The 116,170-nt window shown below is 41.4% G+C and overlaps 4 protein-coding genes and 1 long non-coding RNA gene across 18 annotated transcripts; 2 read left to right on the forward strand and 3 right to left on the reverse strand.

Moving 5' to 3' along the window:
• Positions 1 to 6,606: 6,606 nt before the first annotated feature.
• On the reverse strand, positions 6,607 to 9,887 carry LOC115340944 (storkhead-box protein 1-like). Its single transcript, XM_041123610.1, has 2 exons — positions 9,447 to 9,887; positions 6,607 to 6,763 (listed from the first exon to the last, which is right to left on the reverse strand). Exons 1-2 carry the CDS (start codon positions 9,799 to 9,801, stop codon positions 6,750 to 6,752), a joined length of 369 nt encoding a protein of 122 aa, XP_040979544.1. The 5' UTR covers positions 9,802 to 9,887; the 3' UTR covers positions 6,607 to 6,749.
• Positions 9,888 to 28,428: 18,541 nt separating this feature from the next.
• Positions 28,429 to 58,463, reverse strand: TRAPPC11 (trafficking protein particle complex subunit 11). 2 transcript variants are annotated; one of them, XM_030018219.2, is made up of 29 exons: positions 57,922 to 58,416; positions 56,760 to 56,929; positions 56,253 to 56,323; positions 55,287 to 55,401; positions 50,008 to 50,107; positions 49,157 to 49,230; positions 48,241 to 48,337; positions 47,238 to 47,371; positions 46,750 to 46,897; positions 45,804 to 45,897; positions 44,360 to 44,439; positions 44,189 to 44,267; positions 44,049 to 44,103; positions 42,465 to 42,610; positions 41,300 to 41,361; positions 41,065 to 41,197; positions 40,301 to 40,431; positions 39,628 to 39,783; positions 38,898 to 39,085; positions 38,070 to 38,218; positions 36,417 to 36,538; positions 35,635 to 35,754; positions 35,209 to 35,274; positions 34,951 to 35,107; positions 33,240 to 33,348; positions 32,421 to 32,512; positions 31,366 to 31,499; positions 30,814 to 30,981; positions 28,429 to 29,403 (listed from the first exon to the last, which is right to left on the reverse strand). In XM_030018219.2, the coding sequence occupies exons 1-29, from the start codon at positions 58,123 to 58,125 to the stop codon at positions 29,359 to 29,361; spliced, it is 3,399 nt and encodes a 1,132-aa protein (XP_029874079.1). In that variant the 5' UTR covers positions 58,126 to 58,416; the 3' UTR covers positions 28,429 to 29,358. The 2 variants fall into 2 exon arrangements, 1 of the variants encoding a protein (XP_029874079.1); XR_005933146.1 differs by lacking the exons at positions 28,429 to 29,403; positions 30,814 to 30,981 and having other exon boundaries at positions 31,451 to 31,499; positions 33,240 to 33,337; positions 57,922 to 58,463.
• Positions 58,464 to 58,602: 139 nt separating this feature from the next.
• Positions 58,603 to 108,896, forward strand: RWDD4 (RWD domain containing 4). Of its 11 annotated transcripts, XR_003923967.2 has the most exons (20): positions 58,613 to 58,825; positions 59,182 to 59,262; positions 61,716 to 61,825; positions 61,936 to 62,080; positions 62,858 to 62,972; positions 63,953 to 64,002; positions 64,169 to 64,171; positions 73,060 to 73,135; positions 73,874 to 74,025; positions 75,320 to 75,473; positions 76,812 to 77,014; positions 79,265 to 81,140; positions 82,710 to 82,837; positions 89,213 to 89,397; positions 91,997 to 92,143; positions 92,322 to 92,359; positions 92,979 to 93,185; positions 94,928 to 95,021; positions 98,389 to 98,513; positions 100,853 to 103,645. XR_003923967.2 is itself a non-coding variant. In XM_030018315.2 (8 exons), the coding sequence occupies exons 1-8, from the start codon at positions 58,802 to 58,804 to the stop codon at positions 84,514 to 84,516; spliced, it is 813 nt and encodes a 270-aa protein (XP_029874175.1). In that variant the 5' UTR covers positions 58,603 to 58,801; the 3' UTR covers positions 84,517 to 84,531. The 11 variants fall into 11 exon arrangements, 4 of the variants coding, with proteins under 4 accessions (XP_029874175.1, XP_029874206.1, XP_040981764.1 ...); XR_005933154.1 differs by lacking the exons at positions 73,060 to 73,135; positions 73,874 to 74,025; positions 75,320 to 75,473; positions 100,853 to 103,645 and adding an exon at positions 108,772 to 108,896 and having other exon boundaries at positions 58,612 to 58,825; XR_005933150.1 differs by lacking the exons at positions 73,060 to 73,135; positions 73,874 to 74,025; positions 75,320 to 75,473 and having other exon boundaries at positions 58,612 to 58,825.
• ING2 (inhibitor of growth family member 2) lies at positions 105,654 to 110,698 on the reverse strand. Of its 3 annotated transcripts, none has more exons than XM_030018282.2 (2): positions 110,509 to 110,698; positions 105,654 to 106,925 (listed from the first exon to the last, which is right to left on the reverse strand). In XM_030018282.2, the coding sequence occupies exons 1-2, from the start codon at positions 110,696 to 110,698 to the stop codon at positions 106,255 to 106,257; spliced, it is 861 nt and encodes a 286-aa protein (XP_029874142.1). In that variant the 3' UTR covers positions 105,654 to 106,254. The 3 variants fall into 3 exon arrangements, with proteins under 3 accessions (XP_029874142.1, XP_029874162.1, XP_029874152.1); XM_030018302.2 differs by lacking the exon at positions 110,509 to 110,698 and adding an exon at positions 109,972 to 110,339; XM_030018292.1 differs by lacking the exon at positions 110,509 to 110,698 and adding an exon at positions 109,460 to 109,639.
• An 814-nt stretch (positions 110,699 to 111,512) lies between these two features.
• On the forward strand, positions 111,513 to 112,216 carry LOC115342993. Its single transcript, XR_003923970.1, has 2 exons — positions 111,513 to 111,626; positions 111,857 to 112,216. It is a non-coding gene; the product is annotated as an uncharacterized LOC115342993 (long non-coding RNA).
• The last annotated feature ends 3,954 nt before the right edge of the window (positions 112,217 to 116,170 follow it).

Here is a 116,170-nt window from a genome sequence, read left to right on the forward strand (position 1 = left end):
CTCTATAAGCTCAGGGACCCAAGGATACCGGTAAGACAGGGTAAGTAGACATGATGTATTTATTAGGCTATTAAGTCTTCCTCACAATGACCTGGAAAAAGCCTGATGCATCCCGAAACCTATCTATTTCTTCCATATTCTTTGCATATAGAAAGATATCCATGGATATTGTGACCAAAGTGGAAAATACAACTACAGTCTGAAAGAGTGAATATTAATTTGTCTTTCTTCTCAAGCTAAAAGTTTCACTAGACTTGGTATAGGCTTTTTTTTAAAGGACAAAAAAAAGTTCCCATTTTTAAAAAAGAAATACTCATTTTATAGCCCCACAATAATATCTAAGGCTCTGCCGCCAAATCTCAAACACACTGGCAGCACCCAGCTTTTTCTAATGCTCATAATACATTGCAAGTTTTACAGTTCCAGTGTTAAGCACGGTCCTTGCAGTCTCACTCCGAACTTTAGAGTCTCCGAACACCCAGAGAGAGCATACGTTACTGCACCAGCAGATAAGCAGGAGTTACTGGAGCTGCAGTTACTGGTGAGGATGGACACAGTGATGCGGTGCCTCGCTACCAATGCGGGGACCAAGCCACTGCTCAGCCACAGTCCAGCCCCAGGTCTTCCCCTCCCAAAACACACCTTTCTTCCCCTTCTGCCTGCACCAGAAGGAGGAATCAGCCTCCCCCACAGCCAGCCTAGTCCTGCTGGCCATGTTATCGGGAAAGCCAATGGGACTTGTCACCTTCCAAGAGCCCGTCTCCGCTCTTTCGGCGGGATACCCCATACCGGGGCCAGCAATGGCCCTTTCGGCATCCTCACTCTCCTCCAAAGGTGAGCATGAGCTAGTGTATGTAGCTTCTGAAGCACTAACAGCTAGCAAAAACTGCTTTAAGACTAAAACTTCATTAAGCTACCCAAACCACGCTCTTCAGATAGAAACTTTTTTCACTGTCACAGTGTATAGATTTTGTAAAGAACCAAGTTTGGAGTAATTTCCTAGAGTTTAAGTGAATTGGTTTGCCTTTGGTTTGCCTTTCTAAAAGAGCAATCTTTGATACACCGCATATCCCTTCGTTAATCATCTGATAAAGGCTGCTGTATTTTACTCAGACTTCTGAAGTTTTGGTGTCTCATCCCATCCCCCCATGGAAGAAGAACAACGAAGTCTCATACTGCATGGGTTAGAAGTATATCCAGCTCCAGAAAACACACTACAGAAGTCATTATACTGTGCATATTTAAGTGCACAGTATAGTAACTTTCTTTCATAAGAAAACCAAAAATAGGCTTAGTAAGTGCCAACGGCAATATTACACCATTGCTTTTCTGCTACAGAAAAAAAAAAAAAAAAACCAAACAACTAGAAGAACCACTATTCAGACTCCCTGGGTAGTTATCGACCTTTGAATGCATGCTCTACTACTACTGTGGCTCAAAACAGGAGCTCGATTAAAAAAGGAGCTATAAAGACCTGCTCAAATATCAACAGGAAAGCACTTTTGTTTCACCAAAATATACATGTTTGTACATTCTTAACATTCAGATACTTCTCATCACAGGTCTCAGGTGAAAGCCCTGGTCATAAACTGAGGGATCAAGTACACTGGACACAAGAAAGAATGTTTATGTATTAGGTGAAGGGATTTTATTCCAAGAAGAACATAATATCCTTAAAAACCTGTCCAGATCTGGCCCACCCAGGGAGCAGTTTCAATATTGGAAACTAGAGACTACAATAATGTTCCCAGCAGTCAACAACATTAGAAAATAATCAAAACATGTATGCTTTTGTATTTAAAACAAAGAAACAAAGTTTGGAGAGAGCTTGAATTTTCAGAACCCCATTAAATTTCTGCTACTGTAGAAAACGGCTGTTAAGAAGTTCCTCCCATCCTCATGTTTCACAGCCACAGTTTCTGCAGGGGAAATCACCATCTGGTTGCAGCTTTTATTTTCTCCAAACACTTCAGCCTTTCCGTGATGTCCTGGTTTCAGCTGGGATAGAGTTAATTTTCTTTCTAGTAGCTGGTACAGTGCTATGTCCTGGATTCAGTATGAGAAGAATGCTGATAACACACTGATCTTTTCAGTTGCTGCTAAGTAAGGTTTAGACTAAGTTAAGGATTTTTCAGCTTCTCATGCCCAGCCAGCAAGAAGGCTGGAGGGGCACAAGAAGCTGGGAAGGGACACAGCCAGGACAGCTGACCCAAACTGGCCGAAGGGGTATTCCATACCATGTGATGTCACATCTAGTGTATAAACTGGGGGGAGTGGGCCAGGGGGAGTAGATCGCTGCTCGGGAACTAACTGGGCATCAGTCAGCAAGTGGTGAGCAATTGCACTGTGTATCACTTGTTTTGTATATTCCAATTCTTTTATTATTACTATTGTCATTTTATTATTATTATTATCATCATTATTATTATTTTCTTCCTTTCTGTCCTATTCAACTGTTCTTATCTCAACCCATGAGTTTCACTTTTTTTTTTTTCCCCAATTCTGTCGCCCATCCCACTGGGTGGGGGGGAAGCGAGTGAGCAGCTGCGTGGTGCTTAGCAGCTGGCTGGGGTTAAACCACAAAACTTGACTACCAAGAAAAGAGGAGCCTGGCCATCACATGTTTGCCGAAGCCAAGGGAAGGTGTGATGTTGCTCAGAAGGCAGTTTTGGATGCCAAGGGTCTTGGAGGACACCCGATCCGTCTGGGTTGCATCTTTTCTGCTACTCACTCTAAATGAATGTCTCAAATGCAGATGAGAACGTGGTAAAGCTTTGGCATGCCCTACCTGGGGGACAAGCTGTAATTCTCCTGGCCAGAAGAAAGGAGGACAGGTTCACCATCCAGATGAACGGCCCGAGGCAACAGCACCAGAAGAGCTGGGAGAGCGTACCAACTTTGTTACCATTCCCTTCACAAAGGAGCTGAATCAAAAACCTGCTACTCAAGCCCAAGGATAGCAGTGTTCTCATACAAGACTGACCCTTCCTATAGCATCTCTGCGCTGAACACACATTTCTCCAGGAATCAAAACAAACCCATTTCAAGCTAAGTTTTAAGCTGTGGCAACATGCATAGAACATCTGAACTTAGTCCACTAAAATCATTACAATTCCATAAATAAAATATTAAGCAACTTGCCTTTAACTAGCAAATTACGAAGACAAAACAAAGTTGGGAACACATTACTGAGTTTTCATGCCGCAAAACCGTGAAGAGGAGAGGGCAGGATGGGGGTGCCTGTGGCTGGTGGCCCCATGGCCATCCCTTGCCATGGCCCTGGGACACCCCATCCACCTCAGCCTTTTTAAAACCAAAAATTACTATGTACAAAAGAAGAGCAGGACAGATGGAAAAGTGATTTAGCGAGCGGCCTGGCGGCATGTGATGCTGGTAGCCCAGGAGCCCGTTTAAGCGCTGGGAATAACACCTGACAAGGGCTTCATTCAGTGCACAGCCGCTGCGCCGCTCCCCGGCAAAGACAAGGGCCCTTTGAGGAGGAAAACGAGGAGCATTTAATTAAAGACCGGACCCTCATGCACAGACAACGAGATGGAAAGAGCGAGGGCCCTGGTGCCACTTCCGCTTCGGCAGAGCCCCGCGACCAAGGGCTGCTCTCGGCCACCGCGGTTCCCTTACAGCATCGCTGCTTCTTTATACCAAGTGTACGCTTAACTTGCAAGGCTGGATGACTTATTTGCCACCGGGAAGGACTCTACTATACAATGGCACTCTTTGTGAGGGGGAAGGAGGTGGGGAGACAGTACTAGCTGGCCATTAACCTTATAAATCCTTCACTTGAGTTGCACAATGAATACCATGCGTCAGTGTATCTGACTTTGCTTCTTCAAGAGAAGCTGCTCTGAGCGAAAAAAGAAAAAGAAATTAAATTTAATAGGTCATATATTTCCTTCCTGTGTGTTTTTTATTTTCGCAATACATTTTAGACAACCTGCATTAGCCTTGCAGACCATCCACAGCTTACTTTAAAGAGCAAAAAGCATTTCCAACTCCAAGATTTCACTCCCAAAACACAAGCACAAACCACATACTGAGAAATCAAGCACTTGATATGCAGTCCATACTCATTTAGCTCTTGCCTCTCTCTCCCCAGTTTCTAAAAGCTGCTTTTACAAAGTACATTAAAAGCCCAACCCAACACTTCTGAGCAGCTAACTTCTTTGCTCAAAGTTGGGAGTAAATTCATAAGCACCTCAGCCAGGCCATCAGCTTAAGTTTACCTTGCCCTTTTTTTTAGGCTGCAATAACGACCTCACGGATATAAAAAGTGCTTAGTGGATCTCTAACTGGCTCTAAGTTGGGGTGGGAGAGAAGGAGGAAAAAACCTGTAGTTTAAAACCCCTGAAGTTCCCATGGTAATACCACGAGGTATACAAAAGGTGTAGATGAGTGTGCGGTAAACTCCTCCTCAGAGGTTTTATTACTATGAAACCTAATGCTCCCTCACTGAAAAGAAATTTTCATGATATAAAGGAGATAATTGGGAGGAAAAAAGACAATTCATGTTTTATGACTGGCTATAGATGAATAACATTTAATGTCCAACAGTCTACACTGCACCATAATCATCCACTAATGACTGGAAAACTTGCTGTGAAAATTACTGAACCTAAACTGGTGGGGTGTTAATTTAATTTTTGGTGGCAAGAGTGAACACGGCAGGGAGAGAAAAGAAAGGGAGCACTTAGCTCCAGCTCCCAGCCCGGAAAAAAAAGTTCCCCCCCCCCACGCCTGGCCGAGCAGGAACAATGCACAACGGCCTGGCCCCACCGACTTCACTGAATTATAACTCCTGCTAGTTAGTTTAATTATTGCACGTACATTTCTTGAAAACTCCATTTGAAACATCAGCTTCTAATTGGAGAAATTGCTCGGGGCATGACCGAAGGGTTATTATAAAGTTTGGTCACTTCCTTTCAAGCAATCGTTACAAAAGGGCATGGCCCTTCCACGAAGCGTATGAAAACCTCTCAAAGATGCCCATTGTCCAAGACACAGAAATCAAGTGCAAGAGGTACAGAAGGAAGTCTCAGCTGGGAACACAAAAGGCGATGAAGACACGAAAACAAGGTGGAGCATCCTGCTACACCAGCAGCGCCTTGCATAGAAGAGCTGAAAGGGGAAAAAAATAATTCATTTTCCAGGATGACAAATATTAGTGGGTGCAAATGGAAGGTGTGTCAAAGACAGAAATCTTATTAAAATAAGAACGCTCATTAAAGACTTAAGTTGCAAAAGCCTTGCAAAGTTACAGGAAAGCTTCAAATCACTCTTAGCAAAGACAACGAATTTCATCACGGGACCTATAGGTTTGCATAAGGTTTCCTTGACCCTCTAAATCAGCGTATTTAGCATGTACTGGTTTGGGGGGGGGGGGTGTTTATTCAAAGACTGCTTATGTTTCCCAAAGCTTTCCCTTCAGCCAACTTAAGAACCTAGATACACCCACCAATTTCCTAATACCCGAGTAACTCTGATCACTGCAAAAATGGACGCTGAGCAAGCTTTTCTGGCATAACCATTTAGTTTAAGAAAACTGCCAGAGTAGTGAGTTTTAAAGTCACACGTGAAACACTTCATCCTCTGTATGCTCAAGCCCTTAGCTGTCGGCGCTAAAGCAACTTTCTGATGTGCTTCATATTCCTGCCCTATTTTGTGGCAGGGTCTAATGTTATAATTCAAGAGTCGAATCTCCGGACGCAGGAATCTCACATAGATTTTAATCCATTTACTTTCTGGCTCAGATACACCTGCACCAACCACATTAGGACTGTCCAGTCCCTGTTAACTACAGATTACACTTTCATGAACTTTTCATTAGCAAGCCAGGGTGTGGAAAGACTATTCAGCGACGAGTCTCCTCCTGGTTTACATCTTACAATCCTAGCAGCAGAAAACATGTTACGCATCTTAGAGGTTTAGTATTCCCTCCTCCTCACCAGCTACTTTTTCCTCCAGTTATTACCTCCGTGGCCATCACAACCCATTACTCATCAGACCAGCCAAGGCTCTGGACCACAACGAACAAGAAACGTCAGCAACACCAGCAGAGGTTTGAAAGTCAGGCCGCGGTCGTAATTTCTGGGTCACATTAGCACTTAACGATGCAGGTGACGGGAAGCGTTTGTCCAAGGCTCTCCAGTGCCTGTGCGTGGAGGTCATGCAGCCGAGGAGACATTTCTGTCCCTTGCCCGCTGCCAGCCAGCAGCGGGAGGTCGGGATGCTCTCCCCACACCGCTTTGGGGCCGGCAGCTCGTCCTCCAGCTACCCCGTCCCAGCCGCCCTCCGGGGGCAGCTGGGGCAGAAAGCCACCCCCACCTCTCTGCAAGCAGCCAGACACCCAAGAGAAAAGGCAAGAACCAACCCCACAGTCTGCCACAGCATTGCCTGGGTACCCCAATGGTCCTGGGGTGCAGAGAAAGACCCCCCGGGTCAGCCCCATGCACCCCCTCACCGCTAGGCCCGGCCATGGCAACCCCCTACTCCCACCACAGCGCGGGGGCTACGGGTCGGGCCAGAGCAGCAGAAAACAGCAGCTTCACCTTCAGCAAAAATGCTGTGCCGCTTTTTCCCCTTGACCCCATCAGTTATTTATTAACAGTAGTAAAATATTACTGCTCCTCACCTCCCAGCCAGGCAGGTTTTCCTCTCAGCCCAAGATACCCACCACTTTTTTTTAAAAGCTGGAAAGTATGGAGACTTTTTCTTTTTGTTTGTAGGTGGACTGTTCACTGCTTTAATGCTGCAAAGTGGAGAATAAAGTGTGAGAGAGGTCCTAAATAAGTCACGGCCATTTACACATTAGGCACCTAATTATGTTGAAAATACAATTACACACATTTAAGCAGATGCTCATGCCCACGGGCCAGGCCCGTTACTTTGACTCTCCTTTAACTACCCAAGTTTACAGTAAGTGCAAGCTGAATCTACTTAGATACAAGACCTGAATTATCAGTCTGGGTGTGGAAAAAAGGCAGTGAAAAAAAAAAAAAAAAAAAGAAAAATCAATGTTCCCATCTCATTTACCACAGTTAAGGACACTGCACAACAAGTAAGACTCCAGCAGGTCCCCGCTCTTCTGCCATAGCCTTTAATCAAATACTGAGAGGCATTTTCTATTTTTAAAGTCAAATCAAAACTTTTGGCTCCAGTCTTTTGTAAATTCACAGCAAAGATAACCCCCCAAGGAATGCATATTATTTACACAGCAGTGAGCTTACTTATTAACGCGAACTTCTAGCAAAAGTTGTGTTTCCGTGTTTTAAAACGGGCCACAAAAGACCTGTTTACATTCCACGTCTGGCTTTAGTAACGTCAAGGTCAGAGCGCACCCTTCAACAGCCCTCCTGCGCAGCAGGCTGAGGAATGCTGCCCGATGGGTAAGGTCCAGGGACACCCCAAAAATCAAACACTGACCCTTACACTCCATCAGGCGACGACACCCATTCGGGAGCTCTTCCTCCTCGGTTCAGCTGGAGCCAAAAAGCCCACATGAGCTATACTGAGCAGCTGGCACTAACCACTGCCCACATCTCCACACTTACCACTACGCCTCGTTCCAAAAGTAAAGGCATAAGCATTTAACAGCCTTGGGTGGAAAGCACATGCAGGTTTTCTCACCTTGTTTGCTGGCCGTGAACAGCAGTTCCATCCAAACCACAGCCACAAAGCAAGTCCACTACCTGTCTATCAACTTTTTACCCTCCTCTAAATATTGGCAGAATGCAGAGAACTTTTCCATCACCAGAATAGGATTTACCACCTGTTCTCCAACACTGGTTTGTTGTCAGAGGTTCAGAGGGAATTTCTCTATGATGAGGAAAAAAAGATCCATCAGCTAATTTTTAAACGGGCAACTTGTCCTGAGCTTCCCCCTCAGCATGAAGAAATGCTAATATTTGAGTAAGTCTGATGAGGAAAGAGTGAGTGACAGAGAAGTGTCTGAAAACTGTGTGAGAGGCAAGACTGCAGATGAACAGAAGTGATCAGACTCTGTACTGCCTATTCCAGAAGGACAGCAACAGCTAAAACCACTCAAAATCAAGATTATAAAAAAGGAAACTGAGACACACTGAATATTCATTCACGCTCCATTCTCTACAGGAACTTTACTCAGATAATTTTTTAAAAGAAATGCCTGGGAGCATCCCGTTTTAAGGGTCTGAAACTCTCAGTGCAGAAAGAGCATCTCAAGCTCTGTGACCTGTTCCAGGTGCCTGCCGCATAAGACACAGATGATAGAAGTTGTACATAGGGAAAAGAGAGTTTGCCTCACCATCACCACTGCAGCGGCTGTGGGAAGCAACGAGACCTTGACAGCAATAAAACAAATCCTCACAATTTGTCTTCCCTCTATAAAAGAAGCTGCGTGTTTCAAGCTGTGGAGGCTGCAAGTTACCTTAAATCCTAAGGAAAACTTCAGGTCTGTTGCTCTTCACAACTGTCCAATACATACACCAAATAGCCACAAGCCTTATTTCTTCTGGGGAGACTTTCTGTGTCAAAATAAGTGCTGCAAAAATTTTTGCTGTCCATGCCAAGATAGTTATTTTTTTTTCCCTGAAGAAAATTCAGGAAGAGAGGTGCTCCTTCCTAGGCCGCACTGCACACAGGCGGGACTCCCTTGGAGGATCACACCGTAACTTGAATCTTCAGCCCACCGTGGCGCGACAGACTTGCCATTTACTGCTCCAAAAGCCACCTGCCTTGCACCGTGAAAGCCCACATATTCATTCCTCATCTCCTCCTCCTCGCTATAGAAGACACCTTCTCAGCAATACTGTGACACAAGTCGGAGCTACCAAGTAGCTCCAAACACAAAGCGAACTATTGGTTTAGCAAGCCTAAAAATGCTAAAATGAACTTTTAAAATTTCTAATGCTAGAAATTATTCTTTTCCGTGACCTGATTACAACTCTAATTAAAAGCTCGGGGTGTAAACGTTAGCAGTTATTCCTGAATTGTGTGAAGGTCGCGTAGCTCAGGAGGGTGCGGGATGCCCCTGTAGCGAAACGCCGGAGACAAGCGTGCCCGGGGAGCGAGCCGCGGAAGGACAGCCGGCATTTCAGCCTGCAAGGGGTATATTCCAAAATTTACAACTTATGGTTTTACCCTCGCCCGCTGAAGGAGACGGGGGGAGCGCACCTCTCCAACCCGACCCCACGGCTGTCGCCTGTAGCTCTTCTGGCGAACCCCAATTACTTGCAGCGCATCCTCGTAACGCCGCCGGTCCCGTCCCGACTCACCCGCTTTCGGGGGCGCAAATCCCCCCCCCCGTCCCCACCGTTTCCCCCCCAGTGCCTGAGCCCGCCGGCGGCGGGCGCTCCGGGGGCAGCTCCGCGGGGCCGCCGCCGCGCTCGCCCCGCCGCGCCCCCCGCCCGGGGCGGAGAGCCCCCCGCGCCCCCCCCGGCCCCGGCGGCACCTACCCAGGCACTTGATGTGGAAGCCGCTGGGGGGCTTGAGGGAGCGGCGCGCCCAGCCCTGCCGCAGCACCTCCAGGTGCTCCTCCTTGCCCTGCACCAGCAGCACCTGCTCGTCGATCCAGCCCAGGAAGAAGGTCTCGGCCACCGCCGCCGTGGCCCGCCGGTCCCAGAAGTGCTGCATGTTCTCCCGCTTGAAGTCCGCGAAGATCTCGTAGCCGATGCGGTGGCGGCCCAGCTCCGCCGCCGGCCCCGCGCCGCCGCCGCCGCCGCCCCCCGGCCGCCCCCCGGCCGCGGCGCCCAGGACGATGGCCAGGGAGTGCGGGGCTATCTGCAGGCACCGCTCCGCCCTGCGCGGCATGGCCGCTCACCGCCCGCCGCCGGGCATGGGCATGGGCATGCCTTCCCGCGGACGCGCTGCCTCCCGCGGACGGCTGTCCGCGCTCCGCCCCCGCCACGGCACGGCACGGCCCGCCACGGCACGACACGGCACGGCCCGGGGCCGCTCCGCCCCCGGCACACCCCCGGCACGGCACGGCACGGCACACCCCCGGCGCGGTCCGGCACGGCGGGCGAGGCGGGGACGTTATCCCGCGGGTACCGGTCCCGCAGCGGGCAGCGGCCGCCGCCTCCCGGCCGGGAAGCCCGCGCCCCCCCCCCGCCTCCCTGTCCTAGCACGGGAACGGGAGCACCATCCCCAGAAACGAAGCGAGCCCGCTGCGTGCCCCGGCTGGTGGAGTAGGCTTCCCGGCACTCCTCGGTTTCGGGAGATCTCACCCGCCCCTTCCCCGTGTGGAACTGTACAGGGGCATCTCCCCAGCCACTTCCAGATTATCCCAGCAAGTCTCTCACGGTCGTTAGATTTCTGCTTCTTCCAGTGGTTACACAGCTGTAGGCAAAACACCTAGCGAGCGGCACTGACCCCGCCGTATCCGAACGTCCACAAGCTTCTTCTTCACCTGTAGTAATCCTGTGTCGCGTTGTGTCTCAGGGGTACCGAAATCTGATGGTGGCGGAGCCACTGCAAGGGGCTTTTTTCCAGCAGTTTAAGATTTTGCCTCCTCTGTGCTCCAGGTCACACCGGCTGCCCGTGAGGCTTGAGGGAGAGCTCAGCAAAAATAGGCAAGGCGCGAGCAGAAATGGAGGGACCCAGGTTCTTCCCGGCAGAGCACTGGGGAAATGGGCAGCAAAGCGTGGGAATGCACCAGAAAGGCAAAGGACGCAAGGAAGAAAACTGCGCCGTAGAGAAGAGGAGCAAGAGCAGAGGCAGAGGAGAGGGGAGTGAGAGAAGAGGCAGTGGCCATGCTGCCAGGTGGTGGTTTAAGAGCTGTAACTGAGGAGGCAACAGCCACCACACTCTGCACCGTGCACAAGCTACGGTGTTTTACCTGTGGCTCCTGAATTCCCTCACATCAACATCCCTTGGCACTTTTGGCCACCTTAAATTATCGCCCGTTCGGTTCTAACTTCATTCAAATCCTGTGGCACTCTCCATCTAGTTTCATCCATTTCCTTCTTCGGGGCACTGTATAACAGTCAGGCTCCTCTGATATTCCCACTCCCTACTTTTTGGGTTTCATCCAGTGCTGTCTAGGCACTGTACCAAGGAAGGTCAAATTTACCAGCATCCCGAAGGGTTTTATGAAGAGGTAAGCTGTACGAAACAAACTCTACCGAAGGGGAAATTAGAGGTAAAATAAATTGTCCAGAATCACAGTGAGTCATTTTGAGCCAGGAGCAGAGCCTATTAAGGCTGGCTCACAAGTCTCTAACCCCTTCCCAAATATCCAGCACAGCAAGATCTCAAGGTGCCCCTTGCCTGAGCCAGCAATAGTTTTGACGGTGCTGCCGTCAATATTTCAAAGGAGCACTTTCACGTTGTCATTTAGCCCTAAGCTTTGCAAGAGGCCTCCCCGGCATCCTCATTGTCCTCCAAACTGCTTCCCAAAGTTCACCTGAGCCATTGATTGCCTGTTAAAAGAGCTAGTCTTAGTGTGTTGAAACTACTGTCATGATCTTGTCATACTCATGTTATTCTTACCTTGTGCCTTCCTCTTCTCTGCATTATATCAGCCTTTTATCTTGCCCATCATACTTGCATTTCAGTTCTCCTGGGCAGGGCTCACCTTTGTGTTGCCTTTGTGTGGAGCACATCACATTGACATCTCAACCGCTGATCAGAGTCATCAGGTAACTTAAGGGCTTGGATGGGTTTTCAGTTTTTGTTCCTACCTGCAAGAACAAAGGAGCTAAATTAAGCCTTTTGACCGTTCTTAGGTTTCTGCACCAGATACGTACTGAGCGCGTAGATGCCGGGGCCCCACATTTTGCCTGCAGCCCCCATATCCCAAGCGCTAGCCAAATCTGTGATCCTCCTGCCACCTCTGGAAAAAGTGCGCGCTCAGCGCAGCACGCCTGGCAGCCTTCAGTCACAGCACCGGCGTTGCTCCCTCCATTAGCTGAGCTCCTTTTCCTTTCAATACTAATTTCTGAAGCAACTGGTGTGGCGAAACATGCCACGCAGTCATTTGCCTCCCCTTGCAAGGGATTTGCAGTAACACTTGCGGGCTGTCAACATCTTCCTTATCCCTGGCTTATTCTCCTGTAAAGGCTAGTCCTCAGCCTGCTAATCCTCTCCCACCCTGCTTTCATCACCTCTTCCCTCGCGCTGCTTCACGCCTCTCCCCTGCGCTCGCAGGCTGGCCCTCCCTCCCGCCCTCTCTCCCTCCATCGGCACGCTACCCCTTCGCCGCAGCTTGCACACACCTAATGTAATGTCACACACAAGCGTAATGGCAAAGGAACAAAAGAGAGTACGCTATAATTTGTCCAAAACATGCTGGACGGAGCACGGTGCTTGTGGCACGAATCAAAATACACCATGTGCTTGGGGTTAGGTGCCGCCCCCGTAAAAGCCAGTGCCAGGATTGCCTGAGCGGGACCTCGAGGCCCCGGTTAAGAGACTCCCCTTGTTTCAAGGGCCGGGGGAAAGGCTGTGGACAAGAAGTGTGTACTGAGTACACTGTTCATCATTCATTATTCCCCTTTTTGTCCCATCTCATTACTGATTCAAAGAATTTTTTTGCCTCAGAATCTTGGGGGGGTTGGTTTATTTTGGTTTATTTATGTTTTGTTGCTTGCCAGTTTGGGGTTGAACAGTATCTCCTTCCTTTTCATTCACTGTCACTTCAAGGGACTTCTTCCAAGCAATCAAGACCTATAGGCAGACTAAAGCTGATCTGTTATTTCCCAACAGAAATAAAAGCAGGAAGACAGCCTACAATCTTCTTACAGCCAAGTAATGAAAGCGGGTCAAGTGGAACTCCTAAGTGCCTCTGAAGTGTTTGGAAAGGCAGAAGTTTACCTTGCTAGCAGTGCGAAACCCCTAAAGATTTAGACACGACTCTTTGAAATGCATCAGCGGTGGCAGGAGGTCTGCAGCAAAAGGCGTTGTTTATTCTAGGTAGGAGCAGAAAGCCAAAACAAACCTGACGAAGCTGTGTTCTCTGGCTGTCTCTACTGATCCAGAGCTCAGGTGTGGTACCTCTGCCTGCTGCAAACATCACCTCATTAAAAACTCTCTGGGAAAAGAACATTCCCCCAGAATGCAAAAGAAAGGTTGAGGTGAAATATATATATTTAATGGTGGTAGTAAGGCAAGTTATGCAATTTCGCAGCTTACATAGTATGTCAGCAAGGGATCTGCTTCAGATGCAGTATTCAGGCAGTAAGGCAGCAAGTGCCTTACTCAGGATTTCTTCTGTGAGAGGTTTTGAAAGAGTATTTCCTACCAGAAAACTATTTTTTTAATCTCTCTAGTGGTTTTATACAAGAAGAAATGATACCTTCCCTCCTTACTGTCTGTCCAGTATTGTTACATGGCGAGAAAGTCCTGCACACTTCCCAGCCGAGTCGCCTCATTCCCGGGAAGAAGCTGCTCTTACCGTTACGTGGGTTTTCAGGTGGTTAAAGTGTGTTTGGCAAGAAACTGCCAGCTACAGGACAGATTTTTAAGATATTTCTGTCAGGGCTTTTTTTGAACATACCTGCACTTATTCCTTTGTGGAAGGCCGGCTGAACCTGGAGACTCACACACGGAGCTCATTGTGACTGCCATCGTCAAATATGGCACTTACTGCAGCCCTAACAAGACCAGAGCTTACAGACCTCGATAATAAATTTTGAGAAGAGTTGCCCCCCTCCTCCTGCCCCAGTCAAGAGCTACATGAGCCCGGCCAGACTCGCTCAGACGCAGAGTCGATGTAAACTGGCTCTGGTTTCTGGCTTTGCCGCTGCGATGTGCAGGTAGGAGAAGGGCCAGGAGCAGGTATGCTGGTAACACGCAGGCCTGATGCTCTTCTTGTCATACCCTGAGAAAAGCCAGGAGCAATCTTAGAAGAGTGAATGCTCTAAACCAACGGAGATCTTGAACGGTGATGGCAACTTGCATCTAAGAAAAGCAAGATTGTGGAAGGTGGGTGTTAGTAGTTGTTCCTTAAAATTCTTCCCTGAAGCGTGGCAGCTTTTGTAGGTAAATGTAGCTCTACATTTGCCTAGTTTGCATCACATGAAGACACTGATTTGCCACCAAGAATTCCTAAAACAGCACCTCATTTAGCTTTACCCTTTTGTTTTGGTAATCAGTTTCTGTAATACGGGGAAAGTACTTCTCATGTTTGTAACGTCCCTTGAGACCTGCTATTATAAATTACCCCTGGAATGGCTGTTTAACAATCTCCGCTCTGGTAGGAGCCAAGTATTTCTGTGCTCGGTCCTGTCCTGCCATCCTCCATCAAGAAGCCCTGCTCAGAAGTCCTTGCTCAGGCAGAGTTCCCAGTGAAGTCAATGGGAGTTTCCAGCGTGAGGAGTGATGAGCTAGGTCCAAACTAAACACCCAACTAATAAGCAGCATAGGAAACAGCTGACTGCATCATTTTTAAGCTCTGTGCTTTTACCTGACTCAGACTTGCTGGCATCAAGAAGGATCCCAGGGGCAGGATGCGACCCGAGGGAGGAGAGGAGATCCCTGGTTATGGCAGGCGTGCCCATCTTCCTCTTCAGGAAAATCTTTGGCAACGGTATTAAATCTTTGCAATGAGGTGACTACCGCTTGGGTAGGTGAGCCGGTAGGTAGACAACTATCTATTGTCTGCTTAACAATAGCCTACCTATACTGGGGAAGTTACGCTGACCAGGAGAAAAATCACCTCCCAGCAGACATGGAAAACAAGTTCCCACTTTACTTACAGGACACGTATAATACAGGGTACAGTTCTCTCACATTCAGACTCAGGTGCCTACGTTTAGACAGGTAAATAACACTGCACTAAAACCCCTGGATTGGGAAGCCCTTTAATTTTATTTATTTATGAAGTTGCAAAGAGGGAAATGACTTACAGATATTTTGAAGTCAAAAAGCTGGTAAAGAGCTCATCATAGCACCACAGGTAAAAGGGGCCAGAATAGATTCCCTGCTTGGGAAGTTCTTGACTGTAACTTAATAAGGAGGGAAGAGAAGGGTATGTTTATATCTCTAGAGCAGAGAAATTTTTATGTGCCTTCCAACCTATAATTGTCTCTTATCTGCTATGATATTGATGGTTGCTTTGGGCCAGATTACAGTCAGACACTAAGGCGGGGGCTTAGACGATGTATTTGACAGAGACAGGATTTTATTTCAAACTCCGCAGTTGTGCTCTGCTGAAGCCATAAAGGACTCAATACTCGCAGGTAACATGCAATTTTAATTATGGAAATGGCACACCAGTTTCCCTAAAATATCTGCTTGTTGCATTGCCTTGCAAGAACCACTGAAAACACTTTCAGGCAGCTCAGGCACTGATACACCAGAAGAACTGGGTTTTGGTTTTATGATTCCCCTACCAGTAATGGAAAGAAATTGTGAATGAAATGGCCATTAATTTTCATGAGTGCTCTGGAAGAAAGAGCAATAAAATCTATTTCTCTGCCCTTTTTCATATTTCCTTCCACAGCCTGTGGCCTGAAGCATGGGGGCTCTGCTGACTCCTCACCCAGCCAAGCAAAGGCGTGTGGCTGATCCCTGGCGGTTCTCACATCGCCGAGTTAATGACTCCAAAGTCAGCCCAAGGAGATAGAAGGTGTCCACCAGCCTTGGCATTTTAATCTGAAATTTCTCTGCTTTGAATAGATGTGTTTTCCTCCTACTGCCCCTTCTCATGTAGTGCAAGGCAAGTCCTGTGGATAAGTGCTGTGGGCAGTGCAAAGCTGCACTCGGGAGAACAAAATTACAGTGAAATACATATACCCCTAAGAGTATGCAAATGTAAATGGCATACATATGTAAAGCGAGGTAAAGGGAAATCCTTGTTCATGTAACATGCATAGCCAAGAGCTCCAACCTGTACTGGCTCGATTTTCCTGTAGGGACCCCATTAGACTGGGGACCAAAAGGAGAGCATGGTGACCCGTGACCCTGCACTTTAATTCGGGAAGTATATTCTATGCCTAAGCAAGAAGGTGCAGTAGGCAGAGCTGGCCACTTCTAAATGAACTCTTCCAGAAGAAGAATTTAAGCAGGGGCTGCTATTGCAATACCCACCTGGGGAAAAAAAAAGAAAAAAAATATTTAAAAATAAAAAATTATTTTAAAAAGAGGATTCTGCGTGACTAGCCGCTCTGCAGGCCGGGTGATCAGCACATGGGAGTGTGGGAACCAGAGGTGGGCACAGGCTTTGTGAGCAGCCTTGGCTCTGCCCTGGCAGCAGAGCTGTGGGCAATGAGTAGGCGTCAGTCTCAGCTGAACAGTTCTGATGGGGGCTTGAAAAGGATAAGAATACCACAGCTGTGGAGCTATAAAACACCACGTTGGTGGGAACCGTTTGGTCCACCCCTGCAGGTAGGGGTGAGGGACCTTCACTGGTGCCCTCAGGCACGATGGGAACTGGCATAGGGCACTGGAGGGACTAGTTGATGCATGTTGGCTTCTCGGAGACCCCCTTGGTGGCACAGATCTGGGGAGGCTTTCCTAGGTCACAGGATGGCGAAGCTCTGCCATCATTTGGCATGCCAATTTTTAGATGACAGCACCTCCTTTTTGACTGGGAAAAGGGAAAGCGACCGGTGTTGCTGGTTTTGGGTAAAAGCCCTTTGAGATTTTGCCTTGCCTTTCAGGCAGGCAGGCACCCATACTGATAGGCAGCAGAGAGATACAGTAAATCACGATACAAGGAGGCTCCACCTGTGCGAAGATATTCTTGCTTTTCCTGCCAGAAAGCACAGGCTGGCCGGCGGGCTCGCTCTCTGTAACTGGCCAGTGACATCCTTCCACTTTCTGTGCGCTGATCCACTGACCACAACTCAGTTCAGAAAATGCGTGCCAGGCTTACAGCCTTCCTCTGAGCTCCCCTAAACCAAGGGCATGTCTTTCCAACCCCCAGAGCTTTGCAGGAAGAGGATTTCTGCGCTCAAGCAAGGAAAAATTCCTGTGGGAAAGGGGACTAACCACTACCATGGTCTTTGCATGTAGGGGAAGGCTGGATGTAGCAAAGGATGTTGGATAACATGTCCGCCTCGGGTTTTAATTCACTGCTGCTGCTTTCTGCTTCTCCAGCCACTGACATTCTACCAGCATGCGTTTAACACATCTGTGTCTTTTTTTGATCAGGCTACCAATTTCTGGTGTTTCTTTGCTTGATACAGATGCCTCTGGAAAAGAACAACATAGACCTGAGAAAGAAATTATCATCATGGGATTTTTTTTCTCTTTTTCCTTTTTACAGAAATTTCTTATCCAGTTTGCTCTGTTCAATAACCTTCTCTCTTTTCACTTCACTTCAGGCCTTAAGTTTCTTGCCCTTGATGAGCTAGTTCAGTCAAAGCCATGCTTGGTTTACAAATATGAAAGTAACAGGCACCCTACAGCTGCCTACAATAAACAATTATTACTTTTAAACGCAGTCCAATACCTGTTATGGTGTGGTGCGAATCATCCCCTTCTGCTCTTTTAACTGGTGAGGGGCAGGGGAATAGCCCAGCAAATGCTCATGTGCATGGGGAGGGAGGTAAGAGCCACCTTCTCTGGCAGGACCGGCTGCAGCTCATCAAGCACTGGTTTTGTACCTGTCAGGCGAGTGCCAAGAACTGGCGCACATTAAGATTACGGTGTCTGCCAGCCATCGGCTAGCTGCTCCGCTCCTCCATCATTTTCCTTTCACTCAGAGCAAAGAGAGAAATATGAAGGTTGATGGGCTAGATGCTCACTTTCAGGTCCCCTTTGGCAACACAGAGTCGGTGAAAGGGGTGGTGGGGTGGGTGTAAGAGAATTTATTCCTGGTTTAATAGCCCTTCATTATAGCTAAGCCTTTTGCGTAAATGGCAGTTTGGCTCCCATCTCCTGAACAATGCTCCCTTGCTTTAGACTTTTTATAATAGCCGTAATTACAGATGCAAGCTCTGCTTTTATTTTATGGGAGCTGAGGTAAACCTGCCCGATGTCATAACCGGTGATCCTCAAGTACAGCCAAGTCCGTGCGGCAGCGTCTCCGAATGGCGGGATTTGATGTGTGAGTCACAGCAAAGAGCCGCTGGTTTCCTCACCGGCCCTGCCTGCTCTCGGGTCTGATCTCTCTCGCAGGTATTTTCAGCTGCCATCCTGCTGCTCTCTTGCCTCTTCCCTTTGCCTCGGCTTGTCAGGATTAGACAGTTTAACCGATGACCCCAGTTGTCATCAATCTCAATATTGAATGCACCGAGATAATACAGGCAATTCTCTGCTCTGTGAAGACAGGCATTTATGAAGTATTTGTGAAACCATTTTAGCTAAAGAAGACAGACAGCTCTACTTTGTGCCTAATATTGCCTGACAGGTGTGGACACACCCTGAGATAACTCTCATCATCCCAACTAGAAGGTCAAGAGTCTACATTTGACAGAGAGAATCGCCTTTGGCACTCCGACAGAAAAATGAAAACACAGCGGCATCCAGAAAAAAAACCCAACAAACCCCTTTGTAAACCAGGTGTGCCAGATTTAACATTTCCCAGAGCTTAATTCCTTTTTAATTTTGTAGCTCCTCTTTGAAGATTGTCCATGGACCCAACACCAGGCTAAACCAGAAAGTTTAGCTTTTGTTCTTCTATTAGCCATTATCAGCTGATTGTTTCAAAGGTCTCAGGCATGGTGAGCAGTGGCTCTCTCTCCACTATGCTCCTCTTTTCTCCTTTCCTCCCCCATCCAGCACCACCCACCCTCCACTCTCCTCTCCCTCGTTCATTTTCATGCTTTCCCTAGGGATCTCCTTGCAATGCCACCCTGCATTTCCCTGCTGTCCCCAGCATGCAGCATTGCTCAGCTGTGGAAGGAGGGAGCAGGGAATGGCCTTGGTCACATCAGCGGCACAGCTGTGACTCCACTGTGGCTCCTGGGGGAAATCCTGGCCCCACCAGGATGTGGAGGGTGGGCTTGGATGGAAAATTCACCAAGAGCTTAAGAGCTTGGTAGCAGGGCTGTAAGATGTACCAGGGAATAGTCTGAGCTCTGCTAGGTTATTTCTTGGGCCAGTGCAAATTTCAGCAGCTAAATCTGAGCCCACTTCATTGGCAAACGTCAGACCCAGGAGAAAACATCATTTGCTGCTAAGGTAGTAACTCTTACAAATAAATTTTGTCTTGATTTGCATGGAAATGAAGTTGTCTGTTTATAATAAACGGACACATCGCTACTTCATAGTTGTGCAGAAGAGAGTTACATGATAATAGCCAAGAATCAGATCATTTCTTTGCAAGGAAGAGGTGGGAATAAGTAATTTTTACCATGGGTTTTATGGGAGGAGCTTTGCCAGGGTATATGGTAGATTTAGAAAAAAACTACTTAGGCTTTTCCTTCTCTTTGCTGTAGGAAACACTGCAAGTTACAGAACCTAGGAGCCAGCTTTTGTACTCCAGCTTCCCCACGCTGAATGAGCACATTCAGAAATGCTGCAGCTATTGACTGTGGTCAGCCCATACATGTCCTTTTTGAGGCCAATCTACTGTTGCCTTCAAAGGGTGGATGGCTTTGGGTGGTTCATACTGACACAGGCATGAAGGAGGCATGAGTTTATTGGAAGCAGGGGGAGGAAGGAGGAAACCTCAGGGTTTGCTTAATTCCTTTTCTGGTCATGCTGCCTCATTGCATGAAGCACTCGAGGCAGTGCATCTGCAAAGACCCCCGTGGAGATCAGAGCTGGACATAACCCCTCTCCAACTCGCCAGTGGCTGTGGCAATCCCACTTCAGCTGTTGCCACCAGATGGTGCAGTATGGAGGGAAGCAGAGGCAGCTGGGTTGACTTCTGCTAATCTGAGCCTCAATGACTTCTGTTTTCAAGCCCACAATCTTTTTGACATGCAGAGCAATGTGCATGGAGTCTGTGGGCGCCCACGGGGCTCTGGCAGCAAGTCCTGTGTCTTGCCCTACACCCTTAGCCGTGGGCACCCTTAGGGGAAACCTGAAAGCACAGAGGAGTACAGCTGGCAGCAGGGCATGAAGAGGCACACCTGGCACTCCCTGAAAACCAAGGGTGGAAGAAGTTCAGATGACAATGTTGGGGTGATGAGGGACCTGGCAGACCCGCTGCTCCACCAGTGCTGGTTTGGGTGGCCCTTGGAGCTTGGCCTCCATTCCAACATCTTTCCCTTCTCTAGGGCCAGAGGAGGAGAAGGGGTGGAAGGAGGTGGCACCCAGGCCAGGGTAGAGTGGGAATGGCTATGGCTGGGTCATCCTTCTTCCTGGGGTCAAAACCCTGAGCAAGAGTTCTTCAGGCCCCAAAACAGGCAGCAGTACTTCACAGCAAGGATTCCTCACTCCTCCCGGTCTGCAGCGCCTCAGGGTCCCTTGCCCAGTCCACTTTCCATGGCCTATCAGGTTTTTCTTTCACACTGTCTAACCATTGCACCCCCCAGCATTCAGATTTTCCCATAGCGCTGCACTAATCTTTCAACAGATCTAGTCCTTTGTCCACCATTTAAGAAGATTTCTGAACATTTTACTGCTCTTACTTTACCATAATGTCCTCCTCTGCCCCAGCTGAGCTGAGGTGTGATTATTTTCACTTGATCCCTGTACAAACCTGGGAGAAAGGTGTCCATTTCTGCCTGGGAGCACAGTAGATCCCCTCCCAGCTTCCATGGTGGCATGCCCACCAGGCGAGGAGCAGCAGTGTTTTCTACCATTGGCATTTTCCACCTCGTGTCCAGCCCTGGACTGGGCCGTGGCCGGGTGCCTCGGCAGTACAGGTGTATTCCCGATGTGCATGAAGCCTTGCCGAAGGCTGGCGGGGCAGAGCATCTTGCTCACGGGCACACTCCAACTGGCAACCGCTTGATCGCAAGGGAGATACGTAGGTAAGTCCTGCAGGGCTGATCCTTAGCAGCACCTGGTTCACCCCTTCACTGACCAGCTTGTCAGCAGCGCTCCGGGTTTTAGTGCTCGTGTTCGCACTCTATCATGGCTTAGGTGGAGGAGGAGCTGGGGTTCATCCCTACCAGGGGTCTGGGAAAGCCCCAGCGGACGGTTCCTGCCGCAGGGGACGTGAGGGCTCAGGGTGGCCTGGCTGCGGCCGCTGGTGCATGCTGCCTCTGGGAGCCCCTACACCTCCCTCGTGCAATGCAAACGGCTCAGAGCACACTGGAAACTAAACACAATAGAGAAGCAGAAAAATCCCAGTTCAAGATTTATGTAGGTTTTGGGGGCTTTTCTTTCTGGAAATAGCTATGCAAAATCAATCACTGGTGTGCATATAACCCTCAGGAGACTTTATAAGAGAGGAATCCCTGCAGCACACCTCCTCCTTCCAACAGCAATGCAAACTGCGTCTGTAGGACACAGCAAACGCAGAGCGTAGCTCACCATGCAGGACCTGCCTGTTGTTCACTACGCGACCAGTTCCTGTTCTGGTGCTAGCTGGCTTTCCAAGACAAGGGCAAGGAAAATACCCAGCTGATTTTGAAATACCATGTGGTCACTAAAATGTAATTTCATTATTTTGCAAGTTATCGGCAGAACAGGTGAGGGTCAGTGCAACGCCTGAGCAACAGCACAGGGTGGGGAGGGGGTCTGGGGCATGCCTTAGTTCTGTGGGCTGCAGATTGGCCTGACTGAACACAAATCTGGAGCGCAGACCAAGTGCACCGATGCTGTTGGGAGAAAGATAGTCTACAAGCAAGAAAAGGAAGTTTTAACCAAGTAATATTAACACAAAAAGAACTGAGAGCTTCCTAGAAAGTTGTTTCTCTGGGGCTCAGTGGAGTCCAAGTGGAAGAGCCCATCCCTTATTTTGTTTGGGTTTTTTTTACCATTAAAAAAAATCACCATACTTAAGAAACTGCAGTGCGGGCCATAGCTGCCCTGGGAACATGTGCTTGGGGAGTGGCCAGCAGCTCGCTCCTGAACGGGCAGGAGCACAGTCTTCCTTCCAGCCTGTGGGTACGGGGTAGGGGAAACTCCAGGAGATCCAGATCCTAGTTTGCAGGAGACGGCTGTCAGTTTTACAGCCTAAGAAGGCAGGTTACTTGCAGTAAAGCCATAGAGCAGAGTTCAAACAGCCAGCGTTTGTTGATCTCCTCATATGGATAAATTAATAAAACATCAAATTAATTTACCTAGAAATAGGACAGCAATTGCAAGCCAAAGTTTACCACAATGATTTGCATTACAGTAACAAACATGAAGCTCAATCGTAGCTGTACATCTCTATTTCCCTATAGAAAATGCTGTGCCCTCTCCTCATCATGGATAGCTCATAACTGGTAGTGCTTGTAAGTAATGCTGATTTTCCCCTGGCGGTGAAATCCCAGGTAAATCCCACATGCTCTGCTCGGCAGTGCACGTTTCATCCCATGGGGTAATCCTGGCACAAAGAGCATCGTGCGAGATTCCCCTAGGTGCAAATGGGCACAGCTCCTTTCCAGTCAGTGGAGCAACACCACGTTGCTTCTGCAAAGAGCACGGCCTCTTAGGGACATGTAACCAATCTAGGAAATAGAAAAACATTTCTGTTAAAATTGCCCCATCTACTCAGCAGTACCTGGCTGAGGGGGATAAGAGCATTCCTCTCTCACTACCTAAAAACTCCTTCACTGAATTCATTAATCATTCTTATCAGCATCCCCTTCATTCCTGGGCTATAAGCATATTTGAACTAAAAACTTCTCAAGTCCAAATCCACACCGAGTGATGAGTATCTTCAAGGTCATATATTAATGCAGGCAATTGCTACGTTACCTACATAAGTCTTCAGTGGAGGAACAGTGAGCCAGACTTTATTAAAAGGTTAACTTTTGTCTGACATCTCTGCAACCTCCTAGCCAGGTAAACATCTTATAAACAGGCTATTTTGTAGCAGATAGAGAAAAATCAGCATTTTCTTTCTTATAAAGAGGCTGGTAGTTGAAAATTGGACTAAAATAGCTTCATTTTGCTTTTTAGCTTCCTAATGTTGGCCCACAGAAAAAACATTACACAGAAAACCAAATAGTAAGCCGTCTAGTACTTTCAAGTGTGTTTCTAATTTCCTTCCCTCTGTGATTATCATATATATTTTGTTATTTATTACAGCTGTTTGCTTCAACACTTGTGGACTATCTTGAGAGAGCACAGCTCTTACAGCCAAGGGGAACCTGTTACTGAGCACGTATGTCTAGGTACCAAGCTTCCAGGAGATGTTAAGGTGAGATTCCCTGATGTCAATAACAAAACAGAGGATGTGTATATATATATACGTGTACACATATATGCTTATGCCAGGCTTATAGCTGGTGGCTCTGGGAGGGACAGGGTAGTGGTTGCTGTGAAGCAGCTCCATGGTTTTGCTTACTTTTTAGGGCTGAAGCAAGCCCGTCTACTGCTCACAAAAAATGGGTGGCAAGATTTCTAAGATGGCATCATGAAATCAAACGGTGAAGAAAAATCAGGCTAAGTTCATCCCGTGCTGCAGGCTAATGGAATATCTTCTGTGCGGGACAGGGAACTGAAATACAAGGGGTTTTATCCTCATTTAGGTATTCATTGCTCTTTTACTGCAATTAATTTATTTCACTGGCATACATAGGTGCATGTGCATATACATGTATGTATAGATAAAAGCTACATAATGAGAGCCATCTGGATTCAATATACTACATATAATTATTTATTAAAATAGTTTGGGAAATGAGTAATTTCAGTATTGGTTGGCAAAAAAAAAATATTCAAGCATGGAAAACCAAATATTTTTAAAAGTTCAAGCTTTTCCATTAACTGCTTTGAAATATCCAAAAAACCCACAGTAATTGCTAAAGAGTGCAAATAAGACAGAAAAGCTAAACATTTGCATGCAAAATGGTTTACAGGGAGAAAGTATGTGCATGCTCTAAAGTAGAAATACTGTTGGACGATGCACAGTTAAACTTTTAGAAAGAATAATTGAAATAGCAAACCTGAAGGTCAGCTTTGAATGTCCCAATGGAATCAAATACTTTTTAGCAACTCCTAAATGCAGGCAAAAAAATGCCAGCTACATATTTTCATTTACTTTCCAGGGAGAAATTTTTGACTCCCAGATCTCCCCATCCCACTGGCAAGTTCAGACTATGGTAGCTAGCACACATAGTTAACATAGTTTTGCATTGATACAACACATCCTATAAGCATGGCTATACAAACTTGATTGCCTTTGCACAATATCATGTTCCCCAGCAAATTATCTAGAGATCTGGCAAGGAAATTTGACATAATTTTCTTGAAGAAACTAGAATAAAATATTTACATTCTGTTCAGGTGAGGGAATTTATACTCTCATGAATAAATCTTTGGGGTATTTTAAAATTCTATTTAAATACATAAATGCCTGGGTTTAGTTATCCAACACTTGCCATCTCTTTAGAAGTAAGAAAAATGACAGCACTGAGAAATGTAGAGTTTTGCTTTCCTAAAATCTGTTTCACTCCCATTAGTATTTGCAACATATATTCCTTCTTCACCTCCCCCCAAATTAAAACTGTTTCTGTAAGGCCCACAAAGATAAAAGACAAACAAGATGAACTGAGCTTATTCTTTTTCATTTAGCTTATCATGCTCAAGTCTACCTAATGTAACACCTTGCAATGTGAAACGGTCTTGCATTTTGTAAAGTTTCACTGGCAATGAGACAACAAGGCAAAGAACATGAAGCCTTCTGCAGTAAAAGGTGAGGAAGGTTGGTTACTTCTAACCTGAGGGGCTTTAAGATATATGACCAAATACTTGAACACCAAGGTGGGAGGGTTTCTAAGCTCTGGATGACACCCCTTGGGGTGCGAAAGAAGAGGTGGTTCAGAAACTGGATAAAAAGGGAATAGAGCTCTTTCAGATAAATTGTCTAGAAGAGTCAGAATTGCTTTCTCACAGGAATTTGAAGTAGAAGTGAAAGAGCTAGTAACCATCTTTTAAATGCCAATGTGAGCATGCACATCAGTAACGCACTGTGAAGAAGCTGTGGTTAATTGGTAGGTAACCATCCTTTCTCCTGTGAGCTGCCACCCCTACGGCTTTTCACACTGCAGGGGACACTGAGCAGTCTCCACCTCCACTGCAGAGTAAACAAAGACAAGTCTCAGAGCTGCATTGAGACTGGAAACTACTCCAAGTCCTGCACCACCTCTACGTATTTCCACAGCAGGAGAGCGCATATGCAGTGTCACGTGGGGCAATGCCAAGAAGTATTCCCTCCTAGTCCAGAGGCTGAGGGAGCTCTCTCAGAGCCGGCTTTTATCACAGAAATCCACAGGCACAATCTCACAGCAGGTCCCAACGCAATCTGCTGTACAAACAAAGGAAGGGTTTTCCCTGCTTTGCCCTGAACAACCAGAAAGCTAAGGCATGTCTGGCATCCAAGGTGCAAAGGGCATTTCAGCCATAGAGTTCCGGAGTCCAGGAAAGGCAGCAGACCAATTAGTTCCTTAACTAATTGCAAAAATCAGAGCTCATTCTAGAGGAAACTTGCAGAACTTTTTGAGAAAAACCATTATCAGGAAATACAATAACATAAGGGACATCAAACAGAAGGTCACAGTGATGTCTGGAAGCAGGTACCTATCTGCAGAGGGAAGCAAGCAAGCAGGGAAGCGCACTGCCTGGGTTTGAAGAGAACCTTCGAGCAACCTTCTTGGGAAGCGGGGACCTCGCTCCTGCCAAGCCCCCTCCACCAGCACGGGGAAGGGCAGTCAGTCACGTTCCGCATGGATGGCACTCTTGCCGGTAGAGAGGGATTGCCGATATCTGAGAAGCGGAGCAGAAGAGCTGGGATAAGTTTTGACCAGTTTGCACATCTTGGGACCAGTCTTTATCTATGTTATCTGAAGTCACCTCTGTGGTTCTTTGCAGAGCACACAAAGATGTAGCCCAGCATATTAGCCCTTAAATTTAGCAGGATTAAACAGGTCCCAGGTAGCTCTTAACACTTCCGCTAGGTTTGTTCATCCCTCATTTAAAACAAACAAACAAACAAACAAACAAACAAAACAACAAACAAACCAAAAACCTAGAGTTTACTTCAGCAGAAACCTTAAAGCAGTTGAAACTATTTTTCCCCTTATCTAGTTTTATCAGACTACAGTATCCACAACCATCCCCACAGAGAGCTCTAAAGAACCAATTCCCTAAAATTATTTTACACAAACTTGTTTTCTGAACCTTCTTTAAGCACAATGACTAATTGGGATACATCCTAATTTTTATTGACTACACAACTCGCTTTCAGCAGCACTTTACAGCTATTCCAACAACCATGTTCCTGGTGAGGCAAGAAGCGTTATAGTCATGAACTATTTTACAACCCAGTGCGGTGGGGCAATGGGATAAACCTACTAGGCTAGTAGAAGCTGCCTCAGTACCCCATTGAGCAAATGCCTGATACCCTGAAAGCTGAGATGCAAAGCAATCTGAATAGTCACGCTGAATTTGAGAAAGCTGAACACACTTAGTCACAAGTCCTGCACCGGTCTCCATCCCTCACTTCAGTTAACCAGGTAAAATGCCTTGGAATGTCCTTGGAACAGAGCAGAGATTACTACTCTTAGTCCTATCAGTATCTTGTCAAAAGCAACCCTGGAGGAGGACTGGGAAGGTAGGTTGGGGTAAGATACCCACGTTCACTGTTGCTCTCCTTTAGCTTAACTTCTTCACTGAAAAGACGAGAAGGAGCAGGAGCTCATTGTTTCTCGGAAAAGGAAGCAGCAGAGCAGGTTTAAGGAATGAGGTGCTTTTGAGATGGTTTTTTCTTCTTCCTACTCTACACACAGCAACCTCAAACCTGAAGGAGAGTCCTAGCACAAGTATTCTAACCTAGAGACTCTCAATCTCCCAAATGAAGGCAGAGTAAGCATGAAGTAAAACATCTTGTTCATTAGGTCATGCAAAAAGGAAGCTGGTTGAAGCTCCAAAACCCCCGTGTAAATCAATGATCTGAGAAGACATCATGCAAGACCCTAAAAATTGATCAGGAATTAAAACCTTTCCTTCAATTCTTCACTTTTACTGAATTTCTTGTAACTAGAGTTTAGCAGTCAGAAGCAATGAAGAAGAGAGTACCTTTCTTTGCTCCAGATTTCACTGTAGGCCAGAAGATCCGAGGTGATGGGACATGTCCTTCCCCTCTCACGCACTTGGTAGCATAAAATGGGAGGAAACAATATTGCTAGGGCTACGTCGCCAGCTCAGTAGCAGTCTGAACATGTTGATCTCAAACTTTTCTTCCCCTGAAATCTATTTTTAAACTAGTCTAAAAGTAGCTTCTCTTTTCTTTGATGCTTAATTAGTTCCAGTTAAAATAGACTACATTTAAGAAGTATATATTGGAGTTTGAATGGTGCTCATCAAAATACAGTAAACAATAAAAAAGCTGTACTTACACTGAAATATATGTGTCCTTTTTATCTCAAGACTTCCAAAGCGATTTGGGTTATGAATCACAAACATTCCCCTCAGCATTAGAGTCTTATGAGTCAGTAAGATAGTCATCATTAATCACTTCTCAAGCATTTTTAACAAGGTGGTTCCTGCTTGCTGCATGTTTTCATCCACATCAGTCATTTACATAGCATAAAAGGTGTGCCTAGCACTTTACAGACAACTAAGACAAAAATCGTTGCTTTGTAGTGTTTACAGCTACAATAAGATCACATAAAACAAGAAAAAATTCTCTTTGCAAATGACAAAAAGAATAGAAATTACAACTATAGGAAAGTAGCAAGTAGGTTTTTTTTTCCATGGTGTGAGGTAAGTTTGCATTTCTGTATTTCTGTATTATTTTTATACAGTTCCTACTTTTACGACTCACCATTTTAAGTAGAAATCTATTTACACGATTCACCTAAGACTTTAATATCATTGTAACCACGAAAGCATTTTATGCCCTCTCCTTTCTCAAAGGAATGCAAATCGCTATTTTGCTGTTAAACTGTTTTGGGGCAGGGGGGGAAGGCACCCCAGTTCTATACTGAACACTTACACCACTTGCATCAACAAGTCTTTTAAGAAGCTGTAGCAGAGGTGCCAGAGTTGCTGTAATATGAGTGGCTACTTAAAATAATAAAAAAAAAATTTGGAAATGAAATACATTTTCCACTCAAAAAAAAAAAAAAGTTAAGATACCTATTCCATGACTGTCACTTAGTTCATGATATTTTAGCAAAGAATAAGGAAGGTTTCATTTGTTCTTCCTAGCAAGGTTTGTCAGTCATCGTCTTTTCCTCCTCTATACACTGAAAAAAACCTCATCTGCACTCCATGGAAAAGCTGTATATTCTCACACATATTTTTTCAGGACTGCCAATTAGCCTACAGTCCTTTCACTGGTAAGGAATGTTTACATGCTTCTCTAATGCTTTCCTCTAAGTATTACAGCTGTTATTTTGGACTTCAGTGCCATAAATGAATGTATCAGCCCACAAGACAGACCAAAGTTATGAAACAACAGCTGTGAAAACAATGCAATTAAGGACACAGTTTCAGAAGTACTCTGTTACAAGCTGTTTATTAGAACTTCACTTTGACAATAAATAAGGTATTTCCCAAGCAATCAAAATGTAATTATTTAGAAAGTTAAACAACCGAAGTTTTCACAATGCATTTTTTTATATACATGATTTACTGTATTTTAAACACCAGTTCATCCAGAGCTGTACAACAGTAGGATGTCCATTTTTTAAATTCACACAGCAGGAGACTACCAAGACATATCTTTGATCTGGAAGCTGTGTGTGTAAAAATAATCCCAAACCATATCAGCTTCAGGTTGGATAGTCCAGCTGTTACGAATTAATCTCTCTCTCTCTGTTCATTAGACTAGCTGTTGCTGACCTCAAGTTCAGATGTATGGCTTACCCAGAAGAAATAATGCCTTTTAGATTTATGGTTTTAAAGAATGAGTAAGCTGCTCGATTCCAGCAGTACAATGTAACCAATTGTAGTTTACTGTGCTACTGCACACCCTGTTCTGCCCTCAACACAAGTGGCACAGAACAAACTTCTGTGAAGGATGATCAATTTTCAGTGTTGTAAATCTCTAAGTACAAACTTTGCATTTCAACTTACTGTTAGTTATGAAAATGTCTTTTGGTTTTGGTCAAATCAATTAGCATTTCTTCACTTAGATACTCAAGACATTTAATATGCCTTAATAATACTTTTAAGAGTTTGACATTCAAAGTTAACTTCAAAAGAACGTTCCTGTTAAATAAAGCACCAAGTTTTCCCCATATGTTTATTCCTTAAAGAAAGTCTATGAAAGACTAGGGTTTTTTAAAACATTAGTTCTGCTAAGAGTTGTAGTTTTAGAATAAAATTTAATTCTTATGGTTTGAACAAAGCCATGTTTCCAAAGTGAGCTTTATGTATTCTGTGCAACATCCCATTTTCTTTAAGTGCAGGATACAGGTCTTGAAGTTACGCAGCTGCAATCGAGTTATCATCTGCTTGACGACCCTGAGGCTTTAACAAAATAAAGATGGAGAATTAAAGAAAAAAAAAAAAACTACACAGAAGACTAAGGCTGTTATGAAACTCACTTTGCAATACATTGTGTTGGTCAAAGCAGCTCTAGTACACAAGTGAAACATTAAGCCCATCCTTATTTCTAATGGTTTCCAATCATAGCACAAACACAGAGGACATGCAACTGAAATTTCAGTTTGTCCCAGTGAGTACTTGGTAGAGGCCTCAGCTCCTTAACTGCCCCTGTTAAATGCCAAGAGCATCTCTTAACTCATTTGGACAACTTAGCATAAGGTGTGGCTGATCAGAGTTATGCAGTATAAAAAGCTGATAATTATCAATGCATAAAACAGGAAGGAAACTGACAGTTTCTCAAAGGAATTTTAAGTAGAATCACTAGATATAGGAGAGAGCAAGGAGGAAGTTTTAAAGAAGAAAAGGCATCTTTACAATAAGGTTTTTTTGAGGTCCTGACAACTCCGAAGCAAAAGCAAGCATAATTCTGAAGCCTTGAGAGAATCCACAGGACCATTGAGACCACCACAATTTTGAGGAAAAAAGCCTTTTGTACTGGCTTAGAAGGACATCTTGACAACCAATCTAGAAGAGCCACTGATTGACAGCATATGTAAAAAGTAAATTCTGCCTATCTCTTTTGGCTAAAACAAAATTGAAAGAATGCCAGGCCTGTTTCCTGGAAACCGGATTACAGATATCTGAACAAGTCCTTCTCAAGTAATTTAAACAAACTCTTCAGGCTGCTTGCTTGCTAGGAGTCTGACTAAAAAGTGAATACAATATTCTGGAGACAGCAGCAGTAGAACGAGAAAGCATTGTTTTGGGCAATTGAATTTAAATTATTCTTAAAAAAAGTCAAACTTGTGATCTATTTTTCATGACATGATTGAATTGTCTTCAGTCATACCGCTTAAGAAAAAAAATAATCTAGACTCAGTGATTCACTGAGAGGATGTGTTTTTAGAAGTTTTTTAGGGAGGTGTGGGATGCTACAGTGTTTCTGAACCTAGTCATATGGGTTGCTCAAACACTTTTTTTTTTTCAGCAGTGCTACAAATTATGGTATTAAAAGTATTTCATTACACTTAGGTCATGCCATTGTACTCGTAATACAGACAACTTTAAAACTCATTTTACAGAGTAAGACATGGAATAACAGGGACAGGCTAAGCACATTCAGCAAGTTCATCTAATTGTAACCAAATACCTGTTGCACTTGAACAGATTTCTTAAAGATTTTGATTGCCAACACCAATGCATAACCCAAGACTTTTTAAGGCAAGTAACTCTGTTACAAGCTGGCCATTTTAGTCGGCTGAGATGGTAGTCCCCAAAAACTGAGCAGCCCCACAGGGACCCTTTAAACATAAGGCATTCTCACAGTCTTACCTTTACAAAAATGTGTGTCGGTATGAATCGTCTGAGCAACTGATTAGTGAAGTTTGGGAATCGCAGCAAGTTAACATGAAGAGATGGTAACTGCTGATATCCAGCCATCAGAGGATAGAAGTTATATAACATTTCCTGCTGTGTGCCAGGAAGGATTCTTAATCGGATCTTAAAAAAGAAAAGAAAAAAGCCACATACATAGATAAGTTCTGTGACCAGAAGCAGTCCTCTGTTTACTTTCTATTTATACACTGTTTACTTTCTGAAGTTGGAAAGAATGCAACTACTGTCCTATTCTAGTTAAACTATTACTTCTATACTGAAACACCATGTCACCCATAAACAACATGACAAATGGCTCCTAGTCAGGCTTCCATTTAGCCTTCTTTACATGGAGTCTGCATCCACGCAGTCTTCCAGACAGAATTTACCATACTTTAAACATCCAAAAAACAATGAGTTTGTCCTCTCTGCACATCAGTGTAAGTCTAATCAATGTATTCTTCACTACCAGATAAGCCAGCAGGATCAATAGATGTGACAATTTTGTACCTGTTTAAGGCCAGAGAACATGAAGGCATCACTGGGTTCCACTGACACCTCCACATCCTGGACTAAGTCAGTCTTATTTTGCAGATGATATCTGACAGGTAGGGATTCTCGGACTCGACCAAATGATGGCAGATCTTTGGAAAGAAAGCAAGTAATCTCAAATATAAAATACATTTTAAAAGTTCCATACATAAAAAATAAGTCTATCAAAGAGCAGTGAAGTTTGAATAAAAAAAAATATATATACAATAACTAGGCATCCAAAGTATTTCTGACAAGATTTCAAAGTATTTCTGACAAGATTTTTCAGAAAAAAAGATTAAAGAACAGAACGCAACTTCATTACAACTTTTCAGTAACACTCCTTCAACATCTAGTTACAGAACTCCCAACTGCTAATGCTGTCTAGGAATGCTAACTAGGAAGTCACTTTGGTTGCTGCTAGGTATTTTCAGCTTACCAAAACCTTACCAGATACTGTCAGGAAGCTCTTTCAAAATGTAACAGGAAAGGACGGCAGAAGAATCTCAGTACAAATGAAACCGAACTGAGGAAAGCATAGTAATTCTGTGTGTTCAGTGAGCTCCCCACTCCCCCTTTGCTCTTTGTGCAGGTGAAGTGCTAGAAGAGAAACAGTTCACCTGCCCGCAAGCAGCTCCAATTCTCCAGGCTATTTCTTTCCTGGGATGCAGCCAGAGTGTGGGTGGATGGAACAATGCTTGCCATAGGCATCTAGAGAAACCTAGTGGGAAGGCAGCATCAGCAGAGGTAACTCTGGCCTCTGTGCTGCCACGTAACAGGTCAATCCATTGACAGCTTTTAAGAGAATAAATTCATGTAGCTATCTTCCAGCTCTTCCCTTGAATTGATGAGGGGAGAGAGGGGCAAGGCTTTAGGCAGTCTAAGCAACAATACAGTTTCTTTCACTAGCTCCATAATATCCAGCACCTGTTTTCTGTCTTTTGCTACAGTAAAGGCAAGCTCTGGATGCTGTAAAGCTTTGGCAGTCCTAAAAAATTCTAACTGGGACATATACGTTGCCAAATTAATATTACCTGCATTAACATGGAGGGGAATGCTCTCTACAATCACATGTGGTAGAGTGATGACTGTACTAACAACAGGTACGCTTTCCACAGGTGAACTTCTGCAGGAAAAAGTCAAAACACAGACCATGTTGAAAGTTATACAACAAAGTATCAAGTGAGTACACAAAAAGAACATTATCTATATGTGACTGAACTGAAATTATAGTGGTGGAAAGAAAAAACCCAAATCCTTAGATTGGATTGTTTGAAGTGAGAAAAAAAAAGTGCCATAGCATGGGGATAAAATAGCAAAAGGCAAGTAAGAACACTAAACAGCTCTAAAACTAAATAAAAGTGAACTAAAAGAAAGATATACCTCAACATTTGTCTTTGAAAACTGAGTGAATGCATAAACCCACAATCTAGGGTGGGAAAACAGTCTTCCCCATTAAAAAAGTTTGTTTGTTTCTACTATCACAAAACTATTCCTTTGACTTGACTTCTCAAGTGAAGTATTTCATGACTGGAGAAAACAGGGAGTGGAAGGTGACAAAACAGCTCTGTAATTGATCTAAGATCTTACAAAGAAGAAAGCTTTACTAATTGTTAAAACAATAACCACATAACATTTTTCTCTTAAGTGAAATATGTATTTATTCAAAAGTCTAACAAGCTAAGTGGTAATTAGTAAGGTCCAAAGTATAGACAGTGCTTGCTTACAGGAAGATCCAAACCCAAAAAAGCCAAAAAACCACTGCTCCCCCCGCCCCCCAAAACCCAATCAATTCACCATCATCCCTAAAAACAAGGCAACTTGTCTCCCCACCCAGGCCATGAGATACTTACCTCTTCCAGGAAATGATGTAACATCCAGTTGCCACTCCACTAGCATTAGTAACTGGAGGACATCGAAGACAAAAGCACTCACTGGCACTCTCACCTGTCTGTAAAACAACTATCAGCAAGATTTTTGTTTAAAATCAAAGCGTAATCGTTACTGCAGAAGCCACTAAGTCTAAAAATCCAATATGACACAAACACATGTGTTCAGCCAGAAAGGCCTTTGAAGTGCTTTGCAAACTATACCTACATAATATATAAATTCAATGAAGATTGTGAAGTATCCCAATATGTAAAAGGGTGACATACACAAATATACAACAGTTTACTTTCTGAACAGCATTATGAGATCTTTCATGTACACACAGAACAAGTCATTGCAAATTTAGAGTTCATGCACAAAAAAAGGCAAAATTATGCCAATTCAGATTCTATACTTCTCCCACAGCAAATTCCAAGACATCAGCATAAGATGCCTCTCAGGTTTTAAAATGAAAATGAACACAGACATTTCTCCTCTCCCACCCAAATAGATAAGAGGCGGGCAAGAGAGAGAACCCAAGAAAAATCTACTGGCTTTGAGTTTTCACTTTTTTCTTCCCCCCCCCCCCCCCCCTTGCATGAGCTAGAGAAAAAAAAGTACCTTTTCACTTAGAAAGTGATTTAAAAAAAAAAGTACTAAGAAAATAGGTGTTTCAGTCATTCAAAATAACAATTAACCAAGTCTTACAAGGGCGGGGGGAATCACCCAAAAGGTGGACAGCTGAATAGCTGGTATCTGAGGGGGTTCATATCTTCTGGCAGTTAGCTCTTTAGGAGCATCAGCCAGAAGCCATGAAGCAAAAGGTACCAGAGCTAAAGATGAAATCTCATAGTCTGGAGACTAAAGGACCTGGGAAATAATTGGGTTTTGCCAGGTAACTCTTGAACCTACAGAGGTACTAGAGTCTTGCAAGTCCTTGATTACATGGGTGGACAGCTGCCCCACAATCAGGCAGCAATCCAGACTGCCTCATTTTATTCCAAGTTTTGACAGAATACACATATTTTCACATCTCTGACTCAGCAAATGCAAAGACAATGTTTTGTTGGAAGATTTTGGATCAGCTCTACTGCCAAGTACTCCACTTATTTGGCTTTAAAGCTAACATACTGAACTCTTAAAAGGTTGAGATCTGTAACGTAATTTTTTTAACATTTAAGTAATTAATTATTAAGTTGTGTTATTATAAAAAAGGATGCTTACTTCTAACTGTTCTTTATAGCCTACCCTGTCCAGCTTCACATTTTCCGGTTTCATGACTGCAATCACGGACATGGATCACTTTAGGCTTTGGATACTGTCTCTATCACATGGTAAAGCATTTGCATTCCAGAAAGCATATGTAGTCCACAAACACTGGAATTATTGAGTATCTTTTCATATGGATGTCTAAGATGTTGCATATCAGAAGTACTTTCAGGTGCTTTCCCTTACATCTGTTGTATTTAGAATTTTGGTTACCATCTATCATTCAAGTCTATTTACTTGATCCAGTGAAGCAGAACTACATCTTGAAGCATACTGCTAAGATGTGTTCTGGCAAGCAACTATAGTATTAAGCAGCTTTCTTCTATTTGGAGTTTGATAAGCAAATGCTGTTTAAGATGCCCCCCTTTCTTACTCCCAACTTACGCAAAAAGTATCCTCCTGATAGCATAATCTAAGAAAACTTACCATTCTCCACATAAGATTCCAGTTGATCTACTGGGGTCATGGAAGGTGACAGCTGTAGCTGGGTGGTTACAATAGTGAGAGGCCAAGGAGAGGCACTCAGGATGTCTGTCATCAGTAAAAATGGTATATCTGCAAATACTCTCTCCAAGTGCTCCAACTGTCAAGACAGACACAAGATGTGGCTATTTCTAACTAAACAGGGTGCAACCATTGGAAGTGGTGCAATTCCAAAATATCAACAACTTTTCAAACACATACCTTTGTGGAGACAAATTTGACAGCAACATCAAAAGGAAATACTGTTTCTATGGTTACAGTTTCATCCTGTATAGGGAAAGAAAGGGGTGGGAAGAGGAGGGGGGAAAAAGTTATATTCAGTTTCAGACCTGGCTATTGATGTCAAAGATTACCAATGTAAAGTTACTTTTAATCATCACTTTAACCAAGTCCTCCCCAGGGCAGAATGTATCTTCAAGATATTTAAGAACAAATATAGAAAACTTTTCTTCTAATTATACTTATGAAACTGCTCACCCTAAATTGGGCTACCATACTGCTGATTTACCATTTTTTCTGGCTACTAGAAAGGACTCTAAGAGACTTGGAATTACAGCTTTTACATTGAAAATACTTCTTGCATTTCATGAATGTATCTCCAGCAATTGGTGCATCTTTATATCCTACCCGGTGACACTTGCAGAGGATTTCTTTCCCCTCAACGATAGTGTCAATTAAGTAAGAAACGTAAACCAGAAACATTCTTGCACCGACTGTTCCACAACGAATGTATATTGGTTTTTCCAGCTGCAAAATAAAGGAGACAGTATGAGCCAAGCTATACCTAAATTACATTAGTTAGGCCTAGAGCTGTCCAAAACTTGTTAATCATCTTGGTCCAAGAGGGCAATAGTAGAATGGGTATTCTTTTGACCATAAAGAATCCCCTACAATGCATGATCTTAATCACACAGTAAATTATTTTAATCAGAGTAGCACAGCTCCAGTGGTTTCACTACTGATGCTTGCCTCTTACTTAACAGTACAAGAAAAGAACCGTTACTGTGTAATATATGATATACCCAACTTCTAATTTACTAGTCACAATTTTGGTTTGGTGCAACATCTGCATATTTGATCCTCTACCACGTTGAATCACACTTGCTGACTTATGTACTGTCCATTAGGCAGTGTGTTTAATTAGCACTTGAGATTAGCCTCCTTATTTTATTTATCTCCCAGCTGTATCATCAATCCCAGAATATACCTTATTCCCAAATTTAGTCCAAAAGGGGATCTAGCTAAAGAAATACTAAACTACAGGTAAACAATAGGTAAAATATGCCATAAGTATTTAATTTATCAGTTCAGGTATCTGAAAGTAAACATAGGTCCTTCTATGAGAATCTTTTATTAGTTGACCCCCATTTTCTTAAGTGCGATATAGAAATAAGATTTTAAGCCTTCACCTTTTCCCCTGGTTGCAAGTCTCCTACTGGGATATCAGGAAGCAGTGCAGGAAAGGACTCATCACATGCATCTGTTCCATGAAGAGTCACCTGAGTTTTCTGAGTCAGGTTGGCATCTTGCCCTAGGATTAAAAACAGCCTTCATATCCACACAGGCTTACATCACTGAAGCATGAAAGCAATAACTAAAAATAATAAGATATTCATCTCAAACAGCAATGCATGAGGAATTAACATTGTTCATTTGGTTGAGAAGTCTTTCAAAAGTACCAGCAGAGGGTAGATTTGACAACACCTTAAGTTTTCTAAGTTGGAGGATTCACACCCTGCAAGGTTTTTGTTTCATCTATTTAGGCCAGGAAAAAAAAATTTTCAAAAATCAGAAATCCTATCTAGATGTTCCCTACCATATACAAAACACAACATGATTATGTGATCCAAGTTTTTCTTGGTACTTTATATGAAGTAAAAAGGAATTTCACTGTTCTGTGATTCTTCTGTTTTCAAGAGCATGGCTTAATGATTTTACATATTTTTAAAATTGTTCTTCCAAATCTGTGTTGAAAATACATATGTGTATAGATGTTAAATGACACCATTCTTCAGTCACAGGTTGACTAGAATAATGGCATTACTGCATTCATGTGGGATAATTTTCAAAGCAAAACAAGCCATGTCTTGCCAAAGGCTTGCAACTGTGGAAAATATATCACCTTTCCTATAAATGAAATGTCAAATTTCAATTGTTCTTTTAATGCAGTTAGCAAGCCCACACTGACCTTGCATATCATGTGTTAAGAGTCAAGATCAAGTGGGCGAAAAAAAAAAAGTCAAGACCAACTATTAAACACTGCTTTAGGAACCAAGCCCAAACATCCGATTAAATAAGTTTAAAGAACACTCCATTGACTTTAATGAACAATATAACTGTATAGGGAATGTGGTTCTGTTTCAGAGCACACAGCATGTATTGCATCCTATATGCTAGTGGCTGAAAAATATTTTTGCCTTTTAGGATAATTTCTACAAATAGGTGTACCGAGTATAACATTTGGACTTCACATATTGAAAACTGTCAGCAATAACTACACACAGCTAACTAGGACTTAGACACACAATACTTGCATTTTTCCCTTTTCATTTGAAGGAATGCTATCTCAGTTCTCCACTGCTCCCCAAATTTCAAGTGGTTTAAAAACCAAACCCCATTGTCCAGGGCAGGGAAAAAAAAGGTGGGTGTGGGAGAAAACCCACAAAGACTATACTTAGCAAACATTTATCTAGCACTGTCTAATGCTTTCATCTCAGCAAGAAAAAGATCTATCTCTTAGGAAAAAAAAAAGTTATGACCAAATTTAATAAAAGGTTAGGAAGGAATACAAAAGCTTCCATGTTTTCTTTCAAACTTGTAAAGACTTGTCTTTTGAAAATAGCCACGTAAACACCACTGACAAGCAGTGGTTAAGATAACCATAACTTAATGAGTTTGGTTAGCTCTTGTTCTTACCACTAGTATCTCATCATTTCCAACCTTTACTTTGGTTTGGCTTTCAATTACCGCAGGAGAGCCATTTACTACAATTCTCTGCATTGCATCGAGAACAAGGAGTCAGTTAGGAGACTGCAGGATTAAAATAAAATAACCCCAAATACCTGGCTTTAAACCTGCTGTAAGCTTAACATCTTTGGCCACTGTGTCCTCATGTGACTGGACTGTCACAATCAAACAATACATTTCATTAGTCAGGGCAGGAGGTTCATGACGGAGCTGAACAGAAATGTTTGGCACTCTAGAAATAATCCTTTAAGAGAAAAAACTCAGTTATTGTATGTTTCTTAAATAACAAGTTTTTAAGACTAGTTTAAACGAGACTAAAACAGTCTATTGTTTAAGGGAATTCTGACAACTGGTAGCCTATCCAGATAGGAGATGCGAGATTCCTGAAAAGCAACATGATGGGAACAACTCTATAAAAACAGTTTGGAACCCCAGTAATAAGCATTAATGGTTCAGATGTTCTGCCAGGAAAGAAAAAAGCACCCCCACCAACAGCAATTGGATTTAATTATTCTGAATACATCTAAATTAGTGTTAGCCTATTTATTAATAAGAATTCCTAAGAAACTGTTTTGGAAAATAATTTCTTTGTGTGACAGCTTTTGTAAGAGAACGGTAACACCTCCTAGTCTACACAAAAATCTGGGAAAAGCCTGCCTAGCAAAGTTAGGTGAAGGGAAGAACTAAAGCATACTTGGTATGCTCCAAGATCAGTATAAGCTTTTTCTGTACTTCTAGCTATTTGGAGCCTCAAAAGGCCTAAAGAATTAAGATAGGTACTATCTTATCCCCAGTTAAGCAAAGACATATTAAAAAGCTCATATTGAAGTCCCGATAAGTCTGTCTTCTTTTAGGCAGAGTGATCAGGACTTCGCAGGAGACTCACAATGATACATTATATGTATTTTCAAGTCTTTACTCACATAGTGCTTGCCTGAATAGTCAAACTGTCCCAGTGCACTTCATTATCTGGAAGCTTAGGTCTTCGCCTGAAGGAACGTGCTGCCTGCAATGCTTCTTGAGATGAAGCAGCATCTCCACCTCCCCCACGCCAGTTCAGAATCACACATCGGCCAGATTCACTTCCCAGGATCAAATCCACAGAGGTGATCTGAGATACACAAATTTAAACACATACTGATAACTTTGTCTTCAGATCACCTACTGTAAGAATACAGTTTTCTGACATGCGTAGGCACAATAAAGCTGTGTATACCAAAAAGCTTCTGGCAGCTTTGCAGACTGAATACACCTCACCACTCCAGGATTTAATTTAATGAAACAGTGGTGGGAAAACCATCTCCATGCTGTGGAGTGTAGTATTTTGTAGTTTCCTACCCTCCCATAGTGCTATATCACCCCCCTCCTTTTTTTTTTTTTTTTTTTTTTTTAAGGTATTGCACGTACTTAAAAAAAAAACCCAAAAAAACCCACACCACAAAAAACCCTTGAAGCAATAGTTAAGTTTTTGTGCTAAGTTTTTGCTTTGGCATTGTCAATAAAATTTTACTGTCATTTTTGGTACTTAGTTTCAAGAATTCAAATATTTGGAACTGCAGTGACATTAGTAACTGGTGCCAGATTAGAGGCAGCTTTGTAGTTTTGAGTTCTTTGTAAGCATCAGTAAGAAAGGTGTAAAACAAATTGACAAACCTCAATCTTCTTTCCTACATCTTCAGTTTTTGCAACAAATTTGAAAGTGAACTTTCTTGTTTTGCCAGGAACTAAGCACATTGTTCCTTGTGATGATTGTTCTAGAATATCACTTTTTTGATAGGCTTCTTCTACCACACAATATTGGTTGTAATCCTACAATGGAGGAGTGGGGAAAAAGTTGATAAATCCAAACTTAAGACATCTTTAGAGAGTAATGGTAGCATAGCAAAGATTAAGGCTCTGTGTTACGGGCATCAAACTAGATGGGTTCTTGCTACTTTTCACATTACTGAAGTTAGACTTAGCGAGTAACTACAATGCAATTCTTTGACACAAAATATCCATTATATTAACATAACTTCACGCAAGAACATCAGGAAAAATAAGACATTAAAACGATCCTTCTGAAACTTGAGAGCTTCATAGAAAAGCAAAGATATGATAGATGAACTAATCAAACTGCATTTGGGAGTTTTATCACAGTATCAATATACTTGTCAAAAGTGACAGACAGTGCAAAAAGAAAAAACACCTTTCCAACTTAAGTATTAACATAATTTTTGGAAAAGAACTTTTGAATTTTTTGTGTGTTTAAAAACACTAGTAGATATTATTCCATTCTTATGATAAGCTTCTACCACTAGGTTAGAGATAGATAGAACATAGTTACCTGATTATTGAAACTGATGCAGAGCTTAGAAAACCTGATAGGATGAGGACAATCAGCCCTCAAGTACACATCAAACTGCACAGGAACATCAACGTGAAAACTAGGAGCAAGAAATTTTGCTTTGCACTGCACTGGAATTAAAAAAAAAAAAAAAAAGGAAAAAGAAAAGAAACAAGAAGTAGTAGCTGTTAAACACATCAAACTACAACATTAAATTCCAGAAGTACCCTCTTGAAATAATTGCGGTAAGGATTGTTCTGTGTATACTCTTAAAACTTTGGTTTGTATGTAAGTGGGACAAGTATGGCTACTAACACTGTCACAGAAAGCCACTTTTCAGCACTTGGCCAAAACCTTTGCAGAGGAGAGGCAGATGTTCAGCAGAAAAAAAAAAATAAACCTGTACACTTAGATACACTTCTTTCGTAGGTAATGCTCACTCATGCCCCCTTTCTATGGGGAGTATTACTTTGCACAGATTCTGCCGTTTCCTCAGAATCCTACTTCTAAGCACACCAGAGTGGCAGAAGTCCTTCAAAAAGCAAGGGATTATTCTTCAGTAATCCATACCAGGGATAAGAGGTCACTGGCTTCCTCATGATTTCTTATCTTACTGATTTAGATGAAGAACAGAGCAGCGCTGAAACAAGAGTTTCAGTGTTGCTGCCTTTAACACACACTGTATATTTTCTCCTAATTAGTTATTTTCAAGATATAACTACACCAAATTTTATAATCTGATGTAAATTTGCTTTCTTACTTACCAAACGGTATAAAATCTTGGACTTCTATTGTAAAAACATTACTGCCTGCCAAGGAAACACGGTCAGCCCACAGTTTTTGTGATGCTTTTACAGCAGCAGTGTCACAATCAGGTTCAGGATCAGGGCTTTCATTCTGTATCCAGAAAGAAGATTACAAATAACAATAAAAGAAGGTTACCAAACATTGACCACTCTTAAGATTATTTAAAAGGGTAACAGGAGTTTTACCACTTACCATTAGAACTTTTATCAGATTTTTTTCTATTCGAGATTTCTGATCTTCTTTAAGAGTAGATGCTAGCAAACAGAACAAAAACAGAGATTACAAGACAGAACTTACTGTTTCTTTTGTTTTGTTTTTTAACTTAAGAATAAATCTTTCCTTTAGATTGCACCTTTCAAAAAACACATTGCGGGGCGGGGGGGGGGGGGGGGGCGCGAAATCTAGCATCCATCTACCAGTAATGAAGGATTCATTCAGTTTTTAGAACTTCCCCCATTTTAAGTGTTTCCTCTTACTTCCACTGGGACCAAGTAAAATATTTTTTGGTTACACAAGCATTTCATAAGTTATTGGAGGAAAACCCCAAGAGAATAATGTCTAAACCTTCTTGTTATTTATGTTTAAAACCAGAAGGAACAGTAGAAAAGTCTGAAACATGCAAAGAGGCAAGCTCGGATAATATTAGAAACAACAACTAGACAGGAAGAAAAAAGGACTAGTTAAAATAAGCACTCTTCTCTTGAAGATGAAGAAAGGTGGGTTTGTCTTGTTGGCTATTCTTTAATACAAAGCAGAGTAGCCTGGCTAGCTAACAGAAGATGCAAACCCATTTTTACCACACCTACCCTAATAGTGGTATTAGTTAGCAATTTAGGGCACAAAAGGATTATTTCTGCAACATCAGGTAACAGACATTATACAAAGCAGAATGCTTGCATTATTACTGTGCAGCCACCCTATGTCACATTTTTTCCCTAAAACACGCCACATGCACGCATATTTCATCTGCAGAGTTCTAGTAAAAAGCCTGAGAGAGAAGCACATTTGGGATTTTAAAGTCCAGAAAAATGGTGCTAGCTATACTACAGTTCGTCCCCCATCCCAAAGCTCAGGAAGTTTCTGTTACATTATTTGAACAGTCTCAAATAAAGCTCTGTGCCTCAGATATCCTGACACAGTCTATTTGAATGCAATGAATTTTATAATAGAAGAGCAAGAAAATTCAAATTCCAGCGTATGAGAGAAAGTAGTAAAAAATTCAGCACAGGTATACAGTTCTTTTGTACTTAAATCATTTGAAGTACTGTAAGCGCTGTGTCTGACAATGATTTGTCAGACTTCCAAATACATGTACTTTAATTTTTCTGTATAGGCTGAGTATATTTCTTAAGAATACCTCTACCCAGTAGCTCTAAAGAGTACGTTATATAATCTTTTAGCTGGGCCATCAGATAGGAACATTTGAGAGCTGTCGTCAATATGGAAGTGAGAAGAGTACACCATCCTTCACTGCGATATTCACACATAACATAATCCAAGAGCCTGCAACACAGTAAAAATGAGAGAAAAACAAGTTAGACACAACAATATTTCTTTAGAAGCTCACATTTATTTGGTATCATTAATACAAAAGTCATCTTCATTAATATAAATGCTAGATTAAAGTCAAGTCTACTGTTTACACATGGCAATGATTTATTGAAAACAGCATGAAATTATTGTAAAGAAACACATTTATTCCATGAATTTTCTATTTCAGGCTAGAACAATTTTCACAAGAGAACAACAGGAACACTCATCTGTCTTCACATAAAGAACTAGCAAAACAGCAACTGGACAGAAGAGTCTTAGTTCAGCACTGCATTGAAAATATGCTTTACTATTGAGTATGCGGTAAGTTTTAAGAAAAACAAACCAAAACCCCCACAAAAAAGTCCCCTTCCAAACTGAAGAATTTTAATGTTCCTTAAGCTGAGATGTTTCTTTTCCCTCCTGCCTCCTATCCTCTGCTCCCTTCAAGGGTTTCAAAGATCTACAAACAACACATGCACCAATCTTTATCAGGCAAAACTGCACACCTTAATATGATTTTAATACTGAGCAATGTTCGCTATTACTAGCAAAGCAGAGAAGTGAAATTTTTAAACTCTGTTCAACTGTTCAAGACAAGACTTTGTCTACTTCAGAAAAATCTACCTAAACATAAATAAGAAATGCTTGTTTGTATAAAAATTAGGCTTGATACAAATTGATCTGCTTATCCTAGCCTACCTTCTCCTCCATGTAGCTTCCAGCCATCTAGTCACAACAGTGAACACATCTCTCCTACCTCAAACATACTCCCTTTACAACATGTGATCTTTGAAACCTACTTAATGAAAACATTGTGAGCCTCCTACTTAACATGACCTGTTTCCCCTTAAAAATACAGAGTTAAGAAACTAAACATAAGACACATCCTTCAGAAAAGACGGTAGCTGTACCTCAGCACTAAGCTTTCCTAGCTCTGTAGTCGTTAATAGCAGAAAACTACATCGATAAAAATAATTCCTTTTGCTAATTCTCTGGTATATAAACAAAAATTAAATTCAGCTACATTTCAATATTTTTTGAATTTTGTAACTACAAAGTCTGTAATTAAATATAACTACGTTCTCATTCCAGTAGCAGGCAAGTTTCAGAAATCACTTCTGGGAGAGTGACTGCATGCAATCAGCGAGCTAGAAATAAATAATATTTGTCCAATAAGGCAAATCTCCACAACAGCTTACAGCGGGAAGTTTTTCTACTCTGACTCATCGTATCTGTTTTGCTTTCTTTAATATAAGTGGAGTTCATAGACTCCAAAGCTGTGCTTCAATCAAATCCAGGTACAAGGAGCATCTTAGATGAGCTTCCAACATTATTCCATAGCAATAAGACATGGGGTCTTAGTGAGAAGAACAGTTGTGTGAAAGAAGCAATGATGGATGGTACTCACTTCAAAGCTTTGGCATAATCTTTAGCGTAGTAATATTCTTCTCCCATTTGAACCACTGATTAAAAAAAAAGTTCCAGGTCAATACCAAAAGTCTTTCCAAAATTAATTTAAAAAAAATGCATCTGATTATCTATACTCACTCAAATGACTTTTCATCCTTGGACATTTGTATTTCTTGAACTGCGCGACAGCATTACTCAACAAAGTGATTATTAGCTCCTAACAGATAAAACCATTACTGATATCATTATATATGCAAACATTAGGATAATATTAGAAAACAGACTACTTTTTTGTAGAATAAAACTTACCGAGTGAAGGACATTTTTCTCTTTCAACTGTAGGGATAAAATCCCCATCTTCTCCTTTTCAGGATCAGAAAGATCAAAGCCTGCATAAGACAATGAAAAATCCATGAAATTGGAATTTTGACCAGACCCAAAGGGAACTATTTATGTGGTGAGCTACATGCAATGCAAGCTCAAACTCTTAAACATTCTTTTGCCTAGGAGACAGATGCATTGCTTTAAGAACTCATCCATCCTCTGTGTTCTAGAAGGGAAACTCTAGAACAAATATATTAACTACTTTTTTTTTTTTTAAAAAAAAAAGGGGCATCTGAAGCTACGCAAAAATAGCAAACTACAGTAAGACGACCTAGTCTTTAGACTGCATCTATTAACATTTAAAGCACATATGTTAAGATAAATTTGTAGCCGTTTTCCTATTTGATCTCAAGTAAAGATTCAAGCTTATGTTTCTCTAGCAGTACAGAACGCCAACATATGAAGAACTGTATAGGGCTTTAGAAGACTAAAACTCTTGCAGGAACCAAAAAAACCTGAATATATTAACAGGTGAAGTTTCTCTTCATCTTAAACTGTTTAACCTTGGCAGTAGACTAACTAATTTTAAAACAGTAACACTTGAAGATAAAAGAGGTTAGACTGTACTGTGTTTACAGTAAATGAAAAAGTCTTTAAAGGAGAGCAGGAATAAAGTGGCAGAGCCCAAAGGATATGCAGAGAATAAAGAAAAGGAGACCAAATGGAGAGGGAGAAAGGGAAGTAAAACCACAGCCAACAATGAAGATCTCAGAACTGCATGTGTATTCATACAGAGCTGAAAGCTGTACATTCAAAATCAGAATTTCTGAGAAAACATCCTCCTTAATAGGAAAAATCACAAATTCCTTTCTTAGACTAAAATCTAGCCATTGCATCCTCTCAATCCATTTTGAAATCCAAAAGCTTTTTCAGGAAAAAAAAAAAAAAAAAGGGTCATGAGTTCCCATCTACAGTTGACAAGATACAGTATGGATGGCAGGATGGATTTATAACAATCGCATTCAGGGACATCATTACTTTTGCTGTATCCAGTTCTCCAACTTCTCTTCCCAGGAGTGCGTTTCACTGCAGACAAGCATTCCTGCTGCACACTGATTACAAGTAGCTTAGGCAGCAATAGAAACAAAGCAGCAGAGCTTCAGTATGGCCTATGCAACTTTGCTGAAGACTGGATCCTGCATAAACCTGAGGTTTCTTTTTCTATTTGTTATAGAGATCAAACACACTTCCTGTATTTCCAACTGACACCTGTTCACGTCATACCACCAACTAACAAAAGAGTGAGGTCCCAGCCCTGCATCTGTCCCAGTGGAAAAGGGATTACATGCTGACGCCCACTAAGTCAGCTGGCAGGATCAGCAGCTAAAGTTCGCCTGAACTCTACAAGATACAAGACACAGAAACGTACTTAATATTCCCTGCCGCCACGGTCTTTGCCCATAGAAGTCAAGCACTCCAGTTTGTGTTTCCAGGGGATCCGGGTTCGGATATATCACAGAGGACTGTAAATTCAACAAATATAGTAATAAAAAAAGAGTTCATGTTTCATTTTAAAGCATTAAAAGTGATTTGATGCTCCAATACATATGCACATAAAAGAAGAAATTTGCTTTAAAGCATGTAACCTTTCCGGCCACCTGTATAAAAATAGTACTTCAGGAAACCCAAACATTTAAGTACTTCTGATTCAGTCTGACATCCTACTTCATTCACCTTCATTTGTCTCAAATACTGTTAAAGAATAACTGGGTAGTCCTTTTTAAAACTAGTTCTTGGATTATCTTGTTAGGAACAACAAATAAATAGCACCAACAGGAACAAAGTTATTTTTAAATAATCAGGACATGTCAGTTGGAGAGTAGCTACACAAAATTAGCATGTATGTTTAATCAATTGCAGAGATCAATTTTCCATGCAACCCCTTCTGCCAGGCAAGTGTCAAAAAAACCCAAAGCAACAATAGCCACCCCCCCCACCCACACACACTCTAATACTAATGCTCTTGTTTCTCTAAGTCACCAGATACAGTGCATGTATACAGAAATATACTGGAAAAACAAAACAGTAAGTTTTCAAGTATCCAGAGATATAGAAAGTATACTATTTTTTATAAGTATTTTAAAAAGATGTGAGAATTATTTGTAATAAAATAAACACTAACACACATGTTCTGGAGTAACTTTTTCAATACATAACAAATACTTGTAATGTTAGTACGCATCAGAAAAGCACATATCCTTTACTTGGATTTCATTTACACGTATTACAGATTATTCCGCTACCATTTTAGACTAAAACATTGGCTAATTTACTACCTGGTTACTTGCAAAGCACTTTCTCCCCTCCCAACTTACATCATGGTTACAAAGTATACTTGCTAGTTGTTTCCGTTCCTGTGCATAGTAGGCTGCCTGCTGGTAATAGAAACCTGGATTCTGAGTTTGAATTGCTGTCAATCCCAGCTTAATTGCTTCATCAAACAAGTCACCAAAAGCCTGAAACCTATTAAAAAAATTCATAACCAAGATTATGTACAGAACAGCAATTTGAACTGAAAGGTACACCTCAATTAAAAGTTCTGGTTAGTCTTAAGACAGTTGATACTTCTCCGAACTTTTGCATCTAAGTTCTGTGGCTGCATTTGTGTCATACCCTGTTCATTCCCAGAGAAAAGTGGTCAATAATCAATGCAAAACAGAGTAACAGCATACAGGTTTTTGATGATCTAGTGTATCTCTTAGATAAAGAGCTCAGAATTTGTCTCTTGCTTAGACAAGTAAAACAGTGAACTTTCCAAGGTTATATAAGACTAAACTAGAAACATTACTAAGCAAACACATACTGTTTGGACATCCAGGCAGCGTGCTCAAAAGCCAGTTCTGCACTTCCTATTTTTTTCTTGCACAAGTCAATATGTTTCCTGAACTGAGCAATTGCATCCAGTGGAGTATTATGCTGAAAACAGAGGCGACAGATCTAGAAGAAATCAAAATACGAGGAAAAATAACTGTGTTAGGCTGCTCAGGATTAGCTTTAAAAAAAAAAGCTCAAAAAAAAGTCACTCACAAAAAACTGAAACAAACTAATTTTATGTATTTCTGAAGAGCTCAAATAGCATAGAGAACACAGGGAGAAAAATAGATGTAAACCATAATGTACTACACCTGAAACCATGTGATCCTCTATTTCATCTAATGTTCTTTTTCTTCCCCTTCTCCCCCAAGTCATAAATGGAAGAGTGCATAACTCACAGCCAAATTCAAGACAGAACTGCAGAGCCACTAGGAAGATCATTATCTTTGAAGCCTGCAGTCTGCAAATGGAATCTGATGGAATCCAACTCCAGGATTGTTCTAAGTGTTGTAAATGGTGGGATAGTTTTGTTTTACCTAAGAGCGCCCCAAATACCACAAAAGTATGGTCTAATTCTTAAAGAGTTATTTTCCTCCTCCTAACAAGCAGTAACTGAACTATACTGGTTTAAGCTTTGCAAGAAGACAAAAATATTTAAGGAACAAGCAACCTTTGTTTTCATTTCCCCTGTACAGAGTGAGAGTTAAAGAGAATCTAGCCCTTCAGATGACTGCATCTCAAATGAACTCCAGTCCTTCAAGATACTCCCAAACTTCAGCTAAGAATCTTTCTTTTGTGTGGAATTCAGAAGTCTTTGCAAGTCTGAATGTAATTGGTATTCCACTGATAGCTGTTTCTAATCCATCTCCTTGAAAGCAATATAAAATGGAACTTTTAAACCTTTACATATTAAAGATGCATTAACTTTTTTTTTTTTTTTTTTTTTTTTTTTTTAAGTAAAGGTTGTCAAAGATTAGAAGTATACTTGTTACCTTGTAATTTATAAATCCTGCCATGGTCTTGATTTCCAGCATGTTTGTTTCATGAGCCCTCAATTCATGCACAAGATTATAGGCAGTTCTGTAATTTCTAAGCAGGAATACTTAAATTAGAGTTAAATCATACAAGATAATAAAATTTAAGAACAGGATTACTGACAGCAGAAAACAGCCTTCCAATCAAAGAGTTCTTCCCAGTGAAGAAATCACCCTTTACATACATGTGGCCTGGTTTCGGCTGGTATAGTTAATTTTCTTCCTAGCAGCTGGTATAATGTTGTGTTTTGGATTCAGTATGAGAATAATGTTGATAACACACTGATGTTTTCAGTTGTTGCTAAGCAGTGTTTTTACTAAGTCAGGGATTTTTCAGCTTCTCATGCCTAGCCAGCAGGAAGCCTGGAGGGGCACGAGAAGTTGGGAAGGGATACAGCCAGGACAGCTGTCCCAAACTGGGCAAAGGGGTATTCCTTACCATGAGATGTCATGTCGAGTATATAAACTGGGTGGAGTTGGCTGGGAGTGGCAGATCGCTGCTCATGGACTGGCTGAGCATTGGTCAGCAGGTGGTGAGCAATTGCATTGTGCATCACTTGTCTTTCTTGGGTTATATGTCACTCTTCTTGTTATCTTCCTTTTCATTACAATTATTATATTTTATTTTTTATTTCAATATTTAAACTGTTCTTATCTCAACCCACATGTTTTACTTGTTTTCAATTCTCCTCCCCATCCCACCAGGGTGGAGGTGGGGAAGTGAGCAAGCAGCTTCGTGGTGCTTAGTTGCTGGCTGGGTTAAACCACGCCAACACGTTTAAGTAATTGTGCATTTGGGAAAATATTTATCACAGTCTATAGCTTAGCAGTAATTTGGGGTAGAGAGAGTGGGGAAAGATTATGTAAGTCTTACTTGAGAGCATTCTGTGTATCCTGTTTCAGCTCACTGAAGAATGCTATTTTGAACTGGTGTCTAACAAATAAAAGCTGCAAAACACAACCAACACACATCATTCACAAACATCCGAACATACCTGTTACTTACAAAGCAAGTACAGGTGATAATTTCAGAGGTTGACATAATATAGCAGTTGACTTGAAAAACTGACTATGCAACTGTTTCCTAATAGTTCTCTCTGCCACCATGATGCAGCAGTGATCTTTCAACAGATTTAATCTATTCCAAGCCTTTTACCCTGGAACAGGGGAGAGGCTTTGTAACACCCCAAAACCTCTATACCAACAGTGTCGATTGTTGGTTCGGAGCTCACTGGTTGGATCCCAGCTTCCAAGAGAGGGAAGCTGGCAATCACAACAGAACATTGTGTGTCTGAGCAGATATTTAACAATTTGAAAAGCAAAAGTTGAAAAGCCCAATTACGTGCAACTTTAAGTTCGAAATGTCTAAGGGAAACACTTCCCACAACTTGCTAAGATACCACATTCAAATAGGTTAAACCATATAGATTAATTAAAAACTTTTTTTTTTTTTTAATTGGAAAACTTCATTTCTGGGCTGCAGCTCTTCCTCTAAGGAAGATGTGAGGAAGACAAACAAATGTAAGAACAAAACAAACAAACAAAAAAAAAATAATCAAAGTTTAAGTTTCAGAAAATAAAACCAGATTTACTTCTTATACAGAGAGAAGGCATCTCAAGTTGAAAGGGGGGGAATAAAAAAGTTTAAGCAACAAACAACCCTTATTTTCATGTTTTAACATGCAATATAACTTGCACAGTATTTCAAAAATAGGGTAACATTACCTGATGAGTGGTTTTGTTCAAGAACTCCTTATGAGATTTAACTCTTCGTATTTCTGTATAATAGTAAGTCTGTGCATGCTCATAGAAAGCATTTTCCAACCTGCAACAAAGTTGCTCATAAGTTTCACCAAGTTTCTCCCACCTACAAAGAAATTCTGAAGTTCTTCAGAATAAGTTACTTTTAATCATGCTTATTTTAGGGTTGGCAAAGTAGCTTGAGGTATTACTAAACTCTTCTGTAAGTTACCACACAGGGTAAGAGTCTGCAGACAAAAATCCTTCACACAAAACCTTATATAGGGGTAGCACAAAGTAGAACAAGTAGGTTCGAAGGCTTTATATATTGATTTCTCATACAACAATCTCTAGTATTTTACGTAAGAAAGCCTGAGGATAAGCTGTTTGGATTTTGCTAGGCAATAGAAAGTGGAGGGATGCCTCAGTCAAAGCAAGCAAACCTTGCTGCGGCTCCTGGGATAAGTCTGAACAGGTCAAGATCTTATTTGCTGGACTGTGGGGGGAGGAGTGGGAAGGAAAAAATAGAAGTAAATAAAATTATGAAGGCACAGACTAGGTTTCATCATTCTGTCCAAACATCAACAGCTACCTGGGTTGCAGAGGTAACAGTCAAACTTGTGTTTGCAAGATAAATAGCCCAATGGCACATCACAGGGGAAGAAGAAAAAGACAGAGAGGCCCAGAACACTGAATACAGCATGAGGCTGAGGAGGATCTAAGCAGCATATGCTGTACGATCAAATTATAAGGAGTAAAATCAACCAGAACAAGACCAGAATCCAGGAGAGAAATACATTCAATAGCACTGACGCACACAGGAAATAAAGGATGAAGTACCAGTTCTGTGATTTGGCCAAGAAGGGATCACTGCAGACTTTGACTAAGGCAGATCACAACTTGTGTTCTGCTTGCCACACAACAGAGAGGATGGCTATGAAAACAATGGGACAGACCAATGGACAGCAATTGCTAACTATGAGTTCAGTCACAAAAAGATAACAAATGAAGTCTACTTATCATACTTATTTTAGTGTTATATTGTGGCCGTATAAGAAAAGACAAGCCAGTCTGAGGGGTAAAAAAAAAAAAAATACTATTCTCTTTTAATTGAGACTTCATAGTAGTAAAAACGTCAAAACAAAAAGATTAATACCAGGAATTCTGACTACATGCAGTTTGCAAAGGCTTACACTAGTTAACATGCAGTAAACATTCCCTCTTTAGCACTGAGCAAAATATGAAAAACTAGAAGTAACAGTTACTTTATTTTGATCAATTCTAGTAGCTGTTTGCGAGCAGCGTGGATACGATAACAGCATTGATTTATGTTGAGAACTTTACTGTTTATATATAAATATATGGGTGAGAGAAGGAATAATTAGTCTCTCAGACCATGACTCCTCCTCTCCCTGAGTGTATCTGGGAAAATTAAAACTAATTTTAATAAACCATGATTTGCCTTAGTTTTGGCCCTTCTTTTTAAGTCTACACAAGACTGTCTTCCCTTCCCTGTTCCATTTTTGAAAGGCCTTCATAATTCATCTGAAGCTGTATTCCCTGTAAATATTAAAACAGAAAGCACAGGACATTTAAAAAATGAGAGACATAATACTTGCAACCAGATAAATGCCACTTAGCATGAATAGAAAGAAATATCTACACAGCCAGGAAGTGGGGCGAAAAAAAGCAAAGACCTGCTAATACAGAGTTACACCTAACAAAACATTTGTAGGGAAAATTCAGAACCAGCAGTGCCAAAACCACTATAGAGGTAGAAAAGCCCACTTTGCCTCTACCTGACTTGAGGAAGGGAACGCCTTGGGATATCTAACAACGTTTCTTCAAAAGCAACATCTCTGACAGTCACTACTCAACCTCACAGAGAAAGTGGAGCTGTGTGGAATTAATCAGGTTGCAGAACAACCTGAAGAATTTCAGCGAACAGATAAAACATCCAATGCTGGTCTACGAGCGTGCCACATAGCAGTCATCTCAACCGATCAACTCTCTCAACAACTCCATTAGAATCATAGAATCATTTATGTTGGAAAAAACCTTTAAGATCATCAAGTCCAATCGTTAACCTAGCACTGCCAAGTCCACCACTAAACCATGTCCCCAAGTGCCACATGTACATGTCTTTTAGATACCTTTAGGGATAGTGATTCAACCACTTCCCTGGGCAGCCTGTTCCAATGCTTGACAACCCCTTCAGTGAAGAAATTTTTCCTAATATCCAATCTAAACCTCCCCTGGAGTAACTTGAGGCCATATCACTTGTTACTTAGGAAAACAGACCTACACCCACCTCGCTACAACCTCCTTTCAGGTAGTTGTAGAGAGTGATTAGGTCTCCCCCGAGCCTCCTTTGCTCCAGGCTAAACAACCCCAGTTCCCTCAGCTGCTCCCCACAAGACTTGTGCTCTAGACCCTTCACCAGCTTTGTTGCCGCTTTGGACACACTCCAGTACCTCATTGTCTTGCAGTGAGGGGCACAAAACTGAACACAGTCTTCAAGGTGCGGCCTCATCAGTGCTGAGTACAGGGGGACGATCACTTCCCTAGTCCTGCTGGCCACACTCTTTCTGACACAAGCCACAATGCTATTGGCCGCTTTGGCCACCTGGGCACACTGCCGGCTCATATTCAGCCAGCTGTCAACCAACAGTCCTTTTCTGCCAGGCAGCTTTCCAGCCACTCTTCCCCAAGCCTGTAGCATTGCATGGAGTTGTTGTGGCCCAAGTGCAGGACCTGGCACTTAGCCTTGTTGAACCTCATACAATTGGCCTTGGCCCATTGATCCAGCCTGCCCAGATCCCTCTGTAGAGCCTTCCTACCCTCAAGCAGATCAACACTCCTGCCCAACTTGATGTCACCTGCAAACTTACTGAGGGTGCACTCATTCAGATTGTTGATAAAGATATTAAACAGAACTAGCCTCAATACTGAGCCCTGGGGAATACCACTTGTGACCAGCTGCCAGCTGGATTTCACTCCACTCACCAGCACTCTTTGAGCCCAGCCATCCAGCCAGTTTTTTACCCAGCAAAGAATACACCCATGCAAGCGGTAAGCAGCCAGTTTCTCAGGAGAATGCTGTGGGAAATAGGGTCAAAGGCTTTACTAAACTCCACATAAACAACATCCACAGCCTTTCCCTCATCCACTAAGCAGGTCACCTTGTCATAGAAGGAGATCAGGTTGGTCAAGCAGGACCTGCCTTTCATAAACCCATGCTGGCTGGGCCTGATCACCTGGTTGTTCTGTACGTGCTGGATGATGGCACTCAGGATGATCTGCTCCGTAACCTTCCCCAGCACTGAGGTCAGACTGACAGGCTTGTCATTCCCTGGACCTTCCTTCTGGCCCCTCTTGTAGATGGACGTCACATTCATCAACTGGGACCTCCCTGGTTAGCCAGGACTGCTGATAAATGATGGAAAGTGGCTTGGTAAGCACTTCCGTCAGCTCCCTCAGTACCCCTGGGTGGATCCCAACCAGCCCCATAGACTTGTGTGTGTCTAAGTGGTGTAGCAGGTCACTAACCATTTCCCCTTGGATTACGGGGGCTTCATGCTGCTCCCCATCCCTGTCTTCCAGCTCAGGGGGCTGGGTACCCAGAGGACAATTGGTCTTACTATTAAACATTGAGACAAAGAAGGCATTAAGTACCTCAGCCTTTTCCTCATCCTTTGTCACTATGTTCGCCCCCCACATCCAATAAAGGATGGACATCCTCCTTAGCCCTCCTTTTATTGCTAATGTATTTATAGAAACATTTTTTATTGTCTTTTATGGCAGTAGCCAGATTAAGTTCTAGCTGGGCTTTGGCCCTTCTAATTTTCTCCCTGCATAACCTCACGACATGCTTGTAGTCCTCCTGAGTGGCCTGCTCCTTCTTCCAAAGGTCATAAACTCTTTTTTCCCCCTGAGCTCCAGCCATAGCGCTCTGTTCAGCTAGGCTGTCTTCTTCCCCACTGGCTCAGCTTTTGGCACACGGGGATGGCCTGCTCCTGCACCTTTTAAGTTTTCCTTCTTGAAGAATGTCCAGCCTTCCTGGACTCCTTTGCTCTTCAGGACTGCCTCCCAAGGGACTCTGTCAACCAGACTCCTAAACAGGCCAAAGTCTGCCCTCCAGAAGTCCAAGGTGGCAGTTCTGCCAACCCCACCCCTTACTTCTCCAAGAATCAGAAACTATCATTTTGCGATCGCTACACCCAAGACTGCCTCAAACCATCACATCACCCACAACTCCTCTTCTGTCCACAAACAACAGGTCCAGTGGGGCACCTTCCCTGGTTGGCTCACTCACCAGCTGTGTCAGGTAGTTATCTCCCACACACTCCAGGAATCTCCTAGACTGTTTCCTCTCTGCTGCACTGTATTTTCAGCAGACATCTGGTAAGTCAAAGTCCCCCACAAGAACAATGGCTAGCAATTGTGAGACTTCTCCCAGCTGCTTATAGAATATTTTGTCTGCCTCTTCATGCTGGTTGGGTGGTCTACAACAGACTCCCACTGTGATATCTGCCTTGTTGGCCTCCCCCCTGATTCTTACCCATAAACACTCAACCCAATCATCACCGTCATTAAGCTCTAGACAATCAAAACACTCCCTAACATACAAGGCTACCCCACCACCTCTCCTTCCTTGCCTATTCCTTCTGAAGATTTTACAGCCACCCATTGCAGCACTCCACTTGTGCAAGTCATCCCACCATGTTTCCATGATGGCAACTATATCATAGTTTTCCTGCTGCTACAATGGCTTCCAGCTCCTTCTGTTAGTTGCCCATACTGCATGCATTGGTGTAGATGCACTTCAGTTAGGCTATTGATCCCACCACCTTTTTGGGGGAGAAGCCCTAATTCCTACATGAACATTCTCAGGTGCTTCCATGGTGTCTAACACATCAATAACCCTTGCATCTTTGCTGCCACATGGATTTCCATCCCCTACCTCCACTGAGGTGGCAGACCAACGGACCTCGCTAGCAGATTGTCCCTCAAACACTGGTGTGCTGCCCCCAGGCTTATCTCTAGTGAGCCTGGTTTTATCCCTTTCCCCCTTCAAATCTAGTTTAAAGCTCTTTCAATGAGCCCTGCTAACTCCTGTGCAAAGATCCTTTTTCGCCCTTTGAGACAGGTGTACCTCATCTGTTGCCAGCAGGGCTGGTGTCATGTAAACCAACATGTGATCAGCAAACAGGGCAAAACACTGATTAACAAACAGAACAAAACAGTGTTTTACAGTCACTTACCTTATAATATACCCAACAAGATGATCAGTGTGTGGAAGTACAAAGAGAGATTTTCCAGAAAGGTCACAAGCATTACATAAAGCTGCTGCCCTCTCTGACGCAATAACGTCTTCCCCTAGTGAAGTCAAGGAAAGCACAAGTAAGTAGTATGCAGTGCTGCAGTGTCAAACTAGCTCTAAAAGCTTGACAAGGTATGGAAAAATCTAATACAGATAAAACTAAGACCATACTCTTTCTTACTTTTTTCAGAGTACTACATGCTTCATCCAGCAGAACACACTGCAGAAAGTTTCTAAGAGTGGCTTAGCTAGCAACAACCCACAAGCATGACATAAGTTTTTCACCTCTCTCACAGAATTAAATATCCTGTGTCTTGAGAAATACAATATCATCCAGAGAAGACAAACATATATAGCAGATAGAGAAGAAACAAAACAAAAAAAATGGTTTGCCAGACACTAGAAAGTATGCAGCTACAGCTGAAGCAGCAGCTCTACAGAAACATAAGGTTAAAATGTATCACGTTTCACACTTCCACTTGACTCCAAAATTTTATTGATTAAAACTGAGTTAAACTAAAAGGCTTCTGCAGGTACCAAATGCCCTTCCTCTAAGTTCTCATTGCTTTTACAGCTTTTCTTGATCTCAAGCAAGGTTTAAAATGCAACTTGCTTACAAGGAGGCATGTCACATATATTATACTAGCAAACCATTTTTGATACTGCGTATCAAAAGATGGACTTGGACTTAAAAGGAAGAAGTTAAGGACAAAAGTATCAAACGTTTAGGGTCAACTGCCCTGAGCATTCTTTCCATCTGCACACCTTCCTGCAGCCACAATGTATTTAGTGTATGTAGATGACATTAGATTAAAAACTGCAGATAATGTGACAAATGATAGTCAGCTCAGTCCATCAGGCCTTCTGAAAAAATGAGATCACAACTATGCACACAGGTTTCTAGTACCTGGAGGTAATGGTGTTTTTTTCTGAATCAAAACCACAGCAACTTTCGTATTTCTTCCCTGCAAACTTTGCCTAAAATAAAAAACAACACGGCACAGCATCAGGATTTCCCTTCTTATTTCTGAATAATCAGAACAAAATGAGATTTCAGTCTAGATGGAAGCACTGAAAGAATGTTATATAGGGTAAAAACACCAAACACAATATGCTGCATCATCCACAGAATGCTGTGTTCCCTTTTTTGTTCAGATGGGATAGAATAATTGTGCTGAGTTTAGCAAGCAAAGCTTCAGGGGCTGTTTTTAACTTAAGTAACTTTTATAAATAGACCATTAAAAAAACGTTTCTTTACTGTCAGTTGTATGTTAAAAAGCAAAGTTCAAGTTCCCCTTCATTTGTATCTAAGAACAAAAAATATTTATATGTTTTAGAATGTAAAAAGGATTCTGCAATTCACACTTACCGTTAGCTTGTAGTACATTATGAACCAAGTAAAAAAAACCTCTACCTGACAATTTCAACTCGAGTAGCACATTCGGACTGTTTTTCTTTCCATTGTGGCTCATCCCAGTCTAGTTCATAGAACACCACCACAAGTGCTGGAACCAAATTCAGGTGTTTGTTCATCCAACCAGTCTTCAGGATTCCTTTTGGAATATACCATTCATAGGATGTCCTCTGAAAATATTGAGGTTATTAAAGCAAGCTACCAAATCCACTTAAGGGCATTTACACCAGGAGAAAGGGAATTGCCTCTACATTCTTGTCACTTGAGAATACGTTTGTCATCTTTCCTTTAACATTCTTCCCACCAAGCCTTTGCTTCCTATCGAGTAAGGCATACCCCTCATTACCTAGCATTAGGGGCTGATGTCTGGGATATCACCAACAAAGAACAACAGATTCCAGGTAGACTGGAGAAAAGGGTCAAGTTCAGAAGCATGTTTCATACACTTTCATGAAATATCAGGTTCAATTCAAAACCAGGGTCTCAAACGGAGCCAGGAGAAACCAGTTTGGATTCTTGTTCTTTGCCAGCATTCGCAGAATTATGTAGTTTTCCAAGGGTTAAACCCATTGACATTACTTCTTAAGTGCCATGGCGAAGCAAAAAGTAGAGCGGAGATATTCTTTCTGCTGCATTTCACTTAGTTAAAGGGTTTACGTTTTTTCAGAATACACTAATTTCAAATATCTAGTTTCTCCAGAGTTAAACTTTGGGTTTCACTAAAGCTCAAGCTTCACAAGCACACCTTAACGCTGAGTCAAGGAACAGCAAGTACTTCAAAAAGTAAATCATATTGGCTTTCTCTGCTTCTGGCTTACAAGCTAAGGCGCCCCAGTTTCCTATGCAGCCGTAGCACTCTGTCACAATTCCCCTGGCTTCCCCTTAGCCCTGACAATTTTTCTCGGGCTTCAAGCTCCCATGCTTCGCCTCCGACAGCGGGGGAAGAGACAGCAGAATCCTGGCTGAGCGTTCAGCCGTGCGAGTGCTGCTCAGCCCAGCCCCTTGCTACGGCCCTTCCCCTCGGGGAGCCACCAACTCCCGCATCCTCCCCCCCACCCCCGGGGCCTGCCGCTGGCTTTTGCTGCACGGGCAGAGGCTTGAACCCCGTGAGGGGCCGGGCCCGCCAGGACGGGGAGCAGCCGGGGCACACGCCGCTCGCTACCTTCGTCCTGCACTTGGGGTACTCGTGGTCGCCGGGGAGCACTTTGAAGGAGATGGGGACGCGGTCGGCTCTCCGGTTGGCGCAGAAGGCGTCCCACACGGCCCGGTGCACGGCGTTGTACACCACGTCCAAGCCGGTGAGGGTGACAAACGCCATGGGCCGGCAGCATAGCTCTACCGGGAAGTCCCACTGCGTCGGGGTCATCCTGCGCCCGGGCAGGCGGCCTGCGAGGCGGCAGGAGGGCGGCTCTCAGCGCGGCGCCTGCGAGGCCCAGGCCGGCCGCTCCTCCCCGGCTGCAGGAGCTCCCCGCTGCCCCGCCGAGCGCTGACACGGCGCCGGGCCCGGGCCTGTCCCCGCCCCGGGCGCCGCTGACCGCCGCGGGCTGGAGCTCGGCGCCGGGCAGCGCCAGCCGACAGCGGCCGCGGGTCACGGGAGGCGTCACTGGCAGGACGAGGGAGGGCCGCCGCCTCAGGAAACCAGCGCCGGACATCGGAAGGGCAGCAGAAGCGACCAATCGGCGCCTCCGCTCCTGGGCCGGGCCAGTCAGAGAGCGCCCGCGCGGAGACGTCACTGCTGAAAGAGCCAGTTAGCTAAAGAAGGCAGCGAGGCGAGACTGGCGGAGCCGGCCAATGGATAAGACAGGGAGGTGGTGACGACGGGAAGTGGGGACCAATAGGAGCGAGCGAGCGGCTGACCCGTGCTGCCCTCAGGGGAGGTGTGTCCGTCGGGCGAGGCCGCTCGGGCCTCCCCGTGCGACAGCGGCGGGGCCGCGCCGTGCCGCGCCGTGCCGCGCCAGCGAGGCCCGCCCAGCCCAGGCCCGGCGGCGGGGAGGGAGGGAGGAAGGGGACCTCCGCGCGCTGCCTGCCCCGCGTCGCACGCCATGGCGGCCAACGAGGACCAGGAGGTGAGTCCCGGCCCCTGCCGGCGCTGGGCGGGGAGGCCGTGAGGCGCCGCTGCCTGAGGGAGGGCCGGCCCGGGAGAGTCCCCCCGCCGCGGACGCGGGGCCGGGAGGGAGCCTCCGTGTGGGGAAAGGGGGCCTGAGGGGGGAGGCGACCCGGGTGGTGGGGAGCGGGAGGGCAGAGCCGGCCGCTTGAGCGGGCGAGGAGGCGGGAGCCGGGCGGCGGCGGCGGCGGGGCTGGGGGGGGAGGGCGGGAGGGAGACCGGCGGGGCCGTGCAGAGCTTCGCAAACCGGCCGCGATTGGGTGCGAGCTCTGTGTTCGGGCTGGAATCGGTCACCCCCTTCTCTGCTCCTTGCTGCAGATGGAGCTGGAAGCGCTGCGCTCTATCTACGAGGGAGATCTGTGCTTCAGGGAGCTTAGCCCGGTTTCCTTCCAGTACAGGGTAAGGCAAGGTGAAGGTCTGTGCGCCGCTGCAGCGCGGGCTTCATCCTGAAGTTACTCTACTGCCTTGTAATTGACGTACCGGGGTTTTTCTAAAACAGATGGGTATTCGATGTGCAGTAAAGGCTAGATCCGTAGGCTGTTGTTTCAGGATCTTTGGTACGATGATGCTTGATAGCACAATGCTTCATGCATAGGAACCCGCTCCCAGTGCGGGTTTATTGTCCCTTAGCTAGGCATCCTACTTGCACGTCTATGTACTTCATAGCTAGAACTGTCAAACTGGCTGAAGGAGCCCGCATACTGAGTAATGCTTAAACTAAGTGGTCAGAAATGTCACTTACAGAGACTTTGATATGTAAAGCTCTGAACCTTCCTTATTGCTCAGTTACAAGGTTCTTCTAGTGTCTTGTCCAGAAGTAGTTGACGTGCCTTGTCTACCTGGTAAACAGGAAATCCACAAAACGCTTTGGCCATGTGCACTGATACGATCTGCTCAGGAAAGACATACAGGGAATGCTGAGCTTGAGATATGCAATTAGATTCTGGCATGAAATTCTTGCCAGCTTTCTCAGATTTAAAGACCTGGAAGTTCTTCTGGGTGTGGACTGAGGCAGATCTTTGGATGGCCAGAGAAGTTAGGTGATGAAAACTTAGGCACCCATAGGACAGAAGGAAGGCTTCTGAAAATGCCGCATCCTTGTAGTGGGGAGGAGGTATCTAAAATAACCTTTTCACGACTTCTCAGGTAACTTCAGAATACTATCAGTAATTGTAATGAGATAAGTTGATTTAATTAATAGCACTTGAATCCCATCCATGTAAGTGCAGCCTTCCTTCACTGATAGGACTGCTATTAGCAAATTTGGTTTCCTCAAAAGAGCAAATGTGACATGCCTACAAGTCTGCAGTGTATCATTCTACATTTTACTAGCTTTGGTCGTTGCTAATTTTTATCAGATGAAGGAAAATTGTCAAAAGTTAGAACTCAATTTAAATACTGTAAAACTTAGTGTCAGACAAAGGCACTCAAGTACCTTTCCCATGAAGAACAATTTGTATTACAAGAAAGCATAGTGCAAGTAAGTACATGAGACGGTAGCAAGAATTAGTATGCCATTTTTCTGAGTCTCATTTCTCTCACACATTTCTCATACAAAACACAGCTGTTTTGTAATCAAGTAAGGCTACCCAGTTTTTAGGTTGCACTGCCAGGAAGGAGCACAGTCATGCAGCTTTCTGTATGGATTTGCTCAGTGTGCAGACAGTGCTTTCCCCAGAGAAGAACTCTGTAAACCATACCACCAGTTCTCTTCTTGGCAGCTGGGAACTGGACTGCCACACTGTAGATGATGTCTTGATAAATGTTGCAGATTCCTGATTTATTATTTATTTATTTATTTAATCTCTAGAACAGATGCTTCTGAATGTCAGTTAGTCCACTCTGCTGAAATACTGTAAATAAAAAAGCATCAACTTTTTTTCTTTCCTTTTTCCTTTTTTAATTTTGAAGTACAGTAGCGTTACCTTGATTAGGACTTTTTTTCTGGCTACATTTCATTCCGCATAATTTGATGAAGCCAGATTTTGCCTATTCTAAAATGAGGGAAATGGGGAAGAATTTTCATGTGGTTTTAGAATACGGATTTAACCAACTTTGTTGCACTAGTCTTCCAAATCCTTGTGTGAAACAGTTATTTCTGTTTGTATAGTATGCCTTTGGTAACACCTGTCTAGTTTTAAATTAAAAAAAAAATTGTTTTTTATTTAATTTAACATAATTGTAAGGTTTGTGTATGTAATTTGGGTTCACTAAATTGGTTTGATGTGCATGATTAGTTATATTAAAGTGTGCCTTTTTTAAATGTTATGCATCTTTTATCCAATCTCATTTTACTGACCTCTTAAATCTTTTACTACTCATTCTTTCTTATAGTGAAATAAAATATCTGTAGGGATGAGATGTAAACATTGAAATTCTTATCTATTGTTTCTGCTATCTTAGGTCACTAGTTTATTGTCATCTTCATTTCAATGCTCTCTTGTGGTTTGTTTTCATCTTGCTCTGAGCTTGGATGCATGGGGGAGGGAAGAAGCCTTCATCTTTTCTGTTTTCATATATGATTGTATAATAGTTGGCTTGCAGATGGTACAAAGTAGCTTTTAAAACCAAGCGATTTAAAAAAAACCAACCAAACATAAAGAGAGCTTTGAATGTTTCTGCTGCTTTTTCTAGGATGAAAACTGCAGGGTAGACATTGATATTGATGTCATAAATTTAATACTCTTTCTAGATAACAACTTTATTTTCTGACTGATAACTTTACGAAAATAGTTGTTATCTTAAAGGAATTTGGATAGTCTTAAAGAAGTGAAAGACTTGCATATTGGCATTGTAATCCTTAATAAGTGACTGGAAACTGTTGATTTATGAAGTTTTTCTTTTCCCTTCAGATAGGTGAAAGTGGAGATCCCAAAGCCTTTCTAATAGAAGTTTCTTGGCCGGAAACATATCCACAAACAGCACCGGTCATCTCAATGGATGCTTTCTTCAACAACACAATGTAAGTATTTATGACAGCTTCATTCCCTAGCCTTATATATGGAGGCTTTTTGGTTGACAAGCTTTTCTTCATCTGTCTAGGTGAGAGTTGAGTTTTATGTTTTCTTTTAGATCTTCAGCTATTAAACAAAGTATATTGGATAAGTTAATGGTAGAAGTTGAAGCGAATCTTGGAACTGCTATGACATATACACTTTTTGAATATGCCAAAGATAATAAAGAGTTATTCATGGAAAATCAGCCTGTTAACACTGTGGTAAGTAGATAAATTCAGATTTTAATCTCTTGCTTTTAAAACTGCAAAAAATGGTTATTACAACTCTAAATACTTCATAGTTCTGTCTTTAAGTTGTTAATCAGTATATTGGGTATACACATGTTAGTGGCTAAACAGTGACACACAGAGTATGGTGCCACAATGTTCTGTGGTCATAATTGTTGTATAACAGCGAAATAATAATTAAATATCAGTATGTTTGTGGGCTGCAGTTCTGCCCCACAGAGTAACATAAAAATGGAGACTTGGAGCAGAAGCAAATCTTAAGAGAGCTGAAACGGAGATTAAAGGTGTCTGCTGGGGGTGGCACATTACTGCAACCTTTCTGGAGTGCAATGGATTGCATAAGTGCACCTTCAGGGTCTTGAATGAGTCAGGCTGGGTCTGTTTGTGGCTTCTGTGTTGTGTGAGGACATTATTGGCCATGTGGTGCTACAGATTTGCTTTGAGGAAGAAGGAACAGCTTCCATGTTTGGGAAGTCTGAATCCTTTCAGACTAAATCACACTCTATGACTAAATTTAAAAAGTGTAAGAGGTGCCTTTTGTGACTCTGAAAGGGAATAATTCCAGTCCCCAACACATGTTTTTTAAAACTACAATCATGATTATATGTTGATTAAATGCTGCAGACTGCTGACAGCATTGCTTCTTTCTGACAGTCAAGATATTTCAGTATGTCAGGTTCAGTAATCACACACAGAGGTATCTGTGGAACTAATATGTAAAATATTAACAAGCTTTTTTATCCTTCTCAGACTTCAGTAAGCAATAGTATTGCAATTGGAACTCCTGATGTGCCAGCAAGTAAGAAAAAAGATAAAAAGGAGCAGTTATCCAAAACTCAGAAACGAAAACTAGCTGATAAAACAGGTTTGTTCACTATAATATTGCTTTGTTTGAGCAGTATGAGAATCCAAATTTTATAGCAGTGACATCTTGCTAGAGTCAGAATCAGTAGTTATTTGTTTACAGGATTAACTACTTTAAGTCTGTGGTCTCTGTTTTGCTTGTTTTAGATGAATTATTCTTGCCCAAGATGTTAGTTGTGGTCAAAGCGACTTTCTATGGAGTAGGGATTTCAAGATGTCATTGGTTTTGGTTTATTTTTTTATTTCAGTTTGGGGCAAAAGTGAAGTTTTCAAAAAATACTTGTGGGAGGAGAACATTTGGAACTTCTAAAAATTCACTTTCAACAAAAGAGGTGGTTTGTTGATGGGCCCTTGTAAATAATTCACATTATTAAAAATGTAGTTTCTAGATGAAAGTATTTGTTTTGGAACCCAAAATAAAACATTTAGTTTACTTTGTATCCTCAAAATAGAGGAGCTTCTGCAGATACTTTATGCTTTCAATGAAATGGTAGGTTTTTGATTGAGAAGCGTTCAATATTTCAACTAATCCTACTGACAACTTTTATGTGTTTAACCTTAATTTCTAATAATGATCTGGATAATACTATCCTATTGCAGCAATAAGTTGTACCCTATGATAGCAATTCCTGCATATAATTTACCTAACCTGATGTATAATTGGCAGATTAAATGTTGACCATATAAAGGAAAAGCTGCATAAAATTTTGTTCTTTGACAGAATGCATCATTGGTCAGCCCAGCTCATGTTGGAGTTGCCTTCTAGATTAAATGTCAGATGGACTGAGGTGTATTAATTTAAACAGAATTACTTTGAAGAACAAGATGTGTTTAAGACATTAATATCTATTTTTGTCCTCATGGCTTTGTAGTGGAGAAATTAAGGGTTTTGGATCTTTAGAATTTTGTGTATTGATTTTAAAGAAATATAAGGATTCCCCTTAGCTTGTGTGTTGAAAATAAAACCTTCTTATTCTGCAGATAACAAAGGGGAGCTTCCGCGAGGATGGAACTGGGTGGACGTAATTAAGGTAACATGACTGTATTATATGCAGTTTAATGAAAATACTGCGTATGTACATTAAAAATAATTTTACTTATAGCTGAAGAAAACTAATCTGATTTTTTTTCTTGCTTTTCTTCCTAACTTTGTTTGGATTTGACTGTGGTGTCTGATTCATTTCTATATGCGTCCAGCATGTAAGTATTTTCAAGTTATCTTTTTTTAACATTAAAAAGATTTGCAAGAAATAGTAAGAACTGTTGCTCATTTTGGATTCTGTTCTACGTATTTCTCAAAAGCTTTAAAATGCTTAGTCCTTCTGAATGTTAGAGTCAGAAGGACTTTGATTCCTCTTTGAACTTTGTTGGTTTAGTATTTCTTTTTTATTTATTGAGCAATTAAATTTTAATTTTTTGATGAGAGAGCTTTGGTAGCCAAATGGACTGCAAATATTTTGTCTTCATATGGCAACAAGATGTAAAGTAAAGTTAGTGGTTCTGCCAGGTTCTGGAGGACAGTGGGTAAGTAAGCAGAAAAAACGAGCTGTCCCAAGTGGGAGCACCTTGCTGTCTTCTACACGCCTGAACATTCTCTGCCACAACTCCTCCAGTGAATAATTCTTTTCTACTTGCTCCCTCAGCATTGATTGCTTCCACCCTCTTGTCTTTGCTGATTCAGTGGAAATCAGTATAGCTGCTTGACAATTTTGAAAGCAAACTATTTTATTTTACACAACTATAAGTAATTCTCGGTGTAAGACCTATCACCGGTTCCAGTTGTTAAATAAGAGCAAGTAAATGATAATGGTGGGTTTGGGCAGAGTCATTCTGAGTTAAAAATGGCTATTTGTAGTGGATGTCTTGGATTCCAGATAGATTTCACGATAGAAGCACTACATTTAATAATTATACACTTAGCTTTAAAAAGTGAGAAATAGTAAGTTAATGTTTCTTTTTGTATTGTGTAAATTTCTATATGGGAATTCTCTCAGAGATGTGTGGAGATACTTCTTCCATGACTTCATGTTTTTTATTTTGGAGAGCTGGTGACGGAGTCTTCAAATTAAATAGAAACAGTACCCCAAGGTTTTTCTGGGGTTTGATGTTGTTGTTTTTTAAAATCAACTTTCATGTTCAGGAAATAAGCTCATTTAGTGTTTAAGCTTAAGAAATAATTTTTGATGCTTTTCAGTCTCTTGGTACAGTAGCACAATCAGTCTGTATTATTAATTAAGTATACATGTGTTCTATGTAAGATGGAGATAATGTTGTTCTTGTTTCCTAATAAATGGAATGGCAGTCTAAACTTTGAATACTTTCTTTTTGTGTCTCTTTTATAGTTAAGCAAAACTGGTTCTAAAGATGATGAATAAAGGACTTTGGTACAAGGAAACTCCACCTTTTAATACAGTGCAATTTTGGGTCACCATCTTTCTCTTATTAACTTTAATATTTGTTGAAGTAAACATTTTATAAAACTCAATTTCCTAACTCGCAAACCTAGTCATAGAAGTTTATCTAGAGACTATGTGGTATTCTTTGGAAAAAAAACCAACAAACTTGCCTTAAATGAAGGTTAGAATGTGACAAAGGATATAGAGAGCCAATGTGGTGAAGTGAATAGTGCTATATGCAGTGTTTATTAATTTATATTTTACTCTGTAGTTAAAATCCTGTTATAGTGAACCCAATGATACTGTAAACATTTCCTGATGTTCTTATTCCAATTGAAGAAAAAAGCACTATAACAGTGATTGGTCACTTGACAGCATAATTCATCAAAATAAATTATTCCATGGAAACAAGACCTTTGTCATTTGTTTATCTAATATGAATGTAGAAGGAGAACATAAAAATTGTTACATTGCAATATAGACTAGAGCTTGTGGTCCCGTTTTCACTAGTTACTGGCTCAAATAGTAAATACTAGAGAAAGCAAGGCCAAATATTCTAGTCTGCTCAAAAAAGAGTGGTTATAGCAGGAGTATGTCTTTATTCTCTGCAATATCCATCCATTAGTCTTTCTCCAGTGTGCATCTTTACAGAAGGATGGATGTCTGAGGGCAGGGAGAAGTGCTTTCTTGCACGTGTCTCAATGAGCGTTGGGATTTTGTGGCTCTTTCATTGGAGAAATGGGCCTCCTTGGAGGGGTTTGCTGACTGAGTGGTGGGACAGTGGAAGTCAGCACTCTGCCAAATGTGCTGGGAGAACTTTTTTTTTTTCCTACTCTGCTCTCTTGTATCAGAAAGAGAAGTCATCTTTACCATATGAACATTTACTGAATACAAGATGCCTTAATGTCCTTTATTATTTTTGTTTGTTTTGAGATGAACTTTAATAAATGCCTATTTATCTGCTGTGGTATGTGTTTATTTTTTTTTAAACTGTGTATTACCTGCTGCACTTCGAGGGCCAAGTTTGAACTTGCAAAGGATTTTCTATTACAAAGAAAGCATTCTTAAAAATTGGTGGAAGAATTATATCTTCCCTCTTTCAGTATATGTTTGCGTGTTCTTCAGAGTAGCTGTGTTTGTTATTAGAATGAGGGTCAGTAATCCCACTGAGAGTCATAGGAGAATATGCATTATCTTCAGTACACACAGCAAGTCCAGTGTCTCTTTGAAAGAGTGCACTCCATTGCGCACACCGGCTACAGCATTTGGTGAGGGGGATGTTAGAGGTGCAGGCTGGATGTTCTGATCAGTGGTGCTAAGAGCCTTTGTAGCCAATAGAGGATAGTTTACATGACTGTCATATTAGGACTTCAGTTGATGGAGTGGAAGCGTTTATGCTACTGTGTCAAGAGAGCTTATATGCAACATACATTAATATAGTTTTCTTAAATTCTCTTAAATTATTTCTGTTTTACCAAAGGAGAATACACTAAATATATTGCAAAATTACTGCTTGTCTTCATATATATATAAAAAGAAAAAAAGTTACATGAAATGTTGTGACTGCAGGTGAAGGAAAAAAAAATTGAATTTGTTCTGTGATTTTCACCCTTCTGAAGAGACTGTGAAGAGATCTGAAAGAAATGTGGTCTGTACTGCTGTCATCCAACAAGAGGCTGTAGTTTTTACTGAAACACTTGAGTTAACAATTCATAAATGTATGTGCTTCCTCCATAAGGAAAATAGTATTAATTTTTATAGAATTCTTAATTTCAGAAAGTCATGGTTTCTTTCTGAACCCAGCTTGTATTTAGTAAAAGCTGGTAAAGTATCCAAGGGAGGACTTTTTCCAAATGATGCAGTCTTGCCTTTGAAACAAACTGGAGGCTCATGGGTGCAATCTGAGCAAGAGCGTCTGGCAGGGAGAAGTTGCTCTCGTGGTAGGTACACGGTGAGCCTGTAACAGGGAAGGGCATTTAGCTTTAGCCTCTGCCAGCATCAGAATAGGCAGGACTTTTTCTGTTCACGTCTCCAGGGGGAATTGACTTGTCTTTGCTAGTATCCTTGGTGCATAAATCAAGTTGCCATGACAATTTATCTGAATAGATTAGTTAGGGAGGGTGGGGGAAGGACAAATAAGAACCACATCTCTTGCTTTTATAGTGTTGCTCTGTGTAACAGCAAACTTTTTAACCTTGCGAAATGCCTGATTTTTCAGCTCCTAGTCTGCCTATAAGTCACACACTCTTGTGAAGATATCCGAGCAATCTCCTCTGGTTCTGTTAGTAAACATGTTTGTTTGGAAGTCTACTTTTAAGGGAAATATTTTGCATGGGGAATTTGTGTATCGGTTCTTTGCTTCTGTGTAAATTTTGAAGGGTAATTTGTGTCATTAAACCATTTCCTTGTATGACATGGTGGTTGGAACACAGTCATTTCAAAAATCTAGGTCCTCGATATTACGGAGAGGCCTAAGCACTGACAACTGAGGGGAGGGGAAATGTAATGATTCTTATCAAGAAAGGCACAACTGTAAATAGAGATCACGACTACTGAGGGAATTGTAAACACTGTTGAAAAATACACCACCACCTTTTTTGAAGTAAAAACTCACTAGCAGTGGAAAAATGGTGGTTTATGCTTTATTTCAGTAGGGCAAGAGTCTCTTGATTGTAGGGCTACAGCACCTATTTAAATTCATGGGTTTTGCAGTAGAGCTTTGGTTGGCCTAAGACGACAAGTGTCAATAGCAGTAACAGTAAAGTAGCAAGTGTCCAAAATACAGGATGATTAAAAAGGAATTTGTTGGTTTATAAAATTTTCCATAGTGCATATATACTGATTGCCTTACTGAAGCACTAGTTGAAAATTTCCAAAAAAATGCTTTTTATCTATAGTTTTGTTGCAGTAACCACTTGGAAATCTCATCCGATCAAGCATAGCTTACTTTTTTCCCTTTTTCAAATTTGTCTCTGAGAATCTTCCCTTGGCACAAATTTGGTGCAGAAAATTGAGATGGCAATACCAATGCTTAAATGAAGTTTAGGTTTTTTAACTGAAATTTAACTTAAAATATTTTTTCTCTTCAGTCTTTTAGTACATATTTGAATTGGTTAATATTCCTAATGCCTCTGAAAGTTAATTAACTTTAAGCTATGCCTTTTTTTTTCTTTCAAAACTTTTCTCAGCAGGCTATCATTTTGTGGTTGGTTTGCTTGCTGTTAAGGAGGCAGGGAGTCTCGTCGTCCCCGTCCCCCCGTGTTGTCCCGTGTCGTGTCCCGTCCCCCCCCATTTTTTTTCCCCCTCTGTCAGACCTTGTGGTGCCCTGGAGCACATCACTAGGCAGTGCACTTTCCAGCCTCAACTTAGAGGAGCTATTAGCATAGGAAGTATGTAGTTTTTGCTATAAAATGATTTGGTATCTCTGAAACACCGTAACCTCTTGTCAAAAATCTGTCCAGCTCTTTCTGTTGTTGATACAGGTATTTGAAGAATACAAAAAAAAAGTACGATGGGCACAAGAACTGTCACAATCGCATTGGTATTTTATACTTTATTTTGGATGAAACTTCGAAGAAGTCTTTAGTTGTATTTGCATGATGTTAAATACAAGTTCATTTGGTGCTGTTAGTACCAAGACCAAAGATGCTCCATTGCACTGTAATGTATTGAATCCCAGGGAATAATGCAGACTGCCTTTAAGTACGTTGGGTGGAGGGGTGACAGCTGTGATTAATCAAGAGGTGCGTACCTAGCATATCCTGCTCACCCCCTGGGTCAGCCTGGTACAGCTGACACTGAAATCAAGGCTGCTAATATCTGCAGTACCGCTGCAACTGGTTGTATGTGGGGTGGATAGATAAAGCATTGTCCTGGTTTCAGCTGGCATAGAGTTAATTTTCTTTCTAGTAGCTGGTATAGTGCTATGTTTTGGGTTCAGTATGAGAAGAATGTTGATAAGACACCGATGTTTTCAGTTGCTGCTAAGTAAGGTTTAGACTAAGTTAAGGATTTTTCAGCTTCTCATGCCCAGCCAGCAGGAAGGCTGGAGGGGCACAAGAAGTTGGGAGGGGACGCAGCCAGGGCAGCTGACCCAAACTGGCCAAAGGGGTATTCCATACCATGAGATGTCATGTCTAGTATATAAACTGGGGGGAGTTGGCCAGGGGGATTGCTGTTCAGGAACTAACTGGGCATTGGTTGGTGAGTAATTGCATTGTGCATCACTTGTTTTATACATTCCAATTCTTTTATTATTGTAATTTTATTATTGTTATTATTGTCATTATTATTTTCTTCCTTTCTGTCCTATTAAACTGTTCTTCTCTCAACCTATGAGTTTTACTTTTTTTTCCCAATTCCTTCCCCCATCCCACTGGGTGGGGGGGAAGGGAGGGAGAAGCTGTGTGGTGCTTAGTTGCTGACTGGGGTTAAACTATGCAAACGTGCCCAACTGATGAGCAATTAGATTTTGGTGAGTAAAAGAACAGTAGGGGAAAAGCCAGCATTTCTTCATATAGGACCTTTGGTAGAAGTGCAAACATATGGAGGACATACTCCTTTCATCTGAGGCAATACAAGTGGTTTTGGGTTATACTGTGAGCTTCGTGCTGTGGAAATTGTGGAACTGGTCTGAACCAGAAATAGTTCCTCTTTGGAAATTGTTTCCTTCAACTATGTTTTGTGGCTTATAGTATGGCACCCTAAGCACTTGTAGTTAACAGCAGAATGTAAGGGGGAAGAAATGTTCATTCAACAGAGAAAATACCAGAAGTGTGAGAATTCTGGGTGGATTGGAGGAGGAAGTGGAAGGGGGAAAAGCATCCTCATATGCAAAACTAGAAGAGCATAGGGGCTAAGTCTTCATTGCTGCAGGACAGTACAACAAAACAAAAGCTAAGCATATGGTTGCAGAGCTATAAATTCTGGCATGAGGTTGTGTTATGGTAAAAGACAAGAGGATTATAGATTTTCTTTGTCACTGTCACCTTTTCTTTCACCAACATGGGTTTGGCTTCGTCTCAGAATGGGGACTGCTACATGGTTGTGAGAATAACTTCTGTTTGTCTGACTTATGCTTCCTGTTATTCTCTTTCTGTGCCCATGGAAGCAACCTCTGAAAGTCTGGTGTACTCTCAGAAATAAGTTAAGACAAAACGTACTGACTAGGCACTGGAAAGTCATGTTAAAATACTTGATGTGGGTGAAAGGAAGAATTAACTGTTTTTCTTCATTCAGAGCAAAGTGAGGAGTGACTCCAAAGGGCTGAATTACACAAGACATATGAGAATGTATATCCAGACACTGGTGTCCTATGTCAGACTGAAAGTTTGTCTGTCTAGTTTAAAGTTTTACATAGCTATCCCTTGCTACTGTGTCTGACCATTCATGCTTGTGGTTCCTACAGTAGGATGTGTTTTAAGTATTCGTGTTTACAATACAGCAGAAATTTAAAACTCTTACTGTGATTGCCTGCTGAAAGTTGCTTATGTTATGAAGTGGGATAAATTCACAGCAATGAGAGAGAAAGCCAAACTATAACTGCATAGCCTCAGTGGAGAGGAATGGGGTTTTGTGCATGTCTCTGAGGGCATAATTTCTTCTGCAGTATCTTTATTACCAGTAATGATCAGTGAAAGGGAAAAATCAGTCTAGGATGAGTTTGGAAGATATCATTCAAGAAAAGATAATCTTTTCCTTCTCAAACAATTATCTGTTATAGTGTCACTGAGAGGCAATAAACATAAACAGTCTTGTGTGGAGTCACTTTTCAGAGCAGGATCTTACTTTAAATCAAGTGCCTCTGTCAGTAATGCATTTTCTGATTTCCTGCAGGAAAAACAAATGTGAAGAAAGCATTACTATTGAAAGAGCTGCTGTCTCCACTGTAGGAAACTATTTGATCTCTACTTATAGGGAAAACTATGGTTCAATTGACCTTGAAGAGAGAGATTTTATAATAGTACAGGAAAAATGTAGCAGCCCATTGATAAAAAGTACATAGCCTTTATAGATGGTTAACAAATTTGCACAGCATTATCAGTTGTTTTTTTTTCTCTGAAGATCAGCACTAGAATATTACCAGGTTTTAGTTAGCTGGCACACAGCATGACTATGATTTTTTTTTTTTTTTCCCCTCATGCCATATGGCTTTAGATGATAAAAGTATAGGATGTAGTATAGAAATTTATTTCCTAGATTAAAATAGTGCTAAAGTTACAAATCCACTCAAAGGAAGGAAATCAGTCTTACTCAGAAGTAAAGATGTGCCAAAATTACAGCTGCCTATGTGATGTTTATATGAAAAAGAATGCATAGGAAGATTTTCTTTCTGTGACTACATGTTTTTTGGGTTTTGTTTGTGGGTTTGTTTTTCTTTCCCCGCCCCCCAGTAGTGTCCAAGCAGATGCTTAGTGCTTTGCTTCCTAGTGTCCCTGTTAGAAGGAAAGCAGTACAAAAACCTGAGTTTTAGTATGCTCATAAATCTGAAAAGGGAAGAAAGTTTTTGCTTTGTAGAAGTAAATAAAGTAACAGAACTGTCCCTGGGACAAAGTGGACATTTGAAACAGGATGACCAGGTATAGAGGCAAATGAATTTGCTTTAATAAGACTGACTGGATCTGAGTGGCTCTAGTGCCTATTTCAGAGCCTCCATGCAGTGGATCTGTGACATATAAATGCTTATGGATAATTTTACATTGACTATATAGCTACAGTCCATGTGATTAAGCATTGCTTTCAATAAATTTGTGTTACAGAAGTCAGTGCAGATTCTAATGTATTGTTAATGAGCCCTACTTCCATCCCTTTTCATTTGATGGAAGGAGAGGAGATATACTGCTTACTTCTCTGGGATGAAAGACATCCACGTTTGCTGTCAACGAAGGCTACCTGGACTTGGTTAACAGGCATTACAATCAGTCTGAAAGAGTTAAAAAGTTGAAGTTCTAAAAGATAATTGTAGTAGCTTATATGAATGTGGATCCACTATTTTTGTATATCCTTTCTTTGTTAACTTGCTTATTGTGATGTTTAAAATGCTCTGAGTGCAAGCAGATATGTTAGCTTATTAGCTAGTGTGTGTATGTGTCAAGTAACTGTTCAGTCGGATGAGTTCCAGAGCAGTTACCTTGTCTTTCCTAATTTCATGGCATGATGAGAATTCTCTAACTCTTTTCATGGTGCATACCTACAGATAATATCCCTCCCCTGGTTTTCTTCCCAGCATGGGCAAAAAATGGTACTCGGCATCACTGCGTGTTTCCTTCATAGCTTTTATATAAAAAGGTATTTTGTGGGGGGAAATTAATATATAAACTACTGGCTGGTGCTGATGCCTCACACCTGGAACTAATTAAGATAACTTGTGTCACGTTGCATATACTATAATGTGCAAGCTACAATATGTCTCCCTCGTAATTTGTTTTCTCCTGTTGTAAATGTATATACTTGAGGCCTCTACTACAACCTCTGACTGGTAAAGATTGGGCAGAATCTCCTTGTGATCATCACAGTAATCTTTGTTCCACAGACACAAGCCCTACTCTGTTAGATGCTGTATCACTGAACTCAAAGGAAGCAAGGGTGGTCAGTGTCTTGCAGGATCAGGAAATGGGGAAGAAACATATTCTGTGAGGACACACGTGCTACATACGAAAAGCAAACACTGAACTTCTTTGTGTATCTGTTCAGGGAGAGAAGATGACAGAAGTATTGAAGAGGTGAAAGGAGGGAGGAACAGCTTGAGGTCTGGAGCCTTAAGAACATGGTTGGTTAGTCTTCTAAAAAATACGGTTGATAAACATAAATTGTTTCTCCACATATTAAAACATCTCTAAGGTATTTTAAAAGACTATAAAATATTTTTGAAGTTATTAATGATAAACTATTGAGGGGAGGAAAGAATGTCACCAGAAGAAAGTTATACACAGGAGCAAATCTGGAAATTTTGATTTGAAGCTGTGAGATTCTTGTATACCAACCAAATGCAATTTCCATTACATGAAGGGATGGAGACAACTCTAAAATGTAGCTTCATCCTTACTGCCAGATTCTGAGTAGTTTAATATTTTGAGTGTTGCAAGCTCAAAATCTTATTTGCTGGAAGGAAGGGTAGTGCACAAAATTTGGAATTAGGTGTACATTTTGCACATGTGAATTTGGCTCATCGGTATTTAAATCTCCAACTAAAGTGTGTGTCTTGTGAGCAGAATGGTTAAAATGTGATTTGCCACACTTGTGCATATATGCAGAATCTTGGTAAGGTGCATCATTACATCATATTGCTTAAGTTATGAATGTACAAAGTATATCTTCTGTAAGAACATCTGTCTTATTTGAGAAATATTTATCCTCTGACTTAATCAAAGCTTTTGTTGCCATCAAATACAGCAAAATAATAAAAAGTCATTGCAGTTTTGATTACAACCACCTAATCTCATTATACTTATTGGTACTAGAATCGGAGGCAGAAAGAAATGTATTAATGGAAGAATTCTATCCTCAATTGTACAGTTGCTGTAAAGAAAAAGGTTGTAACTCCAGCTGATGGACCTGAGGTGGGGGCTTCCAGGTGGTGTCAGAAGTGATCACCACAATGTTTTACTACATCTGGAGATTTTGAAGAAGTGTCAAGAGATGAGACATCAAACATTAGCTGTAAGATTTTCAGGATCTTTTTATTTGATTTTGGAATTCAATTGAATTTATATTTTTTGGGTACAGTTAAATGTATTACTGGCTTTATTATATAAAGAAAGGGCATATTGTAAACCTCGAATGCAAAAGAATAAGGGATAGTGAAGCAGATTCTTGACTGATACACACTATAAGAAACCTGTTAGGTTGGCTTTTGTGCTGTATGTAAATCAGGGTTGTATTTGTCTCCTTTGTGTATGTATTCCCTTTTTCATTGCTTTCCGGTTTTTTTGTTGGGTGCAAGCCTGATGATCCTGTCAACCCAGCAATATTATGAGAGAAAAACTTAGAATTAATTAAAGATATAATTGGAAGAATGAAACTTAACTGAAATAATGCAAAAGCAAAAAATGTTATGTGTTACATCTCATGGGGAATCAAAAGAGAGAGTTCTGACTGAAAAAGCAGTGCAGACATGATAATCAGGCAGGTGTTGCTCAACACTTTTGGGGAACTGGCAAATCATCAAAAGAAAATATAGCTGGAATTCAGTCTAACAGAGAATCAGACTCAAACATTTCAGATGAGCAGGATCTGTTTAATGTGTCATCTTCATTCCTCAAGCATAAACCTGCCACTGAATGTGACAAAGAACTGCAGCTTCTTAACCAGTGGTACAGACAGGATGAAAATTTTGTTTCAAGTATTTACAAACCTCAGCCTACTAGGTTAGTGGTGAGTTCCTTCTGTTCAGAATTTGTTTGGTAAAGGAATAAACATGGTTTTCCTTCCAGTCCATTAAGGAGATGAATTTATTCTTCATTAGTCTCAAAGTGGTTCACTTCTTTAACCACTGGAAGTTTTATTGCTGAGCACTTGCACGAAAGAAATACTAAGTCTGAAGAGTTTCCTTCAACATTATATCCCGCAGATTAATAGTATCTTTATTTAAATGAGCAGCAGTGTTTTTTCTCATTATAGTACGAAGTGCAGCATTAGAATGTATCATTTGAAGGAAAATTTCCCCCAAATCTTTATTAATGATGCTGATAACACTGTCATCAAAAGGCATATGAGATTTTATCCCCATCTTAGAGATGGTGTAACTGAGGCCCAGCTGAGATATATATTTATTAAAACAGAGGTATTAAGACTCAAACCTGTATCTGCCCATCTGCCAAACTGTGCAGCAATTTGGTAGGCTAGAGCTGCACTTACCTGAAGTAATGGTGTTCTTTAATCATGTTTTATGATTAGAGCAGCTTCTTAATTTTCTGGTATGTTCTCACAGCTTGTCTTTTACTCATCTTCATAGCACATTTTACAGGGATATTTTCAGCAGTGATCTGCACACAGGCAGCAAGCTAAAAGCAAATGGCTGAGGTCTTTCCAGAAAGTACACAAGATATATCAAGAATATGCTCCACTTACTCTCAGGGAGGAAGCATCTGCTGAGCTTCTTGAGACAGGTGAGACTAGAAACCCAAAATTAAGAGAAGGGCACTCAGCTGGAATGATCAGCAATACATTACTTCCTAAAAGAAGGAGAAAGTTTAGTTTCAGTAAAAAAATAAGTTAAAGGAGTTAGAGACATCACTGGTTTTGGCACTCCTCAGAATCTTGTGGTAGGACAAGCAATACGTAAGTGAGTGTGTTACTGCTGTAATAAATACATAAAATAGACAGAACTTCAGACATTACTCTCAATAACCCTAAATGCCTTTTTCTGTTCAATGTACTGTTTAGTCCACTTAAACATATGTAACTCCTTCTACAATCTGCAGGCAACTCTTTAGGGTCTACTAGAGGATCAAAAAGCCTGGAGTTTGGCCAAACAAAATAAAACACATGCTGTGAAATTCTGTTTAACTGCAGAGAATAAAATTACTACTGCAGAATAACCTTAATAATGCAATAATAATTTAACAGCAAACCCATGCATTTCATGAGTTTTTTTACAAATAGATCTTTTCTGGTTTTCATATGAAGAACAAAGGAAAATCAAATGTTGTTTCTGAGGTTCAGAGGGGTTGTGCATCAGAGCTAAGAAAGTAATTTAGTACTTCTTTCTGCCACCCCTTCCACAGTGTGGTGCTCATAGTGCTCAGATGAGCACTTAAATTATTTAGAGATTATAAAGCTATTAGCCTTCAATTCAGTAAAGAAAGTTGCTCCTTCTGGGATATCTTTGGGGTTATTTATGTATTTGAAGACTACCCCTGTTGGTTACTGGTTAGTATGAGTTACATCAATTTAGTTCTTAATCAGTCCTTATGGTAATTTCCCCGTTAATCAAAGTGGTTTGTTGATGTCCTTGGCCTGCCCTCCACTTTGTTGATACCTTTCCCTAGTGTTTTATAAGTAAACGCAGGCTCTTATGCCAGAGCCACACTTGGTCACAGATTATTAATGTCCTGTTCCATAAAAAGAACAAATCTTTGAGTTTAGCACCTAGAATGACACAGGTATTGTATCCATAATCATGTTGTGATGTGGACATTTCCACACACTTTCAATTCCTCTCTCTCACAGCATTATTGTCTTGTAACTTTTCTCCATCACTTAACATGTTTTCCATTATGTTACCCAGACCAGTTAACTAAATTCTAATCAATAATTTGTTTTATCAGAGTTTGTTAGACGTTTTCAAGGTTTATAGAAGGGTCTGTGTTGCTGTGAGCATACCTGTCTTTATTGCCATCCTCATGTATGCTATGCTCTCTTCCAGCATAATCTTTTCTTAAATCATTTTGATGGTAACTTTTAAAAAATGAAGTTAAGAGTTAGAACATTTTTTCTCTCTCAAGTCTTGCAGCAAGAGGTTGATCAAGGATTCAAGATTGGGGCTCTCCAGAAAATCACTGTTACTGCTTCAAGAGGAAAACCTATGACTTGGAATACAACCTGTCAAGCAAGCAGGCTCCAAAATGTTTTGACATCCACCTTGTGAAAACAGAGGTTAATGAAGTATGAAGCACATCAGAACGTCACAGAATGTATCCATGTACAGGTATGCCTACCATCACTTTTCCTTTATTCACCTCTGTCCCAGATGCTGGGGATTGCTTTTCATCATGTTCTAGAGCTTTAAACAGGGAAAAATTGAACATCACAATATTTTTTGTCTTGTCTTGAGTGTAACTCTGTATTTTTAAAGGTGCATCCTAAACCTGCAGTAATTTTATACTCCCAAGTCAGGTGCCTTCACTCTTTCTTTAAATAACTTCTCTAAGTTCCCTTCTTTCAGCTTGGTTTTCCCACTTGGGTGCTTATTCTGATGTTCTTTATCTCTCTCGCTTAATCAGCTGCAATCTTCTAAGACTTCCAGAAGACCAGTCTTCAGTTTGCTTTGCCTGTCACCTCAATTCTCAGTATTCAGGAAAAGCTATACAGAGGAGAGTCCATGTTACTTTAAATCCTTAGAGAGTCATGCTGAGTTAGAGTGATGTAGAAGGCTGACATGTCATTCTTAATTCACCCTGGATACCCAATTTCATCAGCAATCCTATCAGAAACGGTGGGATTGGCATGGAATTAAGGCAATGTGAATCTAGAATCAAAATCTTATCAGCAGTTGTTAATTTATGCTTAATTAAAATCTGTATCTGCTCATTTATTGCTCTCAATTCTTTGAGTTCGTAACAAACTCGGCTGTGTCTTGCAAATCTGAGGAAGCCAAGGAAAGTATTAGGTATGGGCTAGAATACTCTTTTTCTCTTAACTGTAAAATGAGATCTAAGTGGACTCATTCAGCACTGGGGTTTTGGGGCTGCTTTTCTATTATATGAACTCACAGACAGAACGCTGTATTTAATCTGTTGAGAAAAGGTGTAACACAGGATATGATATGTCTATTTTTGGCTTTGCTTTATCTTAATTCTTCCCTTCAATCCTCATCTTAGATCACCTTCTTGTCTGTGGATATGTGCTCTGGGCTTTACAAGTTTGTAAAACAAAAAGTCCATTATTGAGCCCAAACCTGCTCTGTGTTTTCTTCCTATCCAGCCCCCTTTATTTCCTCTTTTGCATCTCAATGAAACAGGTTTGGCCCTTGCTTGTCTTATCCTTCAACATACTCAAAGCATGCATGAAGGGATATTATTTTCTTTTCTTGTTGCAAACCTAAAATTGTCAGGTAGAAATAGTAATGCACAAGCTATCATCTAGGGTTGTTAGAAATTAATTTAGTACGACTTGTGCAGAAAGATGTATTTATCAGTGTACTGAATATAACGCAGACATTACTTCATTGTGTCAAGAATTATCACTGGTTGCCTTCCAGTATGTTTTGATTCAACTAGTTTCCGTGCTTGAGAGGCTTATTCTCTCTATTTAGCTTCATCACACCAATATATATAAGAGAAATATAACCTAGGGCAAAGATGGAATTGGACCCATGAACAGCAGATCCCATTCCTTCTACCCTGAAAGCCTACGCAGTGACTTGCAAAAAATTGTCATTGCCCAATTCCACCCATCAGCTCTTGACAAGGACCTTATCTGAGGGAAAGCAACAAAGATCAGAAGATGTAGGAGCTGCAGACAAGAGCCTGTTTTAAGTACTCTGAAAAGTTATAGTGAAAAAATCCCCTTGTATTTAAGTGAGTCTGAAAACAGTCTTGAGACTAACAAAAACATGGGCAATTTACCTGGTATGAACTGAGATGTTTCTAGTCAGCTGGCAGACAGAACACTACTTACCGTGTGACGAAAGTGTTTACAACACGTTTTCATTTTATTAGTAGAAGAACTGAAGAATAATTAGAAAATCAGCTTGGTAGATTTGGGGAAAATTAAATGCTTAAACTAAATTTTGCCTTTCCTATTAATTTTTATATTCCTTTGTCTGCATGTGACACTTAATATGAATATATAAGATTTATTTTTTGTTTGCAACTATACAAATCTATTGGGTTGTACACTAAATGTCATATTAGAGACTTTGACCTTTATCTTTGAATGTGCTTAGAGTTAACTAGGGCAGTTGAAGATAATGGCATATATTGTGTGTACTTACAAAGGGCCTGTCTCTGCAATTTTATGAAGAATTTGTAGATAGGGCAACTGGTTTAAGAACATAATTTGCATATTAGGTAACTTTCATGTGTACTTCCAATGTCATTATGAAATAATGGTGTTTGGGTTTGCTGTTTATGGGTCAGGAAGAGTTATTTATTTACTTGTAAGACTGCTGGTAGTTTTGTAAATAAAGGAAAAGGAAAATGTGTTTAGCAAAGGCTTTCTCTTTCTGTTTACCTAGAATGATCAATTCCAAGTTTTTCCCCCAAAATGCTAAATGTCAGGAGGAAAAGGAAAGTTTTTACAATGGGGATGAGGAAATTCTGGCATATGTTCAGCAGGGTCAGGCTCTGCGAGTTCAGCAGCAAGCTGCCATTCATTTTGTTTGTCAGCACAAAGCTAAGTAGAACATGGTGTGGTGGAGAAAACTTGGAATATCTCACCTGTCTGTAAAAACTGATGAGGTTTTTCCTTTTGAGAGTAGCTGTTTGCACCCCCTTTTTTTTTCCCCCTTGCTTTCCAACCCCCCAAAATAGGTTCAAAAGTATATGTGTGATTCATCTTAATAATACCTCACCAGTTTATTAAGGGAGTCCTCCCTACAATCCTAAGAAGGGACACTGTTTTCAGTGCTGCAGGAGCAAAGAAAGATCCTCCAAACTTGCAGCCAGTCTGATGTAGGAGAATGATTTCTTGATACAAAATCTGACCATACACATGGTCTAGAGCTTGGGATTTGAAAACAAAGGATTTTCTCTGCTCCCTCAGTGTACTGCCACCATTCACCCTCTCTTACTCCAACTTGTCTCAGCGTTTCAAGGAAAGACAAAACACCTTCCCTCTCATACATCTGATATATGCCTAGATACACAGATATCAGTACCTGAGAGGAGTCAGTTACGTACATGAGAGGAGGAGCAGTCTCTCTCCTGAGCTCGGCAGATGAATGCCAGAAGCATGAGATTTGCTTATATGTATTATCTTAGCACAGAACTGAGTGTTGTAAGCAGGTTGATACAAATCCGTTCTGTCCCCACTCCGTGATACACAAGCAGGAAGATTCATAAATTTCCAGATTAATTAGCGAGCACAGACCACATGGAGGATCCAGTCCTACATGTCTACAAACAAGTCAGTCTGTACTGTATATGACTTCTTAGTTAATGTAAGATGCAAACATATGAAGCAGCATAAGGGGAGAGGGAACTAATTAAAATAATTCTAGGAGAGGTTTCTAGGGTATTTCATCCGTTGCTTAGAATTCCAAGTAAAACTACATACCTAGTGAAGAGCTTCTGATAGAAGATTCTTATTTGTACCTGAAAGCTGGATGGTTTCCTTTTCAAAAGGAGGAAAATATTAATTAGAAAGAAATGTCTTTTATAAACTCTACAGTTTTCTTTCAGAATGAAAGTTGTGATGTAAAATACATGCCTGCAGCTTAGTGTCATGGCTTAACCCCAACCTGGTTATTTTTCCAACAAAACAACCGTAGGTTATGTGTTTCAGATCAACAAGTAAGCTTCTGAAAAAAAAATTATTTTTAACACAGGGGTGCAAGAGTTATAATTTGATTTATCGGTGCCACTGGTGAGAGCAGAAAAGTACGATTAATTCTAAGCCTCTGCTATCAGATTGCTGATGTTTGCAAAATTTCAGTTGTTTCAGCTGGTAAATGTGTGGACTTACATGGTTTGTAGGTAAGATACCACAGATTTAAAGCATATTTTTCTTTTCCACTGGAACTAAACTCCTTGTAACAAAGAGTCTCCAGGGTTTGAGATTTGTGAAATAATGAATATTTTCTGAATCGTGCAAACAAAATGTTTTTGAGAAAAGACATCAAACTTTAGGCCTCAAAGTATCATTCAAGAACGGAAATCCAAGCGAATATTCTCATCAAAAAGAATAGTGTTTAACTAGTTCCTTATTTTATTTTAATCAACATTAGGTGCTGAAAACAGATTTCTGCCTGGACCAAAACACCCATCTCTCTTCTTCTCTGAATTTGAAGGGAGTTCAGTTCTGGCAGGAACCTTGGATCTTCCTCGTTTCAGGATGAATGTGTCAAGTTGCAGCTTAAAGCTCTGTTCTCAGTTATAATCATTACTCAGCTGGTGTATTTCTGCATGTTTTAAGAAAAACATAGCAACCTGCATGTTGTTTTGTTTCGTGGTGGTTACCTTTACCAGTAGTTGCTGTCCTCTGGAGTGTGCATTACCCACCAGAGGGAGCCGAAGCCAAGAACTGTAAGATTTTCATAGACTCATGCAATCGTTTAGGTTGGAAAAGACCAGTAAGATCATGGAGTCCAACCGTAAACCTAACACTGCCAAGTCCACCACTAAACCATGTCTCTAAGCACCACATCTACACATCTTTTAAATACCTCCAGGAATGGTGACTCAACCACTTCCCTGGGCAGCCTGTTCCAATGCTTGATAACCCTTTCTGTGAAGAAATTTTTCCTAATATCCAATCTAAACCTTCCTTGGTGCAACTTGAGTTGGCTTTTGAATTCCCAGGGGGTTCCCTGGTGAAAGTCTGCTCTTACACTTCACAGGGCTTTGGATTTGGGCATCTGTCCTCAAGTTAGCTTGGGAGCAGATGGGGACTGGGTAGGAAATCAGTGCACCTCCCTATGCTAAGTTATGACCTCTTTTGGGAACTGTCACTTCAGCATCAAAGCAAGCAGAGCAAAACCTTGTGATGTACATGTCATTGTTCTTTGGGTTTTATGTATGCTGTTCTTTGTAACGTGAATAAGGACACCAAAACTGTATAAAAGAAATAACTTTGAGAGTAAACTAATTATCTATGAGAAAATTAGGCCAGGTAGAAGCAAAGGTGAATAGGTTATCTGTGTCTCTAAAAGGAAATCTCTCAAAATTCCTCACTACAAACAGGCTGGAGGATGTGTCTGCTATATATGAAACTGACATTTTGTTTATCAAGAAATAAATTGGCTGAAAAAGGATAGAAGGTGTAGTTCAAGCATCTTATGTGTTGTGATTTTGTTCAGCACAGAAATATGTGTCAAGTGGCTAAAGTGTTTATTTTGACTGAGAATTTTGGAACTAAACGTTTGTTTCCAAACTCGCCTATCTTCATTTTTCCTTAAAAATCACAGTATTTTGACATATTCCAATTTATCCCAATTCATGGTGATATACTGAAGAAAGTTCTGATTTTTTTACTCAGCCAATTTTTTATCCAGTTCAACTGCAGTGGTTTCTTAAACGTATATTGATAGAAGCTTGTTAAAATTCAAGCCATTTTTTAATTATATCAAGCTATGTTTTCATTATTACATGTAAAAACCCCAGGCCTCTAAAATGATTTGAAATTAAGTCTTAGTGCTGTGGTGAACAGGCTAGGAGCCTGACAAGTCCCATAAAAAGCAATCAATTAAAAAAAACATTATTGAGAATGTTGATATAACTGATTTATTTATTGATAAACATGAGGAATTAACACATACATCTCTGTCTTGGGTGTGCCAATACTGACATGGGCAATGATCAGGGAACTCCTTGTTTTTTGTTTGTTTTTTTTTTTTATGGAAACCAATTGGTCAAGGTGAGAGGGGGTTTACTGTTCTTGGTTTTGGTTTTCTTTCTGTTCATTAAATCATAAGATCAATTTATACTTCATCAACTTCTAATAAAAATCTTCCTTTGACTTAGAGGACAGAAGGAGTGCTGGTCTTTCTGGACAAATGAGCTTCTTCTCACGTTTCCTTCTGCACTTGGAATAAGTCATCCACAGAGAAATAAGTAGGTGTTGAGACATGGAGATTAACAGCTGAAAGGTGGTAAGGAACAGCTTCTTATACCATTTCTGAGTTGCAGCTGACCATAAGAACATCAACAGTCTTTAGGAATAGGTGGAGTTGACTTCTTTGTACTACAAAAGGCAGGAAAGCTCACACAGTTAATTATAGCTGAGCAATCATATACAAAGCTGATCTTTATTGCCTCTAAGCTGCTTGCTACTTGCTCAAGTCATTTGTAATTTTCAGTGCTGTGGCATCCTTTGACTTCTGCAAAACCATTAGTCTATTGGTAATAAGAATTATGACCAATGGGAGACATTGAAACTTCCCTAGTTAATAGTCAAATTTGCTTTCTACACCTCCAGTGGTGGGTAAACAGCCTATTAGACCTCCTATGGGATTTTTTTCCAAATTAAAAATCTCGTCGTACAAAAATGGTAACAGTCACGTCAAATGACCTCAATTTCAGCGCAGGTTTCTGTTCATTGACAGTATTTTGTCATGTCCTTCAAAGGAATGTACGAGACAGTTTATATCAAATTACTGTCTAATGGATTTCACTTTATGGCTTCCTCAGTTAGAAGCTGCCTTATATACTGAGGCATGAGGTTTTAATAGATTTTTTTTTTTTCTTTTTTAATGTCTGGATCCTATCTAACTTACCAAGGGCTCATTATCCATATTTCAGCATTTCAGAGAGGAGGACTTACTTCTGTATTTATTTTGCTGTCAATTTAGTTAAATAATGGCATAACTTGTCTGGATTTTTAATAGGCATTTTCCAACATATCAATGGGAGTTAATCAGTCAAATACAGTAAATAAAAAGAGAAGTGTAAAAATTTCAAAAAGGTTAGCAAGAGACTCATAAATTTGAAAACCAAAACAAACCTTAAATTATGCAGTTTACAATTATACCTCTTCAGCAGTGGCTGTTGGATAAATTACAGCGCTGTATGACACTGAATGTGCACTTCAGGATTTTCTTAATTAAAGAAAATAGAAGGGGAGAAAATCTTACAACGTTTTTGGAAGAGGAGATATGTTATATTATAATATCTTTCAGATGCAGTTAACTAGCTATAAAATGACCCTTCACTTCTCTTTTTTATTTTTCTTGGATTACTTTTTACAGTCCTCCTAATTATTTCTGACAGCTTTTTTTCTTCTGTCTCTGCACTTCGTTCTCGCTGTCATTTCAATCTTTGTTTCAGTTCTCTCTCTTGTTTGGGTTCATTTTTCTCTCTTGCTTTGTGTGTGGGTGATACTTTCATATTCTCTGTTTTCACAATTGACTTCCCTTCCCCTCAGAATTTTATTGCCTCATACTTTATTCTGAGGTCAGGGAAGGGAAAGGAATATATGCCAGCTGCAGACTCAGGAAATATACTCAGCTCTGTGTTTGAACCTATACTTTTTTTATTATTATTTCAGGGTTTTGATCTGATGGACTCATGCCAGTTGCTGCATGAAAGACACATTTCTTCAGCAGATACTCCTATACACAGGGATTGCTCCATACTTATATCAAGAAATTCAGTGAAAGATTATATTCTATGTGCTTATAGAGTAGTAGGAAGTATTTGTCACCAACGAGAATTTAGGATTAAAAAATTCCTCTTCATAACTCAACTGAATATCAGCCTTCCATCATTATATTTTTGTGAAAGTCAGTCTGTTAACAATTTCTTTATATTTACTCCATTGCTCTATAATTGATGTATTGTCATTATATAATCCAAATGTTATAAGGGATTAATCCTAAGGATACATTTTGTAGGTATGAATTCCCTCGTCCCTTCAACAACCTACTATATCTTCCACTAACAAACTGCTACTCAAGTACTTCTTCCAAACATAAGTTGAAGGGCATTCTTTCCTGGTTTGATATGCCAGTCCAGCATGCAGCTTTACACAATGTTTGTTGAGATTGCCAAACTGAAATTTCTGAGAACAAGATTTGTGCTACTGCAGTGCAGGAGCATTCTCCCAGTTGGTGTCCTACTCCCAGTATCAGCTAGGAGTTTGTTATTCATCTTTGCTTTGTGTAAATATTGTTGTCATGTAAAAAAAGATAGGTTTTCTAAGGGTGACTAGTCCACTTCTATAGCATATAATGGTAGAAAAGGATAGTCATAATTGCTTATGCAGTATGTTTGACAGAATTTGAATGTTGAGGTTTAGAAGTCCAGTGTCTGCCATTCGCATTAATTTGATTTTCAAATGGTACTGGCAATATTCTATACCAAAGACAGAAATAGTTTCCAAAGGCAAATCCAGCTGCAAGGAGTTAAGACAAAATGTTAGAAAGAAAATTGATGAGGGAGGAAGGAAGCAAGAGGCCATACATAAAGGAGATTATAAGGAGAATCATACAAAGTGTATGTTGATGTCCTTATTCGGTCCTGTATTTTATCACTAGTATGTCTGAAGGGTTTAAAGCTAGACTTGCAGATGGTAATGACATTGGGAGCACAGCAAATCATAATGTATGCTGCATCTAGATTCAGTGCAGGCAGAGACAGAGGCAAAATATTTAAAAACAAGGAAAATTAAACCACATTAAAAATCCCAACTAGTGTACATGACAATCTCTTATAGCATTAAATTTTGCAGTTAACTAGCATATTTGGCAATCTGATAGTTTTTTATTCCTGAACTGTCACTACCAGAGCAGCAAGATTGCCCTCCCAGTCATGTCATAGTTGTTATAAAAAGTCCAAACCAGGCTGCATCAGAGTGTCTGGGGTTTATTCTGTACCTTGCTCATCTAGTTGATTCTGACAGTATAGACCTGATGTTGTGATATACCTCTTGCACTGGGTTGTGTATACACCAGCTTTAACCAGTTTTCATAGAATGGTTTGGGTTGGAAGGGACCTTAAAGATCATCTAGTTCCAACCCCCCTGCCATGGGCAGGGACACCTTCCACAAGACCCCATTGCTCAAAGCCCCATCCAGCTGGGCCTTGAACACTTCCAGGCATGGGGCACCCACAACTTCTCTGGGCAACCTGTTCCAGTGCCTCACCACCCTCACAGTTAAGATCTTCTTCCTCACATCTAACATAAATGTACCCTCTTTCAGTTTAAAGCCATTACTCCTTGTCCTATCACTACGTGCCCTTGTAAAAAGTCCCTCTCTGGCTTTCTTGTAGGCCCCCTTTCCGCTATAAGGTCTCCCTGGAGCCTTCTCCAGGCTGAACAACCCCAACTCTCTCAGCCTGTCCTTGTAGGAGAGATTCTCCAGCCCTCTGATCATCTTCATGGCCCTCCTCTGGACTTGCTCCAACAGGTCCATGTCCTTCTTATGTTGGGGGCCCTAGAGCTGAACACAGTACTCCAGGTGGGGTCTACTTGACAGTGGAGTAGAGGGGCACAATCACCTCCCTCAGCCTGCTGGTTATGCTTCTTTTGATGTAGCCCAGGATATAGTTGGCTTTCTGGGCTGCAAGCGTACATTGCTGGGTCATGTTGAGCTTCTCATCAACCAACACACCCAAGTCCTTCTCCTCGGGGCTGCTCTCAATACATTTGTTGCCCAGGCTGTATTTGTGCTTGGGATTGCCCCGACCCATGTGCAGGGCCTTGTTGAACTTCATGAGGTTCGCACGGGCCCACCTGTCAAGCCTGTCGAGGTCCCTCTGGATGGCATCCCTTCCCTCCAACATGTTGACCACACCACACAGCTTGGTGTCATCAGCAAACTTGAAGAGGGAGCGCTCAATCCCACTGTCCATGTTTCCAACAAAGAAGTTAAACAGCGCCGGTCCCAATACTGACCCCTGAGGAACACCACTTGTCCCTGCTCTCCACTTGGATGTTGAGCCATTGACCGCAACTCTTTGAGTGCGACCATCCAGTCAATTCCTTATCCGCTGAGTGGTCCACCCATCAAATCTATGTCTCTCCAACTTAGAGACAAGGATGTCTTGCAGGACAGTGTCAAATGCTTTGCACAGTTCCAGGTAGATGACTTCAGTTGCTCTTCCCTTATCCACCAACGCTGTAACCCCATTGTAAAATTTTGTGTTTGAGTTTGTCCAGGAGCTCCTTGTTCATCCATGCAGGCCTCCTGGCGTTTTTGCCTGACTTCCTCTTTGTTGGGATGCATCACTCCTGAGCTTGGAGGAGGTGATTCTTGAGTATTAAGCAGCTTTCCTGGGCCCCTCTTCCCTCCAGGCCTTTATCCCATGGTACTCTACCAAGCGTATCCCCAAAGAGGCCAAAGTCTGCTCTCCTGAAGTCCGGGGTAGCAAGCTTGCTGTGCGCCCTCCTCGCTGCCCTAAGGATCTTGAGCTCCACCATTTCATGGTCACTGCAGCTGCCCTTGAGCTTCACATTCCCGACCAGCCTCTCCTTCTTGGTGAGAACAAGGTCTGGAACGCATCTGGAAACAATTCAGTTTTCCTTGTACATGCACTTAGTCTTCAGGTTTTATTTAGTAGTGTGACAGAATAAGGCTACAGGTATGTTTCCTCTGTTTTAATTGACTCTTCTTTTGTACAGGAATAGAAAATAAGCCATGGTGTTCAGTGCTAGCAAAGGAGATGTGGATGTTAATCTGATATTCCAAGACTCTGTGGCCACTGTTCAGGGAAAAGCTGTGACTAATGACTACTTCCTTGTGATCTTTAGGTAATGAATGTTTAGAAACCATATTCTTGCTTCTCCAGAAAAGGAAGTTGTGCCCAATTTTTTAAAATATTTGGGTGGCCTGTGAGATCTTCAAGAGCATCTTTTCTAAATTCTTCTGGAGTTTTTGAAAATCAGACTGGCAGCCTTCCAGCAACTTTAGGTGCTTAATTTGTCCTAAAAATTTGGGCTTTTACCCCTAACTTTTTCACCCAGCTGTGTTCCATCTGAAGGCAGGAGTTTTCAGCGCGCTTACACCTCCATTAAACCTTCCAGATTCTGGTACCTGCATCCTATCATGCCTGGCAGCTGCTCCAAGAGCAAATTCTGTATTATTCCATTACTTTCAGAAGGGTCAGCAGGGCTGCCCTTGCTTTACACTGAGGTGAGTTTGACCCTAAAATATTCTTGAGAGAGAGCACGTTTTCTTTTCAGATAGTGTTACAAATTAAACCAGCAACTGTTTTTCAAAAGTGCCTGTAGTGGTGTAATAGGAACCTCCCCCTTGCTACGAACAGCTCTGCTGTTCCTTGCAGGGCAGCAGGCTATTATGCCTTTCAGCATTAGCACCTTTGCATACTCTCACACTCTTCAGGGTTGCTGCAATGACTTTATTTGCACCTGCTTCATTAATCATCTGGGCAATCATCTTGTGGCATTCAGCCGTATTCCAGACACTAATACTTCTGGAATCTGAAGACCACAGGCATGTGGCCAAGTTACCTTCAGTTCATCTTGGAGGTGAATGGTTTCATTTCTGTTGCCATTTGTTAAATAAAGGAGAATTGTTTCTTTGGATTGATTCATTTCTGAAAGGATCATGCAAATGGAAATCTCAAACTATCAATATTGTCATTCCATATTCTGTTTCACTAATCTCCTCTACTTTACCACGGTACATTATTTAATCTCCTACTGTTTCACATGAACATCTGTAACAAGATTGCAATGAAAAACAGTGTGCCATGTGGTTAAAATAATGAATATCAAGTGATCTGAGTGCTCTGAAACAAATCATGTGACAAAGGAGATGAGCTTAAGTGGTGAACAAGTATATTCATTCTTGTGAGAATACAAGAGATCTGAACCAAATTTCATGCAAATTTTGTGGAACTATAAGAGAATTTAAATTAAGTTCCAAAGGTTATCATTGCTCCTTATCACTGAAATGTACTCTCTAATCCTAAAAATCTCCACATTCTCGAAACCAAAGATATGATTTCCAGTGCTGTATTCAAGCTTCTGTTGCTATCTCAATACTTTATCAGTAAACTGAATACTATTATCAAAGATCTATAATTGAATATGTATTTTATATCTTCTTGTAAGTAATACGAGATCCAACATATATTTGATGGCATTAAAATCAAACAATGGCTTATACTAAAAAATGTCCAAGTCCTTAAATCCTGTACAGCTTAGCTTAGGAAAAGATAGCTGGAAACATTCCTTCTGAACACAGTTGTGGTAAGACAGTTGCAGAGAGAAAATTTTGCTAATTTCTACATTCTCTGTAAGCCAGATCACATCAGGCTTTATACATAGTGGTCAGCACCCTGTATTTTACATTGAAAGTGAAATGATCACCAGTACAGATGTTTGTGTACCTGGCCTTTGTGTACTTACCACAAAGGTGGACAGCAAAATTCAAGTAGACCATTCAAGCAACCTCACAAGATAGTCCCAGTAGAACAACCAGAGACACACGTGTTAATTGCAGAATATTCTATTCCTTTATACAAATGCTTTTTTTTTTCCCAATTTAACCTTAAATATACAGGTGTTCATCCTGAACTTGTTTGTTTAGCCTTTTGTGGTGAAGAGATCTACCTTCAAATGTGGAACTTGGCTGCAAAGATCAATGACCAGTTTTTGACTGTTGCTACAAACAAGCGAAAAAACACAAATGGAATTTGAGACATTGTGGCTATGCAGAATTGTCCCAGTCAAGTTGAAAATACCCAGGTATTTTCTTTCTTTCTTTCAGATTAGGGCAGGTAGCAGACAAGACAACATGACAGGCACAGTGTTGCATTTGAAAACATGACTGAAACCTTAAAAGGTGGTCCTGCCAAAAAGAACAGACAAAATATACTAATTTCTGTAATTTGTGCCTGAATTGCCTTGCCTGTTTCTGAAGTAGTTTACACATTGGAAAGGGCTGGATTCAGAATTAACATAAATGAACACAATGCTGAGCACTGCTGGAATCTTCCAGTTAAAAACAAGTTGAACGTAAAGAGCCAAAGGACTCATCCTTGCAATGCCTTGATGTGGAGAATTTTTTAGAATGTGTCTCAGCCAAATTATAGCAAAAAAATGAAGAAAAGTAGTTTTTTGTAATGATGAAAGATCAGAACTCCAAAAGTGAACTCCTGATTCCCACTGGTTTCAGTGAGGCCAGGATTTCAGCCCGATGTTGCAACTGGATACATACGTATCTTGTGTGGGGGAATTGGAGATCACTGTCATGGGAGTGTTCAGAAGATTCATAAACCAAGCCACTTCAAACTTTAAAACATAACAGGGACAACTCTGTAGGCAGAATCATAGACTGGTGAGTGTTTGGGGGTTTTTTTTTATCTTGGAAATATGTGGTGTGCAGGAATCTCAGTGCTGGAGTGATTACAGTGTGGCACATAGTAAAATCAAAATGCCATGCTGTTAGAATGGAAAAGAGACTTGTAGAAAGCATTGAAATTGTCCTGGTGAGGGATACAAAACTCTTTGTCTTTACAGACAAGGGATTTGCCTCTCTTCCGGATTCTCTGACACTAATTTTTCAGGTACTAAATGCAAATTTATTCAAAAAGTAAGTTTGTGGGGGTGTACATGCTTATGGATTTTTTTTACATTTCTGTAAAACCTAATTAAACAAGGCATTTCCTTAGATAATTAATTACACAAGGCAGGCAAGGTGGGGATTTTTTGTATTTTTGCTAGATGCTGTTAACTTATGACCTTTTAAAAAAGAAGTATGTGAAGAAACAGTCAGGTCATTACATCGTTCCTTGCCAAAGTAAAGAGTACAGGATTCTTGAGGGAGGGCTACTGCTTGGCCTCTCTGAGAATAGGTAGGAGTTTGTCTCTGGCGCTGACTGCATCATCCACAAAGTTTTATATATAGAACAAATCATATGTTCATGCACCATACAACTAACTGCTAAATACTTTTAAATGGAATGATTGTTCAGTCAACCGTCTTAACTTTTTTTATGTTCTTGAATCACAATAGTCATTAGCATAAAGGGCATTCTCCTGAAATCCACCAGATACTCATGGAAGTGTCTCTAAATAAAGTTAAAATCTGAAAATAAGCAATTCTTTATACTATATTATGTACCTGAGTGGAAACTTTAAATCTGGTCGAGGTCAGCTGTACTTCTTAGTTTCAAAGCTGCTGTGGGACCTAAACCGTGAGCTAAGGTTCCCTTTTCCAGAAATGGAGGAAGACAAAAGAAATCACTTTCTGGGGATAAAACCCTCTAACAGTAATAAAGACCTCACTGGAGCAGAAAGATGCAACTCGTTCTTCCCTGTGCCTGTTGGACTGAGTTGGTTTTCTCTAGCATTTGTGAGGTCTGTGAGAAATGTTTGGATAAGATCTTTTGGTGCTGTTCCCAGAACATGGTTCATGTGATAGCAAAGAATCCTGATGTTTTGCCAGGGACCTTTTTGTCATTGGGAATTTAGAGACTGGGTTTGTAAAGGGTTGGCTGAGCTGGAATACAAAGAAAACTCCTGAGCAACCTATTCTGGCAGGTCATCTTCTGTCAAAGGCCGCCAGGGACCTGTGCCAGGAGACTTCACCCAAAAGGAGAATGAGCAAGGGAGCGACAGGTGACAGCTTTAACTTCTGTAGCACTGCAGGCCTGCGGCTGAAACATTGGTTGTCCAGGCCATGGATTTGCACTGAAATATGAATTATTGGAATAAATAAATGAGGTCACTGTAACCTTCCTTAAAGCCAGAGCATCCTTGTCTTGAAGCAGGGAGATCAAAAAGATGAAGACCAGACTGATGATGTACAATTATTATATTCCTTCAACTGCCAGCGTTAGTGATCCTAGCTGCCTGAGAAGTGGGAAGAAAGAACTGGGACTATGCTCACTTAAATACTATTTAAGTAGCATTACCATCTCTCTAGACATCAGTCTAAACCACTGGTTTCCAATCTTTTTTCCATCTGTAACCCGTAAGTTTTGTCCACTGGCAAGGCAGTCCTGGGTGAATGGAAGGTAAGCGTACTGACAGTTTTCCTCACTACTTTCCATTCACCTCTTAAAGTCTGGAGTTGCAGACAGCCTATTTTGACTTCTGATGCAAGGAATTTATCTTGAATCTACCATTGCTGTTCACAGTAGTTATTTAAGGTGCAGTCTATTACCACCTGCTCACAATATACAAAATATGAGAAGGAAGCAGATTTTCCAGAAGCCTTTAAAATTGTAGTGATCACCTATTAGGTAAATTGTGCATCCTTCCTTCTGAGGAATTTTGCTTCAGTGAATGTAATCAAAAGGTTGTATCAGGTGACAAATATCAATATTTAATATTTTTTCAGAACTTTGGACCCCATGGGAAAGGTGCAAGGAAATTAAGACAGGAAAGGAGACTGGAGAAGAAAGTAAAACAAGAAATGGAAAAAAAGGAACTTACTAGTGAAAAACATAATGCCATTGATCAGTACTTGCTTAGTGGAGATGAAAAGGTGAGAAACAACATCCTAATGTATCATGTTTATACAGTTTCTCTCAAATCTCAAAATATTGTTCAGCTTACTGATGGGTATGTTATGTAACAACTGTTAGAATGCTGAGAAGCTATTTTGTTCTACTTTGTATTCCTTTTTTTATGTCACTTATTTCTATCTTGTTTTCACTCCATAGTTACCATTATGATCTGGTATCAGGAAGGTCTCGAGTAGGTAAGTGTTCTGGGGTCATAACTAAGTCCACCTTTTGATTGCTTAATTTAAACTGATGATTAATTTTCTATTCAGAAATTCTATAATTTTTCTTCCTAAAGATCAAATTTTAAATTGTAATAAGAATTTTACAGTTTCATTGTGTTGTAACCAGAATTCCTTTTTTCACAAGTTTGCAAAGTTTATTAATAATCTTTGCTATTTACTGTCATCTGCATATATAAATTATCACTGGTAGGCTGTGTTTGGCTTTACTATGAACAGTTTCCCATCTGACTTACTGTAGATAGTCTCAGCCCTGTGTTCATTTGACATGATTTACCTTGATTTTCTCAGTCATCACTGCATTGGGTCAACAGACAGATCAGCTGGAGAAGTTATTGCAAGTGCATATGTGTACATATACAATAATTTATATGTGCATATGAAAGGACTTATGCCTAGAGGTCCATTTGGTTCTAAGGTTCATTGACCAACACCAATGCCACTTAACTACTTATATAAATAAATATGCTAAGATTGAGAAAAGGGTACATATTTTAAATTAGATATAAATGAGATAAAAAAGAAAAGTTCTTGAGCTTCTGAGTGACTTGCCAGATGATCTCCTCCTCCCTAGGTCACAGTGTGCTCATAACATGCACACCATCTCTCTGAGTGCAGTTTGCAAGCCCTGTGCCATCTCCGTCTTCTTGAAACCAGCACATCCGTCCTCTTTCTATACACTACTGCCTTGACCTACATGGGCCACTATCTGGTACTTCCCAGCTACACTGAAGAAGAGAAAATTGACTGTATCATACTATGGAACTTAGAAACCAGAGCAGTAGGTATTATTTTTTGTAAGCTTAAAGTCACTTTTAGTGTTGAAAAGTGACTGCTAGATGTGGTATTTATAAAAATAACCAAGACTTTGGATGGTGAATATCTGCATGAAACTACTCAGAAATGATCAGCACAGTAAGGATTACTTACTGAATATATTCTCTAGTTGCTAAAAATTCATGTACTCATTTTGCCAGTCCCTTCCACCAAAAATTAACACTCATCAAAGAAAATACTGTGAAATATTATCCCACTGTTTCTTGAATAGGTAGAAACCAAAGCATAGTATCCAGGTTTGCTGCTTAAAATACCTGAACATCCATCAGATTTCTGTGAGTGTGGAGAATATCATTATTTTGTTATTAATTAACTACACATGCAGCAAGTAGAAAGCAGAGCTGGAAATCCATTTAGGAGGTCATTCATTTCAACAGTACTGAAACTTATTATTATTGGGCCTATCTTTCTACTGTAATAGAATAGGCCCTTCATATATACAAACATCCCTATTTTCACTCCAGCAAATAGGTGGTACTTCTGTGCAACAGCTAGAATCTTGTCCCTGGGTAGTTGTGTTCTGCAGCCATCACCTGAATTGCCAGGTATCATTAGAAGCTTCCTCTCCCTGATCCTAGTCTTGATGCCCCTGGGAAATTGCACCATTCCTCACATCCTATGCCTTTTAATGTTCCTCAATTGTGGATCTGGATTTTGCTGGGAAGAGAAGGGTCAGCCCTCCCCATGGACTTTGTGCCGCTGTGGCAGCATAACCTTTGACACCATTCAGCTCACTTTTGCCAGGGGAATGCAAGGAACATGCAACAAGTGTCCACCCAGCTGGCCGCTGGCGGTGCTCAAAATGTGCTCTTAGGTAGGGTGGATCTGGTGGCTCTGCTCCCCTCCTGTCCTGCTGGCTGAGAGAAAATAACTACATTCTTCAAATTATTTTCAGAGAGAACTTTCAGGGGAAAAGGTTGGAAGAAGGAGAAATAATCAGATTAAATTCTCCTGGAGCTTTGTCTGGGCCTCCAAGGATATGTCAGTGCCTTCCCACACCTCAAGAACTGCTGATCCAATCCATTTCCCCTGCCCAAGGGCAGGATCAGTTATAATTAAACCAATGCTGACATGACTGTCTAGCCTGTCTTGTAGCATCTTCATCACTGGAGATCTTTACTTTCCAAAGTAATATATTCCAGTGCTTCACTGTCATTATGGTTGGGCAGTTCTTTTTTGTTTTGTTTTCTCCCTAGTGTCTTATTTAAACGTTCAGTACTCCATCTGAAGGACATTAATTATCGTCCTTTTCACTTAGACAGATTGTCCCTTTCAGAAGCAAACTTTCACATTACTGAGGACTACTGACTTCAGTCCTCTTGTTTCTAGCCTTTGTTCTATTTTTCATTAGAAGTCATTGTCTTCTACACCTCTTCTCTATCTTGTCACTTATTTGAACTCCCTCCACCCTTAAGTGTGGTTTCCAAAACTGAAGAGCATATAATTACTTAACATGTCTTAAAACAGCATTCCTATTTATTAATCAGATTTGGGTTTTTTGCAATGGTGCAAAATTAGTGACATGTTGATCGTACTCTCTTCAAACACTGGTGGTGTTTTATTGTCAATGATTATTGTACTATATTAAATAATCATTAAAGTGCTATTCCTTAAGACTAATATCAAATTAATAGTAGAGGTGTTTATCTGACAGGTACTTAAAATCACTATTTTTCTAAATTTTAGGTTAAAAATTATTGAAAAATGAGCCAGATGTGTACTGCTTGACAATTAAAGATGATGCCAGTAGAATTGGGTTTGGAGTCATGATGGAAAATGGGTAAACTCCTGAATATGTTCCTCTCTTGTTATTACATGAATGGTACACTCCACAACCATCAAGTTCCTGTACTGAATCACTTGCTCAGAAAGGAAAAATGAGGAAGCAGGCTAATGCTGATAAAGTAACTTCATGAAATGCAAAGAATAAGCTAATAGATTCTGTGTTTCTGCTGATAAGTCAAGGATTTATTATGTTTGTAAAAATTACTTTGAGTTATCTTTTCAAACAAAATGACTCTTACATCATTTTCTTCCACTCACTTGCATCCTTTCACTAAGTATGATAAAACTATGATTGGTCATCTTGCGAGGTTTTTGCTACCTTAAGAAATGAGACAAATGACAGATAACCAATGGTTTAGAGTGACAAATGAATTCGTTTCTGCTTACATGTTCTGATCTTCTAAACTGGAAATGAGCATGAACATTGGGCAGTCATTACTAAAGAGTTGCATGTTTTGTTTGAAATTAGGCTTTGTTGTGTGTCATCTTTATTAAGCAGTGCTCTCTTTGTATGGGACTCAGGTTTTAAGTATGGCTATTTGTGAATGGCCCCCTCTTTTCCCAGCTGAAGTAGATGATAATTGCACTCTGGTGTAAAAATCTAATCACAGCAACACAAACAACACAGGGAGACTCTGGGCTTAAGAAGGTACAATTTAGAAGCCCAAGCATCAAACAAAATAAAGGGATCTTGGGAAAATTTAGTGAGAAAGGCAGCCAGCCATTCCCAACTACCCAGTGAGATTCCAGCAGAAGGTGACAGGATTCCAGTGTCTATATTCATATTAAGACTTAGAAGAAACTTAGTGTTTTTAAGGCTTGCACAGTAATAATGAGAGACAACTGAGAGAAGCTATGCATGCCATTTTAGAGCTATTGGAAGTCCAGTCAGCCTCTACAGTTGTGCTGTTTCATGATCTTTCCAAGTATAACAGCATGCATGGTGATCTCTAATGGGTTTTATGTAAGGTTTAAAGAGAGATCTGCTTGAAATGATACACTGAAATAAAACTATGCCAAAGCTATTATACAGTCTATTTTAATGGACTTTTTTATATGAGCACCATCTTCAACTGAAACTCCTAACACTCCATTAAATATTGTATCTTCCTACGTGGTTCAAAAGCATGGCATAAATAGCAATACCACAGTTATTGCTTCAGTTACTTCCCATGGAGTGTTAAGAACCCTGACCCAGCAGAAGGCTAGCCATGTTTTAGAGCCTTAAGTTAGAAGACTTCAGCTAAGATACCCTAGTTAGATGCTTTCTGTTGATGCACTTAAGCCTTCAGTAGAAACTTGGGTGTTTTGCTGAAAACATAAGCAGTATCTTAGAGGAATGAGGTTAGTGCCATCAAATTAGTCAGTATTTGCATGACTGGCTTTAGTTCAGGAGTTTATACTGAGAGGCTCTCCTCACTTTTGCTATGTGAGGCAAAAATATACAGTTTCAAGATCATTATGTGTTCATGGCTTTTTTTATTATTTGAATAGAGCTAGCTTTTGGACAGAGACAGAACCTCCTTTGTGCAGACTCCATATTTTGCCAAGGCCATGATTTAAAATTGCACCTCGGTCTTATCAGTTATTCAGGCTGTTGAATAGGAGATGAAGCATCTGCTGAAGAGCATGTTTGCACAACACCTTTGGAGAAATGGGCAGAGAGGAAAGGCACAAGCTGTTAGAAAATAATATCAGTTTGTATCAGTGGGAAAATAAAAGCTGTTTGGAAGCAGAGTCAGCCTAAAAACTTAGCTTCAACTATAAAGAATTGAATGGAAGTGTGTCATTTTTATATTAATCAGATAATTCCATTTAGAAGCTGTGCTTACTTTAGTGAGAAGGAAAACTAGGACTATAATCTGGGCACATTTTTATGTATCTCGATATGCAGATTTACTTTGGCCATAAGGCTCAAGAATAAGCCTTATCAAATGATCTGTTTTTCTGGCAAGCATACTAACATGATCTTAATTTAATAACAACTTTTTCCTACTGTGATTTTTGAATAAACTTCTGCCTAGAGGCTGTATTCCAAAATATCAGGATTTAATTTATTTTTTTTTTAAATCCTTCATCCAGAGATAGAATAGATGCAGGAATGTTTCTGGTTACAGCCAGGACGTTCCTCCTGTGAGGGACTCGCATGATTTCAATTATTAAGAAAAGTTTTAAATTTCTTCTTAGTCCATTTAATTCTTTTAACAGCCCTTTACAGTTGGCAGTTACCGAAGCTGCAGTTCAGTTACTCTGGTATACTCCACAAAGTAAAGCCTTTGAAATCTGTGGGTGCTTTCTTCTCTGCTGTTGTACCTCATGCCAGCAAGTACAGATGACAAGTCATTAAATACGAGAGAGAGGTGTTAGCAAAATAAAATTTTATTAAATACGAGACTTATGTCTGACCTGCTTCCCCCAAACCAATTCTGTCTCCGTGGCAACAGCCACAAGCGTGTGACAAAACATTCGGGATTTCTCTAATGAAAAATTTAAATACTTAAAATGTCACTTTCCAAGGAAGCATTATATTTTATCCTCAAGCAGGTTTCAAAAGCGCATAGCATGTTTACAGGAAGACAAGCCTTGTGGCTTGTAAAGCTTCATCAGCTAACGCATTAAGTACACTCCCCACAGCAAGCAGGGCCAACTGCTGCACAGGCGTAAGAATGAATACATACTCTGTTAACTTACCTGATCTGGCAGTGCTTTGGGAATGGGGAGGTATGTCTTCTGAAGTCGAGTTTAGAATAGCTCTGGTAAAATAATCACAAATTTTATTGCAACGTTCTTTACATAAAATCATTCAGAAGTACCTTCGCAGTTTACTACTAATATTTCAGTAGTGTAAGAGGGGAAAGACTTAAAATTATTCTTACCTTCTATTGCTAAATAAAATCTAATCATAACATAGATGAATTTGCCACTCTGGTGTATATGATCATTAGATTACAGATTACTGCACTGAAAATCATAGCCAACAAAGTATGTATTTTTACTTAGAAAATGCTCAATGGTCTGTTTCTGTATGATTTCAATTATTATTCAACATTTCCAAGCTTTATGAAATTAACATGAAGAGTTCTTCACCGATGCAGAAATTCCAATGATCTGACTGATACTCAGAAATCCAAGCCATCAACCATTTTTAAGCTTCTTAAAAACTCTCCCAAAAGCCATTTAGTAGAGCAATTATCTTGCAACCCACGTCCCAGTGCTACTGGTTAACTTACACAGCTCACTTTGTTCAATTGACAATAAAATTGTTTGTTATTACACCTTTGGGGAAAAAACATATTTAGGTTTTTTCTTCTAGAATTTACTGTCTGTATGTATTTGAGTATGTTTTTGTTATGTGTTCACAGGATAGAAGTTTGGGATCCATTTGAACACCAACATACCATTATTCCAGGTTATGAAAGCGTACATCATACTGTGATTAGCAAACTCCAGCTGCTGGAGGAAAGGGCAAAAGCAGTCCTACTTGCAGGTCTGTAAAACTGATTAGTATGCTGGTAATGCTTCTACAATTCTGTTTCTCATCCTTCTCCAGTACTAGATGGCATGTTAGTATTAAACATTTACAAGGCAAAATTTCTAAGTAGCAATAACATAAGTATACAGTGGGCTGCAACTCTAGTATGGTTTTGATGCTATTGTGGGTTTATTTTTATCTGAGAAATGATGGGTGCTTTCCTCCTTTTAAATGGGATACTGAAGACTGAAATTTTGCTATCTGATGAGGTCAAAAGGAGCCTCAGAATAATTCTGTGTCTGCCCAGCAGCAGCTGACAGACTAGGGAGCATGCAGCCCCCCTTTTTGTCCCTGCACTGCGGAGCAGAATCCATGATCCCAGTCACCAATCTCTCCCTGTCTCACGCACCAGGCTATTTTAATGGCTCCGATAAAGTGTTCCTCAGACAACAATTAAAGGCATTCTTCAAGGTCTGAAAAGCACACAGTCCAGAGAGGACAGGGTCAAAAATAGTCAAAGAACAAGGAAGCGAAACTAAGGAAATAACAGTACCAGATAATCTTCATGTGAATAGCAGAAATTTGGGGAGTTTTGTTGTTGTTGTTTACCAGAGGTTCCCTTTACTCTAGACTTTTAATGTCCTTTTATATTCATTTCCACTACTCAAAATAATAATCTGTTCATTGTTGACCTCAAACAGCAAGAAAGCAGTATCTCCATACAAGCCCAAAAGGGACATATAGCTTCCATGGCACAAGTATGAATGCTGGGGCACCTGTGGGCAAATGAATTAATTGCACCACCTCTGGCCAGCTCCCTCCCCTCTCCATTAAAAAAAAAAAAAAAACAAAAAACAAACCCAAAAAACAAACCCCCAAACCAATAGTGTTCCTCCACTGCCAGCAAATGCAGCTACCGTGGTAACCTCACATTGTACCTGTCTGGGCTGCTGTCTCCCAGATGAACCTTCCTGTATTCCTCACTGGAAGGTTACAATTTCAAGTATATTGCAGTCTTTTCCCCAAAAGTATGAAACAAATTTACACACCTAAAACTTGTCAGATTTTTTAATTCATACTGCATGTAATTATATAGCATCCAGTTTGCCTCCTGCAAAAATTGCTGCCTCACTGATACCATGCAGGGGCAAAATGAAGTTTGGGGTGGTATCTATAAGCCTACCATTTCCCAGCCTGACTGGTGACCTAAATAAAACTTTCAGTATTAGGTTTTTCCAAGATGTAATTTATACTATGGCTGTCAGAAGTTAAGATAGCAGTTGCTATGGAGCTTTAATCTTTTTTTAGGCTTTAGTCAAAGGAAGCTGGAAATCTGTATGCTGGGTAGAACCCTGCTCAACAGAATTATATTTAAATTGGGACAGGATTTTATCCTAATTTCTCTACTGAAAAGTTATTCTCAAAGGTTCTAGAATTCTTTTTATTTTATTCTGTTTCTCAGCAGGAGATGAAAGTTTCCTTTTAGGCTTCTTAAATCACGCTACATTCAACCACAGAAGTACCCAAGTTTCTCCCTCCCCCTACTCCTCCAACTATAAACTGTAACTTTCTACTAGTCTTAATGTGCGCAGCTAATCACTGTAGTGAAATTCATTCACCAGTTCTACCGTTTTCAGTGGAGGTACTCCATAAATATGCAGAGCAAAACTTTGGGGAGGGTTTTATTTTCTATGTGCCCACTAAGCGCTAATCCCTACACTGGAAAACAGGCCTTTGGAACAGGAGAAGTAATTACAGTTTGAATCTGTGTGTATGCTATTTATAACTTCCTTGATGTATACTTAAGAAAAAAAGCAGCATGCAATGCGTGAAGTGCATCTCTGAAGTACAAAATTGGCCATGCTATAGTCAGTAATGTTCTGCGAGAACACAGTTGCAGCAGAACAGAGATGCAGTCCAGTCTAATACTTGCAGTTAAAACATTGCTGGCTGACTTAAAACTGAGCTTGCCCTACCAGGTTAACCAAAAGAATGCAGAAATAGGTGGAAAAAAATGCAGAATTTGTCAAAATAAGCTTTTAGAACTCTTACTCTACCCCAACCAAAAATTAGAAAGGGTTCAGATGCAGTATGAGCTTTATCTTAAGAAGAGACTTGGATTCAAAGGCAAATGACAGCTTCATTTAATGAAAAAAATGCCAGAATTTTAACTAAATAGAACTGTTTACTGGCCAGATGTAGTGGAAATCCATAATCCTCGAGCTGTTCCAAAGACTGCAGGGTAATCAGAAAATTGGCACAAAACAGAGGATTTAAAACTTTTTCAACTCTTTCATGGCATGTATTACAAAAGAGGCATGATAATAGTAAAAAGAAATATTTTTTCCTTCTAGGATATGTAAGTCTGTGGGACTTGAACAGTTGCACAGTAACATCTGGTTTTACCACTGACAGCAAAATGTCTTACCTAACTAGCACTGGACAGAAAAACAATTCTTGTGGGTTTGAGTAACACCCCTGCTCATCTTGATAGGATCAGATGCAAAACCAACCATCCAATCCACTGAAAAAAGACTTCTTTGGAGAAGTATCCACTAGCAGCCAGGAAGAACCTGAAGAAAACTAGACTGTCTGATGATTAAAGACACAAGTAGCATCTTGGATCTCTTAAAGACAGCTATTCAGAGACGTAATTGTTCACTGTGCCCAATAAAAGCTGTGCACTGCGAATAGGATTCAGAAAGCCATAATGGTCGAGGAAACTGCTTAAAGTAGTTCAAAAGAACTTTTGACAGGTGAGGCGAGTAAGATAAGAAGCGAGTATCTTCAAGAACAGATGCTTTACTCTGAATTGCAGGGGGATGCACATCTCCATTCAAGGATTTCAACCTTTCTTGAGTTAGGCTTCTATAGGAAACTCACAAAAGAGTAAGCGCTACTGCTTTCCTAACTTCATCTGACTGGTCTAGTGCAGATCTTCCCAACATATATCTCAGTTAATTTATTTGGTCTGTGGCATTCCACAGGTCAAACTATACTTGGCTTGCCTCAAGTCTCCTCTGCAGAGACCAGCCAGGGTTGCCTAGCCAGTCCTGACAGAGGGAAGATATGCTACTTCTAAGCTATAGCATAAACAAGTTGCTTTTTCTTTGCCCACAATACCTTTCTTTGCCGAGACTCACTGAGTAGACAGACTGCCTTTCAGGACTCATACATCTGTCATTTGAGTTTAAAGCAGGCTTCAGCAAGCAATAGCTACCAATATAGTATTAGCTTTGAAATATACCACAGAAGAACTTCAGACATACTACCTTGCGTGATAAAGTATCTTCATGATTTGCAGGGGCTTTTATCATTGCTCTGTTAGATTCAGGTATGTATGAAAAAAAAAAAAGGTCTAGATTAGATTGCAGCATTTAAAGCAAGCTGGGCTCTTATATGAAACCTGTGGTATTGTTTCAGTCTGAGGTGACAATGTCAAAGAATTGCAGAGCTACTGGAGTTGAGACCTCTTAGTAAAAGAAATATGTATGCAGACAAGAGGGAGAAAGAACTCTAAGCCCTTAACTTGCTGATGTGGCAATCACTGCAGTTTTGTCCCAATAGACTGGTTGGGTTTTAGGGGAGACCAAACAGGGTGCAGTTCAGCCCAATTGAGTTGAAAGAATAGAAACCCAGAATAAGACTTTAAGAATCAGATCTGTTGCAGTCAGAAATGGTACAAGCCACAGAAGTGCCAGACTGCTCGTTTTTAAGTATGAATTCAGACAAACTGTAGTAGTTTCCTTCAAGCTGAAGTTAGAAGCTTTTAAATTAAGAAAAAGTTTTCAAAGTTAGGAAAAGCCATCTTTACAAAGGCCCACTTCAGCTCTAAAAGAACATCCAAAATGGAAAATCCTTAGATAAATTCAAGGAAGAATGGGGCATTTCACTTACCGCCCTACCAGTTTCAGGACTTGTTGGTACCACATTACCATTTCTGGATGTGTAGATCAGTTAATGCTCGGCAGGGAAATGTAGTAAAAACTAGTTTAAGTACAGAGGTATTGTTGTGCTTTTTAGCAATCAACAGGTGTGAACATACAACAGCATGCAGAAGACTACACTTAAAAGAATTTGTACCTATCATGGCTGGTAATTAACTGTATTTGGATTCAGGCAGCTTACACAGCAGAATAAAGTAATACACAGCAACTGGAGGAAGCCTGTATTACTCTTGTGTACTATTCCAGACGTGCCAGAATTCCAGAACCCCCTAAAAAAGCAGTAACTGCTAGAGATAGCAAGATGGCCTTATAATATAGACAGCAAATATTATTAAATTGCTATTTTTGCTTTCCAAACAGCAATCTTTCTATTAGGTGTATTTTTTGTTTTGCTTTAAAGTTTGGTTTCATTAAATTATTTTTTTGTCAAGATTAATCAAACTGGTCCATGGGACAATGATCAAGAAATACTCTTGCTCTGATACCATTCCTTTTAAATAGTTCACGGGGACCTTTTGCAGCTGATGAACTTGCATTACTTCAAAACTGAAAGGCAAAAAGCAAGAACCTGGAAGTGCACCATATTTTTGTAACCTTCAAGAAAACAAAATGTAACCTACGCTGAATTAGGATGTAGCATTAATTTGCACAAAGAGGAAGCAGCTTCCTGTGTGTTATATACACGTCTATCAACTTCCAAAGTGTTTGTTGCCCAGATATTTTTTTTTTTTTTTTTTTTGCAAAAAGCTAGACTTACTTCATGACAGTCAATACATATCTTGAAGATGAACTGGTTTAACAGTGTTTACTTTTAATTTTCACTTCGCTAGTGAGGTTCATCCCTTTAAGAAAAGGAACTCAACATTAAGAAGCAACGTAGGAGTTCTCTACTTACCTTTCTGATTTCATACTAGCATCTTATGTGCGTCTTCAGCAATTACCATTGATCTTCCATGAAAACAGATGCAAAACCACAAAATGTGGGTTTGGTTAAAAAAGGTGGTGAAATGCTAAATGCCAGATAACATCAGATCTTTTCTCATGTATGTTTTAACAACAAATTAGCCAGAGTGTTTAAGAGCTAATTTTAGATGCACCCATGTATATTTAAGGCACACTGCTAATCTGCTTATTAACTGAGTTATTTCTGCATTTGAGCAATTTCATGTATTAGGCAAGCAAGTGCCGTTTCCCCAGCAATATCTTCACTGGAAACCTTGAGAATTCACGTTCCCTACTAGAAGGGCCATTACCATAAAAGAAAGCATCCCTGCATTAGACATATTTATCTGAACCACTTTCAGAATCTAAAATTTTCTTTCTGTAACACCACAGCATACACTTCCTACTTTAGCAATTATTCCAGATTAACAATTATATAAGGCTCCCAGCTTTCTCCTCTGCCTTGGAAAAAAGTATTCCTGATTTAGCCTGTAGGATTTCAAGCAATAATTTTAAAGATAAATTAGTAATGTTAATAGTTACAATTTCACTTGTACTTTGTTCTGCAACTTCAGTGTTTACTTAAGTGATGGGGTTTTTTTAATACTCGGGAGCATCACCATTTTAGGTAGACAGTAGACATCGATACAATCCCCAGCCCAAGGCTTCCAACCACTCTTCCCAAGAAGGAAATTTAAAAAACATTAAGCCGTAAAAAATAGAAAAAGGAGTAAAATGCACAGAGGATGACTTAGAACACTTGTCTCCAACAGCTGCCTGATCATTCTCCATCAGTAGCCATGATCCAGCCCCCTCAAGAAGCCTATACTTGCAACCGCAGATAAGCCACTAAGCCTGGAAAGCAAGACAGGGCCTTGGGTAAGGTTTACCTTATCTCCTACCCTGCTGATGGTCAAAGCCCTTACAGTAGCTTCCTGCAAGAGCTGTTTGCTTACTGTGGTACAGTTCTCCCCAGTGGAGCTAGTCTACTTAATAAACCTACAATTTTAGGGCAAAAATTCAAAACACTGGCTTTAGACTCCCCTGCCATATGTTAACTAGTATTACTTGCAAATGCTAAATCCTGTTAAGGAATCAGATCATAACTGTGGAAACAGGCTCGGTATTTTACATAGCTTGTAATATTCAGAGTCCTGTGCATTGATTCATGCCATCTGGCCCAACAGCACTGAGGCTTTCTTTATGCCAAGTGCCATGCATCCAGCCCCGGCCGTCACAGCCCTCTAGTGGAGATGCAGGAGGGAGTTTTGTTGGCATTCATCCATGGTGGCTTGCTTTTGCTCATCTGCCTTCTGGGCTGCTCCCAACTCAGCACAACTGCTTTTCAGTCAGGCTTGGCCAGAGATGGTGTCGCTTCTACCTCTGTGCAGTCAAGGGAGATCTTAGCGGCAAAGAGCAGAGACCTACGGGGACTTCTGAAGTGCCTGCAGCCCACCTAGAGATAAACCCCACACCCAGCCCTGCAGGGCTGCTCTGTCTGCCTTGCCAAGCCCACCAAGGCACAGGCAGTCTCAAGAAGAACACTGTTGAGCAGGAACCCTAGGTGCAACCTTTGGTACACCACTCGCTTCTCTACTAGCATCTCCCATTGCAAAGGAGCACAAACAGCTATTTTCATCTTTTTTCTAGCTCCTCTATGGCATAGGGGTGAGGAAGTTCACTTTTAACAACCACCCAAGTAGTGTTTAGACACTACCGGCATACTTCAAGACAACACTGTTACACAGCCTGTCAGAAACCTGCTAGGATTTGTCTCCTGGCTCTGTGCCAGTCATGCTTATGTTTTGTTTTTTATTATCTATCAAAACTTTTATTGAAAGCTTTTGCCTTCAGGCTTTTTAGATAGTTGCCCAAGTCCAAGAACTGTGGTGCTGTGCCTAAACCCAGGTGTGGCCACACACATACACAAATACCACTTCAGGAAAACCAAAGTTTACATCCCAGAGACCACCAGTCATGTTTCAGCTCTCTAGAGATCGACTATGATGAAGATTTCATCACATCTGCAATTTCTGTTCCCTGAGATGTCAGTATCCCCTCTTCTCAAGGGATCCCTTCTACCACTTCAAGGCTTATATAGGCAGTGACAAAACATGAACAATCAAGGAAATAGTTTTGGCATTAGAGACCATCTTAAACAATAATGACCACATGAGGATGCTCAACAGAACCCAAATGTACTAAGAATATCCCAAACCGTGTATACACCATAATTCTATCATATCCAAAAATTGACTCCCAAGTGTAAAGTCACAAAGACAAGAGTTTAATATTGACAAAAAAAAAAAAATTAAGTTAGTAGTATTTTCTTCCTTGAAATAACATACTGGTCATATGAAAGTCACTGAAGAGGTCTGCTTTTAGCTCGGAAGACTTTTACAGTTACAGCTGAATTCAAAACCCCTAATTCCAAATGTGTGATGTTAACACAAAAACTGAAAACTTAAGACCTGGGATAAAGAACAAATTCAGTTGTTAAGATTCTAGCAGTTACGTGAGGCCTTTCAATGCCTTTCCCATAACATGAGAAGTTCTTCAGTATCTTTCCCACCACCATTATTTCAAGATTCACAAGGTTCTTTAAAATACTAATGGGGTTAAATTGAAACCAAGCGCCATATGTTGTAATGTCTTCTGTGAAAGTCTGAAGCCACCCTGTTTCAATTATTTGGTTATTCAGTGCAGAAAGTTAAAGATCACAGAAGGTATAACAGCTTTTAATACTCCATTAATATTATAGATTAAAAATTATTGCATAGTCTTATGCATTTCCTAAAACAGCGTTCTCTGGAAATTAAACATTTTAATATAAAAGGAGCAACTCTTTAAAACATGAATTGCTTTCACTACCTCGATCTTCTATCCTTTTTTGATTTGTCAGTACATTTGTCCATCGTTTTCTCATTGTCTCCTCTGCACTTGGGGCAATACCATTTCCCCTTTGGTTTGTAGGTGAGTCCAACACACGAAAAGTGGAACCACTCGATAGGACACTGTTCATTATCACATCCTATCATTTCACCGTAAGACACTTGGTTGCATAAGCAGTAAGTTGGTTCATTGGGATCAATTGCAAATTCTACAGGTGAAACCTCTCTCTCTTGTTTGGCTTTGGAGCGTTTTTTCTTCTTGGAAGATTTAGATCTTTTTTCTTTAGGTGGCTGATCATCGCAGTCATCAATACCATTTGCTATATGGCACAGATCACGGCTTTCGCTGGTTCGCTGGCGACGAGGTCTACGTGAAGATCTCTCTGGCTGGCAGGACTCCATCTTCGCCTTTTCTAGAGGCTTTTCGTTCTCAGACAGATCTTGAAAACACTGAGAGTGTGTTTCCATTTGCCGGGCTCTATTCTCTACCAGTTCTAGCATCTGAGTAACTATTTGAATTTTTTCATCTCCAAGTTCTTGGCTGTTGATTAATGCACGCTGAAGATGCTGCTGCAAGCGTTTCTTCTGAACAGGATCATTTTCAGACTTGTATTTTTCATAGACATCATCTATTTCTTTTAGCGCTTCTATAAAATAAAGATAATAAGAATAATTACACAAGATGGAACATGCTCAAGAAAATATAGAAATGTATTTCTAACTGATGAGAAACAGTACAAATTTTAATTATAGTATTCCCTAGTGGGCTAGATCAGATATTTCATTCATGTTGCACGTGGTCATCAAATCAATGTTTAAGATCACAATCTGTTGCAAGAAAAAAATTCTCAAGTTCTAAGAAAAAGGAAGCTTATTTAGGCATTGGAAAAAGAAGGGATAACCCGAGAAAGGGGACCACAACTGCTGGAGTATGGATAGTCCAGATCCTGCCTTCATCTGAAAAAGCAGGAATTTCTGTTAAGAGTCCTTACCGGTAGTTCCAAAACCCTAGTCTACTAACCAAAGCAATAGCTTATTGTATCACAGGAAGAAACTTAGAATTCATATAATCATTATATATCATGATATATAACACTCTGAAATCAGGATATCCAGGTCCTCTGCCTTCCCCTTCTTATTCATCTAAAGGTTTGGTATTACACTTTCAGGTAGACATAGTTATAAAAAGAGTATGACAACTGAAGCTACACAATATCAAATTTACAATGAGGATTTAAATCAACTTAAACCACTCAAAATGCTTTTCCTATTACCAAAACAAATTACAGCAAAAGTTGCATTTTAAATCAAGGCTGAACTTTTCAGAATAGGTGATCTACTGTTTAGTGCATCACAGGATATTTTTAAGCAACTAGTAATGAGTGGCTCACAGTTTGACTTCTAAGCTTTTCTTCTTGCAAGTCATGCAAAATAACTGGATGAGTTGCTGTGAATCTTTCATAAAATTTAGTTCTTCGAAGCAAGTTTAATGAACCCAAATATGAGATTAACAAATCTCTGGCCTTACAAGCCAGTCTTAGTCTGTACTCTATTGTTCTGTATTGCTGGATTTCAAAATAATATTTTCCAGACCAAAAGTTACACTAGATCTATACATAAAAGAGAGAGAAATTGCTAATGTGGAAGGAAGTAGATTAGTAGAACTGACAGTGAAACCTGATGCAGTGTTAGATACAGTACTGGTTCCTTCAGAAACAACTTAAGGATTTTATTTGAACAGGCCAGGGAATTTATGAATGATACTAAACTATTTACTTCTAAAGCAAGAAGATGTGCAGTACAATCTATCTCTTACTAAAGACCTGTGTTTCACAAACTGGCTTTCATTTTTAAATTTGTCTGCATTGTACAGTTGTGAAAGGATTCAAGCTTGTGCTAAATGGAAGGCATAGATATTATCTCAACATTGTTCACGGTGATTTTTTTTCCTGTTGACATCTTGAAACAGTTCCTTAAGCATGAATGGCCGCTTTTTACTATAAATTCTGAAACCTGTATGACAACAGGAGCCAACAGCATTTTGTTCTATTCCAGACTTTTACTAGGGGAAGATAAAAATCACTACTCTGCCTGTCCAGTAAATCACTTAACCTATTTTTTCTCAATACTACCATTCCAGCTACCAAGAATGCTACACAAGCTTTGTTTCCGTGCACCTTCAACTGCATAGTTTGCGTGTTGCCCTGACGGGGGGGTGGGGGGTGGAAATCTTACTCTCTGTTCCCGAAAAGCACGGAGTAAGGTCCTTTGTATGCTGTTGAACTAGAAAGGCATAACCAGAGTACAATATTCTGCAATCACATTATCTTCCACCCAGCCTTTTTTTAGGGGGACGTGGGGAGAATGTAGGTACAGTTACACAGATTTCCCATCTTGAGAATGCCCTCCCCAGAAGAACCCACAAGCAATAACTGTTTGCTTTTTCACATTGTGACAAAGAACAACATTCACCCTACATTGATTATTCCCTAGATGCAGCCTGTGAAAATATGCTGAACACTTTAAATGGATCACCATCCATTAAAAAGAGGAAATAACTTTTGGACTGACAGAGATGCAAGTTCACCAAACTCCTTGTTGGTCCCTAAGGTGAGAGAAGGCATCCATTCGTCCAACTAAATAGCTCTGAAACCCCTGTTAAAAAAAAAAAAAAAAAAAATCCACACAAAACCCAACACAACACAATCCAGGGCCAAGTGTTTATTACAGATAATCTGATTAAGTTTGGTGTAGCTAATAAAAGCTAAAAGGATTTCAGTTTTCCAAGCACAGCAGTGGCTTTGTCCCTCCTGCATGAACTATCACTACCTTTAAATTAGCTGAAATTATATAGCACTGCTTTTACATCTTCAGACTTGGGCCTAAAATATTTGTATCCATTTTTTAGGGTTGGGGGTTTTTTTGTTGTTGTTTTTTAAAACAGTGGTAAAACTAGCAACAAACTTCTGCTTTGGCCCAGAACTGTATTAGTGGCTGGAAGAATACTTATAGGAGATACAGCCTAAATAGAAGATTTAATCTATTCAAGACAGATGTGGAGCGTTGGCTAGTCAGCACAGATCAGGTAAAGAGCCTGCTAGGCAGTCCAGCCTCGACTAAGAATTCAAAATGCTGCAGACAAGTCTATGCCCTTTAGACTTTAAAAGCCCAGAAAACTTACCAAAGCCTGTTCTTATGTATCTTCCTGGGTAATTAGAAAGATAATTGAAAGAATCCTTTTACAATAGCCGTCTTCTGAGGTGGCCCGTTTAACGTCTGAAAGGCCTTAACTGTCCCCTCCCACCCATACCGAAGAAAGCCTCCCTTTAGGAGGGGAGGGAGATACGGCTCTAGTTCCTACCCACGGGACCACTGCCGTGGGTCCACGCCACTCGGCCTCTGCGGCATACTTCAAGCAATAACGCTCTTCAGGAGCAGGTCCCGTCTCACGATTAGGCGGTAGGGCAGTAATTGGAAGTAAAAGATACCGCAGCCGCGTAGCCCAAGAGTGCGAGGTGGCACGGATGTAACCGGTATTTAACCCGCATTTCGGAAGAAGCCGTCTCTTTGGCTGAAGTTCAGGGTAACTTCCCGCTCGACGGACCCTCTCCGTGACCCGAGGGAACGCAGCTAACACTTTATGGAGCCCCCCCGCCGGCCCTCATCGCCCCGGGCCGGAGAGCACCGATTTACCGTGGGACGGGGGCACGGCTCCGCCAGGACGCGGCACCCCCACCCCCGCACGGCGACGGGGCAGAGGGAGCCGTAAACCCGATTCCCGTGCCCCCGCCTCCAGCAGCACGGCCGACGGTTCAGCCAGCGGGGGGGGGGGAGCGGGGCGAGCCCCCGCGGGGAGCCGGGGCCTAGCTCCGGGCAGCGAGGAACCGCCGGCTCCCACCGCCCCCGGGGCGGGGCCGCCGCCGCGGGGCGCCCTCCCCCGGGAAGGACCGGCCGCCGCCCGCCCCGGCAGACGCGGAGCGCGGCGCCCCGGCACCGCCGCGGACTCGGCCCCGCGCAGGCCCCGGTAGGGGGCCCACTCCCCCCACCCCCCTTCCCCCCCACCGGGCCCGCCCCGGCTCCGGCCCCTCCGCGCCGGGCGCATGTGCGGCGGGCGGCCGCCCTCCTTCCCCCCCCCGCCCCGTCCGTCCGTCCGTCCCTGCCTCCCTCCCTCCCCCCCCCCCCCCCGCCCGGTGCCCTGTGGCGGAGGCCGCGTCCCGCGGCGGCGCCCACCTTGGCACTGCGTGTCCATCTCCCGCAGCAGCGAGGCGTTGCGCTGAATGTCCAGCGGCAGCGACTCCACGCACTCCAGGTAGTCCTGCACGTAGAGCGAGAGCAGCCGGGCCCGCTCCCCGCCCGGCGCCGCCGGCCCCGCTACCAGCTGCGGCCCCGCCAGCATCATCCCCCCGCGCCAGCAGCACATCCGCCGCCGCCGCGCCGCCCGCACCGGGCGCGGGGTCCCCGCGGCGGCCCCGCTCCGCTCCCTCCTGCCGCCGACCGCCGCCCCTCTGCCCGCCGGGGGCCGAGCTTGCGCGGGCCGCGCCGAGGCGCCGCGGGGGGCGGTGAGGGGCGAGCGCCTCGCCGGGCCGGGCTAGGGCCGGGCCGGGCCGTCCCTCCACGGGGTCCCGCGCCCCTTCCCGCCGCGGTGCCGCCGCCGAAGCAAAACCCACTCGGAGCCCCCGCCCCTGGCCGCCGGGCTGCGCGCATGCGCGAGGCCCTGCCCTTATAAGGCGCGGCTAGCGGCGCTGCGAGGGGTTCGCATTCTCCCGCCTTCCCCTCTCGCCCGCTCCTACTGGCCTGGCGCGCGGCAAGGGGCGGGAGCCAGCGCGGAGGCGGAGCCTCCCTTAAAGGCGCACGCCTTCCCTCTTTCCGCGCCCGGGCGCAGCGGTGACCCCTGCGGAGGGGGCGCGGCGCGGGGTCGCCGCCTGACGGAAGCGGCCGCCGCGGGGGGCTACTCGCGCCCCGCAGCCCGACGGCGGCGCGCAACGAGGCGGCTGCGACCGAGCGGCTCGCCCCGCCCCTCCCCTCCCCTCCCTTCCCGGTGCCCCGGCGGCGCCCGTGTGTGGGCGGGGGCGGGCGGCCGTTGCGGGGGGTGCTGAGGCGCCGCGCGCGGGGCGGGGACTCCCCCAACGGCCGGGCGCGTTCGTCCCTCGGGCACCGCCGCGGTGCCTGAGCCCGCCATCTCCGCGCCCAGGCCCACCGAGCAGCCGGCGGCGCCCCCTCGCCACGGCGCTCGCCGCCTTCCCCGAGGGGCGGCCGGGGCCGGCGTGTGTCCCCCGCTGCGGGCGCGGCCCCGTTGCACCTGTGTGAGGTGAAGGTGAAGGTGAAGAGAGCGGACATGACCGCCAGGTGTGAGTAGTCCCGTTTTACCTGCAGCTTTCAGTCAGCTTCTGCCGCTGCAGAGTCGTTAGCGGGGCGGGGAGCGGCGCTGCGAGCTGGCTCTGAAGACCGCGAGGGTCCCTCAGGCGTGCCTCCTCCTGCTCTCGTGGGCTGTGTTTGTTAGCACTGATTAACGCCCTTCTTCGGTCAGGCCTCCCCCCCCCCGTTTATTCGCTCTTCCCAAAATGTTTTCTTGTCCCAGGAGACGTCGAGGAGTTTATCTCGAGGACGTGTTGCGGCTGTCACGGATTACACTTCTTCCCGGTATAGGCCGTCCTGTCCTGCACTGTATTTTCAGTCCTGACCCTGAACCTTCCCACGTTTTCAGGAAGTAATACAAAAGATATTTGAGCAAGCAGAAAAGTGCAGAAGTTTTACGTTTCATGCTGAAGCCTCACCCTTTGCACCATCCTCATTTTCTTGCAATATTTTGGCATACAAAATAATCTGTCGGCACTGATGGCACTAAGTCTCTCAAAACGCACCTTTCCAAAGGCATTGTGTCTGACAGGAGGAGAATGCAAGCAAGTTTTATTGCAATAAAATGTATATACACATTAAATTGTTTGCAGATGGCTTGCGTATTTCTCTCCCAAATAGTCTTGTGAGCTATATCTCCAACAATTTATTTCTAAAGAGCAGTTTTCATCATGAGGTGAGGTTTGTACCAATAGCATAGTGACGGGCTGTGTGCAGGGAAGGCAAGTTTATGTCTGGTACGTGAGAGTGTGCTCCATAGTCAAGCTTTTCTCACTGTAGCAGTTGATGGAGTGAGGCATCTAATTAATTCATATTCTCCAACTGCAAGAAGCAGCAGTTTAGACTGTTCTCGCCCATAACAAGAGCTACCTGATTTAGCTTTAAAGAGCAGCAAAATGATTTGTGATAAACTATTACTTAGGGAAGCTGGGTGACATTTTATCCTGAGGAATCGTTTCAGAGAATTTTAAATAAGGCGTCAAAGAAGTTTAGCCTTTTAAAACCCACTCGCCTGCCAACAAATCTCCCAATTTTGACAGACTATCCTGTCTTTCCCAAGGCTGTTGCAGAATTTGTGTCAAATGTTGGCCACAGCAAATATAATAGGAAGCAAAACTAGAAATATACTTTTTAGCTATGTACTTTTTCCTACTGGGAGAATGATAAAGCAAACAGAATTACTAAAAGGTTGAGATTTCATCCCCACGTCTCTTTCAGACATTTTTCTGATCTTTACTACATGAATAATAATGGGTAAGCATCAGGAAAAAAAAAAAATCTTGTGTGAGTCTTGAAACATCCTGAGGAGACCTGTATGTTTTGCAGTATGTTGCATTTGTATTTCAGGAACCTGAAAAAAAGTGGGAAAAAATACATCATCTGGCAAACTTAGAAAAAACAGCATCAGAGACGATTGAATTCAAGGGTAAAATGAAAAAAAAAAAAAAAAAAATTCCAAAGCCCCTTCTGTCTGACATTCCTACCTGTAGGTGAGTGGCCAGCACTAAAAGAGTACCCATACTAACCCTGTAGATAACATTTCAGGATGGCATGATCTAGAGTAGTAGTTAAGCAGCAGCACAGGTTATATAGTCTTCATCCTTGGATATTTTTGGAGCCTAACTGGATGAGGCCTGGCACAACCTGATCTGTCTTTGAAGCTGGCTCTGCTTTGGTGGCCTCCAGAGGATCCCTTCCAGCCTGTGTTTTTTTCTACAATTCTGTGAATATGTGATCTGTGCCAGATGGCTCCATGGCTAGTCCTACAACAAAATTAGTGTGTTGAACTTCACTGACGTCATCTGACCACCCCGCAGACCAGCATCTCACGTGATGGCAGTCTGCAAGTAGTATTTTCTTAAGACCCCAGCTCATGAAAGTATTTAAACACATTCATAACTTCCAACTCGTGCAGCTGCTAAGCTGGTATCCTACATGACAGTGATTTTCAGATGGCTACATCTAAGATGTTGAGTCATTGTAGTTGTAGATGGACGGCTTTGCCCGAGTCATCAATGCGTTGGCAAGTTCATAAAAATGAATGAAAACAAAGTTGTAGGCAGTACTTTCAAAACATTCTTTATTACGCTGATGGCACTCTGGCCAAAAAAACCAGGAAGTCTGCAACTCAATGTGTTCATGTTCTTAAGAGGACACCTTCATCTTAAAATACGTAACACCAGTAAAACCAGCCGCCTCTTTTTTATGTATTGCAACAGCTCAGATTAATGAAGCTAAGCCTCAGATCATTTTATGCTACATGTCTCATTTTTGCACAATAGCTTTAGAAAGTCAAAATAACCTAGTTACTTTCACTTCCATCAGCAGTAAACCACTGACGCTTTATTGTATGGTGTTCATTGCTGTCACTTCTGAATGACTGAAGCCTCATCAATTGAATTCTTTCATATAATATTAACAGATAACACTTACTGTACAGGCAAAACCCACTACCTGTATACCAGTGCAAAAGGACCTGGATTAATGTAAGTGATACTATATTCTTTAGAAAGATGTTGGCTGTTTTGAGGGGTTGTGTTTCTGCTTATAGCAAATTTGAATAGCTGTATTGTTCTGCCACCTCATGAAGAAATAAAGCTGAGAAACAGAGATTTCCCCTACGGAGCAGAAAAATAAAGCAAAAATGTTCATTAAAAATTAACATGTTATTTAAAATTAAAAATTAATTACAATTAATGTTAATTTAAAAATAACACTTTGACATCACTTTTTTCCCAACAAGAAACTATGTATGCACCACTGGTAAAGAAATAGCCAAGAAAGTCTTTTTAGAGTAATTAGCAACATCTGTTACAGGTGGTTTCTGTGCTATAAACTTGCTGTTTGTCACTATGGGGGAAGCAGTATCTAAGGTACAGCAGAGATCAGCTAACGTTTCCTGACTTTAAATGTTGTCTGCTGCTTTCGAACACTAAAAGATTTAAATTTTGAGTAGTCTTAACAATGCAGCAGTAATGTTAGACCAGATTTCCCTAGGAAAAGAAGCCTCAGCTTGCTGCATGTTTGAAGCCTCAAGGGGGAGGAAAGCAAGAGTAGCAGGATGAATTCTCTGGTTTGAACATGCCTCAAAATGGCTAGGAGCAAGCACTGGAGAATTTTGATATATTGAACTCAAGTTTGCAGGTTGATAGCCTCTGTGACCCAACCATGTCTCTTCTTTCGATGTCTGTTTGTGAGAATAATCTGGAGATAAGAAGAGGCATGGTAGAGCAAAACCCCTGCTATTTGTAGAGGTGGACAGGCAGAATGACCATACGTTTCCACCAGCCCTCTCCACTAAGTGGAGAATTGTCAGCTTGCGGTTGATACAGTGGTATCAGGGATGTGTTATTAGGGTGTATTGCATAAAACCCACCTCAATGGTTGTCTTCCAAGAGTAAATAATACACAGATGTCCTATGTTCAATTTATTTAGATTTATTTATATGTCTCTAAACTACCTCCACTTTTCATGGAGAATAGATCCCAACTTTATCATTTCCCAGTATACTTTTTTAAAGTCCCAATCAGAGTACTCCCCTTCTTTTTGTGAAAGATTATTTCATTATATTATAGATTTTACTATGCTAAAATATTTCTAGATATTTAATCCAAATCTTATTTTCCCCATTTGCAGTTTTGCCTCTCATCTTTCATAATCCTTATTTTACATCCTGAAATCATAGCTGATTCCTGCCCTGCTTCACCTAATAATACACAAGTTGGTTAGACTTTTTTTTCTTCCCATTGATACCCCAGGAGGAGTTTCAGCCTGTGGAAGAAATAATAAAAAGCAGCATTATTGATGAGGACAAGTCCATAAGGAGCTGTAAGTGTGAAAGACCTACTTAGCATTTAGTGGAAATGCTCAAAGGATGATCACAGGGTGCTTCTTTTAAGTAAATGGAACAGAACTGATTTTTCGATGATGTATATTTCTTGGCGGGTATGCTTCTCTGGTTTCCATGGGATGAAGAGGATGAAGAATTCTCCAAGATACCAAGAAGAGAAATGCAAAGAAAGAAAGAATGAGTACAAGCCAGATGGGCTTTTTAAAAAGTCAGCTGAAGAAAGCTATAGGCCATAGAAAGGTTGTATAGAAAGGCCATAGCTGACCTTTATATAGGTGATATTCCAGGAAGAGGCTATCCTTGTCAGAGCTACAGATATAGTAGCGTGTTTGTCCGGGTAAGCTATTCTTGAAAACTTCTCTAACAACAGGTCATCTAAAAAAGATACTTCCCTGTAATGGCAGTCATCATCGCTTTTGATTTTCCTTAAATATTAGCCTTGATTTATCTGGTGGAACACAAATCATACGGAAACAACCATTATTATTTTTCTCTTTCATTTACACAAGTGTAGGACACCTAAAAAAAAAAGACATGGCCTAACATCAGATCATTTCAATAAGGTGATAAACTAAACCAGTACATTTCCTGAAAACACTGGCATGTGGTTTTTTCCCCAGCTAGCCTCATCCTCAGCTCTATCAAAGAGCTCTGTAGCAACAAGTAACAAACATCCCGCACTGACC

This window comes from Aquila chrysaetos, chromosome 1 (assembly GCF_900496995.4).
Source record: "Aquila chrysaetos chrysaetos chromosome 1, bAquChr1.4, whole genome shotgun sequence".
Lineage (NCBI taxonomy): Eukaryota > Metazoa > Chordata > Aves > Accipitriformes > Accipitridae > Aquila > Aquila chrysaetos.

Excerpts from the sequence above, each read along its gene's own strand:
- LOC115340944 (XM_041123610.1), bottom strand. The coding sequence starts at position 9,801 with ATGCCGCGCAGGGCGGAGCGGTGCCTGCAGATAGCCCCGCACTCCCTG.
- TRAPPC11 (XM_030018219.2), bottom strand. The coding sequence starts at position 58,125 with ATGACCCCGACGCAGTGGGACTTCCCGGTAGAGCTATGCTGCCGGCCC. Across the intron at positions 47,372-48,240 it reads CAGGATTTATAAATTACAAG|ATCTGTCGCCTCTGTTTTCA; the intron begins GTAACAAGTATA and ends GATTTCTTCTAG. Across the intron at positions 38,219-38,897 it reads ACTATTCAGGCAAGCACTAT|GATTATTTCTAGAGTGCCAA; the intron begins GTGAGTAAAGAC and ends TTTCTCTTAAAG.
- RWDD4 (XM_030018315.2), top strand. The coding sequence starts at position 58,802 with ATGGCGGCCAACGAGGACCAGGAG. Across the intron at positions 58,826-59,181 it reads CGGCCAACGAGGACCAGGAG|ATGGAGCTGGAAGCGCTGCG; the intron begins GTGAGTCCCGGC and ends TCCTTGCTGCAG. Across the intron at positions 62,081-62,857 it reads ATCAGCCTGTTAACACTGTG|ACTTCAGTAAGCAATAGTAT; the intron begins GTAAGTAGATAA and ends TATCCTTCTCAG.
- ING2 (XM_030018282.2), bottom strand. The coding sequence starts at position 110,698 with ATGTGCTGCTGGCGCGGGGGGATGATGCTGGCGGGGCCGCAGCTGGTA. Across the intron at positions 106,926-110,508 it reads GATGGACACGCAGTGCCAAG|AAGCGCTAAAAGAAATAGAT; the intron begins GTGGGCGCCGCC and ends TTTATTTTATAG.